General features: G+C 31.9%; 4 protein-coding genes, 2 long non-coding RNA genes and 2 pseudogenes across 16 annotated transcripts; 3 read left to right on the top strand and 5 right to left on the bottom strand.

Annotated features, from left to right (window-relative positions):
• LOC107925522 (probable beta-D-xylosidase 2) overlaps positions 1-2378 on the bottom strand; it is a 4622-nt pseudogene extending 2244 nt beyond the window's left edge.
• An 11112-nt stretch (positions 2379-13490) lies between these two features.
• Positions 13491-13859, bottom strand: LOC107925622 (uncharacterized). The gene has a single exon (XM_016856329.2). It carries the CDS (start codon positions 13857-13859, stop codon positions 13491-13493), a length of 369 nt encoding a protein of 122 aa, XP_016711818.2.
• A 43268-nt stretch (positions 13860-57127) lies between these two features.
• LOC107925680 (GTP-binding protein SAR1A) lies at positions 57128-60037 on the bottom strand. 2 transcript variants are annotated; one of them, XM_041082927.1, is made up of 4 exons: positions 59537-60037; positions 59202-59333; positions 58256-58303; positions 57128-57760 (listed from the first exon to the last, which is right to left on the bottom strand). In XM_041082927.1, exons 1-4 carry the CDS (start codon positions 59663-59665, stop codon positions 57440-57442), a joined length of 630 nt encoding a protein of 209 aa, XP_040938861.1. In that variant the 5' UTR covers positions 59666-60037; the 3' UTR covers positions 57128-57439. The 2 variants fall into 2 exon arrangements, with proteins under 2 accessions (XP_040938861.1, XP_040938862.1); XM_041082928.1 differs by lacking the exon at positions 58256-58303.
• Positions 60038-62812: 2775 nt separating this feature from the next.
• LOC107925539 (universal stress protein A-like protein) lies at positions 62813-63981 on the bottom strand. Of its 3 annotated transcripts, none has more exons than XM_016856260.2 (4): positions 63629-63981; positions 63439-63548; positions 63216-63334; positions 62813-63117 (listed from the first exon to the last, which is right to left on the bottom strand). In XM_016856260.2, exons 1-4 carry the CDS (start codon positions 63810-63812, stop codon positions 63033-63035), a joined length of 498 nt encoding a protein of 165 aa, XP_016711749.2. In that variant the 5' UTR covers positions 63813-63981; the 3' UTR covers positions 62813-63032. The 3 variants fall into 3 exon arrangements, with proteins under 3 accessions (XP_016711749.2, XP_040938859.1, XP_016711748.2); XM_041082925.1 differs by having other exon boundaries at positions 63216-63352; positions 63629-63979; XM_016856259.2 differs by having other exon boundaries at positions 63216-63346; positions 63629-63979.
• A 10524-nt stretch (positions 63982-74505) lies between these two features.
• Positions 74506-84593, bottom strand: LOC107925654 (uncharacterized). Of its 8 annotated transcripts, XR_005906202.1 has the most exons (6): positions 84451-84593; positions 84222-84298; positions 84015-84136; positions 81513-81598; positions 77666-78217; positions 74512-74790 (listed from the first exon to the last, which is right to left on the bottom strand). It is a non-coding gene; the product is annotated as an uncharacterized lncRNA (long non-coding RNA). The 8 variants fall into 8 exon arrangements; XR_005906203.1 differs by lacking the exon at positions 77666-78217 and having other exon boundaries at positions 74506-74790; XR_005906199.1 differs by lacking the exon at positions 74512-74790 and having other exon boundaries at positions 76293-78217.
• A 160-nt stretch (positions 84594-84753) lies between these two features.
• On the top strand, positions 84754-88237 carry LOC107925653 (uncharacterized). Its single transcript, XR_005906204.1, has 9 exons — positions 84754-84891; positions 85373-85401; positions 85514-85617; positions 85830-85872; positions 86014-86085; positions 86351-86466; positions 87521-87555; positions 87728-87836; positions 87972-88237. It is a non-coding gene; the product is annotated as an uncharacterized lncRNA (long non-coding RNA).
• Positions 88238-88517: 280 nt separating this feature from the next.
• On the top strand, positions 88518-92466 carry LOC107925652 (probable purine permease 11; annotated as a pseudogene).
• Positions 92467-98203: 5737 nt separating this feature from the next.
• Positions 98204-100728, top strand: LOC107925568 (E3 ubiquitin-protein ligase MARCHF8). The gene is made up of 7 exons (XM_016856285.2): positions 98204-98441; positions 98525-98596; positions 98832-98905; positions 99320-99446; positions 100171-100251; positions 100343-100450; positions 100526-100728. Exons 1-7 carry the CDS (start codon positions 98307-98309, stop codon positions 100568-100570), a joined length of 642 nt encoding a protein of 213 aa, XP_016711774.1. The 5' UTR covers positions 98204-98306; the 3' UTR covers positions 100571-100728.
• Positions 100729-144179: the final 43451 nt, after the last annotated feature.

Genomic DNA, 144179 nt, shown 5'->3' with positions numbered 1-144179 from the left:
GCCATCCTTTGTGGTCCATATTTCAGCTTTCTTTATTCAAATTCACGATATTATTGTTTTATAATTGGTTCGTTTTATTTCACCATTTATATCGTTTCACTATAGATTATAATATCAAAAATCATTTATCATTTTTATAGGTGTTAGATGTATTCATTTCCGTTCCATCCCGTTTTAATTTCAATTTTAATAATATTAGTGAAAATTAAATTATAATAAAAAATAAAAATGAAGCAAGGTGGTTGAGGAGAAAATTGATTATTCCAGCTGGTAAAATCCCAAGGTTGGCCCCATTCACCTACATCTTGAAAACTACAGCTACATTTTCCAAGGTGATCTTATCACGAAAAATTAATTGTCACTATTTACAATATCCATACCCCCAGTCCAATAATTGCACTACACCCATCAATATCATATGAAAGTTATAAAACTAATAAAGTACATATCCTAGTAAAAAAGCTTAATAGTAAAATTGCTTGACAGATCCTTATATTGTAAGAATCTTATCAAATTAATCCATTTACTATTAAATGGATCCCTTTAATCCTTGCCCTTATAGTTTTGTAAATGAAAAAGTGATCAATTATAAAAATAAAGAGCGACTTGTTATGATATTTTACCAAAAATTGAACTGACCTGTGCATTAAAGTGGAACCTATCAACACCATTCCAGTTATCGAGATCATAGGCAGTGAAGTGCTTACAACACGCCGCCACTTTCAACCTATCACCGTCATTTCCCTGTAATCCCTTCACGTAATAGGCTGCATATGTACCGGCCAGAACCGGATCTTCACCAGGCGTCTCCTGTCCACGGCCCCACGTGGGTCCCTAAATATGTTGACATTCGGACTCCAGTACGTGAGTCCAGCTGATCCACCGTTGTACATAGCCCTTGCCTCATCCGACACCACCTGCCGCCGCCCATCCCATAAAACAAATTAATTATTTATTTGTGGTAAAATTACGCTTGCAAGTTGCCTGGAATGCTATCCAATAATAATGATTCCACTTGCAAGATTGATGATTTTGTGAACCAATCATAACACTGTGAAATGAGCAAATTGCGAGACATGGATCTTACCTTCTTTGTCTTGGAGTTCAAGAAAAGCATAAAGCTAGCCATGACGTTTATAATCTTTAATCTATTTGTATCAAAGTGTGAAACACAAATATCTAATATATATTTAAAAATTTAGTATATATTATTTTTAATATAATGTTTAAAATTATTCATAATTTTTAATTTATAAATAAAAAAATAATATACTTTAATATATTCGAATCTATATCTTTTTATATAAATAATAATACATATATTAATTAAGTTAAGACTCAGTCATCAAATTTAAGTGATGATGATAGCTTTATGGATAATATTACTTCATCTAATAGTACTGAGGTATGACTGTCTGTCAAAGTATAGTGAAATATAAAAAGAAATTAAGCATATTGCAATTTTTTAAATCCACAATTGAGGAAGCTGACATATCTACCATACTAATAGAAGAGGCTATGTCATACAAAGTTAACTTCTCAATAGCTCATAAAATTATCATTCAATCCACTTGTCACCTTTCTTTTTCTAAAATAATTCTACATATACCCAATAATTATCATTATCGGTCTAAAATTTAATTAGTTTGCGTTGAATTATAATGAGTGTATAGATCGAGTTAATTTTTTTGTGAGATTATGTGTATAAGAACTTATAAATATATGTCTATAGGCATAAAAGCTACTAAACATATCATGTCAATGAATAATATTTATATTATATAAATATATAGATCTCGAAAAACAATCAACAATATTATTTTAATTTTTTTAATCTTTAAGATGACAAAAAGAATAAGAACTTACTAGTCCAATAGCTTCCCATAACGTAGCATTGAAAGAAGCAGCAGTCGTGATTACTTGAGGGAAGCTAGTTGCACCAGGGAATGCCCCACCGAACTTAGTCCCAGGACCCACATCAGAGACCCCATGAAGAGCTTCCGACCACCATTCGTACCCTTTGATCCCCAACCGTGGAATTGGTGCCGCACCGTTTATCAACAACCTTACTTTTTCTTGCAACGTCAACCTCCCTACAAGGTCATTCACTCTATCCGACATCGGCATCGAAACCTTGCAAAAAGGAAAGCCAGCCGTCACCGCATCTTTCGGGTCACAAGCAAATGGATCAACGGCTTCACCAAAAGCACACAAGAGAAGAAGGGAGAGGATAATGAATTGAGGTGGTGAAGGCAATGTGAGGCTGCCAATACCCATTTTCGTTTTTCTGAAATTGAAAGTGGGTTATTATTTATGGTACAAAGGCTAATGTAGGGGAATTGTATGGTATTTATAAAGGTGGAAACTTTGGGCTAAACAATGGCAATTGGTAATGCAATGTAATGGGACTTAACTTTTTGATCATTACATGCCATGCCCACATGTTATCTTTTAACTGCTAAAGTAAAACATTTTTATTTATTTTCTCAACAGATTTAAGGAAAAAAAAATATTAATTACTTGAATATTTTAGTTTTTAGTTCTGAATTTTATTTATGGGCGCCGTAATATGTCACATAACATTAGTTAAAATAATTTTTATTTTAAAAAAAAAGGTGGGAAGGAGTGATGTTTTTGAAAGTGAAAAAGTCTCATGTTGCCACTGACAGATTCTTTTTATTTATTAAGATTTCACCGTTTGTAATTTTTTAAACAAAAAGAGATTTACGTCCAATTTTTTTTATTATCATTTTAAAATGAAAATAAATAATAGAATTACTGATTGAGTATTAACTTAATTGATATGAATATTGTTATTAGTATAAGATAATGTGATTTTGAGTGTGCTGAAGCGCAATATCCTCCTATTTAAGGTGAGCGCTTGATCAAATCGAGTGAAAAAATTTCGAGTTCACGAGTCTTATTTTATCGTCCTAACTTAATTTGAAAATTTTTTGAATCAAGTGAAATTGTTCGAGTTAAATTAAAAAAAATTAAACATGTCAAAAAAAATTGTTACAATATAACTAATTTCATATTAGAGCACATAAATCTGAAACCATATATATTTTTTAAAAAATTCAAAGCAAAATAAAAAAAATAAGATATTTAAAAATTTGAATCATTAATTAGGTCCCAAAATTATTATTTTAGAAATTTTTTAAAATTTTAAGTTTTTTATATATTTTTATAATTTTTTTAAAATATAAAATTTGAAATTTTTATAAATATTTTGAATTTTGAAAATTATTTTGATTTTTTTTGTAACTTTTGTTGTGAGAGAGACCAATTTGTTTATTTTCAAAGTTGATAGAGATTAAAAGGGTATTTACACCAATTTATTATTTGAATTATTCGAGTTATTCAAATTGTAAAATTTAACTCAACTTGAACTCAAAACTCGAATTGAGTTATTTGGATTGACTTATTTGAATTGACTCAAATAATTCAAATAACTCAATTTGATTAACTCAAAATTTAAAAAAAAAATTCGATTTTTTCGAATCGAATCAAATTTTGTTCACCCACACTCCTATTTATATAGGTTGGGAGGGGCTACGAATATTTATAAACATTGTATTAAAAAAATAGAATTAATCTAAAAATAACAAAATAATATTTTTTTATAAAATAAAACATCCATTGATGAAAGAGAGTTATAACTTAGAAGCATACATGAATATAAGAAAATCTGAGTTAAAAACCCTAATTGTGGATTAGGAGACTAAAATATTACTAATAATTTAAATATTTAAACTTCACATGCGAAATATAATATGACTAGAATTATATTTATTAAAAGATATCTATCACATCTTAAATCGATTTATGGAGTATTTTATTTTACAATAATAAATATTTTTTTCATATATGAGAAAATTTGTTACCAAATCATTGAATTTATAGAGAAAGTACCAAGCAAAAGAGCTTGGCTTTGAAGAGAGGTCAAGCTATAATAATTAACAAACATTTACTAATTACTACTCCAAACAACATTCATTCCATAATAATTAACCACTAAACCCACCCGAAAGTTTTTTTTTTGGGGGGTTAACAAATTAATATCTTTTTTTCTCTTAGTAATTAATTTTTTTTTCAACCAAAAAAAGTTTCACATTTTCCACCATTTTTATATAATTATCAAATTAATTATGGGTAAATTATAAAAGTAGTCACTTTTGTTTGCCTCAAATTACATTTTAGTCACTTACGTTATCGTTTTGTTACGAAGTGGTTACTCTACCGTTAAACTCCGTTACCTCCCTAATGATAGTCCTATGTGGCAATCCAAATGAGTTTTAAATACCTACTTGAATATTTAGCTGTTGGGATGAAATTAGGTTTTCAATTAAATTTAAATTTAATTTGGACTGCCATGTAAGACATCCAAGTTAACATTTAAAACCCATTTGAATTACCACGTAGGATCGCCATTAGAGAGGTAACGGAGCTTAACGGTAAAATGACCACTTCGTAACAAAACAATAACGTAAGTGGTTAAAACATAACATTTCAAACATAAATAACTAAAATGTAATATGAGTAAAATAAAAGTGACTATTTTTATAGTTTACCTATTAATTATTTATTATATATAATTTTTAGTTGTTTAGTTTTTCTATCACTGAAAACTAAAACACAATAAATCAAATTGGGCGGCTTGAATTTTAAATGTGTTTTTCATGAAAACACTTCAAATATTATAATAAAATCAACAGTCCAAGTAGCACACTTGTTTGGGTATATTTCCGTTTGGATTTTTATTATTTTTATTTATTTTTTAATTGTAAGATAAAATAAAGTCTTAACAGCAACACAACTAATGCGACTCGAATTTAAGTTATATCTAAAACGGTGAACATGTTAACTATTAGATCAACATACGAGTTCTGAATTCATCATCTTTTATCATATATATTTTTACCTAAAATGAATCAAGAAAAAAAACATACCTAATACTGTCTATATTGTAGGTAAATTTAAACTACCTGTAATTATTATACGTAACTAATATTACTTACACTTCAAGTAGGGTAATAAATAATATTATTTTAAAAAAATGATACGAATAAAATATTAGTTTTAAACAATATCTTTAAAAAATATTTTTGGTTGAAATATTTTCTTTGTTGTGAGAAATACCTTTTATCATGCGACTGATAAAAAGAAATTGAGAATTTCGAATAATACATTATATGATGGAGTTGCAGCATTGGTTAACAATTGGTAGTTCAAATCCAATGTTTTTTATTTTTTTTTTAAATTTTGAAAGTATGTGCAGAAATATTATACTTAAAAATAAATTTAGACAAAAATATTAAGTCTGTTTAAAATATGATTCAGCTTGTTTTTTAATTTTGTAATATATTATATTATGATAATTTTATATATTACATAATTTATAACACAAAAAATATAGTTATATATAATATTAAAATGTAAACAACAAAAAATGTGAAGTTATTTATATATAAAATTGTAATAAACAAAATATATATATACAATTTAAAAATAATATAATATATTTTTTAAAAATTTAAAAAATAATATATAACCTAAAATGAATTTAGATTAACTATTTGTAAATATGAGGCTTAACGGTGCAAAAAGCCTTCAAACTTTTTCAAAAAAAATAATTAAGCCTTGCTTTTTTTTTTCACTCATTTGGGTACTTGAACTTTCAAAATGCATCAAAAAGACCCTTAAACCTTTTTAAAAAAAATCAATTAAGCCCCTAGTTTTTTTTGCACTCAATTGAGTCCTTGAACTTTCAAAATGCATCAAAATGACTCTCAAACCCTTTTCAAAAAAAAAAAGGCTTAATTGCTTTTTTTGAAGAAATTTGAGGACCTTTTTGATACATTTTAAAAGTTCAAGTGCTTAATTGAGTGGAAAAAAAAGAACAGCTTTATTTTTATTTTTATTTTTAATTTGAGAGATTTTTTTACACTTAAACCTAAAAATAATGATCTTTAACAAAATTTTAAATCAAACGGAGGTTAGATAAAAATATATTTTTATTTATGTACATGTAAATATCATATTTAAACTCAATTGAGTTTCATCATGAATACCTCTTCCCGGTAGTTATATATGATAGTTGCATTTGGTGTTGTCACTATTTTGGTAGTCCGTTTCTGCATTTTCATTCATTATTTGGTTCAAATATTTCGTTGGGTATTAATTAGCTAAAAAGCCCCAAATTCAGACATGGACAAATAAATTTTGCCCATCTTGGAGTTTTTTTCTTTTCTATTTTATGAAACTGGACTTATTTGGGCATTAGATCCACAAAAACTTTTTATATTTTTTTTGGGTAATATGAATTTTGGCCCCTAAGTTTAATAATTAAGTCCATTTTGATATTCATATTTTTTTTAATTTACTTTGGCGCTTAAATTTGACAACTAAGTCCATTTTAGTTACCCTTGAACTTAGAGCATATAAAAAGTTTGATGAGGTTCTACATAATCACTTGAAAATTAAAAAAAAATTATATAAATTTTCATGTGATTATGTGATACCATCTCAGAGTATCACATTCAATGTTTTAATATAACTGTGGTTAAATAGGTTAGACCAATAAATAAATCTAGTTGTCAAATTCAAGGATTAAAAAAAAAGCACAGTTACCAAAGTGGATTAGTTGCCAAGTTTAGGTAAACTTATAGTATCCCTATTTTTTTAGAATAGAAATTTTTTAACTACAATTAATTAATTAATCATATCAACACTTTTTATTAAAATAAACTAAATTGAACAACTTAATTAAGTCAATTCAACTAATTAATTAACCTACATGCAATTTTCGCATTATTAAACAAGGATAAAGTTAGAAATTTAATTTAGGGATTTAGATAAAATTATGAAAATTTGGAGGGTCTAATGCTAAAAAAATGTGTTAAAAAAACTTAGATTAAATTATTAACTTTTCAAAGGGCCAAAAATGCAATTATTCTATTTAATAAAAAACTAAAAAGACTAAAATTTAATGTTTTAATTTATATGAGGACTTAAAAGAAAATTTTTTAATTTAGCTAAAGAAGGAATAAGGCCCCTGTTTGCCCTCCTCTCCTCTTATTATGTCTGTCGAAACCATTTGTTTTTGAAAGCGGGAATCGACTTTGTTTAAAAAGGAAAATTAAAACGGGAGTCGCCACCTATCTTTATTAGGTGTGATCGGATCACCTTTGTTTTAATAAAACGTTTTAGTTTACTAAAACGGTGTTTTTGGTCTACAAAACTCGAGAACACAGGTTCGGGAGTCGGTTACGTGCGAGGAAGGATTAGCACCCTCGTCGCGCCCAAAATTGGTATCGAATTGATTAGTTAGTGTCTTAATGTCGAAAGTTGAAAATCAGGAACGGATTTAAAATACGATCCGTTTTTATTAACGTCGATTTTAAAAGAAACGCTTGAATTAGCTCAAGACAACTGTTAAAGATTTCCTTGTCTCGAGATGTTAGAGTATCACATCCCGTAAGTTAGGACACAATACCATGAACTCCCAAGCGCAACTTTAATTTTTATTGAAATTTCGTGCATTTTAAATTTCGAAAGGATATTTGGCTATTTAGAATCAACGAGAAAACCAAAACCCCGTAAGTTAGGGCACAATTCCTCGACGTTCCAAAACGTGAAACATTGCCTTATCTTGAAATTTTTGCTTTTGAATAATAGCAAATTAGATATTTAAACAACGTGCGTTTATTTTTTTGAAATTAAATAAAACGATCTAAGTTGGATAAATGTGTTGAGGTTTAATTCACGATGCGATGACATAAAAATATGGTAATGAGATCACACAAATATACGACAATAATATGAAAATACAAGTGAACAAATTATGGTACACACAATGACAATAACGACTCAACATACATTATTTATGCTAACATTAGCAATCAAGGAATAATAAAGAAACATGTATAACAATAAATAGTATAAAGCAAATCAAAATGAAATAAACGTAAAAAACTATTTAAAAAGATAACAAATAAGTTAAAAATAGATAAAGTGAAAAAAATGAATTTTTAAAATTGATAATATATAAAATAATTTAAGAAAAAATGATATATATATAAATTTTAGAACAAATAATATACATATATGTACATAGAAGTATAAAACGGGTAATATAAAAATCTTATAATGAATAATAAATAGAATATTTTAAAATAAATAAATAGAATTTTGAAAGGTATATAAGGCGATCTCAAATAATGAAATAGTTTTAAATAAATAATAATAACACGATTTTAAAATAGAAAATTGTATTTTAAAGTACAAATGTAACAATTTATAATAATTAATATGAATAATGTTTTTAACACTAGATAAAATAGTATAAAGTATTCAAAATAGATCAATAAAAACAATTTAAAATATCATGTGAAAGACTTAAAATAAACATGCAAAGTAAAGAAATATAAAAGAAGCAAACAGTTTATAAAAGTGAAAATAAAATAAATAATATATGTATATATTTAAAATAATTGATATGTAAAAAAAAAACTTGGAATAAACAAAAATAAAACAGTTTAAAAATAAACAAATTTACAAATAACATATAAAGTTTAAAACTAAATAAAATATAACATCTAAATAAATAGTAAATAAAACATATGATAAAATATGATAAAACAACTTGAAATAAAAGGGGCAATGATTAAATTAAAATCAAAGTAAAAAAAAAGGGTATAAATCATAATAACAGATAACTGCCAGTGACCAGAATGAAACACGCGCGAAAGAGCAGGGGTTAACTGGGCAATTACCCCCGAGCCCCTATGCGCAGCGTATCAATGTAGGACTTAAATGCAGCAAAATACAAATTATGTGGGCAAAATTAAAAAAAAAAGGGAATAGGACTGAATTAAACAAAGCGAAAACACGGAGGGACTCGCCGCATAAATAACCCAGTGGATGCAAAACGAGCGGATCCCTCCTTTGCAATCAATACAAAAGCAAAATACAAATGCAAAATGCTAAATTGTTTCCTTGGTAGATTAAACATTTGCTAAATTCCATGAACTCTTTTGGGCTCTCCTTGGAGTAGGAAGACAAAACCCAAGGCTAAAACCGAGTATAAACACCTCGGACACAATACCTCCGTTGAGGGTCCAAGAACAACCCAAAGAGTGATCTCCCCTTAACAAGGAAATGTTCTTGGGACATTTATGCTCAGTTTTAGTCCTGAGTTTTGTCTTCCACTCTGAGAAGAGCTCAAAGGGGTTCATAGAATTTGGTGTGAGTGCCCTAGCCAAGTGGTAGTGTGCTTACCAACTAAGACTCTTTAGGGGCATGGGTTCGAACCCCACCAATACTAAAATGCTCCCTAAGTTCAGTGAACCCCTTTGGGCTCTCCTCAAAGTAGGAAAACAAAACCCAAGACTAAAACCAAACATAGACAACTTAGGGATGATACCTCTATTGAAGGTTCGAATCTGACCCAAAGAGTGATCTCTCTTGAATCCCGTGTGTTGGCTTGATGGTTAGGCTATTCACCGCCCCAGGTGTGGCCTAGGTTCGAGTCGCGCTAATCACGTTGCTGTTAGGGCTTTACTCTCCTTTTGTAATTCACAAAAAGAAAAAGAAAAAGAGTGATCTCCCGTCAACAAATTTTTATTCATTATTTTATTATTAAATTAATGTGACTTGATTCCTAATATTAAACTTAATCAAAACTTTAATTATGTTATTAAATCATTATATAACCACAACAAATCATTATCAAGTAAATTAATTTTGTTTTAGAATTGTATACATTGTCATTTATCAAATAAATTGATGCTTTTAAATCAAGTGAAATTCTTTCAATATTATAACTATAAAATAGACTAACATAACCAGAACACTTGATAGCTGAGTTTTAACTTCCTTAATTTCATATCATATTTGGTGTTTAATTGTTTCGTCACCGTCACCCTTTCTATATATATCATTTCATCTTCAATTGAAAAATATTTAAACTTTGTATAAAAAAAATTAACTTCAAATTAAAGATTGAATGTTAATAATGTTTAATTTCTTTGTTAAACCAGTGTTTAAAATAATGTCTATAGTGTTGCGACATAAAAATTGGTTCTGGGATCGCTAATTGTGGCGATCTAGGGAAAAAGTTTGGAAACTGAAGTTTGGTTTTAAAATAAAGAGGGAGTCGCCACCGATCCTTTTTACTAGGTGTGACCGGACACCTGTTAGACTTCCTTTTTTTTTAACAAAAGGAAGGCTGAATTTAGGTCTACGTTAAAAGCCAGAGGAAAATTAGGGTTCGGGAGTCGGTTACGTGCAAGGAAGGTATTAGCACCCTCGCGACGCCCAAAAATTGGTATCTCATAAACACATGTTGTCTTAATTTTCAAAAATGCGAACTCAATGTAAAGTTTAGTTATGATCCAAAAAAAACGAGAAATTTTAGTTTATTCCGGTTTTTGAGAAGGATACGCCGTTTTAACACGAGTCAATTGACGTTCACCCAACATAGCGATGAACTCGATGACTTAATGTTAAATCGATATATTGCCTTGACTATTGAAATTAATTAGAAAACCGGAACGTAATTTTCAGGAGAATGCAAGACATAATTGATACGAAATGAAAATAAGTAAATGAAATGGCTTGATACATTTGAAACAAATAACAAACATGACAATAATATTAGAAAATAATAACCGCGCATGCAAGATCAAATGCAATGTTAGCATTGAATACGAAAACATAAAGAGAACACAATGAATATACATATAAAGATAATTAAGAGTATGTACGTAAAATATATATATATATTTATATATAAATAGTAATAGTGTTAGAAATATACTATATATAGTGTTTGAAGTATATGCATAAGATAGTAAAAATATATAACTAGTAATGTTAAAATATGTACATAATATATACATATATATGTATAAAATGAATATTGAAAATGTATGTACATAACATATATGAAAAATATAAACATGATATAATATGTAAAAACATAATATAGTATTCGTATGAAATATAAATGCAATATTAAAAAGTACGCACACGTAATACATAAAAATACATATATAATACGACACTAGAATATTTACATAACATATATATATTGGAAATAATGATGTTGAAGAAAACTATTACAATATTGCATGAATATATACTTATATATATATTAAAGATATACATGCAAAATAGAACACATACTAACATTGATAAGAACATATACAAGAGCTAGTATAAAACGTATAACTAATAATACTAACGATATATACATGTAACAAAGTATTCACTATATTAACAAGGATGATAATAATAATGGTAATAATATTAAAATACAAAAAAAGTAATTAAAAATCATACTATATAATAAAGTAATAAAAGATAATACTGTATATACATGTACGTAATATATGTATATTAGAAATAATAATAGGAGTTAATAATAATATAAATATCATATACATAAAAATAATAATAATAACAATAGATAACGTAATAATAAAAAATGAATGACAAAATTAATTATTAAAATGTCAAAATGATAGAAAGGATTGAATCGAAAACAAAATAGAAAGCTCGGGATAGATTTTAAAATATAAAACAAAAGAGGAGGGCTTATTTGAACATGCACAGAACCATGGGGGATCAAAAGCACAATATCTCAAATCATTAAAACGCTGCGCAGCGTGGGGGACCAGAACGAAATCAGGGCAAAATAGCGGGACCGAATTTAAAATATAAAAAAACTTGATTATAAAACGTTGAAAAAGCGGAGGGGCCAACTGCGCAAATAGCCCCTCCCTTAAAAAACACGCGGATCCCTTGGTCGGACGGGTCGGGTCGACCCGACCCGCGTCCAAAACGGCGTCGTTTTTAGTCTAAACAGAGGGGGTCCAAAACGGTGCGTTTTGGACCCCTATATAAGTCAAAAATTTTCTAAAAAATTCATTTTGTACCGTAGAGAGAAAAAAAAAGGGAGAGAAGGGGAGAGGGAAGAAAGAAGAGAGGGGAGAAGAGGGAGCTCTGGCCACGGGCCGGTCACCGGTCCGGTCACTGGAGGCTCGCCGGAGCCGGCGCCGGCCACCGCACACGGTGGCCGAAAAAGGTAAAAAAATTATTTATTTTTTAATTTTTTTATTTCTATTATTTTATTATATTTTTTGATATATATATGTGTATGAAATCGACCAAAAAACGAATTTAAAATATAAGAAAAAAGTCACCTTAGGTCAGTTCTGATTTTAGCTTCTGATTTGGTGTTAGAGCCCCTGATTGTATATGTATATTTCGAATGGTTCTTGTATTCAATCTAATATTGAAAGAAAATCTCCGTTTTCATCGCCCAAAAATCCCCCTTTTACAAATGTTTATTTAGGCTTTATAGCCGAATGTTTCAAAGAAGAGTACAAAAAAATATTGTTTCTTCCATTCGCTACTGTTCTGTTGCTGCTGTTGTTTTGTTTCCTTTTTGCAGGTATAGAGTCTGTTGTCATGCGTACGGGGTGTGGGCTTGGCGTACGAGGACTGTGGAGGTATGGGGCTGTTGTAGTGGGGGTATGGGGCGTGGCAGACGTCGGTGGTGACAGAGGCAAGTGGGCGCCAAATGCTAGGGGGGCTAGGGTTTGGGATTAGGTATTTTTGTTTCTGATTTTGTGTAATGGGCTGTTAATTTAGTGGGCTGGTAGTTTAGGTTATTGGGCTTCGGGTATATGGGTTCAGGGATATTGGGTTCTGGTTGTTATTGGGTTTTGGGGGTGGCCCAAAATTGGCCTGTACATATAGGTTGGTTGAGTCTTAACTCAATTGACATTAGTATTGTTGTTAGTACAGGAGGACGTAGGTGTGACTGCGCTGAAATACATTATCCTTCTATTTAAGAGTTGAGGAGATGTTATGGATAATTCTAAACTTTGTATAAAAAAGAACAGATATAATAAAAATCTATAATGAAATTAATATTAAAAAAATTCTATAAACTCCGCTACTTTGCCGTGGTTAATCAATTTGTATTATAACAATTTTCAATTAGATATTTCATGAATATTTATTACCTTATTAAATCCATCCAACTTATAACCTCTAAAACCTAATACGTTCACATGATAAAAAGAGTACTTAAACTAATTACATAATATAAACCGATTTTCCTAGCGGGAAGCCTCATACAAGCATAAATCATATGTTCTATCAGTATCTTGGTATATAATTTAACTGGATTTTTAAAAAAAATTATAAATTTTAAATAATTTTTTAATTGAATATTTAACCACAAGATTATCCACCAAAGCTTCAAAATTTATTTATTTAAAACTCTCAGTTTATATAAAAATAAAAACTAGTTCCTCAAACAAAAAACACTTTTTAATTGTTTCTACAAAGAAATCGAAAAAGGCCCCACATTAGCTAGTGTTTTTTCCATGTAATATTTCGAAAACAGTTGCATGATGAAGACGAATAATCTAAATTAGTAGCTAAGATTTTCATGTATGTGTACTTAATTAGCTTTAAAACAACCAATGCGGAACCTTTGTCTCAATCTTCTTCTCCTTTATAGTATCCAAGCTTGGTTTCCATCCCTTGGCGGAATATTGCCCGCTCATATACTCCACCCTCCCTTCCATACTTTCCGGTATTAGCTCCGTCAAACTGCCAACTTCCTCAAGTCTTTCGCGGCCGTTTCCCTTCCCCTGCAACGGCGATTTTTGTCCCATCTCTTGCATATGATTTGCAGGGAAAATCCTGGAAAACAAATGAAGGAACCTTGAAGATGATAACAGCGACTTCGATCTCAAAACGGCGTTGGCACTCACCAGAACCCGGCGAGCTTCTTGGGACGACAACGTGGTTGGTTTCCCTCGCTTCACCGGCAGCATTACGTAAATTTTGCCACGTCGAGTTTATGGTCAGCCGGTAAGGGAACGGGTTTCTTCTCGTTAACAGCCGCGTGGTATTCTACCACCACTTGTTGTGGATGCTCCAGCATCAGCTCCGCCACCGTCAATGGCCAGCTAAACTCCTGAATCGTCCCGTCCCTAAGAATCACTTTCCCGACAACAGCAATATCTGATGGACGACAAATGAAAGCACTCAAGTAGTTACCCATATGACGGCAACGAAGAGTGAATTAAAGCTAAAGAAAGGATACGAAACTGCAGGATTTTATTATGCTTGGAAATGTTGAAAGGGCCCTTAAATTGTAGAGCTGCTGTTTGTTAAAAGGAATTATTGTGAAGGGTTTTATGGTGGACTAGGTAAATGTTATATATAATGGGGTAGTTGGGTTTTAGTGTGCCTTTTTCTCCATCTAAATAGAATTAAATCATCCCATCAGATTAATTAAATAAAAAATTAATTAATATATTAAATTTAATATAAGAGTTAAATTGATTTTTAAATAAGTTATTCAGAATGAATAAAAAATAAAAATTTGAAACACAAAATTACAGATTGAACTGATTATTATTATTATTTATTGTCAAATTAAGAATAAAATTAATTAAATCGAAAATGAATTATCTACCCATTTCATTACCGATGGGATTAATAAAACATTGACCAAGACATGTGGGATAAATGGTACACGTTCATGGCGTGAATTGTTCAACGCTTTGATTCTATGCGTTACGTTATGAAGGAGTTTGGAAATGGATCGAAATATCAATTCGGAAAAGGTTTTGGAATAATTGAGTTAAAACTTAACATAAATCAATTTTTTTTTGTCATGATAGTTAATCGGATTAAAATATTAATTAAATTGATTTTTAATGTTTTATATTTTTTTATAGTTTATTTAATTGAATTGATAAATCAAATTCAATTCTAAAAACTTTAATTAAAATTTCACTCTAAATTATAGTTAAACTATATAATGGCTCTATTTTGGCACATCGAAAGAGTACAAACCCCTCTTGCCTCTTTGTATAAAACAATGCAATTTCATTTTTAGTCTTAATAATTCAACTTAGACTTTTTTAACAATTTCCTTTTTACTTGAATCCTCCCAACAATTTATAGACCATAGTGTTTATATCTAAAAATCTTAATTATAACGGCAATGATTTGATTAAAGATTAAGACTAGGGGGTTAACGTGATTATGACAATTGATTTCATCTTTTGGTGATCCTTTTTGTAAAATGATAAACGTTGAAACATATATGAAAGAAAATTAAGAAAGGGTGGGGAGTGGTTTAATGATGAAAACAACACCTTGGTAAACATACCAAATTGCCTTAGAAAAATAAAGATTAAAAAAGGGTACGAATTTGTCATATGGGGGGACGCAGTCCTTTTACCTAATAGTTTACCAGGTCAAAGATTAGTATATAAGGGAGGGATTTACTTACACCTGTAAAATTTAAGTAATTTTATATATAATTATTATTTTAATAATTTGATCGTTGAATTTATTAATAAATATGTAAATTTTTGAATTGATATTATATCTCTATCATATCAATTCTAAAAGATTGTCTATATTAATATATATATTTAACAGTTGAAAGCTATTTATATAAAAATAAATAACTTATTTATGTTAAACTCAACATAAATAATATACATGAATGGAGCATGAAATATGGTGATTGGATTGTTAAAATAATATTCATATAAAATATTACAGAAAGGCATAAAACCATTTAAATTTTATACTGATATAAATAAATCTCTCTCCATATATAATTTAAATGTCCTCGTCCATTTTACAGTATAATATTCGACCCAATATTCAAGTAAATGTCTAAAGAAGAAGTACATTGTCACTTTTTCTAATCAAGTATCATGAAACTTTCATCACCAAGTTTAGTTAATAGTTTATTGTTGGCTCTGTTGCATGCAACCAGGGGTGGAGCCGCGTTCAAGGTTACGGGGTCAATTGGCCCCACAAAACATTAAAAAAAATATTACCTTATTAATTCACAAAAAAAATTGAAAATGTCCCCACAAGAAATTGATCTCACAAAAGTTCGAAAAACTACCAACTAAATTTTTTGAAAAAGAATTATTTTATATAAAAATAAATAAATAAATCTCTCCCATCACTAAAACCCAACAATCCTTCATTTTTTTATTTTCTTTCAACATTAATTTTTTTTTCAAATTCCTTCTATTCTCTTACTCTCAAAATTTTAAAAAGATAAAGTCAATTTTTCAAAACTTTCAGCGCTTGGTCTCTCAATTTGGTGGTAACTCTTTTTTTTTATGCATTATTAATTAATCTATGAAAAGTTAAAGATTGTGGCTTTTTTTACTATAGATTAGTATTTTTTATGCAAGATTTTGTTTTTTATTTATTGAATGATTTTGGTATTATTGATTTTGTATGAGATTTCTAACCTCGTGATTGTGTAATAATTTTTAATTCTTGAGGAAATTAAAACTAATTAATACAAACCTTTGAAAAAAATCAGGATTGATTAGAAATTTAGAAATTTCATTTAAAAATTATTGTTGCTAGTGTGATTAGTGTGAATCTCTTGTTTCAAAAATTGATATATTGCATTTTCATGACACTAAAAAGCATTTAAGTAATGTTTATTTTTGTGAAAGAAAATTAGTAATCGTATGTTGACATCATTAAAACATTTATATGTTTAAGGCTTAGATATGTTTGTTCTAAATGTTTAACAGGAATAGTAAAATATTTTTTTTTAAAAAAAGTCTACTAGTGAAGTAGAGAAAAATAACAAAAAAAAAATTAATGTCATATTTTATAGGACTTTTATAAACATTTTTTTTAAAAAAAATTGACCCTACAATCCAAATTTCTTAACTCCGTCCCTGCATACAACTCATTTCTTTTATCTCCCAATCAAGATTATTTGAACATACTAAAAATAAAAGAAAATCATGTTTACTTTAACTCTAGCTTGGTTCAAATCTAGATTCATCTAGAAAGTATGCAAATCCAATAAACTGAATTTTAATGTAGAGTTCAAAGAAGTTTGAAATTTAATCCTTGTATATAGATTTGTAACCTTTAATTGTTAGTATAATCTATCTATGTTGATTTGAGGGATTCAATTACGTTGGCTGATCAATATAATGAGCATATTTAGGGTTTGTTTGAATGGGTGAAAAAGTGAAAGAATGGGAGGAGGGAGTGAAAATGTAACACCCTTTGCTTATCTTGATGTTCAATACGAAAGTGTGACATTAATGGGAAATTTTTGAAGCAAAATCAGTACTTTATTTTAAGAAAATAAAAATGATAAAACATTTTTATAAAATTATAGAAAAATATTTAAATTCTATTCAAAATGAGTTTTATGCTTTCATAACAAAGTTCAAAAACCTTATAGCTCCTATTAAAACCAAAGAACTATGTAATTTGTAAAATATAGGAATGTTACTAAATTTGTTTAAGGTTACTCAAATATTTAAGGAATTTATAAGAAATTAAGTAAAACAAAAAAGATAAACAATACGTTAAGTTGCCACCTAAGCGGCCAAATCTCCTACCTAGGCAATACTGGAGTTATTAGTTTTTTTTTTCGGCTAAGGAGCTGCTCAAGCGGCTCAAGCCACTGCATAAGCAATACTAACTAGAAGTGATTGTTCGACAAGGAGCTCCTTAGGCGGTACTGTAACCACTACACCATTACAATTTTGTACACTCTTAAACTTTAACTAATTTCTTAAACCTTCAACCACTACACCATAACCCAAGTTTCAAGTACTATTTACATATGAAATAAGCATATTTATACATGTTGATGCCCTAAATACATGACGTTCCCATTACAATATTCAAATTCATCACGTGACTTAGTATACATGCCACTAATATAATATAAATTATATTTTAACATTTGAAAAGCAACCTTATAGGATCGTTAGGTGTTGCAATGCTCCCTAGCTATCATAGCAACTTCTCAGTAAATTTGTACCTATTCGTTTTAAACAACTAACGTGTGAGTTATAAAACTTAGTAAGTAACATGGACAATTAAACTTCATCCTAAGCCTTTATAAACCTTGAGCCCTTTAGATGAATAATCATTTTAAGTTTTTTAAGCCACATTGTCACTATTTTTAACCATTTTATGCGAGTTTTCAGGTTAAGTCTCAACTTATAGTTTGATAATTTATTAACAATTTTGACATTTAATTCATTTATGAATCTTACCTTTTATTTTTTAATTTTTATCCCTAAGGACTTATACGATTATTAACTCACCTTAATAACGCATTAAAGGTTTCAATCATACCACAATTTGTTTAGATGTTTCATTTCACCACTTTCTTCAAGGCTTACTTTTCCATTTTGTTTCTTTACATTTAATACCCTTTTAAACAAAAATTCAGACTTTGTATAATGGTTTATAAATCATTTAAAAGTAGTGTTAATAGCATCTAAAATTTTTTTAGAATTCATTCATACAATGACAAAATCAGTTTAATCTCAGAATCGGAACTAGTTATTTTTAGCCCTTAGTAAACTTAGAAAAATTATAATCGGAAACAAGAGACTAACCAACCAACACACCAGAGTAATAGTAACACGTCGTAGCACTAATTTTCGAAGACCAAAGTAGTTCAATAATAGTACACATTGAAGTGCTACGCCTAAAGGCTAATCACGGTTGAAATCGTATCTCCTAACAATAAAAAATAGATGTCCTCCTAATGGCATGTCAATCGTATCTTGAACTATTTATCTAAGCTACTAAGGCCTCATTTTAGAATTACCAGAACAATACTTGATTTTCAAGTAAATTTATAATTTAACCACTATGTCCGTGGTATTAATACCTATAACATAAAATAGTAATTTCAGTCATGGCATGTAACACCCTTAACCCGTATCCGTCGTCGGAATAGGGATTCAGAGTATTACCAAAATTTACAAATCATTTAACAGAAATTTCACTTGTAACAACATATAAAAGATAATCACGCTTTTACATATCATGATAGATATAATTCTTTTGCTGTTTCTTTATAAACATTTATTATTCATTTCATTATATCAATTTTTTTCACGTACCATCATTTCCATATAATTCAGGTATATACCGGTGATAATTCATTTCAAACTCATATTATCTCATATCAGAACCTTACCCCTTGAATCATTTAAATATCAATGGGTACACTTAATTCAGCTCAATATCAATAATAACCATAAGTCTACAAATACTAATTTCATATGTCCCTTATCAATCTTTGTCAAATTAGAGAACGTCTTACGAATTTGAGTCTGTCATTTGCTAAGTGCCACGATTCACCACTCGATATGGTTTTCCTCATTGAAATACCATACCTACATTTTATACTCGGTATGGAAAATACCATACCTACGTTTCACAACTCGGTATGGGAAATGCCATACCTACATTTCTTAACTCAGTATGGATAATACCATACCTATATTTCTCAACTCGGTATGGATGATACCATACCTACATTTCACAACTCGGTATGGATGATACCATACCTACATTTCACACTTTGCCATGGATCAACCATTGTCTTTTCCATCAATTCATCTTGTCACTGAAAATACTCAATTTGATCGTTTATTCAATTTTCACGCTCTTACATTATTCACGATTTTATCATCAATTCATATGAAATAACACATCATGAAATTCATAAAATTAACAAACGGTCACTAAAATTTAGTTATACAAACTCACTAGTACGATTTTTGTATTATAACGATAATCATAATTTCATATTAAATATTCTAAATAAAACATTATATCCTTTCTAATTCAACATTTATCGATTATAATCGGGCACGTGATCAATTTATACACAAGTCATTCATATATAAATGTATATTTTCCTCCTCCTCCTCTCCATCCACATCCTTAGTATAAACAACACACTTATAGGTAACATTATCCATAAATTTCTCTATCTACTTATGTGAATATTCACGCTGTCCATCTGTGTTATAGTTACTAAATTATTTTTATCTTGAGCTACAGAATTCCAAATTAAGATCCATAAATTTTCCCAGAAACTAGACTCATATGTCTTCTTACCATAAAAATTTCATAATTTTTGGTTTAGCCAATTAGTACAGTTTATTCATTTAAGTTTCCCCTGTTTCACTATCCAACAGTTCTGATCTCTCTTCACTAAAAATTAATTATATCACAGTACAGAACTCGGATAATGTTCCCGTTGATTTCTATTGAAAATAGACTCATTAAAGATTCTAAGCATATAAATTTGAGCCTCTAATTAATTTTCTCCAATTTTTGGTGATTTTCTAAATTTAAAACAGGGGAATCCGAATTTATTCTGACCTTATCTCACAGAACTCATTATAGCACATAATTTACAATTCAATTGCTTACACCGTTTCTTCTATGAGAAGTTAGACTCAATAAGCTTTAATTTCATATATTATTCATCCTCTAATTCGATTTTTACAATTTATGGTGATTTTGCAAAATTAGCCTACTGCTGCTGTCCAAAACTGTTTTAGTTCAAGATGTTTATTACCATTTTTCCTCTAAATTTCACAAGTCATACAATTCAGTCCTTGCTCAATTAGCTCATCTAATAAGCTAATTTTTCTCAATTAAAATTTTATTCCATCATTCTAAACTATTACACAACCTTTGAAAATTAGAATTTTAACACTAAACCTTAATCACAACTTTCTCATAATTAGGTCCTAAAATCAATTTCTATTGAAATTACTTGATAAAATCATCAAACAATAAAATCAAAGCTTCAAATTCATTTTAATTCATCATAAACAGCCAACACTTGTCAATGATAACTTTTAATTTTGTCCATAAAATAAAAAACTAATGAATTAAACACTTGGACTTAATTGTAAAAGTCACAAAAACATAAAAATCTCAAAGAAAAGGGCAAGAATTGAACTCACATATGTCAAAGTATGAAAAACCAGCAGCTTTCAGACCTTCCATGGCGTTTTTGCTGAAGAAAAATGATGATATCTCCAGATTTTTCAATTTTGTCTGGTTTTATATGTTTAATTTGCAAAATTTCCCATTTTGCCCTTGTTTCTCCTTGTCTTTTTGTTGATTTTCTTACCCAGCCGTCCAGCCCATACAAATTGGGTCCAATTCCCTTTTAAATCCCTCCTTTTTAATCACTTAAACTATTTAATCATAATTGAATAAATTTCGCACTATTTTCAATTTAGTCCTTTTTAATTAATTGACTAACCAAACGTTAAAATTTTCTAACGAAACTTTAATACTAACTTAATAACACTCCATAAATATTTATAAAAATATTTATATCTCGATTTATGAATTCGAGGTTTCGATACCTCGTTTTCAACCCAATTTACCTGATTAATTCTTTTAAAATCGCAAAATTCATTAATTAAAAATAATTCTTTTAGGCTCGCGCTTGGCCTATAATTATTATTTATTAAAATTTCTAAACTTACTCGTCGGATTTAGAGATCTCGAATCACTGTTTCCGACACCACTGAAAAATTTGGCTGTTACATGGCACTATGCCACCTCAATAAATTTCAAACCTTCATTTACATATCTGTAAAGAGACTTTAATCAAAACCGTTTATAAAATAAGTTCCATACTATTAACCAATTTTGAATAACATGTCCAAAACCACATTTTTACAAACATGTGAATAATAATATACAAGAAAATATTAAAATCAATAATAATAAGTCAGTTAAAATTAAGATAATTTCAAGGTAAGCATTTTAATAGATTTTTCCATATATTTTACAACCGTTTCAAATAATTTTTTTATTGTAATGGCCTTATCTAATCTTTCCATAATAGTGAGATGGTTCATACATGTAACACCCCTTACTTGTATTCAACACCGGAACAAGGTACAAGGTATTACCAGATTTACAACACAAGCATTCACACAATTTCGAGTCATAAATTTTGCGTCCAAATTAAAACAATTCATATTCGATCATAAAGTCCCTACGAGGCCCAAAACATGCATTGAAAGTGGTTTGGGACTAAATCGAGAACTCAAGAAATTTTTACAAAACCTAGAAATTTTTTGCTAACTGCAGGGCTCATAGGCCGTTGTGGTCCAAGGGACACGCCCGTGCTTCAGACCGTGTTCAATTTAGGGTGCTCTCTGACTTGTGCCACACGGCCATGCCACACGTTCGTATGCTAAGCCGTGTGGTTAATTAATTTAATTCGAATTAAGTGCAGGTTTCACACGGCCAAGACACACGCCTGTGTTCTAGGCCATGTAGCACACGCGGCTGAGACACACGCCCGTGTCTCTGCCTGCATGCTATATTCTGGACATTCTGTTTTTCAAAATTAAGGTGCAGGGGACACACGGCCAATACACATGCCTGTGGGACAAGCCGTGTGTCGTACACGGCCTAAACACACGCTTGTGTGTCTAACCGTGTAGACAAAATAAAGGTTATTTACCAAGCCATTTGCCACCTATATTCACACATACACTTACACCAATTCAAAGGCACAAAACATAACATACTTAGCCAACCAAAACATCCACAACCAAGACATCCACACATCATTCACATGCTACATCTATCATACATAAACATCGCATATTTATCAACTCAAATCATGCAAGTTTCCACATTCATGAAAGGCATCATCATATGAATATGCTTATACCAATATTAGCCATCATATTTGGCCAAATCAATTATGACACATAACAAAATGACCAAGTCACCTATACATGCCATAACTCAAAATGTTAAATTCATTGATACCAAATAATTGTTGATAGTGTGAATGGATCTTTGATGGTTTCCGAACCCCGAGATAGTTTGGTGGCACTATAAGACAATGGAAAGAAATGGGAGTAAGCTATATAGCTTAGTAAGTTCCTATGCAAATAATAAGCATCATAACCACACATTTAACATACAATTAACATAATGTAAGTTAAAATAAGTGCTATTAAAATCTCATAATCATAAATTTGCTCAATCACAACCTTACAAAAGGTTCATCTTATATCGAGCTCATTACTTATGAATTTTACGTACATACCTATACCAACTCGCAACATAACCGTATCCTTTCACAACTTTGACATTCCTGTTGAACACTTGGAATATTAATGGATGCTCAGAAATCTTGCACATAAGTGCCATATATATAGCCAAAGCTACCTCATATCTCATAATACATATATGCTCGCTTTCGAGCTATTCACGGGCTTGCTCACACAAGCTATCAGTCTGGATGTAGCTACATAGTACGGCTCACACAAGTTGTCAGGTATCTGCAACATATGTCGGAATACCCAGCCACTGGCAGGACGTACAAGACCAGCACCCGGATCACATAAACACATGGGTTCCTAGTGACATGTCACCGTATCCTATTATATTCCTAAGGTTCAACTGAGATTTCTCGTTTGTCGGAACTTTGTTGAATACGTCCAAAGAGTCAATCACACTACATACAATATTAAAGCATTTAAAACATAAATATAATAACGCATTATTTACATACGGACTTACCTCGGTACAAAAATAGTAGAGTTGGACCTAATCGTCAAACACTTTATTTTTCCCCCTATCGAAACCATTTTTGAAAACAAGGATCGACTTTGGTTTTGAAAATGATAAACGAAAATTAGGAGTCGCCACCAATCTTTTTTTGTTTAGGTGTGATCGGATCACCTAGAAATTTGGTGATTTTAATAACATATTTCGATTTACTAAAACAACGATTTTGGTATATGAAATTTGAGAGAGCAGGTTCGAGAGTCGGTTACGTACGAGGAAGGATTAGCACCCTCGTGACGCCCAAATTTGGTACCTAATTGATTAATTAATGTTTTAATGTCGAGAATTAAAAAACTCGAAAAGAATTTAGAATACGATCCCTTTTTTGTTGATCTATACGAAGAATTTGCTTGAGTAAATTGAAATGGACTCTAAAGACTTTCTTGTCCCGAAGTAATAAAATGTCACATCTAGTACGTTAAGACACAACATTTCAGACCCTCGAGAATAAGTTGGTCTGTTGATTTTCAAAACTCACGTGTTTTAATTTTGAAAGGTTATTCGGTCATTTGGATCAAACGAGAAAAATCGAAACCTAGTACGTTAGGGCACGATCTCTCGAATTTCTAAATACAGAACATTGCCTTACTTTGAAAATTTCTTTGTTTCTTAAAAATGTTATCAAACGTAAGTTTAAAACAACGTGGATTATTTGTTTAGGTTAAAATAAAACGATTTATTGGGTAAATGTAATGAGGCTTGATTCATGAGGCGATGATATGAAATAAAAATATAGTAATGAGCCTAGGGCAATGATACATGAACACGGCATTATACGAATGAATAACGATAATACAAAAAAAAAGGAATTAAAAAACACACAAAGACAATAATCACACAACATTCAAATAATGATATTGATAAATAAATAAAAAAACCAACGAATTAAATGATAAAAAGGTATGAAGCAAGTCAAGATAAACAAAAAGTAAACAACTTTTAGGATGATAAGAAATGAGTTTAAAATAAATAATGGAAGAAAAGAATTTTAAAATCTATAATACACAAAGCAAATTTTAAAAAAAAGGATACATATGAATAATTTTAAAATAGACAATATGTATATATATAAAAGTGCAAAATAAATAATACATATAAAAACTTAGAATAAATAATAAAACCTTTTTAAATAAATAAAAGATGTTTAAAATAAAGTAACAATTCAAAACAAATAATAAAACAATAGTACATAAAAACAAGTTTAAAATAATATATAAAGCAAGTTTAGAGTAAGTAGTACGAGATAACTTGTAATAGTTAACATATAATTCAATTTAAAATACAACAAAATAATATATAGTAACCTCAAACGAAAAATTTATATAAAAGAAAACAACTTTAAAATAATGTATAAAAGCTCAAAATAAACAATATGTGGAAAAAAAACCTTAAAATAAATAATATATAAGAGAGCTTTGACATAAATAACACACATATATATATATGTTAAAACTTAGAATGAATAATAATAATGAACAGTTTTTTTAGAAATAAATAAATGAATAAATAAATAAATAAACGAGCAAGTTAAACAAACTAAGGACCAGATTAAAATTTGAACAAAATTCAGGGTGTTGATTTACAAATAAAAAAGGCTACTAGGGACTAAATCAAAACGCGCTTAAACTTGCGAGGACAAAATGGGACAATATCCCAAGTCATAATACGCTGCGTTTCATCTCTCCAAGCCAGGGATCAAATTGGAAATAAAATAAAATAAAGTAATAGGGCGAGATTTAAAAAAGGAAAAAGAGCAAAATGAGACTAAATAAAGGGATAGAAAAGGCGGAGGGACCAAAGTGGATATTTTCCCACTTAAAGGAAACGTGCGGACCGTTTGGAGCGGGTCGGGTCTTGCACGAGCATACTCTAAATGACGCCGTTTAGGCGTTAGAAACCCAGGGCAAAACGACACCGTTTTTGCATTATTATTTAAGTCAAATTTTCATTTTTTATTTGTTTCCTCTTCTCCTTTTTTAAAAAAAAAAACAGAAGACCCCCCTTTTTATTCCTTTCTTCTCTGCTAGGATTATACACTCATCATCGCGCCACCACTAAACCACCTCTCTTCCATCGTGGACGGTGATCGGAGAGGTGTAAAATGGTCCCTCTATCCCTCGTTTGACCGGATCTAGAGGCCTAGCCTCTTATTTGCGACAAAAACCGAATAAAAGAGGACTCTTTGGTCCTTTTACCTAGCCGACGTAACCGTCAAAGCCAAGGCCAAACCTTGAAAAGTTTTGAAGCCCTCGGCGCCGGTGAAACACCCTTGGCGACGGAGGAGTGTGGGGCTACACAGGTAAGGTTATTTATTTATTTATTTATTTAAGATTTGTGTTTAAAAAAATAAAAATAAAAGAAACAAGAAACGAAAATAGCTAATGAAAAGATTGAAACCTTTGAAACTACTGTTCTGCTTTTGATTAATCGTGTGTCTCGAAAAACATTTTCTTCTGGCTATATATATAGCCGAATACATATTATTATCGATTTTTGTTTATTTTCGTCTGCTTTTGCGTGTTGCACCCTCTGTTCTTCTTTTGGGTTTGGTTGCAAGTCGGGGAAGGTCAACGAAGGGAGGGTTTTCATTTTGGTGCAACGAGGCAAGGGGAGCCTCGCCTCGGACGTTGGACGTGCCAACGAAGCACGTGGGAGGAGTAAGACGCGAATGTGACTTAGAAACCGAAGGGTTTCTGAACTGTTTTAGGCTATTGGGCCTTTTAGGCCTGTAGGAATTGGGTTCGTTTGTAACTTTGGGTAGTGCATTGGGCCAATCATTTTTGGGCTGTTCTTGTAATTGGACTTTTACTTTAGGACTTTTATTTTGTTTTGTGTTTGGGTTTTCTGGTAGGCAGGACAAATTTAAGCTCGTACACCCCCGATCTAGGTCCGAACCTCGTTTTTCTTGATATATAATAACAAATTTAACTATTTAATACTCACATTATTCAATTTAGCCCAAAAATCATATTATGAAAAAATTACATTTTTGCCCCTAATATTTCACATTTTTATGATTTAGTCCCTAGGCTCGTAAATTGAAATGTATTCCATTTCTTCAAAACCCAAGCCTAGCTAACCATTTTCATACATATACCAACCCACATGTTCCATTTAATGACACTTTTAGTACTCATTTTATAACTTTTACAAATAAGTTCTTTTTGACATTTTCATCAAAAATCACCGAGTAAATGTTGTTTATCTAACACCAAACATACATTTTCTACCACTAGACATCAAAATACACAAATATCTATCATGAGTAAATTTTCTTTCAAATTGGTCCCTAGAATAGCTAGATTAAGTTACAAGGATCTCAAAAACATAAAAATCATTAAAAACGAGGCTAGAACGGATTTACAATCGAGCTTGGAAGTGGCCAAAACCCTAGCTATGCCTTCCTTGAGAATTTCGGCTATGGGGGGACTAATTTGAGAAGATGAAGACTTTTATTTTAGTTATTTTGGCTTTATTTACTAGATTACCAAAATGCCCTTAATGCCAAACTTTAAAATTTCACCTAACCATGTCCATTTTTGTCCATACTAAAGTATAATGGTCTAATTACCATTTAAGGACCTCTAATTTAAGATCTCATAGCAATTAGACACCTCTAGCTTCTAGAAGACACATTTTGCACCTTTTTCAATTTAGTCTTTTTAACTAAATTGAGTGCCCAAACATCAAAATTTTCGAACGAAATTTTCACGAAATCATTCCATAAAACTGTAGACCTTAAAAATATAATAAAAATAAATTTTACTGCGTCAGATTTGTGTCCTGAAACCACTGTTTTGACTAGACCCAAAATCGGGTTGTTACAATACAAGTCTACATGGCAACCTAAAATTCTCATGTCATAATTTTAATTAGTAAAGCACTCCATGGCCATATAATTATAACTTCACATTTAAATGTGTTATTTCATATCTTAATGTCATAGAATTTCACACTAATATTAGCATCATTAAACACTTAATTATAACATTAATTACATAAACCTTAAGCTTACTAACTTAGGAGAAAAATAAGTATTCATGATACTCACCTTTATGAATGCTTTTCAACACTTAAATCAAGCTTCTATGAACTTCAATCCATCCTAAAACAAGTTTGGAACTCCATGAATCAATATCTCTCTATTTCCATACAAGAAAAAGATATTCAAAAAATAATATAATTTCTTAACAAATATCAAGCTAATAGAAATGTAGGAAGCCTTATATTACATTACTTGAAGCTTTCTCACACTAACATCAAAACCTTATGTTAAGAATGATAGAATTGATGATAGAAGTAGATAGTGAAAATTTTGAAAGAAAATGAAAGGTGAAAGCTTCTATAGTCTACTACTAGTGTCGGAGAAGAAGAGAATGAGTTGTTGGGTTTCTTTCCCATCTTTAAAATACCAACAAATGGGCTTTGGGCCTATGTTTGCATGTTTCAAATTCATTTTATGTCAATTTGAAGTCCGTTTCCTTAATACGATGTTCAAATAAGCCAAAATTATTCTGGATACCAAATATAATATTTAAATATCATTTCTATAATTGAAGTCTCGGGAATTGACCAAATTACTTTTTTGATAAAATTACCATTTTACCCCTTTTTTATCCTTTTTAGTGATTCTTCTCAAAATTCTATAATTAGACCAATTTAAGTTAGTAATTCATCATAAGTATTTATTATAACTCCATGAGTAATGAAAATCTCACTTTGGCTTTTTTCTCAATAAAAATGGGAAAATTACAATTTAATTCTTGTACAATTCAAAATTTCCAATTTAGTCCCAAAAATGATTTCATCTCACCAAATTACATTCTAATCCATTTCAAGTCAAATAATCCAAAAAAATTAATATTTTACATATTCAAATGATTTTTCACATTAGTCTTCATACTTTTCAAATTTTACAATTTGGTCATTTTTGTCATATTTTCACCTCTGCGATTCTTTTCACTTGCTTCCATCTCTAATATCAAAATTATTTCATAAAGTTCTCATTTGATTCATTTGATAAATTTTCTCATAATTTTCTCGATATTCAAGCTCAAAATTATGCCATGTATCATATCAGAATTTTTTGGATGTTACAAGAAAAGTGGATGGAAAATTAATTTTAGGTGTGCTTGATTGGAAAGAAAAGTGAGAGGAAAGGAAATAGGAGGGATGCCCATTTTCCGTCCTAATGCTTATTCCAAATTAGAAAGATGAGAGGATAGAAAATTAAGGAGAGGTGCATGTTATTTCAAAATTATACATTTTTCAAATGTTTTATTTTTTTCTTTCCCTTTTCCAGCTTTACCGTGTAATGGATGGAAATTACATTTCATTTCCATTTTCCATCTCTCTTACCAAGCACACCTATGAAAAGAAAAATTATGTTTTCCATCCTCCTAGTTTTCTACTCCTTCAACTTCTATTTTTCCAATTTTCGTTCCACTGTACCCAACAAAGCCTTAGTAATTGAATCTTAGTTTAGTTAGCATCATTATTGTTGCAACAACCAAGAGAATGTGTTCAAGCATGCTTAAATGCATATTATCTTTCGATTGAAGGGTTTGGGGTTGTGGGTAATATATAAAAAACAAAATAAACACATTTACTTTAGCTTTTTTTTTTGTCTTTTTAAAGAAAATTTTGACTAACTAAAATTAAACATTTTTTATTTATTTATAATTAAATTAATTAATAGATACATTAAGAAATTAAATCATTTTATAACTCTTTCATAAAGAGGTCATATTATATAAAGTTTATTTTATATCATTTTCTTAATTCACTAGCACTATAAAGATCCACCTTCAAGAAAATTCAAAAGTTCAAAAATGCATATTCAAAATCTTGAAGAAAAGATTTTGAAATTCTATCCGAAAAATGAAGAAGTCTTTAAATGAATAAAAGAATTTGAATGAATTTTGAAGAATTTTACACTAGTTCTAATAAATTCTATATATATAAAAAAAATGTGCCTATTTAGTCTTAGTTCTCCAAAAAAAAAATAGAGATAAATTCTAGTTTCAAGATCAAGTCTTGAAGACCCCTAAAGTAAGTTCAATTATCCAAGATCAAGTCTCAAAGACTCTTGGATCAAAATCTCTCAAATCTGGTAGAATCTCAAAGTTCATCAAAGTTGCAATGTCTTTCAAGATCTTTCTCTACAATTTAAATCTCTAGTCTTCTCCAACTCAATAGTTAGAAGAAAATATCAATAACAATACTTTACCAATGCTCACAATCAAGTTTAAACATTGCATTTGTAACACACCGATACTTGACTCGATTGCCAGGTTCGAGCTATAAGGTGCCACATTTGTTGTCGAAGCAACTACAATCAACAATATACAATTTAATGTTATTATAAAATTAAATACAAGTAAATCATGTACTTTAAACATTTCGTTATCATTTTCGAGTATTATACGAGCTTCCGAAAGTTCTTTTGTTAATCCAGGGTTGAAATGGATTAAATTGAAAAGATTACGAAACTTTGAATTGTCGTCACGTCTTCAAAGATTTTCTCATCACAACGTGACTCTCTGGTTAGGGTTCGTCGTGAATTTGGGCTATGTCATCATAACCTGAACCTTGCTCGATTTCTCATCACGACAATGTGACAACTTATTCCTTTAAAAATCAGCTTGTTGTCTGGGTGACCTGAAAACACTTACATACTTAGTTTCATACAACCAAAACATCAACTTACAAAATGATACTAAGTGAAAATGTGCCAAAATGGTAGACTCCAAAAACATTACCTATCAAAACTAACTTCAATAATTTATACTCCAAAAACTAACCAAAATGTAACACATCTAACCTGTTTCCGTCGTCGAATTAGGGTTACAGAGCATTACCAAGCAAATCCGAAAAATAATCATTTAATAGTAATTAAATGCAACTCATTACAAACCAATCAAGCATATACATTTGGGCTTTATATCGAGCCTTCGAGGCCCTAAAATTAGCTTGGAAACGATCCGGGACTAAATCAAAACAAATCAAAAAATTTGAGAAAAAGTTGAAAATTTTGAAAACCCCCTCTCACCCGTATCTGTTGCCGAAATAAGGTACGAGGCATTACCGAAGTTTACTGAACATTTACAAATAATTTCGAGTCATTTATTATTCATTTTCTGAAAATAATCATAACATCCCTCTATTGGGCCCTCGAAGCCCAAAACATACATTAGGAACAAATCGGGATTAAATCGAGATCATAGGGAATTTTTTGCAAAATCTTAAAATTTTTCTCAACTACAGGGGTCACACGCCTATGTGGTTCGAGGACACGCCTGTGTGGTCAGGCCATGTGGCCAACATGCCCATGTGACTTACCTCGCTCTAGACCGTGTGGCTTCAGACACCCGTGTCCCTAGGCCATGTAGTTAATTTTTATTTTCGAATTAGGTGCAGGATTCATAATGTTGAATATGCATAATTATCACGCAAGTTTCACATGCATGTATTTTCCATGTTATATTTCAATATATCAAATAATTATCATTTCTATGTATTTCAAGTTTAATTTCATGATTTCAAGTACTTACCATTTTCTATATTTATCCCGTTGAATTTCTCGAAATTTCGATGGATTTTCAAAGGTACACTTTTAGTGTACAATTCCGGGTCCGTTAATTCATATTCATGTGCGCACATTTTCATTTCAGAGAGCACACTCCCGCGAACCTTATTCTTACAGCGAGATTACCAGTTCATGCTAATTCCCCTGTAATATAAACTCATAGAGTATTGTCGGGATTACCAGTCCAGGCTAAATCCCCTACAACGACAATTACTCTAATGTGCTTGGATCTGAATTACCAGTCCAGGCAAAATTCAGACCCTAATTCGGATTACCTGTCCGGGCTAAATCCATTTTACACATATTCTTCAGGAGGGCTAAATCAAGATAGGATCACCTGTCCGGGCTAGATCCTTTTTACTGTCAATTCCTTTTTAGAGATCTATCGAATTTTCCTTCTATTCAACCGGGATTTCTTCCCCTTTTTTATCAATTATATCAATGTTTCATCAATTTTCATACAATGAAAATTCAAATCATATTCATATCAATAACATACATTTCAAGCATTTAAGAATATAATTTAAGTTGCACAAACTTACCTCATTGCTTGTTCGTGCTTATAATTTCACTAATCCTATATCTTTTTTTTCCACGTTCAAGTCTCATATTTGAGTCATCCAAAAATAAATTTGATCATCATTTTCATTCATTTCATATTCTGATACATTCAATCAATGCTCTAGGTAAAATTACCATTTTGCCCCTAAGCTTTTAATTAATGACGATTTCATCCTTACACTCAAAAAATAAAATTCTTGTAATTTAATCCTTGTTTCAAGCCTAATTATTCTCATACATATTGATAACAACCCATGAATTCTATGAAAAATCAGAATTTTCCATAATTTTAACACTTTTCAATTTAATCCCTAAAACATGTTTTCACCCGATCTTGATCTAAATTAATAATTTCATTCAATTTTGTAATTTAAATAATAAAATAATCCATTTCATGTAATTTGGTCATTTTTTACATTTTTACAAAATTTCCCATAAAGTTTTACTTTTATTCAATTTAGTCCATGAGCTTAAAACATGCAAATTAGCTATGCTAGCTGAATATTCATATATATTTTCCTCCTCCTCTCCATACCACATCCTTATTTTATAAAACATGCTTATAAGTAACATTATCTATGATTTCACTATTTACTTATAAATTTATTCAAAGCTGTCCATTTGAGTCATATTCACTAAATTATTTATATCTTGAGCTACAGAATTCCAATTTAAGATCCGTTTGATGTTTTAGAAACTAGACTCAAATAATTTTCTACGATAAAAATTTTAGAATTTATAGTTTAGCCAATAAGTACAGTAAAATCTTCAAATTTGACTCTATTCTACTGTTGACAGCTTCTACCTTTCTTTACTAAAAGTTAATTATCTCTTAATACGGGATTTGGATGATGTTCCTGTTTGTTTCTATTGAAAATATCTTCATTAATAATTTAAAAATGTAAATTTAAGCCCCTAATTATTTTTCTCCAATTTTTTATGAATTTCCAAATTCAGAACAAGGGAACCCAAAATCATTCTGACTTTATCTCACAAAATTTATTATAACTCATAATTTACAATTCCATTGCTTACATTGCTTCTTCTATGAAAAACTAGACTCAATAAAATTTAATTTCATATTTTATTCATCCTATAATTCAATTTCCAAAATTTTTGATGATTTTTCAAAGTTAGACTACTACTGTTATCCAAAACTGCTTTAGTGCAATATATTAATTACCATGTTTATAACACCCTTATTTTCTTTCTCTACACTATTTCTCATCACTTTCTCTTATTTTCTCTTCACTAACATATCAAGAACATAGGACCATATATAAGAAAACTTTACATTAACATCATTTCCATACTTTTTCAATAATATCAAACTTAAAAATATATTAAAATCTTGATGTTCTTACCTTTTCATATTGATTTCAATCTTTAACTTGATTTTTCTCTCTCCTCTAGCTTCTATTTCTTGAATCCAACTTGATATTCTAACTCCCCATAGTCTCCTTAACATTTTTCTCTCTTGGTAGCTATAGAAATTTTTTTGATTTCTAGGTGAAAATGATGAATTTTTTTGGTAAAAAGACCAAATTGTAAAGAACGCAAATCTTTCTTTCTTCTCTTCTCTTCTAACATGAAATGCATGGAAAGATGATAGAAATTCATCTTTCCTTCCTTATATACTAAATAAATAATAAAATAATAAAATAATATTAATAAAATAATATTTATCTAATTAAATAATTATAAAATATCATCAACATCATCATTACTTTCTAGATTTCTCTGTCTTTCAATTGACCATTTTGCCCTTTGTCATCTTTAAAATTCCATCCTTGAATCATCACATAATTTGGTAAAATTACAATTTAGTCCCTTATAATTCTTTATCTATTCAATTTGGTCCTAATTCATCCATTTTTTTAGTTTCTAGATCATTCCACCCTTAAAATATTTGCACTATTGGTCCTTCTACTTTTTCATATTTACGTTTTGACCCTTTAAGTTTCGAGTATTTACTCTTAGGCAACAAAAATTTTCTCACTTTTACAATTTAGTCCTTTCTTGAATTAATATATCATAATATACTTCCCAATGTTGTCAACAAAATTTCCCTTTTTGTCGCTTTATTTCCTTATTTTACTATATAAAAGATAATATCTTACTGTAAAAAATTTTAGGGTATTACAAGGGGTCACACGGCCGTGTGGCCAAGCCGTGTGACATAGCCCAGATTGTGTAACAATAGAATAAAAGGACACACGATCATGTCTCAAACCTTGTAACTCACTGAGTTAGATCACACGGCCATGTCGCAGGCCGTGTGCCAGACAGTGTAACTCTCTAACTTGTGACACACACTGGTGTGCTGGGTCGTGTAACTCATTGACTTGATACGTACTGTCGTGTCTTAGGCCATGTGAAATTTACACTAAAATAATAAGTGTGTAACACCCCAAACCCGGCCTAGACGTTATGGTCGAATCTGAAAGTGTCACATGAAATGGGTTGAAAAACCGTTGTCGTTAAATTTAAAAACCTTTCCAGTTCATTAGCCTTTATCACTATTCGTAACTTCAAAGCTCTCTTTCATTTAATCATTTAAAGATAAAACGTATTTGTAGCAGAAGCTTGTAAAATCGTTGTGTTTAGAAAACCGTTCAAGATTTTAGAAAACATGTCTTTAGGTAAAACCGAAAAAGTAAGAAGTAAGTTAGAACAAAACCTAAAACCAAAACCAAACAGTTAAAAAGTCTAGAGAGTCCCAGAAAATACAATCTCTCAAATCTTAACGCCAAACTTAAATAAAAACTAAAAACAAGTGAAACAATTTTGGCGAGTGGTCACCGCCGAGTCCTCCGCTGCACCGATCTGCCTAACTCTGTGGATTACCTGTACAGAATAAACAGAAAAGGGTGAGTTTACGAAAACTTAGTTTGTAACCCCATAAAATTAAGCATGCACACAGAAACCAGAGTCAGTCAAATACAGACTCGAGCTTAAGCCCATTACAGATACTGAAGCAAAGTCGAGCCTAAGCACATTTCAGATACAGATACAGATAAGCAGATCAGAATTAGAAATCAGATATCCTACCCCCATCTTCTAAAAACCATCTCCGACTATCCTTACACACCATTTGGGGTTTAAAACACCCACCCAGCTCTACACACTACATTGTACGGATGCAGTACATACCAGATATAATGTAGCCGTGTTGCTAGATATTAGGCATAATTTACCTTTCAGAACACTTCCTCCAATATACATCATCCCACCTCAATTAAAGTATTAGAACATGCATACAAAATTAACAAATAAGTCATGCTTAACATGTTTTCATAAATAGATAATAGATAAACAAATATAGGCACGCTCATAACAGTACACCAGTTTAACAGAACACTAAGGTTTAGGGTTTAGTAAGCCTTTACCGACCCTACGGTAGGTCCACAGTCGATCAGGATGGCCCATGTCATCCTACGAAAAATTTTAGTATAATGGGCCCACACGCATGTGTGATCCACACGCCCAGATTGGCCTTACCCGTGTGGATCACATGGTCTGGCTTAGATATCACACGCCCATATGGCATGCCTGTGTGGGCTTACACGCCCAATTTGGTGTAACCCGTGTAACCCATGTGGCCTACACGGCCAAACCCCAGCCATCACACGGCCGTGTCGTTGTACACGGCCTATCATACGACCGTGTGACATCAACAGAGGGGTTTTTCAGCTTTCGTCGAACCTTATTTTTCTACGTTTTGGGTACACTAGGCCATGTGGCTTTAACAGAGGGGTTTTTTGACTTTCACCAACCCCGTTTTTCTGTGTTTTGGGTACACACCTGGTATCGTTTTGATGCAAAAATACACCCGAGCCTTCCAGAACCTATAATCGACATTTGCAAACTCCCAACTTAATCTTAGATCATAGTAATTCGAAATTACAAAACTGGCAAAACTTTAATTCGAGTGCTCTACACTTACCCCACTATCCCGAATAATTTCGATTACGCTTCCGTGAGAGGAGAGTCTAAACCTTCTCGATTCGCTGCTGCCAAAATTCAAATTTTGTTACTAATCATAAAAGAGAAAATCGTTCTAACAATCCTAAAGAAGACATCCCCACTCGAGTAGAAATACCACTACTACCTACCAATACGTACGAGAACCGCGAACAAAGAATAGTACTTTGAAGAACAAAAAGGCTGATGCCAATTGGGGAGAAAAAAATAGCAGAAGAGGAGAAAAAAGAGAAAGGAAAGAAAACGGAGGAGGAAGAAGAATGAGACGTCATTTTTTTTCAAAGTAGGGAGAGATTTTTGGGATATCAGATTCTTCCCAATTCCCACTACATCCACATCCCTAACCACATACTAATTCAGAGTCTCAATCCCACCCAAATTCTCTCAGGAAATAAGAAAAAATAAATACCCACACTAACGCAGGGATTCGAACACAGGACCTCCACATAACTCACATGTAACACCCTCTAACCCTTATCCGTCATCGGAACAGGGTTACGGAGCATTACCGGACATTTCAAATCAAATATGAATAATAAACAAATCAATTTACATACATTTCATAAATAAATCAAATTGTCCCTCTTTTGAGCCCTCGAGGCTCAAAATATATGTTTGGAACAAATCTGATTAAATCGGATACTCTAGAAATTTTTTTGCAAATCACAATTTTTTTTTACTAAATATTCTTCTTGAATCAATTATCATTATACATATATGTTCACATATAACCAATATGATTTTGTGTACCTTTTATATTTATTCGACTACTACTTTACCTCTCATCATTCAATCATATCAACATTTTAAGGCATTCATATAAACACCACAATACCAAACACAAGTCAAATACATGACTAATTTTAACAAAACACTTAAAGACTAACTTTTAGTCAAAATAACCTATACACGCCATTATAACCAAAATCAAGTCATCAATAATTACTAATAAAACGAATGAATAGTGTGATATAGCTCCGATAAGCTTCCAACCCGTTTGAGCTTCCAATAATCTGTAAGGTAAATAAATAAAACAAACACGTAAGCAATGATTGCTTAGTAAGCTCGTATAGTTTTTAATCATACTAATTTATTTCAACTATAAAATTTTACATATCAAAATTAATCCAATATTGTTATCGTAATACTCATAAACTATTCTCACTAATTCACAAGGTGAACTAATCCATAATATCACATAGACTTATATTCTCAAGCTTAGTAAAATTTTATATAACTTTAATTCTTCCACATTTATTCCATATGCATATTATTCAGCCATGTTACAAATTATTACATTTAACCAAACCTTATTCTAGTTGGACACATAATAAATTGTTCCATAAGAAATTGCATAATCTAAACCTTACCATTCCTTCATGAACACTAACTTATTTTCATTTAAATACTTACCATTTTAATGCATCAAATAAATAAACAAATTAGTATTTAACTAATAGCTTGACACTTGCCTAAACATCAAACAACAACAATAGTTAGCGTAATTGCACATCTTACATATAAATTTAATATTGTAGACTTATTTTCTCAACATGTTACCATATACATGCTTTCCTGGCATCATCAAAATCAAATATAATCACATATTTACAAGTCACTTTTAATATAATAAGTAAATATCATTTCCAAGTATTTCAAGTATATATCGACAATAATTATAAGTCTTTCAATATTAATTCATAAATATTTACAGAATCACTCATAGTACATCCAATTCTCATTAATGGGTTATCATAAATGGCTTTTCACAGTTTGTTTCACATTTCATTATACAATTGCAATATTCATTCCGTAGTCATTTCTTGACTATATAACTCATATATTCCATATATTTGTAATTTATTTCACATTCCATTTTCAATTCACTATTTCACTTCCATTTCTCATGTTATACCATTTCAATTTCAACTCTAAAACTTTATTATTTATTTACCCTTATTAACACGACTCAGACTCGGACGGATACATGGATCCAACCAAAACACAGTAATTTGGCACCTAGTGCCTCATCAGATAATTCGAAGTAATATCGGCTATGCCAAAGTAAGTTGGTACCCAGTACCTGTAACGCCCCAATTTTCAGGAATTCTGTGAATGTTGGCAAAATTTCATGCTTTGATTTTGTCATTTGTAAGTGAAATTATGAAATAGAACCTAGTAAAAATGTTTGAAAATGCTATAGGCTAAATTGAAGTGGCCAAATAAATAGGAGTGCAAAATAGGAGGATTTACATGACAAACCTCCCATTTTACATGAAGTGGCTAGCCATCATGTTGTTGTAGACAATACGAGCACTTGATATCCATAATTCATGGTACAAATTGATAATGGGTTAGGTAAATGTTCCATGATAATGGATTAGGTTAATATTCCATGATAATGGGTTAGGTAAATGTTCCATGATAATGGTTTAGGTAAATGTTCCATGATGGGCATTTCATGTCTTTTGTATTAAAGAATTAAATGGATGAAATATGAAATTTTATTAAAAGAAAAAGGGGTGAAAATAACAAAGTTTTGTCCATCTTTGTTCATCATAGCCGAAAGTTAGAGAAGAGAAAGGAGAGGAGAAAGCTCTTGAATGTTCGGTCACTTGGGGAAGAAAATTGAAGGTAAGTTCATGGTAGTTTGCTTCTATCTTGATGTTCATGAGTTCTTCTTGATTCTACCTTAACTCTTGAAGCATATTTTGGTTTTTAGTTGTGTTGTGAGCATTTAGTCATGAATTAAAATGAAGGAAATGGTTGTTGTTTCATGTTCTTTTGATGAAAAATGGAAGATAGGTAAAGTTGAGCCAAACAAATGAGCATGCATGTGCCTTAGATGCTAAGGGGAAAAATCGGCTAACATGTTGTGCTTTAAAATGATGAAATGGATATTATACTTAAGTAAAATCATAGATATGTAATGATTGATTGGCGATATACATGTTTAAATAACAAGCATGCAAGTTCGGTGTGAAAGAGTGATTTGGTAATAAATATGCTTGGGACAGCAACAGTAACGTGACTTTGGAAAATCACCATAAATTGTGGGAGATGAGTTAGAAGCTGCATAAATTATGTAATTAAATCTTAATGAGTCTAGTTTCAAATGGAATAAACAAGAACATATTTTGAATTCTGTATAATGAGAAATTTGATTCGTAATGAAGAGTGGTCAGATTAGTCAAACAGTGAAACATGGGAAACTTTGAGAAAAATATGGTATTGATTGGATAAACCAAAAATTCTGAAAATTTTATGGATAGAAGATATATGAGTCTATTTTCAGAGAAAATTAACGGCACTTGATTTGGAGTTTCGTAGCTCCAGTTATAAATGATTTAGTGACTGTTGCTCAGGAAGACAGCTTGCAGTGAAATTATGATTATGTGGTAAACACTAACAAAAATTTGTTAATGAGTTGCTTATTGAATTCTTATAAGCTTACTCTGATCTGTAGGTGTGGTTGGCCGAATATTGTAAGGGGTTAATACGTAATTCGTATTTGAATAGTTAGATTAACGTGTTAGTAATCCAATTGTAGGCGGTTCGTGTGTGGATCTCGTCAGCATATCGTCGCAAACAGGTGTGTAACTAACACCCTCTTATAGACTAGATCGGCACAAGCCGAAAAGTCGAAATGCCAAAAAGTCGGTATTTTAAGATCTTGTGAGTGTGTGAATGCTCATGAGATTAATAGTTTGATGTATATGGTAAATTAAAGTGATAAGACTGCAGAGTGCGCGATTCTGTGCATTTCGATATTTTTGGGCTTAATGGGCCAAAAACGGGATAATGGGCCAACGGGCCCAAATTGGTAAGAAAACGCGGTAAGTGTTTTTGATCGTACGTAAATGGCTATGTTATGTATGAAAACCTTAAGAATAGTTAAATTACTTGAATACCCCTATGTATGCAAAATTACCATTATACCCCTAGGGTTACTTTTGACTGAAAAGCATGACGATCTGATTCTCTATGATGTATGCCATGATTATATATCTGTTGCATGGGGACTTGGGTTATACTATGGAGGAAGCGTCCTGGTGGCTATGCCACAATTATCTGAATTGGTGGCTCTGCCACATATATCTGTCCTGGTGGCTATGCCACAATTATCTGATCTGGTGACTCTGCCACATATATCTGTTCTGGTGGCTCTGCCACAATATCTGTATCTGGTGACTTCGTCACAATATCTGGCAGCCTCGCTGTGATTTCTGTGGTGTGTAGCGGTTGGGTGGGTCGAGTAGTCTCCCCACATGGTGTAAGGCTGGTACGGGGGTGTTATGGATGAATCTGGGTTGGGTTTCTGCATAAACATGTAACATCTGTTCTGTTCTGTTATGGGCCTATGGGCTTTATTCTGAATTTCTGTTCTGGGCTAAGGCCAACTTATTCTGTTTCTATGGGTTGAGCTGATTTAAACTATGGTTGGGTTATTTTACACACTGAGTTTCCCCAAACACACCCCTTTTATTTTCATCCACGCAGGTAATCCCCAACCATAGTGGGCTTGGAGCTGTGAGGGAATTCGGAGTGGCCACCCGTTCTGAAAGTTTGATTTTCTTCTGGTGAACTGGACATCCTTTTAATTACGTTTGAGGTTTTGGGCTTTTCAATGTAATAAGGCCGCTTATTTATTTTTGATGGTTTTTATATGTTTTATTAAGATAGGTAATATTTATATTTAACTGTTCAAATTGGATAGTTTTAGGGCGCGTTTTCAAAAATAGTAATTGATTTCAAAATAACACGAAAACAAGCAAAGCTTCCGCAATAAAGATATTTTCCAAAATTAGTCACTTTTCCTAAAAAGGACTTAATCAAATCGGTTTACTAGATATATACATGACGTTAAGGTATGGCAATGGCGGTTTGCATGTCTAGGATTGGATCCGAAGGGAGTTTGGCACTTAAGTAGTCCGATGGACTCACCTCCTCTTTTCCGGTTTCCTACCTGGTGCACAGCTTCCATTCACTTTAATCTATAATGAAATCATCTTTTAAAACACTCAGTAAGTTTTCTTTTTGGATCGGAAATGTTTTGAATGCTTCGATGTGGCATGTCGAATCCGGCCATAACGTCTGGGCCGGGTAAGGGGTGTTACAGTACCTCATTGAATCTATCCGAGGTAATATAATGAAACCTAGTGTCTCATCGACTTGAAGTCGAAGTAACCAGGAACACTTCCAATCCTATGGCATGCCAACTATATCCAACTTAGCCCGACTAGTTAATAGGGTATTAAAATCACTTTTCAACATCAAATCAATACATATTTCAAATAATCATATATTATCATACTTTGATTCAATTCAAATCATTTTCTAACTTCCAATCAACATTCAATTCAATAACAATCATTATTCCTTATACCATTATTTTTATAAATTTCGTGTATATTTATTTTGATAACAATTCATAACTATGAATGTACATAATTATCAAACAATTTTCACATACATGAATTTTCCATATCATTTACCAAGTCTTTCCAAATCGGAAAACGACTTACAGATATAAGTACGTCGTTTTCTTTGTGCCATAACCCAGTTATGGTCTTTCAAAAAATACCATAGCCCAGCTATGGTATTACATTTAAATATTTCCATGGTCCAACCATGGTCTTATTCGTCAATTCATTCTTTGCCACAAACGATGGTATTCAAATCTTGCGTTCCATTAAATTCGAACATTCACTTTAATGTCATTATATAATAATATTTCATGTTTTTTTTAACAAATAGTATAAATAAATATATAATACCATCCATCAATTCAATATAATTATCAAAGTTCAACCATACGAACATACCTAGGCCAATTTGTAGAAGCTATAAGATTCAGGGACTAGTCTGAAATTTTCTCTTTTCTGCGTTTATCTTCGAATTCCTAATCTATAATATAACTTTTTTCCATTCTTTAGCATCTAATTCAATACTAATTCACTTTACAATTTATGCCTTTCAATTTTCAAAATTGCACATTTACCCCAAATTTCACAATTTTTACAATTTAATCCCCGAACAATTCACCCATCAGTTGAACTAATTTTTATCATTTAACACTTTATTTAATCATTATAAGCTACCACACAACCTTTGAAAATTAGGGTTTCAGCACCAAACCCTAATTCACAATTTTTCACAATTAGGTCCTAAAAATAATTTTCTACTAAAATCGCTTAATAAAATCATCATATAATGAAATTAAAGCTTCAAATCCATGATAATTCATCATAAATATACAGAACTTATCCATGTAAACTTTAAATTTCACTTATAGAATTAAAAATTAATGAATTTAATAGTTGGACCTAATTGTAAAAGTCACAAAAACATAAAAATTACAAAGAAAAAAAGAATTGAACTCACATGGTGCAAAAATATGAAAAAAAAAGCTTATTCCAGACCTTCTATGGCGTTTTGGCTGAAGAAAAATGTTGAAATCTCTAGATTTTTCAATTTTGTCTTTATTTTATATGTTTAATTTGCAAAATTTCCAATTTTACCCTTATTTCATATTGCTTTCTCGCTAATTTTCTTACCCAAACCGTCCAGCCCATATAATTTGGGTCTAATTTCCTTTTAAATCCCTCCTTATTAAGCACTTAAGCTATTTAATCACTATTTAAAAATTTTGCACCTTTTACAATTTAGTCCTTTTTAATTAATTAACTATCAAAACGTTAAAATTTTCTGACGAAACTTTAATACTAACTCAATAACACTCCATAAATATTTCTAAAAATATTTATGTATCGGTTTATGAATTTGAGGTCTCGATACCTCATTTTTAACCTAGTTTACATAATAAATTCTTTTAAATTCACACTTGACTCATTAATATCAATTTACTAAATTTTCAAACTTGGTGGATTTAGTGATCTCGAATCACTGTTCCCGACACCACTGAAATTTAGGCTGTTACATCAGAGATCTATAATTCAAAAATATTTTTAAATTCACACTTGACTCATTAATATCAATTTACTAAATTTTCAAACTTGGTGGATTTAGTGATCTCGAATCACTATTCCCGACACCACTGAAATTTAGGCTGTTACATTAGAGACTCCCTTACCACTCGAACCAGCAGGCTCATTCTGATATGATTCTACAATAATTAAATATAAGCCCACTCCCCAAACACAAGACTTAGACTAGGAAAAAATATCAAAATTTTCCAAAGGTAGGGCTTGAACTTGGGACCTCCCACACACACCTAGAACACATAACCACTAGAGGAGATACACAGTTGTATCAAGATTTCACAAAAATAAAGATAGAAATTTTGGGGCATTACAAAGTGACACATGGCTGTGTTGATGCGATCCTGGCTCAGGAAGCTACGGCCGATCCCATTGAGTTACCACAAGGTCCCATTACACGGTCTCGTGCCAAGAAGTTTCAAGACGCCATTGCAAGTCACATTGATCGAGCTTGGAGAGGGGAGGTGGCCGAACTCATCAAGCAAGCATGGAGCTCAACACCATACGTTTGCAAGCTGAATTTTAGTTAAATAGTTGCTGGATTAAACTTTAAATGTGTTTTAGTTATTTTAGTTTAAGTAATTAAGTTGTTTTATTTTATTTAGTTTTTTAAATAAATTCGGCAATTAATATATTCTAAGTTAATCAATTTGCTACAGCCATTTAATTTGTTTTAGCTTATTAAATGAGTTTTAGTTACTACAGCTCATTAAAGTTTAATTGTGTTTATAGGTGAATTAACCAATTAAACCAGGTGGTGCATTGATTAGCAGCTGTTATAAGCTTCTCCAAGTGACTGTTTGAGGAGTTCAAAAGACAATGAGCTGTTCATACAGGCCCGTTCAGTTTCCAAATGTTTTCACATGATGGTGGCCGTTCTAATTCATCCATTCACACCTTTTGACCATTTATATTCAAGCATTCACACAAAGGGGTTGTTCGTGTGCCAAATGACATTAATTTTTGGATGCTACTCATTTGGCTGTCCAATGAGAAATTAAAAGGCTGTTATGACTCTTTAGCTGATCAATCATTGAATCAAGTTTATCCAGCTCATTAGAGTTAATTATTAGCTGAATAGGAAGACCAAACATGCTGTCCATTGCCGTTCTTTATGTTAAAGTTCATCAAAGGTCTAGTAGTTTTTAATTAGCTCAATTAAGCTAAGTGTGTGTGTCTATTCAGCTGGGGCTTGTCTCATGCCTATAAATACTTTGTTTTCAGCTAGTTGGAGGGACTTTTTGACCAAATATATGAACTTTTGTTTTTCTGTGAGAATTCAACTCTCACTGTTTTTTTTGTTGGATTGAAACGACTTAACAAGCTCAACTTGTGTCGTCATTCTTTGTTGTTATCCGAACTTATCACTTCCCAAGGTGTGGCGTTTGACCATACCATCGGTTCCTATCTTGCTAGATACTGGGTCGAGGTTAGCCAAATTATCTCTTATCCATTTCTATCTAAGCACCTTCTAAGAATCAAGTCAACAATTCCCTTCATTGTTGGTTCACTCTTGGCCTTACCCGAATTAATTTATTAGCCAATTTAATTATCTTTCAGACCTAGTCTGAACCTATCTTTTCATCTTTTCCAGCCCACTTTGTTAAAACTCAACACTTGCTTAATTTCACGATCAGGCAATCTAAATGACTCGAATCAACACCTAATCGAGTTCGTATCATGTGTAACCAGGCCGTGTGCTCCATAATTTGACCTTAAAAACAAGCCATTTCAAGACCAAAACATACCTAATCAACCCTTTCATTTGTGCACAGACTTAAATATCTTTCAAACACATATAAAGATACTAATTTAATCAACCTATTTCACCTAACCAATATGCCATTCAAAAATACCACATTTATGCCAAAATATCATTAATCAAAACATCATTAATCAAAACAAAGCAACATAGCCACATTTCAAGCACAAAACCTAGTTCTTTAACTACCAAATGACATCAAGTTAATCATTCACATTTCACCACAATCGTACCAAAAGGAACTATATATTACAAGTACTTAAAAATGGCCAAAAGACTTAAACTTGTCAAGGCACTTAAAGTCCATTAAATAAAACATAAACTCCAAAAGCATATACATACCAAATTAACCATTAACACATTCAAGAACTACCATTATAAAAAGGTTCTATATATGCCATTCATAACCTTGGACAAAATAAATCAAAAACTACCAAAATGGTTGTTGGATAGTGTGATAGATCTACAACAAGCTTCCAACTGATCGAGTTTTCGATCTCTACGAAACAAAGGAAAATAACTACGTAAGCAACTAGTGCTTAGTAAGCTCGTATAAATTCAAAGATAACTTACCATTCTTAAGCACAATTTGTAGATTAAGCATAATATCCTTACCAAGACCATAGGCTTAGTAAAATCCTATATAAGCACCATCAAACTCGCAAGTTAGTTAGTTCATGCATGATACATATAAGTTCAACCATATCATAAGTAGATTTTGATGTACACATCATTTATCACGTTAACCTTTCTATAAGATCATGAACCAATATCCAATTGTATACATACCATGCCATTTCCTTTACTTACCCGTCGAACCATTCAGAATTGCATTGGATACTCGAGAACACTTACACATAGTGTGCCTTTCCATATAACCGTAACTTTTCCTTTTCAATAGTGCTCACACGAGCTGTGAAATGGGCCTGTTCACAAGTGCTGTGGGTCAGAATATTAGCTGCACGCTGCTGCTTACACGAGCTGTGGGGAATCCATAACAAATGAAGGACCTCAGCCATCGTTAGGACATTCAAGACCAGCACCCGAAACATGAAATCCCTAATGACATGTCATTCACATCCTAAGAATTCTTAAGGTTCAAACAGGATTATTTATTCGTCAATTTCTCAAAGCATCAATATACATGCATTTTCAAGTCATTTTATAACTAACACAACACCGTTGATAATTAATCAAACTATCATTAATAAGATTATAATTTATATGAACTTACCTCCAAAACTATAGTTGTAGAATTGATGTCCAGTCTAAAGCTTTAGCTTTTCCCCGATTTAAGTCTGGTTGTTGATTATCTTGATCTAAATAGATAATTTCATTCAATTAAGTACTTCAAATAACTTCAAGTATTCAATTCAATCAATAATTCATATTAATGTAAAATTACAAAATTACCCCTAATATTTTAACTTTTTCACAATTTAGTCATTCAGCTTGTAGAAATTTAACTATTTTAACCTTCCATGCATGCTAGCCAGACTTCTTAGGAACCCATATCAACCAACTTAAAACATCATTTCATAATGTTACCGTGAAATTTTACTATTTTAACACAAATTCACCAAAAATCATTTAACAAAACCTGTTGGTTTAACAACCAAGGGTAATAATCTATCAATTAACGTAAAAATCATTCAAACTCAAAATGGCAAGTCCCTCAAACTTTAAAAGTTTTGTTAGACTAAGCTAAAACAAGCTCAAAAACATAAAAACCACTAAAAACAAAATCAAAATCATATGCCATGCATCAAAAGAAGCTCGGCCGAATATTTCTTCCTTTCAACAATGGAGATTTTGGTTTTGGAATAGGAAAAATGAGAAAGATGACAATCTTTTTCCTTTTTCTTTCTTTAACCTTTAATTTTATTATCAAATTACCATATTAACCTTTTAAAACTATTAAAATTTCATTAAAATCTATCCATAAACATCCACTAACATATAGCATGGTATAATTACCATCTAAGTTCATTAGCTTTCCTTTCTACAACCATTTAGTCATTTTAACTAATAGAATTCAACTTTTGCACTTTTTTCAATTTAGCCATTTTTACCTAACTAACCATTTAAACCTTAAAATTTCATAACAGAAATTTAATACTACCTTAAATTAACCCTATAGACATTAAATAAATATTAAAATAATAACTCATTTTTTGAAGTCGTAGTCTCGAAACCACTGTTTTCGGCACCACTGGAATTGGGCTGTTACACAAAAACTATTTCAAATGCATAATATTTAACCTTAAGACCCCGAACCAACTATATGAACATATCCAAACATAATTCCTAAACATTTGAATAAGATCATGTCATGTACAACTTAACCATTTGAAACATTTAACTAAAAGCCCCTAGATACATGCCACAAAACCAAAATGAACGAACTATACAAACTTTGTTGAGTAAAAAATGTGGTCTGGATGCTGGCATGAATTCCTTGGGCTTCGATAGATATCTACACCTGTGCACAGAACAAACAACCGTATGTTGAGCGATAAAGCTTAGTGATACTTTCATGATTCAAGATAATATATCATAAAATAACATTAATAACATGCTATGAAACTTATAATCTCAATCCCTGCTAATACATATTCTATATGGTAACATAAGTATATAATCAATTACATATGAATGTATGCAATTATCAAGGCAAACTAATTCAACTATCATGGCAAAAGAATGATCAAATCCAATTACATATACCAAAACCTATCTTAAGGCCTTTAGCTATCAATACCAATTTACAATTTAAAACATTCATAATTTATTCATTATGATATTCAATATCAAATTCCTTTCATATCAAGACTCGTTTAACAAATCGTCTGGACCTCTTTATAGAGTCTATCAACTCGTTCATATTCATTTCGATACTATATTCTATTATTAATCTGTTTCATTACCTTTTTAAGTTTTCCAATTTCAAATATAATGTTATGCTCGATGAAACCTTAGTAAAACAGACTTGGATACACGGGTAAACTACACCATACCAAATATGTAACACCCCTTACCTGACTCGATCGTCGGGTCTAAGCAACAGTGTGTCACATTCGTTGCCAAAGCAACTACTGACAAATACACAATACAAACATCATTTCACTTCATCAATCATGAAATCAATCAATAATACAACATTGAATAATGTGAAGATTTTTTTCTCGAGTTTTATATGTACATACGAATGCTTTAAAGTCAACCCGAGATCAAATAAGGATTTTTTTGTAACAGTTTTAAAATTTCTGATCAAGTATACCGTAAATACATCATTCAAATATTTAATCATATCATAAATACCTAAATATTAAGATACAAAATTAAATCTGAGCTTTAATTGAGCTTATGAAAGCTCTGTTGTAGACCCGAGCATGAATAAAGACTAAATTGAAAAGTTTTTAAATCTCAGTACAGGTATCAATACCAATCCTAGATATCGATACCATTTTATGCTTCGATGTTTTAAAAAATCCAATTAAAATCATAAGGTATCGATAGTTAGATTAATGTACCGACACTTTCTAATAAGTATCAATACCTTACCTTAGTATCAATACCAAATTGGCATTCTGTCATTTTTAAATTATGGTAACTTGGTAAAACATCGATACCTTTACATGTGGTATTGATACATTTTGCCAAAAGGTCAAATTTTTCACTTTTTAGGTACTTTTTCATGCTCAAACCAACATAAAACACAATGATGCTTATAAACACCCACCAACCTATATATAATCAATGCAAAACATGCTAAATACCACAACTCAATTAAATTCAATCAACCATACTAACATGTCTCAAATGGTACTCAAACATGTAACTTCTTTCTACAAAATTCATACCAAGTGGACTATATAAAATTTCAATACAGACCAATTTCATCTATTTACCAAACATACAACTAACCATTCCCAAGTTCAATCAAGCCATTAGACATCAATAATACCTTTTTGTCTTAGCATTTCAATCTATGAAACAACCAATTAATTAAACATTAGGTCAGTTTCAACTATATCTACATTCAAACTCCAAATTTTCATAACACCTACGTACATGCCAAAGAATAGAGCTTTAATTGATAGAAAGACTATCAAATCATTAATAAGATAGTGTGAGCTCCTCGACTATTTGTTAGACACGTTTCGCAAGTTGGCGATCTACAGGGAAAAGGGAAACAACGAGATAAGCATATCGAATGCTTAGTAAGTTCACAGGTATTTAAACAACAACTTACTTAAAATTACACATTAATTCCGTAAAATACTAGCTTTATGGGTTTTCCTAAACATGACAACCACATATCAACAAGGTGAGTATCAACATATATAACATCTTATAATAAATCAAGCATATAACATTCTCAATCACTTATAACCAACATTTATTCAATTCAATATCAATTTCATGTAATTTTCTATCTATTATCAACAATACATCCAATTTAAATATAATGACATTCACTATTTTGTTTCATTATTCGAATTCTGAATCGAATCCATTAATTCATCACATTTCATATCGGCCCTCCGGGCTCGTATAACAAGTTCTTATGATCTTTCACATGCTATCGATATTCGTATATCACAATGTATATATAGATCATCAAATCATAATATCAATTCGATTTGAGTGTCTTTCATCCAATTTACATTATATATCCCTATTAGCTTGACTCGAGCGGATACATGGATCTAACCAATCACATCAGTTTGGCAGCCAGTGCTTCATTGAATAATGTTAAAGTAAATAGTTTGTGCCCAACGCTAGTCAATGTGTTTGGCACATAGTGCCTCATCGGTATAACTGAAGTATAAATGTGCCAAACACTTTCTGACTCGTATTCGAAGTAACCTGTACTCGACCTATCCTATGACATGCCAACTATATCCGACTCTGCTCGAACAATTAATAGGGTAACCTTTTATTTGCATTTAAACAATTCAATTCATATCCCAAATCATCAGTTTATCACATAGCATATCCTATTTCAAACCAATTCAAGACCAATTCCATAATTTCATCGAATTACACTATTTTCAATTCTATCCAATTTAATCATCTATCTCAATAATCAGTCAAATTAATACCATTATGATTTGATCAGTCATAATCAACTATTAATTTATTAACATTTCACATTTCAATTCAATATATTCAATTTATCAGTTAATTTATCATTTTCTATACGATTTAGTCCATATCTTACCTTTTGTACCAAATTGTAAACAATTCAAATTACTATAAAACATATCCAAATTCATAATGTAAATATATATATAAATTTATATGCAATCATACCATATGAACTTACCTAGTCAAAACAACAACAAACAACTCTCTAAGGACTAATCAACAAATTTTGTTATTTTTCGGTTATCTTTGATTTGGTCCAATTTCTGATCTATTCAATAATTCAATTCAATTTATCAATTCCAACCCTCTTATTTCATCCTATTATAAGCATATATCAACTCAATTTCATTATTATAATGCCCCAAAATTTTTTCATTTTATTCAATTTAGTCCCTAAAACTTAAATTATCAAAACTTTCAAATTTGAACTTTGATTTTGAAATAATTCTCAATTTCATCCTTGTATAGCCCTATACTTTCTATAATTATAGAAATTTCATATCAATTTTGAAATATTTACACTTTAGTCCCTATGTTCTAGAAGTGTACATGGGTTGGGCCGGGCCCACACAATTTTAGGCCCGTTTTCTAGGCTCGGGCCCGACCCGGCCTGGCCCGGCCCATATTAATTTTTTTAGCTTATTTCATTAAATAAAAAATTTTAAAATATAATAAATCAAATATATTTAAAAACATAAAAACAAATATTAAAACAAGAAATAAATAAAAAAATGATACTAAAACAATTCTTAAAACAATACACAAATTGAAAATATAATAAAAATTGTTATATTAAAATTGAAAATAAAATGTAAATATGATTAAAAATAAAAAAATTAGTATATAATTCGGGTAGGGCATGGGCCAAAAAAGTTTTACCCGAGGCCCAGCCCATTTTTTACCCGAACCCATTTGTCGGGTGGGCCTTCCTGGCCCGGCCGATGCACACATCTACTATGTTCCAAATTAACAATTTTCACTTTATAAATTAGTCCTTTTTCATATCTAAGCTTAAAATCTAACAATTTATTACTAAAATCTTCAAGAAAAAAAATGAAAAATTTTAAAAATTTTAATAGTTTTACAAATTGGTATATGGGCTAGCTAAATCAAGCTCCCGGGACTTTAAAAACATAAAAATTACGAAAAAAAAGGAGTTGTCAGCTTACCAAATTAGATGATAGAATACTTGAAAGCTTAAAAACCTTATTCTCTTTTCTATATTTTGGTGGAGAAAATGTGACATGAAAATGGTTTGTTTTTACATAATTTTAACTTATATATTTAGTTTAATAATTAACTAATTAATCTTAACTTAATTAACAAAAATTAAATAATACTAACCTTGATTAATCAATTTGGTGTAAAAATGCTGTCCACCAGTGTCCACTATATTAAAAAGGGTCAAAATGCTCAATTGGTCCTTTAATTAATTAAAATTCCATAGCGATTAACTTTTACCACTTTTACAATTTAGTTCTTATATATTAATTAACTATCCAATTAACAAAATTAGAGGACTAAATTTCAATTAGACTTTATACTAACCTTGTATATATCAAATAATAATATTTATGGACTCGATGATCGAAAATGTGGTTCTGAAACCATTATTTCTGACACCATTAACTTTCGAGTCGTTACAAGATAGCTCATAAGAGCTTTAACTACACCATGCCAGGGTCTCCATAGAGACATATAATACTCGATGATCCAGAACAAATGTTGGATCCTGAAATAATCTGTAATGATCTCCGTATAATCACATATCCGGTATAAGCGCGCATAAAACTAGAGCTGATCATGGGTCAGGCGGCCCGGTTCGGCCCGAAGGCCCGCCCGAAAAATGGGAGGGTTTGGGTAAAAATATAGGCCCGAAAATGGGCTTGGGCAAAAAACAAGGCCCGTTTAAAAAACGGGTCGGGCCTCGGGTAAGATTTTTTTGGCCCGGGCCCGGCCCGGCCCGAATTATATATTATTATATTTTTTTGTTTTATTTTTAATCATTTTAAATTTTTAATATAACCATTTTTTATTATATTGTTAATTTGTGTATTGTTTTAAGAATTGTTTTAGTATCATTTTTATTTGTTTTAATATTTTTTTATGTTTTTAAATATATTTGATTTATTATATTTTAAATTTTTTTATTTAATGAAATAAGAAAAAAAATTAATATGGGCCGGGCCGAGCCGGGCTTGGATAAATTTTTAGGCCCATATTTCGGGTCGGGCCGGGCTCGGGGCTAGTAGATGGGCCTAAAATTTTGTATAGGCCCGACCCGAACCCGGCCTGGCCCGGCCCATGATCACCTCTACATAAAACCCTATTGGTAAGCCAATCGTATCCTAACCTTTTATAAAGTTTACATAGGCATCAATTATATATATAAGAATTTTCATACATGTAATCATCTTACTCTCATATTCATACCCTGTATTCGGTCCCATATGCATTTTCGTATCATGTACACTGTTCTATTGCATAACAATTATTTTGCAATTTAGTACATATATCGATTCTTAGTAAAATTCACAATCACAACCCTATTTCATCATCAAACACACATATTTCATATTATAAGATATATTTCGATATAATTTTCATATCACATATCATAATTTAAGTATTTCATATCATTTCCCTTTTTATTCATTTTAGTCATTTATCTTAATGTTCCATATCAAATTCAATCAAAATATTTCATATTATGATAATAGACTCACCTAAATGATTCAAAAATCAATAAACATACATATAAAATCAAATATTTCTATCCCAAATCATAAAAGTACAAACCGAGGTTTTGTGCGTCATTCGTTAATGGTTTTCAATTTTCCTTTCCCTATTGACTATTTGGTGTTGTCATTAGCTACAAATAATCATAAAACATATTATACAATCAATTTCCAGTCAAATCATAATCAAATACCAAATTACACAGATTTTGCAATATATTCCCCAAAATTGGGATAAGTATAACTTTCAATTTAGGGCCTCTGATCCAATTTCACCATGACTCATTGGGGAAGTTTTCTTTTCTATCCCTACCAAAAGTTCATGATATTTTTTCATTTTTTCAATTTGATCCATAATGTGCGAAACTAACAATTAAGATTTACAATATATACTAAGCTTAATTTCTAACAATTTTACACCAATTTCATTCAATTCTCAACAATGATAACTTTAAAAACTTTAACAATTTTATAAATTAGTACATGGCCTAGCTAAATCAAGTTTCCATGATCTCAAATCTATAAAATTAATGAAAAATGGCTAGGGACTTACCTAAAAATGGTGGGCGAATGTGTAAAGCTTTTCAAAAGCTTTCTCCCATGGCTTTTAGGGTCGACGGCGGTGAAAATATGAAAAAGATGATGCTTCATCATCTTTTTCCATTATGTTAGGTATATATAGTTAGTTTAGTTTTAATTAAACTTAATTAAGTAACTTAATCATAATTAATTAATCATTAATCCTTAATTATTTTAATCTAATGGTAATTAACAACACATCAAAAATTACAATTCATCAATATTTTAACTCTGTAAATATTCTTATTTAATAATTACATACTCAGTTTATGGAAACAGAATCCCGAAACTGCATTTTTCGACACCACTGTGAACTTGGTCGTTATAGTATTTATGATGACAACTACTATTACTTTCCTTTAAAGAAAACATGGTTTTTCCCATGAAGGTTATGAAATCCATTGCATCAAGCATCAAATGATGGAATAATCAAATTGCTTTCATGATGGCATAAATTGAAAGTTTAGATGGAAACAATTAACTGCCACAGGCGAAACTGAAAATCAAAGTCTTTAAGAAGTTGGTGAAATTTCTAACAAGGTTGTTGAAAGAAGGTTTCATAATGTTTTTTTAGATCAACTTAGGAAGCTCGTAAAGAAAGCCATAAAAGATAAAGCTAGAAGTGCTGTTCAACCTTTATATACATGTAAAGTCATGTTCTTGAAGGATTGATTGTTTGAGTATGCCTAAAAATTATCAATTTCCAAAGTTTCAATAGTTCAATGGTAAATAAAATCTATGTGAACATGTTGCACACTTTGTGAAAAGATGCAATAAGACCAGCATTGATTGAGATCTCTTATTGAAGCCATTCATTCAATAATTAAAAGGAAATGCCTTGGATTTACTCATTGATCATGATCTTGGCACAACCAATGGCTGAGAACTGTTTAAACCGCTCATCCTATTGTCTCCATAATTTAACTCACACTAATAGGAGGATGAGCCAACCATTAACTACATCCATTTGTGGAGAAATTAATTAAGTCTCACTACAAGGAAAAGTTGTCAGTCATCTGCAATTGACAAGTGTCTATAAGACATGAATTGAGGCTTGTACTACCTTCTCCAAGACATCAAGCCGAAGTCCTTTGAAGAATTAAATACTCGAATTCACAACATTGATTTGTGTATGACAATTGCTAGGCATCAAGAACCTCATCAACAATACACAAGGGAAAATCTTCGATGATAATAAAGATATTGATAAGTTAATGACTTTGAATATCAAACTTGTTTCTTTGTCAAAATCAAAGGTAATGGAAAAGTCACAACGAATGAGAGGCAAGAAAAAGAATTACCCTTTCCCTCATTCTAATGTTCCAAGTATACATGAAGAACTCTTAAAGTCTAAGTTGATTTAGTTGCTAAAAAATGAATTGAAGAAATTGATAGAGTAGATTATCTCACTATTGCAAGTGTCATCGCTTATTTAGTTACCCTATTAAAAAGTACTTTGTTTTGGAAAAAAAACCATGAGAATTGGAAAAAAAATAGTTTGAAGAATAAGAAGTATCATCAAATTTGACATCAGTCATCATGATTTCTCAAACTTATGTTTGACATAACCAAAAAGTTTGGCCCATTTAATCTTTATCACACTGACTCCAAACATAAATAAATTGATGGTTATCTAAGGGAATGGAAGCAATTGTATTATTTAAAAGTATCAAAAGTATTCTGGTTGGGCTTTTTTCGTATGTTGAAAAGGTTAATAAAAACCATTACTCCTAGGTACAAACGCTTAAACTATCATATTGTTTTTAAGCACAAATCTAAATTGTTGCATTGCTCCTAAACATGAGCTTAAATTGTTTATTTGAAATGATGTCCTTAAAACAAGCCTAAACTATTCATTCAAAAAAATGATACTCCTAAGTGCAAACCTTAATTGTTTATTTCTACTACACATGAGCATAAATTGTAAATTCAAGAAAAATGATGATACTCTTAAAACACAAGCTTAAACTCTTAATCCCCAAAAATGATGACATTGTTAAGCATGAGCTTAATTTTCCACTTAAAAAATAATAATGCTCTTAAGCGCAAGCTTAAACTATTCATCCAAACTATGATGTTTTTAATCAAGAGCTAAAACCATTCATAAAAAAATGCTTGCATACAAATTTTTAAATTTTTATATAATTAAAATGCTTGCATACAAATTTTTAAATTTTTATATAATTAAAATTCAGAATATATCATTATAATTTATTTCTTATTAAATTAAATTATTTAAGAGAAAAAAGAAACCATATTCTATAATAATATGTCTCTTTTTCTTGACTCACTACTCTCTAGCATTATTAAAAGGGTTACTTTCAAGCCATTCAACATAAATTCAAGTGTAGAATTTTGGGAAATTCTATTCCACTTCTCAGAAACCCTTTCTCCGATCTTTGTTCAGTAAAGAAAGGAGATCAATTTCAGTTTTGATTGATTTTAATTTCAAGATCAAGTCTCAACCTTTGAATTGGACTCAATCATCCAAAATCAAATCTTAAAGAGTCTTAAACCAAACTCTTTCTCTAGTTGCACCAACACAAAAGTTATCAGTTATAATTTCAAAATAAAGTCTTGACAATCTTTGAAGCAAGCTAAATTCATCCAAGATCGAGTCTAAACAATAATTTAACCAAAGTTTATTAACATTTTCAAAATTAAATCTCAACCAGCCGTGAAGTGAGACTACATCTATCTTACATCAAGTTTCAAAAGTATAATAGTTTGTCAAAATTCATTAAGTACAATTTTAATTAGTATCCATCTTTTTCTCATAAAATTCAACACAAAATTTGTCTACGCATGCTAATTGCAATATACGCACCGCCGCTTTCATCAAATGAAACTAATTCTATTCTTTAATTACATAAAACAATGAAAGAATGATGTTCATTATATTCCTCAAATCACTTCAGAAATTGATTCCAATACAGGAGTCCACCGCCTGTAACTCCCCAATCGGCAGCCACGAGGAGCACGAACTTGAACGTAACCCTCTTCCACCACCGCCGCATACGGCGAAATCTTTGCACCACCACTTTTTCTCCTCTTCTTTCCATTACAAGCTGCTTCCATAATTGCTACATCCATATCCGTAACATTGCAATGAACCCTTCCTATGGGAACCAAAACATAAACTTTACCCACCAAAAGTTCATCCTCAGCTCGCATGGCCACCACGGAACGACTTCGTTTTAACTCTTCCATGGCAGAGATGACATGACCAGGTTCTTCAATCATCACCTCCACCGCCGTTACTGGCAGCTTAACTTTCTTAAGGTTCCCTCGAGCGTCGATTATTTTAGCCATTTCTTTACTGTTCGGAACGAAGCAGCTAAAGGTAATGTTTCCCATGTAAGTTGAAAGTTATTAACAAAGAAGTTAAAAGGAGAATATATTGGGGAGACTTGAAAGTGAGTAGTGGAGGGTGCACGGGTATATATATAATGGAAGGAGGCGGATGAGTCAAAAGAATTAATTGTTTAATTATTGAAAAGAAGGGACACGTAAAGGGAGTTGACAAGAAGATGGTAAACAATGGCGGTGAAAGTGGACGTGTGATTGAAGTTTGAGACTTCGCAGGGGAGACTCAGTCTCGGATTATTAATACATTGTGAGCTGTGTGCTAGTTGCAGCGTGGTTGAAACAAAGGGTACTTGTGGGCTACGCTCATGCCAGTGTAGCCTCTGGACGTTACGGTTGACCGAGAAAACATCAGTAGACTTAAAGTCAACGGTTTTTAAAATGCTAAGTTAAACCCAAATTGAGTTATTATTATTTAATTTCTATTATATTTTTATCATGTAAATATAAATATTTAATATTTAAATTAATGAAAACAATTTAAAATTCTTATATATTTTTCTAAAATAGTTTATTGCATTTTTCTAGTTAGTTAAAAATTTTATGAAAAAGAATTTGAAAAATTATATTAAATAATGTCTAATATCTACAAAATAAAATTCATTTTATCAAAATAAGTCTAAAAATTCAAAACCTTAAAAGCAGAATTGAAAAATAAAAAAAACCGAATCAAATTATCATAAATGATTCTAAAAAATCTAAAAAATACAAGCAAACCGAACCAAACAAACTCACCTCGCCTCTAGTGGGCATAAGTTTGCCCCTGATTACATAATCGAATGACAGAAAAAAAAATCATAACTTTAATGATAACAACTAATGGTGTCAACAATTTAGACCTATTACTAAGATCAAATTATATTAAGTTTAAGTAGATAGATTAAATCCAGACACACCAGAACCATAATTAGACCCTTTGAATTATCTTACTATGTTTGATTGGCCAAAGTTCACAGCGAAATCTAACTTGCCATTTTCTAGTTCTGGTAGCCACCTTCTTCAAGACATGGAAAAAAAGGGGAGTGAGGAGGTATATGAGTACCTCCCTATCACACAAATCCAAAACCAAATACATCCAATTTAAAACCCACTTAGGGGCTAAGTTTCTAACAGTTTGATGAATACAGTTTCTTTGTCCCCCCCCCCCTTGAAGTTGGGAGTTATGGAATTTGGGGTTTGATGTAAGATCTTTCCTACTGCATCTTTGAGACCATTTTCTCTATTTGATATATTGAGACATCCACTTGAAGCCATCGCCGTAACCCATTTTGCGGACGATGCTGCACATAAATACTTCTAGTGGACGGACGTTTGAGTCTGTTAGGTTTACCTTACCCTTGCCGGTGGTAAAGTTTGTGAGCCCGAGATGGTATCGTAACTCGTCCTCTGAGGCAGCGTATGGTATATCGATCTTGTTTCCTAGTATAAGAAATGGGACATTGGCAAGGGCCTCATCGGAAAGGAGGGCATCCAGTTCCTTCTTTGATTCTGCAAACCTTTCTTTATCATAGGCATCTACCAGGTACACCATAGCATCAACCTTGACCCAGAAATGCACAATTCAAAGTAAAACACTCGAGACAAGGCAAACAATATATAGCTTATAACAAGAAACAATAAGAACGAGGTACAACAGAAAACCAATCAAAATGAGAAAAAGGTATAATTGGATCTCCTGAATGTACTAAAAGCTAAAACAGAAAAATCCCATGTTGCTTGAAAGCATTGACCATGGTTTGATAGAACCGTGCACAACACTTCTACCATATGACATTGAACTTCCAGCCAGCAATTCAAGATCACCTTATTGAGCACCCAGGTAGACATTGCCCAAGGTGAGGCTCGTTTTGGTGCAAAAATAAATCATTGAGCAGAAATAAGGAAAGAAAACCACCTCATGCGCCAGCGAGGAGCAACCAACAGCAAGCTACTAGGTTGTAGAAAGCTACAGCTCCACAGATGATACTTGGCCACTATGCAGAATAAAATATTACGAAGATACACTTTTATAGAAGACAAAAAGCCAACTACTTACAGATTGGATAACCAGGCTTTCCATTACTGTACAAGACCCGTGTCCAACCTAAACAACTAGAGAAATAAGTCAATCTGCTAAACATATCATTTATGCTACAATTGGTAGGAGTATTATTTTTTCACCGTGCTTTAGTATTTAAGTTAGCAATAAACTAATTTCAATTAGTAATTTTCAGCCACTCACATGGCTTGTTTTGGGGAAAGAGGAGGAAAATTTTTCACTTATTTTGAAAGTCTTATTTTTTACTAGGGTTTTACTTATTGTTTTAATTTCAAGTTTAAATTTGTACTAACTATTCTTTATTTTATGTCTAACTATTATAATACATATGTAATAAATAAGCTTTTCCCTCATGTTATTACATGAGTAACCAAACGAGTCATTAAACATGTCATAAGACAATCATCAAGACCATCACTACAGAAAATTTATGGCCATGAAATAATAAAGATATTAGCATATAAAAGTATGTTAGAGATATTCTTCTTTGGTTTCTCATGCATCACGAGATAGTAAAATTCCATTGACTATTAGACTGTACATGAAGATAGCTCAGGTGCATTTATATGAAAAATAGTAATCAAAGAAAAAAGCAAAAGTAGAATGGGTGACAGGAAAAGAAAATGATAATGATATAATCAGAAAGAAAACAACATATAAATAATGATGGTTAAACTCCTGACAATAAATGATTTCTTGAAGCCTATTTTCATAGTGAAGAAAGCAAGTATAAATTACCAAACAATGACAAAAATATACCAAAATCTACCAATTAAAAAATGATATTAAAATGGAAAAACAAGAGATTAAAAACTCTGAAAACAAATGACTAAGAATTGCAGCCAATTGAAATTGTAAGGAAACAGATTCAGTGAATGCTGTATCACTAAAACTAATAACCATCATGTTAGTGAAAAGCATTTACTTTGAGCTTTTAAGCTACCTTAGCATAGTAATCTTTCCAGACTCGACGAGCAATCTGATGACCACCCAAATCAAAAGCTTTGAACTTGATTTTCCCAATATTAAGCTCTTCCGATGTGGGATACTGAGTTGGCTGATGTTGAACCAATCTCTGCAAAACAGTTCAGCAATAACCAAACATCAAAATTTTCCCCATTTCCCAATTAGAAAAGAAACTCAATTTCTCAATTAGTTAACCAATCATATAAATCTGGAAAAAATTAGACTAACAAAAGCGATGGAAATTGATTCAGAGATTCAAAATCATTTAAAATTATTTTAAAAAAAAGAACAGAGCGAAATGGGAAAACGAACCTCGTCTTTTAACATATGAAGCAAAGTGGTTTTGCCGGCGTTATCGAGACCGAGAAACAAGATCTTAGCCTCTTTCTGCCATAGACCAAGGGAAGCAAGAACACCATAGAACCAATCCAAAAGAAACATCGTTTTAATACGGTTCGGGTCTGGGTATACCGAGAATCGAAATGGGTCGAGCTCGAAATCGTGAAAGATGGTCGTCTTAATTCAAATCAAACCCTGGATTTGGTTCATATCATAGAAGAAAATGACTATCAAATTTGACTAAAAATCCATAGAGCAAGAGAGCTAGGGGAGGTAAATACGGTCAGCTGATTTTCAAGGAAGTAATGTTGTTTCCCATAAAATAAAAATGCTTACATCTACATCTTTGTTCTTACTTGATAGAGTCGAGCTGAAGCAAAAATTTTAATTAATTAAATTTGAAATAAATATTAAACTTTCATAATTAAATTCCATAAATTGGCGTCTCAGATTGAAGAATTTATAGTTTTTGCCGACTGATTGAATTTTGATTGATGCCCTTTCCTTTTTTTTTATTATAATAATTAAATTATATAAAATATTTTATTAGTCACATTGCATATAGTGTGGAAAATTATTATTACAGTAAGATTAATTTTGATGAGATATTAGTTTTGAATAATGTAATGATGTGACATTAAACTTTTGAAATAATAAAATTAAAAATAATTATTAAAAATTTTAAATTATATTATATTTATAATATAAATAATTTTATATTTTATATTATTATTAGTTAAACCCTTAGTGTCATGAATTAATTATATGTCAATTTAGTTAGAGAAATTATAAAAATATTTTTTCGTTTTTTAATAAGTTATATTATTCAATCATATTTTAATCTTTTTATTAGGTAAAACCAATATAAATTATTTATATATGGTAGACTTTAAACCCACGTCATTTGGGTCAATAAAATTTTAACTTTATCACTTAGTTAAATTTTTTTTTAATATATATAATTTATACATTTTAATTTTATTATTCATATTATATTAACTCTATTAATTACATATATTAATAATATTATTAATTGAATCGGTATCACAAATTAACTTGAAACCAACTCAAGATTGATAACAATATTGATAAATAATTATAATGCATTTAGTATTTTTTAATTTGATATATATACGTGTTTAAATTTCATTTTATTCATAATTTAAACTATTTTTTTATTTTAATATCGTACATATTCATTTATTTTAAATTATACATTTCATTATTCACTTTTAGACCCACGTTTGTATGTCCAGGGTAGTTGCTTCTTCTTTAGCGATGCGTCATGCTCCAGTCGAAACGCATAGGACACTTTTGCATTGCCCAAAATGATTTTGAATGTAATCCAAAAGGATAATTGTGCCGAAATGGTATCAAAACCAAGACAAACACACCTTATATAGGAGGCAATTGTGCATAGGATGGTGGTTTTAAAGGGTAATAGTTGGTCTGAATAGAATGTAGGCTATATAGTTTATCTCCTATGTGTGTCTCTTTTTCTTGGGGCTAAGGGGAGATATTTATAAAGGTGGGAGGTTTAGCATCGGTATCAACCGTCAAGTGTTCTATTTTATATATATGCAAATGATAAAATGACGAATTGTTAAATAAGAGTATTCTTAGAGCAGATGTGAAGGAATTATATGATGTGACTGGTTGAAGATTATTAAGTTCAAGGAGTTGAAAGATTGATGAATCTACATCAAATGATATAATATTTTGGTGAGACAAATTTGAGACTATGTTTTTAATAAAGTTGCGAGATCGAACTTTACTAAATTTTAGCTTTAACTATGAGTGTTGAGTAACATAAGATGATATGACGAAGGAATAATAATTTTCATTAAATATTTTTTTATAAAATTTCAACATTTAATAATTACATTAAGCCCCAATTAAATTGGATAAACCCTTACTACTACTCAACACTAAAATTCAGTATTTTATTTGAGAGAAATCAAACTCCTTACTACTACTCTTATTTAAGTTTTGTTACTATTTGTGAGAGATTTGTTTTTCAATCCTCTGTGATCACGAAAATCATACGCTATTATGACTACATAATTTAAGAAAATTCCCCTAACATTAGCAGTTATTTAATTATTGGTTACTTAATTATAAAAAATTACAAAATGGTCAATTATTTAATTTTGTCTCTCTTTTTTTTTTGTTATTAGTTGACGATGATAGGTTTTTAAATTGATATAATAACAATTTTAACCCTCAACATTTATAAATTATGTCGATTTAGTCTTGATTCTAAAAGAATTTAACACTCAACATTTACATATTGTGTAATTTAATTTTTTGTGTAGCTTTACTTTTTTTATGACATTGAGGGTTAATTTTAAATGAATAAAATTTATTAAAATTATCTTGAATTTTTAAGTGATTCTATTTTTTTATATATTTTTAATTAAATTTAACTGATAAATTTGTTTCCTCATCTTTTTAGGTTAAAGGGTCACAAAGAAAAGTAAAATTACATTAAAAAAATAAATTGCAAGATGTGTAAATGTTAAGGATTATTTTTTTTTAAAAAAATCATGACAATATAAAACTACTGAGGGCTAAAGTTACTATTATGCCAATTTTAAAAACCATCATCATTATCCCGCTAGTGATAAAAAATAGACAAAATTGAATAGTTGTGAATTATTTTATAAATTTTCATAATTAAATGATAAAAAAATTTACTAATAGTTAAATGAACATTTTATAACTTTATAATTAGATGATAAAAAATACTAATAATTAAGTCACTGTTAATATAGTTTACCCTATTTTATTACATTAAAAAAATCATTAAACCAACACCATTTCAATTTTAAGTGAAAGAAACAAGATCCAACTTGAAACTAATATCAAGACAAAGATTTGATACCAAGTTTGTCTACAACAAAGCCCTTCCCGGTTTTTAGTTGCAGAGGAACTTTTGGGGTAAATATACTTTAGAGGTCCCTCTGTTATATCGAATTGATCAAATTAATTCTTCTACTATTAAATAAATTGATTTAATCCCATATTATTAAAAAAATTAAATAAGACCAAATTAAAATATAATTAACATTTACTATATAAAAAATATTATTTACTACGTCACAAAGTTAATATTTTTAAAGTTTTGTAAATGAAATCTTTGAAATTGAATTACAATTAAATAATAATAATTTTTAAGATATTTTTTATAATGTTAATAGTGTTATAATTTGGACTTATGTGATTCTTGTTAATAATATAGGTACTAAATTAATCCATATTAATTTGATCTATTCCTTGTAATATTTGCAAGATATATATCTATTTTCTACTAGTTTTACTGCACAACAACATTATGCGGAATCACTAGATGATTTTACCCCTGGAATTGACAAGTACAATATAAAGTGCCTAACTTTTAACACCTACACCATGCTTCTTCTAGGAAGCATCAGATGATATTACGCGAAGAAAAATGTAGAAGATAACTTCAAATTTGCTTTGGGTGCTTAACGATCACTACCGGACATTTAACATGCTTGGCACAGTGATCACTCACACTTCCCAGAATTGCCCTGTTCAAAATCCAAAACAGGGACCCCAAAAAAAATCGTCATCAACTAAACAAGGAGGAAAAAGAACTCACTTGGCTTATTAAAATTTTATTATATACCTTTTGAAGAAACCATAATCATGGCATCCCATAACCAACGTATCAGCTTTGATTTTGCCCACTATGTTACATATTTCATCCTTGGCATCTCCACTCCCCACGATTCTCTCCACATTTATCTCCACCCACACCCACACCCACACACAGAGTTCATCAATAAACCATGACAAGAGGCAAATCATCAAACAGTAAGTACAGATTATAAAAACAAAGAGGCTCTTACTTTGGTGGTGGATTTTCTGCAAATAGCTTCAGCTCTTCTCATCACTGTATTCACCATGTCACTGCCGTATTTTTCCAAGGCTACGATCACATCGGTGGAAAACATATACCCTGCAAAACCAAAAACCCTCTAATTATGTGTTTGTTCTTAAGGAAGTACCAAAGAAGACAAAGAGGCAATGGTGGCTTACTTGCAGCGTCGAGGGAAGAATAGACAGGGGGTGAAGGTTTTACATAAAGAAGGACGAGGTTGCTGGTTGAGGTCTGGGAAATCAAATTTGCTAAGCACCATGAAAGTGCATACATGCTCTCATCACTCTCGTCCACGGCCACCACTATTTTTGGGTCTTTTTTCTTCATGTTCACAGCTTCCATGGCTGTTACAGTGTAAGAAAAGGAAACCTTAAGGAAATTGTAGATGAGCAAGCAAAAGGAGGTTGAAGCATTTAAGGACTGGGTTTTGGGGTTAAGAGAAAAAAAAATCTTTCCAGCAGTGCCAATTGATTGGCATAAAAAACGGTGAAAGTGACTAGTGGATCCCTTCATTATAGAGAGTCTATCAACTTAGTCCTTATTAAACAATTCAATTTACCTAGGGTGCTTTTAGCCCCCAAAGGTTTTTGAAAATTATATTTTTAATTTTTTAAAAATTAATCGAAACGAATTTTATTGGCTTGAATTAATTTGATTTTATCAGTTTTTAATTTTCTAAAATAATATTTTATGTGATAATACTTTTTAAATTATTTTGGTTAATTTAAATATAAAATTTTAATTTTATGACATAAAAATAAAAATATTATAAATTAAAATTTTATTATAACTTGGTTCAAAGATTTTTTAGTTATGAATGAAATTGAATTAAATCTAATAAATAAACCTATGTACCAATATAATAAAAGCCCAATCGAATTTAAGAAACTTAAATCGAAATCGAAGCATAATTCAGATCAATTTTTATTTTTTTAATTTTATTTTGGTTCATATTAGTTATGGAACTTGACAAGTTTTCTCAATTTCCATTCACATGATGACTTGGCACGTACCACATCATCACATAAAAAATTATAGTTTTTTTTAAAAAGTCAAGTCAGTGTGGCACAATCTCATAGTGCGACGTCACTACAAAGACCAATATTGAGAATAATTATCAAGTTTAAAGGCTAATGTGGAAAAAAATTTAAAAATCAAATTAAAATGTTACCAAATTAAGGGACTAAATATTAAATTATCCTTTTTCAAAGAAATATGGATGGTCAACATTTAGGCTTCAATGATCAATTATCTTTAAGGTTAAACTACACCAACCGTCCCTAAACTTTATTTAAAATTACATTTCAATCATTCAACATTCAAAAGTTATATAATAGCCACTAATGTTATTAAATTATTACGTTTTTGTCACTTAGCTGTTAACTTTGGTTAAAAAAGTAACATTACACCTTAATTCAAAGGGTTGATAGCTAATTTGATTCTTGAGCTATGGTTAAAAAAATATTTTGATATTTTAAATTTTTCTTAACAATAAGTGTAAGAAAAATAATAAAAATTTTCTTAAACAATAATTGATATTTTAAATTTTTTTTACAATTATTATTAAGAAAATTTTAAAAATATCAAAATAATTTTTAACTATAGTTCAGGGAACAAATTAGCTATTAACCCTTTGAATTAAGGTGCAATGTTACTATTTTAATGAAATTTAACGGCCGAGTGATAAAAATGTAACAATTTGATAACATTAAAAACTATTATGTAACTTTTGAAAGTTAAATGACTGAAATGTAATTTTAAACAAAGTTTAGAGAGTTGAAATAATTTACCTTTGTGTTAAAGCAGAAAAAGTGGAGCTCCATTCAAGCACGCAACTAGCTGTATCGATAAAATGATGGAAATGGTAACGAATGGATATTCCTTTTTCCCGGAAGCGATATGGATAATTGATTTTTCCCTTTGCTGGATTGATTGATGTGATTTCTTTTGTGCCGTTGTCCTTTTGGATAATAATTAAGATTAATTGAACTTTGATAATAATATCTCACAAGATATTTATAAGTTTTGAAAGCAATGTTTAATCTTTGAAGTTGTTATTTTTTTTATTTAATTTAATTTTTACATTTAAATTTTAGTAAGATGTAATGACATAATATAATTTTAATATATTATATCATCGTATTTTAATAGAATTTAAATTTAAAAAGATCAAATTTTGAAAATTTATTAAGTCTTGAGACCAATTTGAAAAAAAATATTCAAATACCAAAATAAAAAAAATTTCCAAGTTCAGGGTCTAATTGTTACTTTATCCCTTTTATTATTTTTAAGATTTTAGAATTTGAATTCATTTAATTTATATTATATTAATTTATCATTTACATGTTATTAATTGAGTGAAACAATGAGAACATTATCTAATTTAAAAATAAAAGTAAACATACTCAAATCTTCCATAAAAAACTTAACAATTTACAAAATTTAATATTTAACTAGTTTGCAATTAGCTTTATAGTAATATGTTAAAAGTTTGCCGAAGTGCTAGCTAATCGTCTGTTCGAGTGCATGTTCTTCATTTACTGGTGTACACGTGTTTTCCTTTTGCCTGTGTTTTTTTTTTCTATTCTCACTCACGGTTATGGAATTTGAGCTTAACAACCTCTCCTTAGAGGAGAAGGAAGATTCGGAGTTACAGGTGGCTTCAGAGGTAGGTGTTGGGGTGGGTGTCAACTACGAGTTGTGCTTGGTGGGAAAGTTCCTTGGTGACAGGGGCGTAGCCAGGGGCTGGCATGGGCCCCAACCCCCCTAAAATGGAAAGTTTTATTTTAGGCCCTTGAAATTTTTTAAAAATTTTAAATTAGTAAAGGTAAAATTGTACTTTGCCCCCCCCTAAAATTATAAAAATTCAATTTAATCCTTTACAAATTATAAAAATATAAACTATAAAAATTAAAATTTTATCCGGCCCCCCCTAAAAAAATTTTCTGGCTTCGCCCCTGCTTGGTGAATGCACTATCAATTTCATGGCTATGAGAGTACTTTGCTATCCCTTTGGTGACTGGTTCAAGGAGCGATGATTACACCTATAGGTGATACGAGACTTTATCTAATCCAATTCCATCACTCTGTAGATTCGCGAAAGATGCTTTCCGAGGCCCCTTAGTTCTCTAGTAATTGTATCCTTTTGGTCCATCATCTTTTTAAAGTTGAGATCTCGAAGCTTATTGAATTTAGATATGCTGATTTTTGGGTGGTTCATGACCTGCCTCTCAATTTCGCGTTGGAGAGTTTAGCGGGTAGTATGGGTAATCTCAGGGGCAAGTTTTTGGACTAAGACGCCAGCAGCCAATGCAATTATTTGAATAATTACATGAGTATCAGGGTCCACCTGAATGCAAATGACCATTTGTTGCGAAGAAAGAAGTTACGCAAGCAGGAGGTGATTTTGCGGAAGCCTCATTCAATTCAGAATGTTTGCCGCTTATTTGCTATATATGTGGGATTATTGGGCATAGTGAAGGGAATTATGTCAAGTTGGTCGAGTTGTCGGAGGCCGAGATTTAGCGAGGGTGATCGAAGGATATCCGTGGGAGGTTTGGCATTAAAATTGGTCAGTATCGGTGCCATGGAGGAGGGAGGTGGGGGTACGTGGGGATCAGGAGTTGACTTTGTCAATGGAGTTCAAAATTCAAATTGTGGGGATAAGGCCAAGCGAATTGATAATAATTTTCCTATTAACCAAAATTAAAAGAGTTTTGTAATAATCTGTTTTTCAATGGTATCGGAAACAGTAATTTTGGAACTCTATTTCTGATGATTAAGCTCGTAAATATTATTATTTAATATTTATTTACGAGTTTAATTTAGTATTATAATGAATTTTGACCTAGTAAATTTATTGAATTGATAGTTAATTAAGGTATAAGGATTAAATCGTAAAAGTTATAAAAGTTTAATAGTCACAGTTTTTTAATTAGCTAAGGGACTAATTAAGCAATTGAGCCAATTTTTATTAGTGAATAGTGGAAGATAATGCTATAAGACCTATAACTTGTACCCATCGCTGAATTAGGGTTACAGCGTAGTACCTTACAATCCAGATCAATTAATAACAAATAGCATAAAGTTGTTAATTTAATTAATAGAATTTCATAATAATTCAGATCAGAGTAATACATACATTTATGGGCCTTAAAATGAGCCTACGAGACCTTAAAATTAGTTTAGGAACGATTAGGGACCAATTGTTGGAACAATCACAAACCTAAGCTATATTACACAACTCTTCAAGATCAAAAGCCTGTTGAAATTCACACAGCTCTTGTTGATCCAATTTGGAAGGAAGTTGTTCTAGCTTAATATGATGCTCTTTTGTCTAACAACACATGGACGTTGGTTGAATTTCTAACACCCCCTAACCCTATCCCGTAGTCGGAACATGATTACAAAATATTACCGGTCACTACAGTTCGATTACGATTAATAGAGAAAGAAATAAAATTCAGTTCATAAAATATATCTTATTGTCCCTTTAATAGACTCTTGAGGTTTAAAATGTATGTTAGAACCAAACCGAAACTCAATCGGAAGCTTATAAAATTTTTCATAGAATTCTTAAAATTTCATTTATGAACAATACCACACGCCCGTCTGGCCTAGGAGACACATCAGTGTCTCCATGACACGCTCGTGTTGTCACCCCATGTGACTCACATGGCTTGGACACACCCGTGTCCTTTACTCGTGTACAACACTGACTTATTACTCATGAATAAACTAGTTTCACACTGCCAAGTCACATGCCCATGTGCTCAGCCCGTGTGGTATTCTGTTTTACAGAGTTTAGGTGCAAGGGACACACAGCCTATCAACATGTCCGTGTGTAAGCCGTGTGTCTCACACGGCCTGATCACACGCCCGTGTGACATGCCGTGTGGACTTAAAATGAACCTTATAGTTCAAGTTTACCAACCCTACAAACCTTGAATAGCAAGCAATTTAAAATACAATCTTTCAACCAGTCCAAAACATGATTAAACATATCTAATACACACTAAAACCACTAGTACAACAATCTATCATATGTGTTTTATTTTTAAGAACCATTCAATTAGATCAAAATGAACTATATTATATCATACACTTTACATTATGAGCCAACTATCAACATTCTTTACTAACATCTATTATATATAAAATAACATCAAAACAACCTAGGTACAAGCCATTCTTTAAGATAGGAAATATCACCAAGTATTTGAGTTCAGAAACTGGCTTGGATGCTGAGACGTTAATCACTTTGTACCTAACCTGTGCACAGAAACAAACCGTACGCTGAGTATACACTCAGTGGTATTTCTATAAACCAATACTTATTATGCAATTTAAACATAACCATAAATTCTAACAATAAGAGCTTTATAAATTTTCATTCAATTATCCTTATATCATAGTAACATTTATCAATAAAATCATATTCAGTAAGAAAATACAGTTTCAATCAATATCTTTCAGTGTTCAGTACAATAGTTTACCCCTATTAACATATTTCGGACCTGGACAGATACACAGATCCAACCCACACACCGGGATAGTATACAGTGTTTCGTTGGCCGAAGTCGGAATACACCGTAACAGTAACAGTAACAGTAGCAGTACAAAGTGTACCTCATCGAACGAATCCAGAACAGTAACAGTAGTTGACACTCATAGTCCTCATCGACACAAGGTTAAAATATCCCTGAACAATTCCAATCCTATAGCATGCCAACTATATCCGACTAGCCCGACACTGTTAATAGGGTTTTCATTTCACTTTCAAATTTTCATATAACAGTTATTACATTTCAAATTTAACAATACTCACCTTTAATTTACTTCCCATACATAATAAAGTAATATATACAACATTTAATTTAAAAACTCAGTTTATAGAAATACAAATCGTAATTCTCGAGTTTATTCGTTATCTTCGCTCACTTTCTTTTTTCCCTTTTTTGATGATGTTTCCGGTGCTACGTTAGCTACGGAAAAATTAACATTTAAAAATCATCAATACATATCATTTAATAACACACTCTTCTATTTTCCATGTAACTTTTACATAAATTCCAATTTAGTCCTTCCACCATAACCATTCTTTCTCTTCAAATAAATCTCATATTTTCATTTAATACCTATTTTAAACAAATTTCAGCTCTTAATATTCAATATAAAACATCAATTCTAAATTTTCTTCAATTTAGTCCCTCAAACATTAAACTTATAGCTTCCTTTATAATTTAATCCCTTAATAATTTCTAAATTGAAATTTATTCAAGTAAATCCCTAATTCAACAATTTGTTCAACATGACCCATGTCTAAAAATCATCTTTCAAAATTTCCACTTACATCAAGTAATATTTGTCTCTAGGACTCTAAAAACATCAAAATTGTAAGAAAATGGACTAAATTAACTTACCAAATTAATCTTCAAGCTTCAAAACCTCAATTTTCCCTTTTTTCTTTTCTCTTTTCCTTTTCTTTCCTATTTCATTCCACTTTCTCTGTTTTCTTTCTTTTTGTCTCTTTATAATAATTATTATTATTTTATTTCTTTTATGCTTTATTATATTATATTATTATATTATATATGCTTAAGTATTAAGTATAAATATTTGCATATTATACATACACATGGAATAATATTTTTCATACATTTGGCACTATTCCTTTTTATGGACTATTTGCTAACTTAGTCCCTTCAATTTTCTTTAATCAAACTTTTACATTATATTCAATCTAGTACTTACACTAAATTAATCCTTAATTCAAGCTAATTCACTTAACTAAAATCTAATTAATCACTCAACTAGCTTCATAAATTTTCTAATAAATATTTAAGAACCCGATTTTTTAAAATAATAAGCCGAAAATAAGATTTCTGATACCTGTAAATTTCAGGTCATTATAGATTTGCCCCTGGATTGCAAGCCAATTGGGTGTAAATGGCTGTTCAAAGTGAAAAAGAACCCTGATGGAATCGTAGCCGGATTTAAATCGAGACTTGTAGGAAAATGTTTTTCTCAAGTAACTGGACATGATTTTCATGATATTTACAACCCTTTGGTGAAATTTTCAACAGTCAATGTGTTTCTTTCACTTGCTACCTACTATGGTTGGAACCTTCGAAAAATAGATATCAAGAATGTGTTCTTAAAGAGTGAATTATCTGAGGATGTATATATGATTCAACCTTTGGGTTTTGAGTAACACCAAGCTGATGAGACTGATCTTGTATATACAACATAACAATTTCATTAGTTATTTTGCTATATTTCAACATATGTCAGTGAGTAAAAATATTTGAGACAAGATATTCTTTAAATTATTCTTTAAATAACATATAGATTATGATATATATGCTAAATTATTTGTTTTGCTAATAATATTCTAACAAATTAAATATGCATTATAGTTTAAAAATAATAAAGTAGGTTGTATATTATTTTTTATAATATTATATATTATTTTTATTAATTCATATTTTATTAATTGTTATATTAAAAATATTATTAAATTATATATTATTATTGTTAAATTATATTTAATAATAAATTTATTAAAATAGGATTAAATTAAGTATTATTGTTTTTATTAAATTATATTTAATAATAATCCTATTAAAATTTAATAACAATAATATCTTTTTAACAAAATTTCTGCTAAGGGTACTCTGGTCATTTCAGACTCTTTATTTATGCTATTACAACTCTATTCCATTCAACCAAACACAAGAATACTATTAATCCCATTTTAATAAATTTATTATTGAACTTAATTGAATGAGCTCTTTGTCATAATCATTATTGTTAATTCGATGTTTCTCTCCAAAATTTTTATAACATAACAATTTTATTCTAAAGAATCTTGGACATTTATTTCTAAGCAGCGGCTTTTCTTTTACATCCTTCATGTTTTGTGCAGGGAGAGGCCATCTCTACACTTGTGGGCCATATACACTGCGTCTCCTCTATATCCATTTTTTGTTTTATTTGCATGCACTTGTGTTCTATGTTTGGATGTACCATTTTTGTTCATCCGAGAAAAAAGGGTAAAATGATACTATTTCTTAGGTTGCTTTCATTTACTTCACTTCTCTAACCCGGTCCCTCTTTTGTTTTCATGCACAGTTCTGTGGCAAGGCCCTCAACTGCATTGATATAGGAGGTGAAGGATTGGCTCTCATCGCAACTGGTGGTTCAGATTCAGTTCTTATAATATGGGATCATCGTAAACCAGGTCTGTTGTTCATAATTTTATGTATGATATTATATTTTTTTCTTTTCGCTTTTTTTTTCTCCTACTTGTTGCATGTGCAGACACATGAAACCACTGAAACTCCATCTGACTTGAAACTTTTTTTCTACTTTTCAGGGAACATCGACACCCGTGTTTCAATTCTCTTCACATAGTTCTTAGATTTCAGCTTGTAAGTGGCACAATAAGTCTCATCTTCATTTAATTTCTTCATCTTGATATTAAAAATTCTCAAATTCAATTTTTTATTAAAAATTCATCAAAGTTATTTTTTTCCTAATAAAGAATATATATATATTTTTAATCAAAGATTTGACTTGATATATTAATGAAAAACTAAATATAGAAGTATTGGGAATACAACCCATTAACAAAAGCCAGAAAAGAAGCAATGAAATATAACCTAATAAACCTATGCCTAAAAGTTGGAAATAACCCATAGTTTTAAATTCAAAAAAATAAACAGAATTTGTTAAAAAAAGAAGAAGAAATAAACAGAAAATCTACTCATATCTGAGTCAGTCAGCTGATTGGCATTATTATACGTCGTTTCTTGTAATCGTCAAGTTACTCTATTGGGCACTACCTCTGTGTGGTGGTTCTCAATTTTACGATAGCATTTATACAGAACAAAATAATCCCTTCTTTGGTTTATATTCTTTCTTTTGTTTTTACTCACATTCTCACTTTGTCTTCTTGCTTTGATTCAACGGTCCACTCCTTCGCACCATGACTGGTAATGCTGCTTTCTTTTTCCCTGCTTTCTTACGCCAAATACTTTACTGGGTTCTCTTCAGAATCGGATTTATTTTCACTATGCCGATAAGATTCCTTTTAAATGATGGAAAAAAAGGAGGCTTCTGTGATAAATCTTGAATGCCCTTTTTAGTTTTTCATATATAGATTTCATTACTACGCTTGTTTTGGTGATTCATGATGATATGATTCTTTACCAGTCTTGTTTTTGCTTTGGAATATATATATATACACATATAGCAATGAAGTAAAAGATGATATACATTGTGTTTTAGCTTGACTTTATTTTTAAATAATGTGATTATGTTTTATTTAAAAACGGGTTTTTTTACCTCAATATTAAAAAAAAAATTATACACGAAAATGGGTTGTCAGTCAAATTAATTACGAAAATGGTATATTTTTTTAGGTTGTGCCTACCTGACAGGCACAACCGATTTTTTTAATATTAAATATTTTTTCGTTTAAAAAATTATTATTATATTATTTTTTTAATATTTATATTAATATATATGTAAAAATACGGGTTTTATATGGGTAAAATATACTCGAAACGGGTCGAGCCTGTCAGGTAAGCACGACACCCCCATTGCCGCTCCACCTGCTGCTACCTATTTTTTCTCATGCATGAGTCATATCACTCATGGGAAAAAAAATTTTATGGGGGACCTTATAAGCATGGTCCTCTCTCCCCCATATTGAAGCAGCCACCGATTGTGAGAAAGAAAAGAGAGAAATGAGAAGGAGAAGAAGAAGGAAGAAGAAGAAGAAGAAAAAAAAGGTAATGTATATTAATATTAATTTTTTTTTCGTTTAAAAAATTATTATTATATTATTTTTTAATATTTATATTAATATATATGTAAAAATACGAGTTTTACAAGGGTAAAAATACTCGAAACGGGTCGAGCCTGTCAGGTAGGCACGACTAGTCGTGCCTGACAAGTAAGCACAACACCCCTTGCTGCTGCTGCCTTCCTTCTGCATGCTGCCCATTTTTTCTCATGAATGAGTCTTATCACCCATGGGAAAAAAAAATTTATGGGAGACCTTATAAGCATGGTCCCCCCTATATTGAAGCATCCACCGACTGTGAGAAAGAAATGAGAGAAATGAGAAGGAGAAGAAGAAGGAAGAAGAAGAAAAAAAAAGTAATGTATTATTTTAGTAATTTATTATAAAATTATGGTGTTTTGTGAGTTTTTAATATGTATTTTTTTTTTAAAAAATTGTATAATTATTTTGTTAGTAGTTTATGATTAGGTTATAAATTATTAGTTTTTTTTGTATTTTGTTATAGTTATTTGTTTTGTTAATAATTTATGGGATTAGGTTACAAATTGTTAGTGTTTAGTGTATTAGTGTATTGTGATTTTTTTAGTAATAATATATTTTTAAAAAAAATAATTTTATAGTTGATTTGGTTATATAAATTGTTAGTGTTTAGTAGTTTAGTGTATTAGTGTATTGTGATTTTTTTAGTAATATATTTTTAAAAAAATAATTTTATAACTATTTTATTAGTAATTTAAGATTAGATTACATAAATTGTTAGTGTTTAGTGGTTTAGTATTAGCGTATTGTAATTTTTTTAGTAATATATTTTAAAAAAATATTTTTATAGCTATTTTATTAGTAATTTAAGATTAAGTTATATAAATTGTTAGTGTTTAGTGGTTTAGTGTTGTAACACCCAAAACCCAGCCCAGACGTTATGATCGAATCCGACATGCCACATCGAAGCATTCAAAACATTTTATATTGTTGATCCAGAAAAACTTACTTAGTGTTTTAAAAGATAATTTCATTATAGGTTAAAGTGAATGGAAGCTGTGCACCAGGTAGGAAACCGGAAAAGAGGTGGTGAGTCCATCGGATTGCTTAAGTACCAAGCTCCCTTCGGATCCAATCCTAGACATACATACCACAATTGCCACACCTTAACATCATGGATATTTCTAGAAAACCGATTTGATTAAGTCATTTTTTGGAAAAGTGATTAATTTTGGAAAATACTTTCATTGCGGAAGCTTTGCTTGTTGTCGTGTTATTTTGAAATCAATTGTTTTTTTGAAAACGCGCCCTAAAACTATCAAATTTCAACAGTTAAAATAAGTAATACCTATCTTAGTAATACATATTAAAACCATCAAAAATAATTAAGCGGCCTTATTACATTTAAAAACCCAAAACTTCAAACGTAAATAAAAGGATGTCCAGTTCACCAGAAAAAATCAAACTTTTAGAACGGGTGGCCACTCCGAATTCCCTTACAGCTCCAAGCCCACTATGGTTGGGGATTACCTGCGTGGATAAAAATAAAAGGGGTGAGTTTGGGGAAAACTCAGTGTGTAAATTAACCCAATCATAGCCTATATCAACTCAAACCACAGAAATAGAATAAGTTGGCCTTAGCCCAGAACAGAATTCAGAACAAAGCCCATAGGCCCATAACAGAACAGAACAGATATTACATTTTTATGCAGAAACCCAAACCAGATTCATCCATAACACTCCCGTACCAGCCTTACACCATGTAGGGAGACTACACGACCCACCCAATCGCTACACCACAAAAATCGCAGCGAGGCTGCCAGATATTGTGACGAAGTCACCAGATACAAATATTGTGGCAGAGCCACCAGAACAGATAATTGTGGCATAGCCACCAGGATAGATATATGTGGCAGAGCCACCAGATCAGATAATTGTGGCATAACCACCAGGACGCTTCCTCCATAGTATAACCCAAGTCCCCATGCAACAGATATATAATCATGGCATACATCGTACAGAATCAGATCGTCATGCTTTTCAGTCAAAAGTAACCCTAGGGGTATAATGGTAATTTTGCATATATAGGGGTATTCAAGTAATTTAACTATTCTTAATGTTTTCATAAATAACATAGCCATTTACGTACGATCAGAAACACTTACCGCATTTTCTTACCAATTTGGGCCCGTTGGCCCATTATCCTGTTTTTGGCCCATTAAGCCCAAAAATATCGAAATGCACAGAATCGCGCACTCTGCAACCTTATCACTTTAATTTACCATATACATCAAACTATTAATCTCATGAGCATTCACACACTCGCAAGATCTCAAAATACTGGCTTTTTGATATTTCAGCTTTTCGGCTTGTGCCGATCTAGTCTATAAGAGGGTGTTAGTTACACACTTGTTTGTGACGATATGCTAACGAGATCCACACACGAACCGCCTTCAATTTTCCTCCTCCTAGTGACTGAATACTCAAGAACTTTCTCCTCTCCTTTCTCTTCTCTAACTTTCAGCTATGATGAACAAAGATGGACAAAACTTTATTTTTTTCACCCCTTTTTCTTTTAATAAAATCTCATATTTCATCCATTTAATTCTTTAATACAAAAGACATGAAATGCCCATCATGGAACATTTACCTAAACCATTATCATGGAACATTTACCTAACCCATTATCATGAAATATTTACCTAAACAATTATCATGGAACATTTACCTAACCTATTATCATGGAATATTTACCTAATCCATTATCATGGAACATTTACCTAACCCATTATCAATTTGTACCATGAATTATGGACATCAAGTGCTTATATTATCTACAACAACATGATGGCTGGCCACTTCATGTAAAATGGGAGGTTTGTCATGTAAATCCTCTTATTTTGCACTCCTATTTATTTGGCCACTTCAATTTAGCCTATAACATTTTCAAACATTTTCACATAGGTTCTATTTCATAATTTCACTCACAAATGACAAAATCAAAGCATGAAATTTTGCTAACATTCACAGAATTCCCGAAAATTGGGGCGTTACAACTCTACCCTCCTTAAAGAAATTTTGTCCTCGAAATTTACCTGATCCAACTAGTTGAGGATATTGTTGACGCATAGTCTCTTCTGATTCCCAAGTAACTTCTTCTGATCCAACCGTACCGCGTATTGAAAGGCCGTGTTAATAGTATAGAGTTTCAGCAAGATGAATGCTTAATACTGTTCTTGGAGTTAGCCGGGTTCGGATCAGCAGCATTGATCCAAACTTTTGATCTGCGATATGACTTGATTTCCACTTTAGTCGAGCGATGGCGTCTGAAGACCCACACATTTCATTTGCCGTGCGGGGAGTGCACTATCATTCTAAAAGACGTTGCAGTATAGCTCGGGCTCCCCATCGATGGGAACGCGATCACGGGCGTAAGTTCGATCTCCAGGCCGGCAACCCTTTGCTATGAATTACTTAGACGCTCGCCAAGTGTGGGGAAATTTGCCAGTTTGAGGTTGTCATGGCCAAAGGCCAATTTTGAGTATTTGTCGAGTACTGCCAATGAACAGGAGGTGATGCAGGCTATTCGAGCTTACATTATGCACCTTATAGGGGGTGTACTTATGACGGAATCAAACGGCAGTACTGTTCACTTGATGTACTTACCCCTATTATCTAATTTGCATAACACTCGTTCATACAGTTGGGGGTTCGCAGTGTTAGCCATGTTGTATCGAGAACTTTGTCGGACGACAGATCCTTCTACGATGGACATAGGCGGATGCTTCATACTGCTGCAATCGTGGGCACTTTACCGGATGCCATTCTTGGCATCAATTAGTCACTAATCATATATATTTTCACTCGTTAATAGGTGATGAATTTTTATGTGTTGTAACAATTAGTTGACTTTTTTTTGGATTATGTTCTAATAATTTTTTTCTTAGATGGAGCACAAATCTGGGTATCGGAAGATCATACACGGTTCTGATATACCGTCTGATGATCGAGAATGATTCTAGAGAGGGGGTAAGTTTTTCTAATATCAATTTTATTTTATTATTTTATTTCACTTGACCTACGTTAATATAAAAAATATTATTAACTGTGCAGTTCATTTGGATGTCGTATTCTGTTCTAGAAATTATGGCGATTATTCCCTCGTCTGCCCGCGTCCACTCAAACTTATGGTGCATTAGCGCACCCGTTATCAAGTTTCAGATAGTGGAGTGATATCATGGCGATCGAGTACTTCGACAGTTCGATTGCATTCACTATATCCCGAGTCCGCTAGTACGATTGGGAGATATTCATGGGATGACCAGGAGGGGAAGGCATGGGCTTGATTAGGGAGATGAGCATGAAGAATATGTTACGATGTGGAACAACCGGTTTGGGAGGATACCTCAAATGGATCGTGGCTTGGATTTCCAGCCCTCGTTACAGTACCTACAGTGGTACTATGAGATAGGGAAACCATTTTTGTCTGGTGGGAGGTCGATGGTAGTTCCCCCGCATTCGACACGAATTGGGCAACATCTTCTAAATCCGCATCATGCACCAGAGTCAGAGCCAGAGCAGGAGCCAGAGCCGGAACTACACTCTGAAGGTAGTTCTCATCATCCAGATTTAGGGGGCGATGACTATTTCTCGGGCTCCTCAGGCTACGAATATCATTCAGAGTTTGATATCTTCAGCCCACTACTATCTCAGTACTCCAGTCATCCCGACTCATATTTATCTCAGTACTCTGCTCCTTCCAGCCCGTATCCACCGCTGTACTCTACTCTTCCCGGCCTATATCCACCGCCATATTCTACTCTCGGCTCAAGTTCATCAGTGGCGTTTGAGACATGATTTTTCGTCTATGTTTCACACACCCCCACATACAGATGAAGAGAACGTTGATCGCTGTAGTCGTCTGCAACGTAAACGTCGGGCTCCACAAAATATACCCCTAGAACCACACCATCAAACCATCAATTTTAGGGAGTTTTGTAATATAAATAACTTCCTTTTTATGTAATGATTTTTTTGACATTTTATTTATCAATTTAATTTATTTTTAGCAAATTATGTAATGACTATTTATGTAATGAGTTTTTTATCATTTAATTACAAAGGATAGTCATCATTCCCCCGGTTGAATAACGTAATTATAATAATAAATGAAATACATAATAAATCCGAGTTAAGTATGTATGAACACAAATAGTCATGCTTCACCCAGAGTAAGTATGTAAATTGTATATAAACATGTGCTTCAAAGGCAAATTTTGGATTTGCTTGGGTTGAAATACATAATTGCAAAAAAAGAGTATTAAAAACAATCAATTTTAAAATGCTTAAAAAATCTATTTAATGCTACTTGGCGGGACTTTTTCTTCCACCATGTAATTAACAAAATCTTAATTTCTATCCGATCGCGACGATTGTCCAATATGGTAGTTTCAGAGCGGGCATTTATTCCAATTATGACCGGGTAATCTGCATACTCCACACAACTTCCCATCAAATTTCTCTCTAATGTCCATTTCGTTACGGATTCTAGATGATTACAGACGACCTTTTGGGTTCTTACGCAACCCTTTGTCTGGAACAAGATCGAATGTCATCGGAGGAACCTCCCAAGTAGATAGGTCAGGAAGTACGGGAAACCCATTCTCCCATACACGGAACATGTGTTCGAGGGTATACACTTCATCGATAAATTGATCTACATTGAGCGAGACTTTAGCACAAGATGCTACAACATGTGCACAAGAATAATGAAGTGTCTGGAACCTCCTACAATCGCACCGTCTATTTCGGAGATCAACTCCGTAGGACCTAGGTGGTATACCGAGTTGACGACCGTGGTCTCTGTAACGCGAAACGTTTCATTACGTCGTGAATATACTTCTGCATTCATCGACCTCGCCATCCGACGGTTTGCAACCATTGCATCCCTGACATATTCGAAAAACACGTGTCCTGCCTCCATCTGGTTGACTTGTTGCTGACCCATTCTTGGCATCAAGGTAGCCAACCTGTAGAATGTAGCCGAGAAGACAGATGAAATTGGAAGATTCGTGTTTTCAATAACAAAGCGTTGATGCCTTCCACCAAGTTTGTGGTCATTTGACCGTAACGAATGCCCTCGTCAAAACTTTGAACCAATTGCTACGGCTCTATGATACCCAACCATTGTCGGAAAGATGTGTTCGTTTGACCTTCCATGTCATTCTCAAGTCGAGTCATCCTTTGCCGAAAAATGTGTGGCTCAAGCTCGTACGTTGTGTATGTATTAAGAAAATATAAGTTACAGTCTAATTACAAAACATTAAGTTATATATTAAAAGGATAAGGTTATTCTTTATCCATTTTCACAACTTGTCTCTTCCAGTCTGTATTCTTATAATCTCGATAGAAGTTAGACGCAATGTGCCGTATGCAGTAAACAAATCTCCATGACACACTGGAATGCCTAATGGCGACAATTAATCATTTCCCTCTATCGGAGATGATGCAAATACTATCATTACTAATAACATACCTCCGCAGGTTTGTAAAGAAGAATTCCCACGACTCCATATTTTTTGTATCTACGATGGCAAACACAATCGGGAGCACGTTATTGTTCCCATCCTGAGCAATCACAAGAAATAAGATCTGTGTATATTTACTGTATAGCCATGTCCCATCTACTTGCACAAACGGCTTGCAGTGGGGAAATGCATGTACACATGGATCAAACGTCCAGAACATCCATTGGAAAATTCTTTTTCTCCGTTGTAGTTGCTCATCTAGGCCGTCATAAGGTCGTGTCTGCAACTCAATGGCAGTCCCTGGTACATACTCCCTCATAGCGGCAATCCATCCCTGCAACTCATTATATAATGCATCTAAATCTCCGTACAATTGTTCCATTGCCATCTGTTTAGCTATCCATGCCTTTTGGTATGATACTCGATACCGGAATCGTACCTGTATTTCGGTAATCAGTACCGAAACCTTAATTGTCGGCATGTCTTTAACCATTGGCATGATGCACATACAAATAGTTTTAGAATCAAGTTTTCGATGATCTTCTGTCATATGTGATGCAATGCATGTGTGAAGCCCAACAAATTTTCGTATCTCCCACATCTGCGACTTTTGGATAAATGCAGCTCGTATCCTCCAATTGCAACCTTCCGCCAACTTCCAACACTCTCCAATAGATAATGTCGATTTAGACACTGACAACTTTATAGTCTACTAATATATTCATACTATACTGTTTAATGGAAAATATGCACTCTTCCTTATTTTCGAATCTCTAGCCCATAAACAACTCCTCAGGATCAGAATATACGGCCATCCAATAAGCAGATTGTATTTCAGGGTACTTTGGGAACTCGGCTACATGCGCCCTATGATTATTATGTATCACAATGCGACGAATCTAGTTCCCGACTAAAGACGCATTAACATTTAATTCCTCATTCACGCCTTATATCGTCATTATCATCCGAGACCTCATCCACGTCGGGATCATTTTCACTATCGACTTCATGATCAGAAGGATCACTACTATGGTATATATCATCACCAATCACAGCAGTCACGGGTGCAGCATTAAGATTAATGTCGATCCTATGTATAGTTGATTGACTACCAGCGTATGATACCAGAACCACCATACACGGTTCTTGAGCTCCATCTTCTTCACCTAATAGAGTGGGATCTTCAGTTTCCTCCACACCAGCTAACTCAGCAAATAACTGAATCGGTGCATTTTAGTTGCTCTAAGTCCTAAAATAGAGAGCGACCACTGTCTCCACGTCTTCATCGTCTACAAGTTCCATTTCGGTGAATTTTATCGGATACGTCGAAACTGGAAACTTGTAGAAAAGTTTCGAGATCCTTCTTCCACAACGTTTATAAATTTTTTCACTAATTTTTTTCTTCATATCATCAAAAGAGATATTTCTATTGAACCTTATTACTACTTGTTTGCGACATTCAAATAACATCCTACGCTTGTTGTCAAAATTTCTCCATCAAAATAAATGCATACGAAAAACTGATTCTCCATATTCAATACTAGATCTGTTAAAAAAATTTCAAAATTCTCAAAATAGTTTCGAATAGCAAAAAAGTTACATAAAATTTTTAATGCAAAATTTTTCATTCAGAAGCTAACAAAATTATTAATCTAACAAATTTTTAAATAATAAAATTTCTAACAAAATTCTATATTCTATTTAAAAATAAGTAAATTAAAATACCTTATCCTTCTTTTTGCTTTCATTTCTTTCCTTCTTCTCCCTCTCTTCTTACTTCTATTTTGCTGCTAAATTTTCTGTATGTTCATCTGATTTTGGGGGGAATATATAGAGAAAAAATTAAGCATGTGGGCCCTACCAATTGCGCCTACCAAGAAGGCACAACATGTATGTATGCTTTTCCAGTCCATATACACAGGTTGTATACTAACCAGAAAAAAATATATAATAATAATTTTTTAAACAAAAAAAATTAATATTAAAAAAATTGGTTGTGCCTGTCAGGTAGGCACGACCTAAAAAAATATACCATTTTCGTAATTAATCTGATTGACAATCCATTTTCGTGTATAATATTTTTTTATAATATTGAGATAAAAAACCCTTTAAAAACAAATTATTTCTTTTAAGTAATTTCTATATATATAATACATAAACATTATTTTTTTTAAAGTCTAATCCACAAGGGAAACCAAATAAAATATAAATCCCCAAATATTAAAAACATCTGCAAAAACAAATGATGGGTAGATAACGAAACATCTCAAAAACAAACAGCAATATATGTTTAGTTTACTTTCGAGGTTAGAATTTGTTTTCAATTACAAAAGCAAGGTAAAGCTAGCATTAAAATTATGGTTTGACTAAAAAAATGGTAAGAAAATGGTGCTTTTGACTTTTAGAAATTGACTTTTAAATGAAAAAGTTCTATTGTTGTCTCGAATCTAAACTTCATCTCTTTTTTTTCAATGCCAAACAGTTCTATAAATTTTCAAAACCAAATTTTTTCTTTATTAATTTTTGAATTTACAATTAATTATATCAATAATTCTATGCAATATCATTCATTATAAGTACTAAACTAAATAACTAACTAATCCATTAAGCTCATGATCCCAAAGCCCCATTTGACTTTTTTTACACTTTTTCTAAACCAACTTTATCTAACAACAATTCTAAATTAAACCTTATACCCATTGATGCAAAATGGTAACAATAAATGAAAAAAAGTAACCACATAAACTGAAAATAAAAGAAAAGAAAAAAGCCAATGGATGAATTGGAAATTAGGCAATCTAACAAAATGTCTCTAAAAGTGGCAAAACAATCAACAAGAAACCTAATATTCCACCCTGTTTAACCCCAATGATCTTCTTGCAATGGAAGAATATGGCAACCAAACAATAAAACAATAATTCCAAACAATAATAAGTATCCAAGCCAAAAATTATGGAACTTTCCCTTTTTATATTTACTAGTCTCCAGTATTAGATAATAGATAGAGATATCTAACTACCAAGGCTAAATCTAAACTATATAGCAACTCTTTCAAATATTAATAGAATTAAAAGAGCCCCATAAGCCAAGCTAATGAAAAGCATAGTAAACAATGAACAAAAACATGGAAGGAAATCATGATATAACAGCATTTCAACCAACATGGGTTTGAGCAGCATATTGTTTCTTTAAATCTACTTCTATATATAATTTTTCTTTACCGATCTAAGCACTTCCATAAATAGGAAAACTTCCCGCTCGAAAAAAAAGTGCAGACACAACCTTTTCACTTAAAATGTGAAACACATATTAAGATGAAATTGATAAAAGGAGTAATTGCTCTCCACCAACCCACATACAAAAAAAATGGCAAACCACAAATTAACATAAATAGTCATTCATGTTCCTTGTCTCATTGTTCATTAAATTAAGAGTGTTCCATACAAAAAATGGGCATGCACGTCAAACAAAAATGCAGGGACCATATTTCATAAGTGTATTAACTCTCAATAAATCATGATTGTACAAGTTTGTCCAATCATCACAGCTACCTTTACCTAGCACAGGAAACATTGAATGATAAAATAACCTAACAGGCAGAGCTTTTTGCAGCAAATACTACAGGACGACGAAGGAAATGATCAAGGAAAAGAATCACTCAGATCACAATGAATAACAGTTTAAGTCAAAAAACTAGCACGTAGTTTAAATCCAAAAGTGACAAGACACCCTAGAAAACCTAATTAGATAATGGTGCGATAAAAAACTGAGAACAACAATCAAATGGACTGGAGAAAGAAGGAAAACATGCATAGTGACAACATGCAACAACATAGATTAAATCAGAGCGCCAAATAGATGTTCATAAATGGGAGATTATATTTAAAATTTACCCTAAGGGCGGAAGTTTAATGCATATCCATCATCAAACAACAATAAACTAAAGGTTCCATACCTATTTCTTAAACTAATCCATATTAGCTCCAAGCACAAGAAAGCTAGGCACACACTTACATATATTCATATCTTTAACAAATAAAAGAAATAAGAAATGACCTAATTATCAACCCAAAAAATGAAATTTACAGTAACCTTAAAGTCTTGGCCAAAAATAGTAACCTTAAAAAAACCCCTAAATCAAAGTTACAAAAACTTTGCTAAAGGTGTGCTAAGGTAAACAAGAATAAGAAAACGTAAAGCAGCAAGGGTGAGCTAAGGTATACTTACCAGTACTTTTCTGGTAAAATTAACTTTGAATTTAATGGTATTACTTTAAAGTCTTGGGCAATTTCACGAATGAGCCTCTGGAAAGGCAATTTCCTAATGAAGAGTTCAGTACTTTTTTGGTACTTCCGGATTTCATTGTATCCAATGGAAACATCATCAGTTCAATTTGTGTAAACAAGAATAAAAAAACGTGATTTGATGACTAACCGCAGAGCTGTAGTTCTAGGGCGATATCGGTGAGGCTTTTTCATGCCTCCTGTTGTCGGTGCCGACTTGCGAGCAGCCTGAGAAACACATAATAGGAAAAAAGAAATTAAAGAAGATTGAGCAAAAAAGTCTCAATCGAACTTAGGATTGAAAGGGGAAAAGAAAAGTTGAAAGAGGTGAAAGAACTTTAACTAAAAGGAGTCAGGAAAAAAAGAAAAAGAAAACGTACCCTTTACAATATTTGAGGAGATGAAGATGAAGGGCGAACGGATGCTTGATTTGGGGAGGAAGAAATTTGGAGAGAATTTTGGGAAGAAAAAAGGCAGGCTATTTTGGTCAAAAAACCTAAACGGTGTGGTGTTGAAAAGGTATTTAGACCCCCAAACCCTGAATACCTAAACGGTGAGCTGACGGAATGAGACTGTAATAGCAATTCCGTAGAATCACCTAAACATGAACCAAATGGCTGCTTTACTGTAACGCGTGAAATTAGGGCGGAATGGAATAGTAATTCCATCCAACCAAACGTAGCATAATTTTTTTCCCTAAAATTTTTCCCCAAACCCTAAATTTTCTCCAAATATGCATCGCCGGACCTGACCATCTGCTGCATCACCGTCGACTCGATCATCTGCTGCGCCACCGTCGCACTCCTATTCGTAACCAATCGGTAAGCAAGACATAGCGAGATTAACCCAAAACCCTCACTCAGCTCTTTTTGCCATCTTCTTCTCGGTTTTCATTTGCCTCTTTTGGTAGAACATCTTATTGTTTCAAGGGGTTTTTGTTCAGTTTCAAGGTTTTTTTACTTTTTGTTCAGCTCTTTTTTCCATCTTCTTCTCTGTTCTCATTCGCCTCTTTTGGCAGAACAACTTATTGTTTCAAGGGGTTTTTGTCTAGTTTCAAGGTTTCTTGCTTTTTTGTTTTTACAAGTTTCAATCTGCAGCCATGGGAAAAGCAAAAAAGGCCTCCAAATTTGCTGGCATGGAAAAAATAGTCACTCAAAAAGCTGTTAAACAACAAGTGTTTTTTCCCCGTTTTCCTAATCTCTTTTTTAAAAATAAAAAATAAAAAAAATTCTTTTCCTTCTTTTTAATTTACTTTGGTTGATATAATTATCTGGATTGATTGTTGTTTATGTAAAATTTCAGTCATGCATGGAAAAACTCCCCAAAAACGTGTAAGCTTATTTATATTCTTGTATGCTATTTCTAATTCTTCTTTACATCGTTTTTTTATATTTAATATTTTATTGGTTCCTTTCTAATTTCGTTGATTGTTTTATGGACTAGGCCGAACGTTTCTTCAACTCTTTTCTATACACAACACCTCATTGGAACCGCCTTATCGTGTTTTGGTTGATACCAACTCCATCAATTTCTCCATCCAGAACAAAGTAAGTGCTTCGTAGTTCTTACCCACTTGAATTTTGTTTTAAGGTTTAATTTGACTGTGATAATAGTAAAATTAGGTCTGTTATAAAATGTTTATAATCCCCTCTTGCAAAGTAAAAAAATAAATTGTAATGTTAATTTTATCGACATGCTCTTTTTTTATGATTCCTTTTTATGTCATTGATAATTCTTAACATTTTTTCCCCTTTGGTAGTTGGAGCTGGAGAAGGGAATGATGGACTGCTTATATGCAAAATGTGAGTTATTGAGTTGGTTTTCCTTTTAAACATTACTTTGAATACATTTTGCATTTTTCTTAATTGCTAAATCTGTCCTTTTTAGTTACAATCCTAGTCCTTTTTATTGCTGAATCTAATCTGTTCTTTTGCATTTGAAAGCACACCTTGCATCATAGATTTTGTGATGGCTGAGCTTGAAAATTTGGGCCAAAAGTACCGTGTAGCTTTGAGGTAAAGCCTCCATTAACCTTTAACATGCAATATATCTTTACAGTATCTTATTTGGCTAAATGCATCTAAATGTTAGTCTTTGTTTCTTAATTTGCCCTCAATCTGTCTTTGGAACCTTGATTCATTTGTTGCCATATGACTTGGTTCAATGCTTCTAAATGTTAGGCTTTGTTTCTTAATTTACCCCCAATCTATCTTTTGGACTTTACACTTAACTATCCTATCTCTATTCTACCTTGGCTATTCATTCCTTTTTATGTTACAGGTGCAGTTCATGAACTTTTCTAGAAATACAAGGTGCTTAAAGTGTAAAGCAGAAGGTCCAAAGAAGGTTGCTACAGATGATATTCAAATGAAGAAAGGGGATTGGAATTGCCTAGGGTAAGTTTCTTTTTAGTTTATATTGTTAATAAGCCATTTTGTTCTTCAAGAATATCTATCTTCAGTATAATTCTATTAAATAGAATTTGTACTGTAGTCCCATATTTTATGACCTGCTAGATGATTTGGCTACATCCATGCTTGTCCTCTTGTTGCAAACTAAGTCTCATGCATATCGTATTAGCATATATTGTAATAAAACACAATATAAAGTAAATGGAAAAAAACAAAGAAATACCATGATACATATGAAATATATAAAATATATTAATGAGGATTAGGTAGATAGAAATGCCATCAAGAAGTATGTTGCTTGGGTTAACTATTTGTGATTTGAACTTATTTTTAATGATATGGTGCAGACTAAAAGATCTTTGATATATGAAGTAAATACCACTTCTTAGCACTAGTTAACGTTGTTTACATTTAATTAATTAGTTTTTAAAATATATTTGTATAAAGTATTTTAATTTTTTTACTAATTTAAATAATTTTTTTATTTTTATATTTGTAAAAGAAATTAGTTATAAAATAAATAAAAATAGAATTTAGTTTGGTTCAGATGATTATAGTTTTCTAACTTGCAAACAGTGAATCAAATTGAAATCAATTTATTTGAATAAATTGAAATTAAATTGAAATAACCAATAAAATGGTCAAATTTTAGTTTTGTCCCTTTATAATGCTAAAATTTAATATTTAATCCTTATACTTTGATTTAACATAACTTAATTTAATTGTTATCTGTTAGTTCAATCAGTTAGTATTGTTGATTCTATCAAAATGCTAATTTGAATTTTATTATTAGAATATATATATTTTAAAAATATAATTTTTAGCATTTTAGCCATAATAGTTAATATTGTTAATTGACTATTGAATTAATTGATTAAATCATATCAAATTAATTGAAAGAGCTTTTTGTCATAATCATTATTGTTAATTTGATGTTTCTCTCCAAAATTTTTATGACATAACAATTTTATTCTAAAGAATCTTGGGCATTTATTTATAAGCATTGGCTTTTCTTTTACATCCTTCATGTTTTGTGCAGGGAGAGGCCGTCTCTACACTTGTGGGCCATACACAGTGCGTCTCCTCTATATCCATTTTTTGTTTCATTTGCATGCACCTGTGTTCTATGTTTGGACGTACCATTTTTGTTCATCCGAGAAAAAAAGGGTAAAAGGATACTATTTCTTAGGTTGCTTTCATTTACTTCACTTCCCTAACCCGACTCCTATTTTGTTTTCATGCACAGTTCTGTGGCAAGGCCCTCAACTGCATTGATATAGGAGGTGAAGGATTGGCTCTCATCACAGCTGGTGGTTCCGATCCAATTCTTAGAATATGGGATCCTCGTAAACCAGGTCTGTTGTTCATAATTTCATGTATGATATTATATTTTTTTTCTTTTCGCTTCTTTTTCTCCTACTTGTTGCATGTGAGGACACATGAAACCACTGAAACTCCATCTCACTTGAAACTTATTTTTTATTTTCAAGGAACATCGGCACCTATGTTTCAGTTCTCTTCACATAGTTCTTGGATTTCAGCTAGGGGTGTGCAAAATTCGGGTAAAATTGAAAAAATTCGGTTAATCAGTCGGTTAACCGAATTAATTCGGTCGAGGGTCGGTTAATAATTTTTTGAGTTTTCGGTTAATGGTTAATTCGGTTCGAAACCTGTCGGTTAACCAAATATTTTCGGTTTAACCTAAATTATTAATAAATAAATTTATAATATATAAATAGCCCACTATTGATTCAAATCCAATTCAACATAAACTCAAATACCCAATCTAATATATATTAACCCAAGTACCTAACCCAACCCAATCATAAAAATTACAAATAATTTAATAAATAAAAATAAAAATAAAAATCTAAAAATAAAAATAAAAATAAAAATAAAAAACATATAATTTTATACAAATAATTCGGTTAATTCGGGTAATTCGGTTAATTCAATTAATTTGGTTAATTTTATACTTATTTTAACCAAAAATAAAAAAAAAAATATAATTTTCGATTAATTCGGTTAACCAACCGAATTAATTAAAAAATTTCGGTTCGGTTAATTTTTTTGAAAAAATTTCGATTCAGTTAACGGTTAAAAATTTTGAAGGGTCAGTTAATTCAGTTAATGTTATTTCGGATCAGTTAACCGATTGAACACTCCTAATTTCAGGTTGCAAGTGGCACAATACCTCTCCTCTTCATTTACTTTCTTCATCTTGATATTAAAAATTCTCAAATTCAATTTTTTATTAAAAAATCATCAAAGTTTTTTTTTCCTAATAAAGAATATATATATATTTTTAATCAAAGGTTTGACCGGATATATTAATGAAAAACTAAATATGGAAGTATTGGGAATACACCCCATTAACAAAAGCCAGAAAAGAAGCAATGAAACAGAACCTAATAAACCTACGCCTAAAAATTGGAAATAACCCATAGTTTTAAATTAAAAAAATAAACAGAATTTGTTCAAAAAAGAAGAAGAAATAAACAGAAAATCTACTCATATCTGAGTCAGTCAGCTGATTGCCATTATTATACATCGTTTCTTGTAACCGTCAAGTTATTCTATTGGGCACTGCCTCTGTGTGGTGGTTCTTAATTTTACAATAGCATTTATACAGAACAAAATGATCCCTTCTTTGGTTTATATTCTTTCTTTTGTTTTTACATACATTCTCACTTCGTCTTCTTGCTTTGATTCAACGGTCCACTACTTCGCACCATGGCTGGTAATGCTGCTTTCTTTTTCCCTGCTTTCTTACGCCAAATGCTTTACTGGGTTCTCTTTAGAATCGGATTTATTTTCACTATGCCGATAAGATTCCTTTTAAATGATGGAAAAAAAGGGGGCTTCCGTGATAAATCTTGAATGCCCCTTTTAGTTTTTCATGTATAGATTTCATTACTACGTTTGTTTTGGCGATTCGTGATGATATGATTCTTTACCAGTCTTGTTTTTGATTTGGAATATATATATACACATAGCAATGAAGTAAAAGATGATATACCTTGTGTTTTAGCTTGACTTTGTGAACATCCGATAGGTTTTGGTCAAAAACTTGGATATTGCCAAGCAAATCAGTTCATTGGTAGGCTATTTTTCTTTGGAAATTTATATTTTTGGTTCTCTTTCATGTTTGCTTACTTGTAATTTCCAGGATCCCGTTGAAGATTCCTATTAAAATCCAAGGGAGGATTTCTAGATTATTGCATGAATGTTCTTGCATGTTTTTCTTATGTTCTTGAAGTGGTCCTATTTTTTTTCTTTATGCTCTTTATAAGAAGAGTAGTTCTTTTTATCCTCCATTTTTGTTTTACTGTCCATGTTAAGGTTTGTGGAAGGGCCCTTCTAACAATGTCGATAAAGGTATACTTGTAACTTGAGAAACAATTTAACCCTTGGTTCCTACCTTAAGTGTGCTGTAAAAGTTAAGTTTATAGTGCTGGGATTTGGAAGACTCTCTTTCATGATCTTTTGTTGGCAAAAGTCAACATTAGTCCTGTTGATGTTAGAACATTGATCTTATTTCATTAAATTTGAGTTTTCTATTGTTCAATTACAGATAATCAAGAATCTATTGTCAACAAGGAGGAAAATTTAATGGATGAATCACCATTTCTTAAACTGAAGCGGTTTCAATGGTGGCTTTTGGTGGCAATCAACATATTCTTCCTCATTGCTGGCCAAGCTGCAACAGTTCTTCTGGGGAGATTTTATTATGATAAAGGTGGAAACAGTCAATGGATGGCCACTCTTGTGCAAACTGCTGGCTTCCCAGTCCTTTGTATCCCTTGGTTTCTTCTTCGCCCTTCTCGGGAGGCTTCAACTTTTTCCACTTCACCTTCCATCAAAACCTTGCTCTGCTATATTTTGTTCTTGGTGTACTTGTTGCTGGTGACAATATGCTGTATTCTGTAGGGCTTTTGTACCTCTCAGCCTCTACTTATTCGCTTATTTGCGCAACTCAATTAGCTTTCAATGCAGTTTTTTCCTACTTCCTTAACTCACAGAAGTTCACTGCTTTGATTCTCAACTCAGTGGTCACCCTGTCATTGTCTGCTGCCTTAATTGCAGTGAATGATAATTCAGATGGGCCATCAGGAGTTCCCAAGGGTAAGTTCCTTATCGGCTTCCTCTGCACCCTTGGAGCTTTTGCTCTTTATTCCCTTTTGCTTTCCTTTATGCAACTTTCATTTCAGAAGGTTTTGAAAAAGGAAACGTTTTCTGTCGTTTTAGAAATGCAAATCTATACATCAGTCGTTGCAAGCTGCCTATCGACTATCGGCCTCTTTGCAAGTGGTGAATGGAAGAGTTTGCAGCACGAGATGGAGGTATTTGGCACCGGAAGTGTTTCATACGTGCTGACATTGGTGTGGACTGCTATATCTTGGCAAGTATGTGCTGTTGGTGTTGTGGGGTTGATTTTTGTTGTGTCATCTCTCTTCTCTAATTTTATCAGCACTCTGTCTTTGGCTGTTACCCCACTAGCTGGGGTTAGCCAAGAAAGCCTTAGCGCGCAAAGGCATAGAGCTCAAACACAGGCTTAGTAAGAAATTCAAAGGACTGAAACTTTCTTTCTTCGATCGGAATACGGATAAGATCAGAAAGGCCATCATTGGGGCAAACGATGCAATAGCTTCGGTGTGAAGGTAATCGCCATGCTTTTGGCTCTTTGTGGTTTTGCTGCTTATATTTATCAAAATTATATTGATGATAAGAAGGCAAGGAGGTTGCAGAACCATGTCCGGGAAATCCAGCATACTGCTTGATATGTTTCGTACCAATGTAGACATACTCATTATTTACTGTGAAATTATGTCTGTTTTTTGTTCAACTGGGAGACCAAACATTAGTTTATAGCTTATTACATTGCAATAAGATCTCTAAAGATATATAAAGCAAGTTATTTATAAGAAAAGCACTAGTGTTTGTTAGTTTAATACTCAAGATTTTGCAGGGAAGAGCATTTGCTTTTGCAGACCTTCGATTAATACAACTGATTTTTTATGGTTCATTCATGTGAATTGTAAATGTTTTGATAATTTTCTTGTATGATGCTGTTGTTGTAGGTTTTGTCAACCAAATGATTTATTACAACCACTATTGTACAATGGGTTTCAAGCCATGCTTATATTTAACAAATCTATTATAAATGTACGTGCATGTGTCATGGGGCTAGAATTTGTCTTGCAATTCATGTAATTTTAGGCAATTTCTTCGCTATAAAAATGCCTAAGTCAGCTTAACTCCTAATAATTGAGGATTCAAACAAAATTTTTCCAAGGCACCAACGAAAAGCAAAGCGAAAGTAACTCAAAAGTTGAAAGAATTCGAAAGATGAAAAAAACGAATTCTATTACTCAATGAATAAAATACAGTGAGGGGGTGAGGCATCCTGTCTAACATGACAAATATTGCACCATTAGCTGATATTAAGATTTGTTTGATCACATTTTACAGGCTCTATTTCGGAAGATTGCAGCTGCATTGCCCGGAATGGAAACACTATCTTCAACAAAGCCTGAAGATATGGTGGATGTGAATCTTAAGTCGAGCAATTCAAATGGATCGCAGTCACAACAAGAGTCAGGAGGATGTGCCTGCTAATACCCAAAATGATTCATCTCTGCATTTCTTTTGTGCTTCCATGATCCTACTAAGTGTATGTAAGAAATCTTGTTTTGAAGCACTGGGTTTGGTCGAATATTTGAGCATATAACTCGAGAGAGAAGATATTTGGTATGGTAGTTAGGCTAGTCCTTAGTCTTAACCAGTCATATATGAGTAGGGTTCTTGTGATCTCAAGCAATTATGCCAGTTTGATTTTGCTTATTTATATTAATAGTGGATTTGCTTCGCTCTTGACCATGTAAAGAATATTATTAGCTTCACTTTAAGCGATTTTCCTCGTCAGTGATGGTTGATGCACTATTCCATTTTTTCCTTCTTAAAATATATATTGATTAAGCTTTAGTTTTGTTGGTACGATGCAACAAGGCATTGGTTCTAATGTGCTTAAATGCATGTTATCTTTTGATTTAAAGATTTTGAAGTATATGGATAGTAATAGGAATTAGATTATATATATATTAGACTTTGATCTAAAATATATTAGTCTATAATACTTTCTAATGTATCTTTTTGAAGGGTTCTTTGAATGGCAAAAAAAAAAATAGTTAGTCTTTTTCTTACGTTTTGCAGATACTTTAAAGTAGATAAAATTAAACAATAAACGTTAATATTAAACAATAAAATTCAACCAATGTGATGAAGAATCGAACTAATTTGAAAATAATCAAATAAGCTGCACACATGGCATATGTACATGGTGAAGCCAAGATCTATATATTATAATCATAAAGTTGTAAATGATGAAACTCAAACTCAAACTTTCAAAGTTGTGAGAATTTATTTTTACTAACAATACTAAAGATAGCAAATAAATTTATTCGTGCCTTTCACCTAGTTATTTATTTTAATTTTAAAATTTATAGACTATTAGGTGAAAACAAAAACCAAAAATGCATGACAAAAAGAGCTAGAAGTACTTGATATTAAAAATTCTCAAATTCAAATTTTTATTAAAAAATTCATCAAAATTTTTTTCTTAATAAAGAATATATATATTTAATCAAAGATTTGAGTGGATATATTAATAGAAAACTAAATATAAAAGTATTGGGAATACAACCCATTCACAAAAGCCAGAAAAGAAGCAATGAAACCTATGACTAAAAATTGGAAATAACCCATAGTTTTAAATTCAAAAAAATAATCAGAATTTGTTCAAAGAAGAAGAAGAAGAAATAAACAGAAAATCTACTCATAAACAGAAATAACCCATAGTTTTATATTCTTATTGTTCATAATTCTTCTTAATGATGTTTTTTTTTCTTAATTTCTTTTCAGCAAAACTCCTAAAACTTATGGAACCCATAATTAAGCACATTATTTTATACCTTCAAGTACAAGTTCAAGTGTAGGACAATCGACAAGAAAGTTTTAATTTTTTTTTCATATAATTTGAAAAATTTTTAAAATGAAAAAAAAATTGATTGAGTCTTAATTCAATTGACATGTATATTGTAATTAATGTAGGAGATATGAGTTTGAGTGCACTGAAACGAATTATTCTCCTATTTATGAATTATAAAAGGATTATAAATAATTCTAAATATTATATAAAAAATATATAATAAAACTTATAATAAAATTATTAAAAAAAAAAGTGCAGCAGGCAAGTTGGGCAAGCCACCAAATGGTCACCAGTAGCATATGTGGACCCATGGCCCAACCTTGTTTTCAATCAGCTCGACATTTTTCATACAAAAACCGAACCATGTAGCCAACTTTATAGAGTCAAGGCCAGCCCCCATTTCTCCCCCTTATCTCAATTATAAACAGTTTCTATCGGCTTGATAGTTAAATTGGTCAGATTATAAGTCCAATCAATTTAATTGTTAATTTAAAAATAATTAAAATTTTATAAAATTAATAAATTTTTGTTTTGATTTCAAGTAATATTTTAAAATTTAATTTAACTAAATTTAAATCAATATATTAAATAATTTCAACTGTGTAATCTAATTCGATTCAAGGAACACCCCATACCTCAGCCTTTTCTTTAAATCCCATTCCCTCTCCCACTTTGAAGTTAACAATTCAACAACCTTCCACTACTATTACTAATCCATTAATTCTCCCTTAATTTTCTTTTCTAACCATAACCTTAGCCTCATTATTTTTCTAGCTAAATAACAATATTTTATTTCAAAATTCTTTTTTTTTTAAATAATTAAATCAAATTAGGATAGTTTGGATAGATGATGATATAAAGTGTGTTTAACTTATTTTTTATCTTACGTTACAGTACTATTACAATATTTAATTTCATTATCACTATTATTTTTACACTAATCGTAGATAAATACACTGCCCATCTAAACTCATCCTTAATCATTCGTTTCACAATGTTTAAAAATACCAATTAATCATTCAGATTTTGGATATCTTTTATGGGAAACATTTATCATATCAAATACATAATATAAATATTAGCTTCTTCGAAGGACGTAATGAGGGGTAGGTCGGGCCCCTTCGTATTTAACATTTAATATTTTATAGTTATTTTTTTTTAAAGTCAAATATAAAATTTCTAATTCCATCCTTCATTAACTTTTAATCTCTTGTTTTTTAGTTGACCGGACATTAACAAAAAGGATATATAATTGTATATCATTTTGGGCGCGCCACGCATGCTGTAGCCGCATTGTCCAAATGATTGAGTAGAAAGGGTTAATTGCACTAAGCACCTTAAATCATTATTTGAAATTCTAATTTATTCATAAATTTTAAAATATTTAATTGGATCTTCAAAGTATCAATATCATATTAATTAAGCCTTTTCATCAACCTAATGTCGGCTCGAGCATTAAATATCATCTTGAATCTAACACGAAGCTATTTGAAATGTTATATACCTATTGCACAAGCAACTTGGATTTGACGTGTTAAAAGAAATATACAATGCCATTAATTTAGGATATCTATTTCTTTTCTTTTAACACTTAAAAATCAAATTGTTCATGTAACAAATATTAACATGTTTAAAATTTGATCCGCATGTCTTAAATATACTCAGCATAAAATCAAGCCTAACAATCAATACTCAAGTTGGCGGCTATTCTCACAAAAAAACACTTGAATATTGATACAGGATTAATACTTTAAGAACTTAATATTTTTAACAATTTGAAAACTAATTTAAAAAATGAACCATAGTTTGAGGACCTTTAGAGTAATTAACCCAGTTATAAATTCAAAACAGTTTTATTTACAATCACCCTATTCAATGTGATGTTAAAAATATTATATTATATCACATTCCCAAAAATATTTACTATTTTTAAAATAAAGCGCTAGTCTTGAAAAAATACAATAAATAGAGTTTTGGGTTTTTTTTAGTTGATTTGGGCATAAATGGAAGATTAGATAATCAAATACTCTAATTGTAGTGTTTGATAAAATGAATGTTTGTAAGAGCTTGTTGAGCTAAAACTTCCAAAACAAAAAATACTGTGATGGACAACTTTTTTTAATGGTTGATTGAGAATGGGATATATGTAATAACACATCTGGCCATGCTAATTTTCATTGACACATGCTCTCAAACCTAATAGGGGTCTTAAGATATCAATATTCTCTATTCTCCTATTTTCACTTTCACTTTCAAAGTTCAAAGTAAACCTCTAAAAAAAAACCTCCACTGTAAATTGACAAAAATTAATATAGAAATTTTCAATCGAGCTCATTCATCCTTAAATATTTATATACTCTTAATTTGTTTTCAATTTACTTGTGTAAAATGATTTCTTATGCAACTTTATATTAATTGAAATATATTATTTGACAAATTTATTCAGAGTGTGACATAATTATTATTAAGAATTTAGTTTACAATTATATTGATACACTATTGATATTTATCAATTTCTACAATGTTAATATTTGCAAATAAGGAACTTAAGAAATTTGTTTATTGAGAATTTAAAAAATATTCATTAATTAATTTCTATAATTGACATTTTAATTCATTGGTAATAGTGTTTTATTTTAATGATTTCACTCAATAAAGACTAAAGTATTATAAACAAATAAATACTTAACAATAAAATTTGTCATGCCCTTATTTATCATTTTACGCAAATCAATTTTCAACTATCATCTGAATTTTATCAAACTTTTTTAGCTAAACAATTAATAGAATCATTTGATCAAATTAGTTAATAAAACTAGTTGATCAAAAATTAATTAATAAAATTAGTTGATCAAACCAATTACTGTAATTAGTAACCAGTCAAGTGCTAAATAAAATCAATACATCTAGAGTTACTTTTTTTTTAAAGAAATTATTTTAAAAAATATCATATAAAAAATAAAAATAAAATAAAAAATAGTTTTTATAAATTTAATTCAATAAAAACAATATATTAATGATAAATAAATACATAAATTTGATGTTGGTAGACTCAAAATTCAGTGCCTTTGGTTTTTGCTTCGTTGCAAATGCCATTTGTGAGACTAAAAAACGAAACCCAAATTCAAATCCATTTGCTAATTACAAAGGGAAACAAATAAATCCTTCATGGGAAAAAGAAAAAAAAAACCGATAAGATCGAGAGAGAAAAAAAAAAAGGAAAATTATTATCGAGCGTCAGAAAGTGGGGCCCAAAAAGCACATTTAATTATTTTTCATGTTTTTAAAAAAAATCATTTAAAAATATATTTTAAAAAAGAAGGGCCCACTTTTTGAATTTCAGGTACGTTAGGGATCGTTGGTTCTTAGATCAGACGTCTCAAATTCAAACCTAAAAGCATTATTTTTGAATTGGACATGAAATCATATCTTGGTTTTTAATAATTTTGGATTAAAATTATGTAGAAATAATAATAAATTATAGTTCCAGTTTTGACCCTCTATGTGAATCAATAGAAAAATAAATAGTTAACACGTTGAATTCATGTCGTACCGTATGAATAAAAAGAAAATTAATAAGAAGGCAAGGGCTAAGGAACATGGTTTTTTTTTTCAATTATTATAAATTTATGAATTTAGAGAGAAATTTATAAATAAGATAAGTGTTCGATCGAATCGAGTGAAAAAATTTCGGATTAATTGAGTTGAGGAGTCCTATTTTATCATCCCAACTAGATTTAAAATTTTTTCGAGTTAAATTTAAAAATTAAACATATCAAATTAAAATCTTGTTACAATATAACTAATTCTATGTTAGAGTATATAAATTTGGAACCATATATATTTAAAAAAAAATTCAAAGCAAAATAATTAAAAAAATTACTTTAATATGATAAATTTGAAAATTAATTAATTTATTTAGGTTGCCCAAATTATTATTCTAGAAAATTTTTAATTTTTTACCTTTCTTTATATTTTTTTTTGTTGAGAGAAAGAGAAATTTGCTCATTTTTAAACTTGACAAGGACCAAAAAAATATTTACACCAATATGTTATTTGAATTATTCGAGTTGTAAAATTTAACTTGATTCGAATAATTCGAATAATTCAATTCGATTAACTCGAAATTTAAATTTTTTTTCAATTTTTCGAATCGAATCAATTTTTGTTTACCTTTATTTATAAAGTTGTCTTCAACGGGTTTGATATTATTCTAAGTGAAGGGTTGTGTATGAAGGGTGGCTCCACCCCTTGAAATGGGAATTTAAAATTTATAAAGTTTTAAATTAATATACGATATAATTTATGAAGATATAAGTTATTAAAATGATAAAATTACATTTTACTTTTTGTTTTATCTTTCACTATCAGCGTGAGTCATGAAAGGATCATAAAGAGAGTGCTTCATTTGTTAAAAAGCTCGATATTTTATAAGCTTTTTTTCCGAATAAATCCAATCTCTTTTAAATAATTATAATTACAAATACAAATAATACGAAATAGTTATAAAAACAGGGATGAAATGATAATCAGTTAATTATTATGAACGTATTACGTTACATTTCAAATGAAGCAACAACTTTTTGTTTATTACTTTTTATAATCCCTTTTCAGAAAAAATAATAATAATAACAAATTTTCAAGTAAGAGAAGGGAGAGGGATAGTTATGTAATTTCAACCTCTTGTTTCTTATTTCGAAACTCCTAATTATAAATAAAGAAAAAAAATGGAGGATTTTCAAAAACCCTTTAGAAACGAAGGCAGTGAGAGAGGAGAGTCAATTTTGAAGATCAAAGCGAAATTTCAAAAACATACACAAAAGGGGGAAAAGAAGAAATGGGAGATATTGCTTTGTTTATCGATGATTTACCATCAGATTCTTCGATTTCACACTGTAGAATTTGCCACGAAGAAGAATTTGAAAGCATGAAAAGCTTGGAAGCTCCTTGTGCTTGTTCTGGCTCTGTTAAGGTAAAAAAAAAAACAATTTTATTCTTTATTCTTTTGATTTTAATGCTTGTTTTCATGTTTTTGATTTTTTTTTTGATTCTCAGTTTGCACATAGAGATTGTATACAGAGATGGTGTAACGAGAAAGGGAACACAACTTGTGAAATTTGTCTTCAGGTTCGCAATCTAATGATCACATAAAAAAAAAAAAAGAAGTTTCTAAATTTTAAACCTTCATTTCTGGGATTCTTCAAAGCTTGTGATTCAGTGTTTAATGATTTTCATTGCTTCATTTAAAGAACTGTTGTTAATGGTTGTTTATTTAATCTTATTAGAACATTCAACAATTAGCAGTTATTAATGAAAACTTTCACTGTTCAATTAACCTTTTGTTTTTTTCTAAATGATGAAGGAATATGAACCAGGATATACAGTAATAGCACCTTCAAAGAAGTCTCAACTAATTGAAGCTGCAGTAACCATTAGGTATAATCATTTAAAATTTCTTTCTTCGGATCAGTCCGGTACAAACCACTATTTGTTTAGCTAATAATTAGTTAAATTTAATCGCTGGTGAAATAATGATTTCCGGTAATCATAATTTTTTTTGCTAAAGAAAATTGCCAGCTTTGTGCCGTTGAAATAAAAAAATTGTTCACTTTAAAATAAAAGTGTTCATCTTTATTTTAAAAAAAGGTTCTCTAATTTTAATCAAAAAAAGCCAGAGACCCCAAACATGCTTTTTTCCGCTAATTACTGATTCACAACGGGGCCTAGTAGCAATTAATTATACTGTGATCTTCTGCAAATTCTGTATTTTACTTAGCAGCCTTTTCATTTAGCAGTCTATTATTTTATTTTATTTTAAAAAAATTTAAATTTTTGTTTTTGGTCCCTCAGAGATAGCCTGCAAATTCCCAGAAGAGAGGTTGAACCACAAGAAGTAATGAACGACGAAAATGAATTCTTTCAATGTACTTCAACCATTGAAAGAGGTGCCGCTTGTTGCCGATCAATGGCCCTCACCGTAAGTGTGTTTTTTTTTTTCAATTTATTTAAATTTGCTGTATCCATATTATGAATTGAGTGAAACCCTTTACCTGATCTGAAAACCACTTCATTGTTAACAAATCATTGATTTCTTTATGGTTTAGATAAAAGGTCAAATTCTATAGAAGGTTCCTGTGTCATGTGTTTTTGGTTGATTTCGTCCCTCTACTACAATTCGGTTAATTCTATCAAATAATTTAGCAATTTTTGTATAGTTCAATAATTTTTTGCATATTTTAAAAATATAGAATATTTGGTCACTTACAAAAAAATGGAAAGGTGTATGGGCTGGATGGTAGTAGGAGCTGGGACCTGCCTCCACTCTCAAATTTTTTATTGGAAAATCACATTAGACCCTTGAAATTTTTTAAAATTTTAATTGGCCCCATAAATTTTTTAAAGTTTCAATTAAACTCTCTCAAAAGTTTTCAAAATTCTCATTATATCCTCCAAATTTTTAAAAATTTTAATTAAATCCTCTAGAACTTCTAAAAAATTTAATTAAGCCTCCAAAACTTAATGTTTGAATCCATCACTTTTTACACTAAAAGTCGTCAAAAACATATGGTATAGGGACCATCTATACAATATGATCTAAATAAAATGGGGTTAACTATTGCACATGCATTTTATTTTAGTAGTATTCCACATGCATGTTAAGTTACTAATGTTGGTTTATTATCATGTTAATGAATTGCCAGTTTACCGTGGTTTTGCTCATAAAACATCTCTTTGCTGTCATTAATGGCGAAACAGATGATTACCCGTTTGCACTTCTTATGGTAAGAAAATCCACCATTGTTGTACTGGCTATACTTTTTTAGCATTTACAATATTAGGAACAGTTCACTTACTTGCCATAAATTTTTACAGATACTGCTTTTGAGAGCCACCGGAATTTTACTCCCAATGTACATAGTAATTCGATCAATTACAGCCATTCGAAACAACATTCGACGGCGACGACCACGACAACATCATGTCAGTTTTCTTACCTCAATGCAGTGTTATAAAATTTTCGGGTTTTTTCTTAACGATATCGCCTTGTTTCAATAGGATTCCGAGGAGATTGCCATGTCTGAAGACGATGATGATGATTAAGCAGCAGCAACTTCACATTGCCCGACAGATATAATCTTGTTGTATGTTCTTAAATCAATTCCCACTTTTAATCTGGGCATTACATTGATGCCCACCTTGTCCAAATTCCTCAATTTTTTTTGGCATCAATGGGAAATATCGTGAAGTATTTATTTGCAGTACCGTTTTAAATGAATAGGCAAAATTTATAAGCCCATCAAACCATCCCGATTCTCAATTACAAAAATCTTTTAAATAACAAGTAATGCTATTACAGTGATATTTTTTATATAATTTTTAAACAAAATAACCAAAAATAGCATATTCAAAGATTTTAATAAAATTTATGTTATCTCTTCATTGAATAAATTTTAAGAGAATATTCATTTTACCTAAAATGTTTTAATGGTGGATGTAATATAAATTAATATTTTATATAATAAATGTGGAGCAAGCAATGCAGCATTAAATTATATACGATAGATGGCCTAACTTAGAGATGACCGCAACATTTTCGACAAAGTCAGCTGATGGGCCCAATTTTTACATACCGGATCGGAAATTTAAGGTGAGTTTAGATAAACAGTGGGGTGTGATATATTTAGTTTATCTTGTCTCACGTTATAATATTATCATAATATCTAATACCATCACTATTGTTATTTTTACGTTAATTATAGATAAACATACTACTCATTTAAAGTCACCTTTAACTTTGCTAACAGTGCTACAATTCCATTGAACATACAAATGATTAATAATTTGAAATTTAATATATATTATAGTCAGGTTGGGAAGCAAAATTGGAAAGTTGAGTTAGTCATATGACATTTGGCAAAACAGACTACTGACACATGGATTGATTGTACTTTTATTACGCTAGTATTTTGAAACAATTCAATACATTATAAGGTGAATAATATTTGTATTATAAATTTTCATTCAACACATTCAATTTCCTATGTTGTACTTTAAATATAAAAGTTAATAGTTTAAAACACCGTACAATTTGTTATTTTACTTATTTACATAATATAAAATAGTACATGTGCTTTTGATGTTAAATTCAAAGTATTAATGATTAATTATGTATTTTAAATAAATTTAATATATTACAATGTGAAGAATATTTATATTTTAAGTTTCCATTAAACACCATTAGATTCTTTATTTTCAACATAAAATCTAAAAGTTTATAATTTTAAAACTTTCCTAAATATAAAAAATTATCATAATCTAAGCAATATTAAGATAAATTAACCCATGAATTAAGGCATATATTAGTAGAATATTGAATTAATATCATATATTTAATCAAATATGTTAGAACAACATTGAATTAGTACAACATTGAATTAAGACATATTTTGTTAAGATAAGATACAAGTTAGTTAGTTATCTAAGTTAAGTTAGTTTAGTTAGTTGTTATATGTTGTAAAGTTATAAATATGCAGTTCATGTAAACTAGAAGTATGAAATATAGAGTAAAGATATTTTTTTCAGTTTTATGGTTCAAGATTCATCAGTTTTAATATGGTATCAGAGCTAGGTAAGGCTCTAGTTTTGTCATTCTCGAATGGTTTGTTTGTGGTTGACAATTTTGTAATAAAAAATATTATTTTCTAGTTTGTTTATTCAAGTGTTTTGATAGAATTTTGGTATGATCTTAGTTCGTATTTTGTTTATTTTTATTTTATTTTATTACTTTATTAGTTGGAGTAACTTGGAAGAGCAAACAAATACAGTAACAACTACAGCAAGTGTGGAGGTATTAGATTACAATCATCCATTGTATCTTTATGCTTCAGATACACTAGGTACACTTCTTGTGTCAAACCAGTTAACAATGATAGAAAACTATAGCATTTGGAGTCGATCAATGTGTACAACATTATTAGCTAAAAATAAATTGGGATTTGTAGATGGTGCATGTTACAAGGGTCTATATAATGCATCATTACATCCTCAATGGTAACGGTGTAATGCTATGATTCTTTCTTGGATTTTGAATAATGTTTCTAAAGAGCTTTCAAAATGCATAATATTTGCTTCTTTTGCATCTTTAGTGTGGAAAGACCTTAAAGAAAGGTATGACAAGCTTGAAGGTTCAAGAATTTACTTCTTGCATAGAGAAATAACATCTCACGTATGGGGTGTATGTTTTGTTTCTACATGCTTTACTAAGCTATGTTTATTGTGGGATGAATATGATGTGTTAGTGCCATACTCTTATTGTGCTTATGAGAATTCAACGAAAAATGCTACTCATGCAGCCTTTGCATACAATTAATCAAGCCTACTTGTTGATTCAAAAAGAGTCACAAAGATAGATTGCTCATAGTTCTAGTAGCTTGGAATCAATAGTCATGTATGTAGCATCTCAAAGTGGTCAAAAGAAAAGGTTTAATAGAACATGTGACCATTGTAAACTAAAATGCCATAGGGGAGAAAATTGTTATAAACTGATTGGTTATCCTTCTAATTTTAAGATCACAAATAAGAAATCATATCAAGCTATTAATGCTTCTGCTTCAAATGGATCCCATACTAAAGATGCTACTCAATAAAGTTCAGAAGCTTCTATTCCTTCTAATACAACTCTTATTTTTACACAAGATCAATATCAACAGATGCTTGTGCTTCTTAACAAAAGTGCTGATGTTGCTGTAGCTCTGCTAATGTGGTAGGCTTGGCTACTAACACTCAACACAACAAAGATTTTGAATTGATTCTTGACGCAGGTGCTACCAATCATATGATCTTTATATTAGATATTTAGAAAATCTTAGATATTGTAGTTCCAATTAAATTGTAACACCCTACACCTAACCCGATTTACCAAACCCGGATATAAGATGCTACAATATTTAAATACTTAACAAAATTTTGCAATTGGCGAAAACCATACTGAACATTCTTCTTATTTATTTATTTTCTTTTCTAAGTCAAATTTTTTTAAAGGAAACGTTTATTGATTACAATAAATTCTCAAAACAGTATAAGACATTACGACTTAAATATTTTTTAAACCAGATTTAATCATGGCGTAGGATACTAGTTGCCATATTTTCAAAAGTGCCATTCTATATGCATAATATTGCTTTTCGAACTGCCACCTTGGCGCATTCCTGGCTTGGTCCCTCCTGGTGCATTAGTTCAATTCCAAGAACCTGCATTACATATAAACGCTTGTAAGTTCAACGAAACTTAATGAGTCTCAACCAATATTACATTTAAACGATGTTGTTAAATTCCTCGACCTAAGTATTTTGGACTTCCTTTCAGAATTTGGCTGATACTTTTCTAATTCCTAGCGGAAACCATATGCTAACCTCTGCACTTGACCCCATTATACACATTATAACACCCCAGTTCTAGCGGATTTAAAGTTTTAGGCATACAGCCGTAAACAGTCTATCTGGCATGGTGTTATCTGCCCAAATGATCATTTTGGCGCATACGTGTGGGCGTTTAGCATCCGCCACTTGAGTTAGTAAGAATTTGATTTCATGATATCCTACTATATTAGGGATACATTTGTGTTAAAGGATAAAAGGGAAAAATAAGATGAGTATTCACCAAAGGTGTAGTATGCCCGGTTTGTATGGAATACTATGCTAGTTAGACTTTAAGTAATTTGGTTAGAAACCAACCGTATAGTTTAGCCTAATAAGTTTGATGAAGGGAACTTATTTTTATTTTTTCAAAAATTGTAGGTCGATAAGAAAGCAAGTTCTAATACGTATGAAACTTGTTAAATTCCAATAAGAAAGATAAGCTATATTTATATGTGAAAGTGTGTTATGAAAGGGGTTATTTTTCCTTTTCTTTAAGTGGAATTTACATATACCTTCCTTAAATCTGGATGTATCTTTTTATCGATAATCTAGAAGCTAAGGTTATATCATGATCAGTGGCTATTCCATTCTTAGATAAGTATTTCTATTTTGCATGTTAAATTCTAAAAGAGTAAGTGCGTAATAGGTGCATGAATGGTAAGATGTAAGTATAATGCTTTACATGGGAGTTGTTAGTATTTGAATCTATAGTAAATTGTATACAAATGAGTCTTAATGATGTTCTTATGTTCTGAAAGCAATGTTTGTTTTTGGTTCGAGATGGATATTTAGATCTATAGTTCTGAACTGCCGTTATTAAGAATCAAGTGAGTTCTTGCTGATTCCTATATGTATACTGTTCATATTGGGAGATACCTATAGGAAATTGATTGAACTGTGAATTAGAAACTATAGAAAGTATAGTATGTATCTGGGTAGTGAATATGATAATTTCAAGTATGTAATGATTAGCGTACGAGTATTGAAACATTAAAGTTTGGCTAAAAATGTATATGTCTTAAATGCATGCTATGAGGTGTGTGTCTTGATTGGGTGTATGTTAGTGAAGGAAAATGTTGAATTTAGATTGTGTTAATGCATGAAGAGTCTGTTAAGAGAGTATGTATCTGTTCACCGCGGTGGTGTCTAATGGAGTCCATTGGGACTAAAAATATGAACTCTAATATGAACTTTGAAGGAAAAGTCCATGGCCATGGCACCCTTTAAAATGATCTAATGAATGGTGATTTCCCAATGAGGTTCTTTGCGTGTCCCAAGATGGTGATGGGAAAACCTCACATAATGTAAGTTTAGGTGAAACCATATTGTAAGCACGATAACTAATATTAGCCTTTGTGGTGAAATTTGGAAGAATAACCTTTGTGGCATGTTCTGTTAGGCCTATGTGGCATGAATTGACAGAAATATCTGGTAAGCTATGGATCAGAATGTAGCGTGTCTGTCTTTATGATATGATATGAGTAAATTCTAGTAGTTCTGTAATAAGTATAACCAATATAAGATATTGATATGCTCTAGAATAATAGTTGAATAAAGTCATAAGGGTTTCATGAAAAAGAAATGCGTATCTATATGTTGAGAAGTGTATCTGTCACAATGAAATGTAAATATGGAAAGTAAGTGGTATTGCATCTTCTTCTAAAATTATTCTGAATCAAAGTTAATGCTATTTTGAATTATGAGATTCTGGTATAGCATATTATGTTCATTTGGATGGTAGACGTAGTGAAATATCAGTATGGATATATGTACAGAACTGGATTGGGGTATGTTTGAGTGTGAATTAATGGTATAAAATTCTGCGTAAGTATTTGCCATATATATATGTATCCGTTCAAGATAATGTCAGTGAGAAATTGTTTGAAAAAAGAGTATGAGTTAAGGTATGGGTTGTTGGAAGTGGTTTCTAAGGGTTTGTTATGTTAAGTAAGTATTATGGGATAAGAGGTCTGTGAAATGATTGGAAGGATTCCTCTGTTAACAAGATATAGAAGATTAGGAATGATAAATGTATGATAATTGGTGTATAAAGGAATGCTAACATTGTATTGGTATCAGCTGAAGTAAATGAGGCAGGATATAGTTGGCTCATAGAAATTCATACAAGATTGCAAAGTACCCATAAAGGTATAGTGTAACACCCCTTAACCCCAAGCCGTTACCGGAATAGAGCTACGAGGTATTACCGGACTTATACACTAACGTTTATACCAAACTGAGTCGTAAAATTTACATTCCAAAATATATTCAACAAATTTCATCATAAAGTCCCTAATATGGGCCTACAGGGCCCAATATATGTTTTAGAAGTGATCTGGGACTAAACAGGCAACTCTGGAAATTTTTCCTTGAAGATAGGGGCACACGCCTGTGTGGCCTGGAACATGCTCGTGTGGCCTACCCGTGGGGCTCAACATGGTCGTGGGGCTAGGCCATGGGCAGATTCATTTAGATTCTGACTTATTCACATGGCCTGGGCACACGCCCAAGTGGGTAGGCCGTGTGAAATCCTGATTTTTGACCATTTCTAAGCTATTTTCACATGTTAAACACATTTATTTCATGCCCAAACATATACTAATAGTTCTTAAATCAAATATCATTCATTATGCCATTCAAACTTAGCAAATATTCATTCATTCCCTTAAATACCTCTTAAGAATTATGTACCACATTAACATACTAGTCAAACTCATGTAAGTTTAACTTCCAAAATATGCATATTTCATACCATGCTTCAATAACTTTCATGTTTATAGACTATCATATACAAAATAACACCTTAATAACCTAGGTACATGCCATTTTACCAAAAGAAAAGTATTCACCACTTTGAGTCCGGGATCGGCTTGGATGCTGAGTCCTTAGCTTTCTTTCGTACCTAGCCTGTGCACGGAAACAAATCGTACGCTGAGTATGCACTCAGTGGTATTTCTATAAACTAATACTTAAAACAATAATAAGCTATGTATATACATTGTAATATAACTTTTTACTTCATAATCTTATTAGTTTCATCACTTACCTTTAACTTATAACTCTTAAATGTATTTAAGCAATTCTATTTATACTTTTCACATCATTCAATATCTTTCAATACTTGTATAACCGTCACAGTCACATAATTCATAGCAGTCAGTCTTTGTCTTTAGTACTTTCAATTACCCCTATTAGCATAACTCGGACCTGAACGGATACGCGGATCCAAATCCAACCCACACACCAGGGATGTAATACAATGTTTCATCGGCTGAAGCGAGAATACACCATAAGGGTAACAATATCAGTCATGGTACACATAGTACCTTTTCGGAACAGATCCGAAACAGTCACAGTCATAGTTAGGTACAGAGTACCTCTTCGAAACGAATCCGAAACAGTCATAGTCTAGCGACACATAAAGTGTCTCATCGACACAGAGTCAGAATATCCCTAACTCCACTGATCCTATGGCATGCCAACTATATCCGAATAGTCCGACATTGTTAATAGGGTTTTCAGTCAACTTCCAATTTTCAAATTTCCATTTTTAATTTAATTTCACTTCATTTCAATATTTTTCCATAATAATTCACATGTAATTCAATTACAATACAATAGTAGTAACAGTTTTTATCATATTATTCATATACATTCTAACTATATAAAAAAATAACAATTACATTGTATTAAAACATTAAGCATAGTTTATAGAAATACAAACCGAATTTCTCGAATTTACTCGATATCCTCGTTCACTTTCTCATTTCCCTTTTTCGATGATGTTTCTGGTGCTACGTTGGCTACATAAAATTTAACATTTAAAATTATCAATATATATTATTTAACAACACATTCTTTAATTTCTATGTAACTTTTACTAAAATTCCAATTTAGTCCGTCCACCATAACCATTCTTTTTCTTCAAAATAAACCCTATATTTTCATTCAATTATCATTTTAAGCTATCCCAACTCTTAAATTTCAGCATAAAATACTAATTATAACATCTTCTCAATTCAATCCCTATTATTGCAAAACCTATATTTTCTTTCACAATTTAATCCTTCTCCCACTTCTAACTTGAATTTCCATCAAATTAATACTTAATTCTTCTATTTATTCAACTTAATCAACGTCTAAAAATTAAATAAATTTCTAAATTCCAACATAACTCAAGTAGTATTCTTTCCTAGGATTCCATAGACATCAAAATTACAAAAAAAGGGATTAAATTGACTTACCAATCAAGCTTGGAACTCCAAAACCCTAAATTTTCCTTTTTTTTCTTTCCCTTTTTCCTTCTTTCTTTCCTTGCTCTATTTCGTTTTTCATTCATTCTTTTATTTCTTTCTTTTCTTTTATTTAATTACTTTACTATATTATATTATTATAATATACTTTAATATTATTATTATTTTCTTATAATATAAGTAAATACACATGTTTATTACATGTGTACCATTTATATTTTTACACATTTTATTTATTTTTACCATACGTTTGTCACCTTATGGCCTAATTGCTAATTTAATCCCTTGAATTTCCTCTATTCTACAATTAAACTTTTACACTATATTCAATCTAGTCCTTTCACTAAATTAACCTTAATTCAAGCTAATTCACTTAACCAAAATCTAATTAACTACACTACTAGCTACGTAAATATTTCTAATAAATATTTACGAATTTATTTTTTGGAATTTATAACCTGAAAATTTAATTTTCCGATGACCTTAAAATTTGGGTCGTGACATTTCTCCCCCTTAATAAATTTCGTCCTCGAAATTTACCTGTAAAGAGATGGGGGTACTGTGATCTCATTGTATCTTCCGGTTCCCATGTTGCTTCTTCAATATTGTGACTTCTCCACAACACTTTTACTAAGGGAACTCGTTTATTACGTAATTCCTTTACATCATGTGCCAGTATTTTGACCGATTCTTCTTCATATGAAAAATCTGGTCGAATCTCTATATCTTCAGTTGAAATCACATGAGATGGGTCTAACCGGTATCTTCTTAATATAGAAAATGGAAAACATCATGAATCTTCTGTAATTCAGGAGGTAGAGCTAAATGATATGCCACTGGTCCAATTCTTTCTATAACCTCATACGGTGTAATGTATCGCGGACTCAATTTACCTTTTCGGCCAAATCTCAAAATTTTCTTCCAAGGAGAAACTTTAAGAAACACTTTGTCTCCAACTGAGTACTTACTGTCCCGTCGTTTCATATATGCATATGATTTCTGCCTATCAAATGCTGCCTTTAATCTTTCTCGAATATTTTTAACAATATTTTCTGTTTCTTGGATCAACTCTGGACCAATCACTTTTCTTTCATTCAATTCTGTCCAACACACTGATGATCGACATCTCCGACCATACAAAGCTTCATACGGTGCCATTTGAATACTTGATTGGAAACTACTGTTATACACAAACTCAACTAACGGTAAATAACGTTCCCAACCTGATTCAGAATCTATGATACAAGCTCGGAGCACGTCTTCTAAAATCTGAATAACTTGTTCTGACTGCCCATCAGTTTGTGGATGAAAGGCTGTACTAAAATGAAGTCGAGTACCGAGAGACTCATGCAATTGTTTCCAGAGCCTCGATGTAAATCGTGGATCCTGGTCAAAAATTACCGATACAGGAATACCATGTAACCTTACAATTTCTCGGATATAAGTTTCTGCCAACCTTTGAAGTGACCAATCTGTTTTGACTGCTATAAAATGAGCTGACTTTGTAAGCCGATAAACAATCACCCAAATAACATTTTTCTTACTTGTTGACAGTGGTAACCCGGTTACAAAGTCCATCGTGATGCAATCCCATTTCCATTTAGGAATATTAATCGGCTGAAGCAACCCTGTTGGAACTTGATGTTCTGCCTTTACCCGTTGACAAGTCAAACATTTAGCCACATATTCCACTATATCTTTCTTCATACCTGGCCACCAATACAGTTCCCGTAAATCATGATACATCTTTGTTCCTCCGGGATATAATGCAAAAGAACTGTCATGTGCTTCTCGAAGTATTAACTCTTTCAACTCTGAAATAGTTAGAATACAAAGTTGATTCTGATATCTCAAACAATCATGCTCATCAATGCTAAAATTCTCTGTTGTACCGTTCTGTACCGTCTCCCTCTTCTTTATAAAATTTTCATCTTCTAACTGTGTTGTTCTAATTTGATCAAACATTACTGGTTTTACTCTCAATTCAGCAAAAAAATTCCATCATCAACAATACTGAGCTGTGCAAACATTGCTCTAAACTCAGTTGCAGCCTTCCTACTTAATGCGTCCACTACCACATTAGCTTTACCCGGATGATAGTCAATAACACAATCATAATCTTTTAAAAGTTCTATCCACCAACGCTGTTTCAAATTCAATTCTTTCTGTGACAGAAGATATTTGAGACTTTTATGATCAGTGTAGATATAGCATTTCTCACCATATAGATAATGTCTTCAAATCTTTAAAGCAAAAATCACCGCTGCTAATTCCAGATCATGAGTCGGATAATTACGTTCATAGGGTTTCAATTGTCGTGAAGTATAATCAATTACATTTTCGTTTTGCATCAGTACACACCCAAGAGCATTTAAAGAAGCATCACTGTACACAACGAAATCATTTCCTGACTCTGGCAAAGTCAATACTGGTGCCTCTGTCAACATTTGCTTCAACGTTTCAAAACTTTTTTGACACTACTCACTCCAAACAAACTGAACATTCTTTTGCAGTAACTTTATCATTGGTAAAGCTATTTTTGAAAATCCATTCACAAACCTTCGATAATATCCAGCCAAACCAAGGAAACTACGTACCTCTGACACATTTCTAGGAACTTTCCACTGAAGTATGGCTTCAATTTTCTTTGGATCTACTCTTATCCCATATGTTGATACTACATGACCAAGGAATACAACCTCCGTTAACCGAAATTCACACTTACTGAATTTCCCATATAATTGTTTCTCTCGCAATATTTGCAAAACAATTCGGAGATGCTGTTCATGCTCAGTTTCAGATTTCGAATATATCAAAATATCATCAATAAAAACCACTACGAACTGATCCAAATATGGTTGAAAAATCTGATTCATAAGATCCATAAAAGCAGCCGGAGCATTTGTTAACCCAAATGGCATCACCAAAAATTTATAATGTCCATACCGTGTACGGAATGCTGTCTTAGGTACATCACTCTCCTTTACCTTCAGCTGATAATATCCCGATCTTAAATCAATTTTTGAAAATATAGAAGCTTTCTTTAGTTGATCAAATAAACCATCAATGCGAGGTAACGGATATTTATTCTTAACAGTCACCTTGTTCAACTGTCGATAATCAATACACAACCGTATTGAACCATCTTTCTTTTTAACGAATAACACTGAAGCTCCCCACGATGACGTACTAGGTCGTATAAACCCTCGGTCTAATAAGTCTTGTAGTTGTACCTTTAACTCATTCAACTCAATAGGTGACATTCGATATAGCGGAATTGACACTAGATCTGTACCCGGGTATACTTCAATCGAAAATTAAACTTCATGATCAGGAGGTAATCCAAGCAATTCTTCAGGAAACACATAAGAAAATTCATATACAGTCCGAATTTTACTGCACTGACTCTCTACTGAGTCGGAGTTAATAACATATGTTAAGAAAGCAACACATCCTTGGTAAAGAAGCTTACTAGCTTTAATTGCAGAAATGATTCGAGCTGAACCACTAGTCCTTATGCCATTTACTTCAATCTATTTTACATCTTCATTTTGAACAGTAAATTTGTTTTTATGATAGTCCAAAATTACTCTATGTTCTGACAACCAGTCCATACCCAGTATAATGTCAAAATCGCTGAATGGCATAATCAGCAGATCAACAGAAAAGATTCTATCCTGAATCATTAACGGACATCTTTGACATATTTGATTTACTAACACAGTTTGCCCCAATGGACTAGACACTTCTATCGTTATTCTAGACAATTCAGATTTTAAATTTCCCCTCTCAACTAGTTTCGTATTAACATAAGAATGCGGCAATCCTGGATCTATTAAAGTATATACGGGTTCTGAATGTAATAAGAATATACCTATCCCTACATCATAAGCATCCCCCTCGTCTCGAGTTCTTACAATATATGCTCGGGCCGGAGCTCTTACTTCGGATTGTTGAGTAGTATTTTCACTAGTTTTTCTAGTACCTCCTCTAGCAACTGGACCACTTCGGCCAGATCCTCGACCTCTAGAAGCAGATTCAGATTTTTGTGATACCATTGGTGCTGCCTTACCAATCTTCGGGCGATCCTTAACAAAATGATCAGTGGATCCACATCGGAAACAACCCCCAGTTAACCTTCTACATTTTTCTCTATATTTGTTTCAACAATACTCACATCCTGGAATTTCAGTATTCTGAGCTGGGCTTCTAATACTACCAGTAGATATAGTAGTTTATCTCTTTCGACTTCTGTCTCCTCTTTCTAATCTTGAACTAAATCTTCTACCACCGCAAGATTCACTCGATCGTTTGAATTGTTGATTTGAACTAGTAGTTCCAGGATGTTTTTTAGCTGAACGGACAGTTTTAGACTTTTTACTCTTCCCCAGTACTTGTTCAATCATTTTAGCTCTTTCTACTAGATCTGGAAACTCTGTAATCCGTAGAGGCATCAATTGCAGTTGAAATTCATCTCGCAGTCCTCTTAGAAATCACTTACATCTGTCAGCTTCAGTCGGTACAAATTCAATGGAATATCTGCTCAGTCTCAGAAATTCCCGTTCATAATCCACTACGGACATATCTCTCTGTTTCAGCATCAAAAACTCCTGTTTCCGGTCTTCCATATATGTCTCTCCCAAATACTTCTTCTGAAATTCTCGTTGAAAGAATTCCCAGTTTACCTGTTCTTCTGGTATATTCAGAATCACTGATTCCCACCATATATAAGCCTCCTCTTGTAACAGAGAAACAACACATACCAAACTTTCCTAGGGTGTACATTCTAATTGCCTCAAAATTCTCTTGGTAGTCTCTAACCAATTTTCAGCTGTTGTTGAACCAGTTCCCTTTGATCCCAAAAATTTTGTAGCTCTATACTTTTAAAGTTCCTTAATAGGGGCTCTTCGGGTAGCAGGGGTAGAAGTAGTAGCAGGCATGCTTCCTACCGCTCTTGGAAGAGCTTTGGCAATTATTCTAAATAATTTTGTATTATCCCTTACAGTATTCGGTGGTTGGTTACCTACCGGGTTTACACTTGGGGTTGTAGATTCAGATTCATTGACATCATATAATTCATCTCTACTGTACATTTCTTGATCAGTTCCCCCCATATTTTCGTCAGACATCTTTTATTCACTATAAAACAAAATTAATTTATCAGTATATACATCAGCATCCAATCCCGACTCAAAGTTAACATAATAATGGCATGTACCTTGTGACACCCCTAATTTGACCCTAGTCGAAAAGTGATTTCGGGACCACAAAATCGAGTCATAAAAATAATTAACCGTCATAGTTGATGCTTATTATATGTATATATGCATGTGTGAAAATTTCATGTTTGAATTTTGTTAATTGTAAGTGAATTTTATTAAATAGGACTTATGTGAGAAAATTTAGAAATGTGCTAGGCAAATGTAAAGTGGCCTATTAATGCATGTAATAAAAAAGGTGGACTTGCATGTCAATTTCCCCCCTAAGTAGTAGTGGCCGGCCATGACAAATAGGGTGGACAAAGTGTGATGGGCAAAACATGTCATAAACATGTTATGTTGGTGTTTCATGGGAGGAATGATAAAATAAGGAGCATGGTAATAAAATAATGGAAGGGAAAATGATGAAAACAAAGAAAAAAAAAGTGTCCATCCTTTTACATTTTTTGGCTGAAAGTTCTAAGGAGGAAAGAAGAAGGAAGGTGCTCTCTTGCTTCATGTTCGGCTTGGAAGAGGATTAGGAAGAGGTTCGACCATACTTGTATCTAGATTAAGGTATGTTTGATGATGTTCCATGAGATGCATGCATGTTTTAGTTGTTAGCTTGAGTTCTACCTAGCCCATGGTTCAAATCTTTGCTATGTCATGGAGATGATATTCGGCTAAGGTGGATTGGTGTTGATGCCATTTGCATACTAAAAGTGAAGCTTTGTAAGGATACATGTGAGGGTGGATTGATGACTTTTGAATTTTCTTTTTAGCATTTTTGAGTTAGACATTAAGTTCTTTGTTTAACCATGACCAAAATTGAAATGGTATGGTGTTTTGATGCATTCGGCCATGGTAGGAAGTAGAAGAGAAATATGGTTGTTGTTCACGTTATTTGGATGAGAAATGGTAGTAAGGTGAAGTGCAATTGTTAGTGTTTGATTTACTAGTGTATATAGTTGTACTAGCCGAGTTTTGAAATTGAAAAAGGGCTTGAGCACCATGTGTGGTATTGAGATTGTTTGAGTAAATTCATAGTCATTTATATGATGAATTCGGTTGTAGATATACATGCTTGAATAAGATACACGCATGAATGAATAGATGGATTGGTGTTGCATGTGTTCGGTTATAGGTAAGCATGATGATGAATCTATCTTGACTTGGATAATCGGCTCGAGGAGAAATTGCTAAAGTGCTTAGTAATTGATATTAGGTTAATGATGTGTGTTTTCGGTCATAAAGGTGCACATGAGGAAATGTTAGATTAATTGTATTAAATTACTCAATGTGATTAAAAATGCGTTTGACCGTTTTGTATTTGAGCTAAAAGTGGCCATATGACCTATCAAACTCCTTGTCATATTCGGCCATAAGCTAGCATAATGAGACTTTAATAAGTTAAATTTGTTTGAATTAGCTCAAGAGCTTAGAGGACCAAAGTTGGATAAGGGAAAGGAAAAAGTGATCGAATAGCCGCCGAAATCGTCGACCACTTCCGAGGTAAGTTTTAAGTGATTAAACGTTGAGTAAATTCAATCATAATAGGACATAATGAGTTGATTTAATAAGATATGATGTGGCCATGATATCTCTTAAACTCAAATGGTAAGTTCATAAGTGTTTGGACTTGGAAATTTAAGAGCAAATTGTAATAATTTGCTTTGGACAGCAGCAGTAACGTGATTTTAGAAAATCACTATAAATTGTTGGTGTGGAATTATAGGCTGAATAAAATATGTAATCAAATCTTAGTCAGTCTAGTTTCTTATAAAAGAGACCGTGGAAGCAAAGAAATTTCCTATAAAGAGATATTTAAAGTTGTGTGGGACAGTGTCAGAATGACCCCGAAATCCCCTGTTCTGTTTTTGGAAAATCATTATAATTTGTACAAAAATGGTTATAAGATAAGACTTATATGCTTAGACTCCTTAATGAGTCTAGTTTCAAATGAAATCAAATAGAACACATTATGAATTCTGTATAATGAAAAATTTGATTCGTAGTGAAGAATGGTCAGATTAGTCAAACAGCGAAACAGGGGAAACTTTAAGAAAAATCTGGTATTGATTGGCCAAACCTAAAATTATGAAAATTTTATGGATGGAAGATATACGAGTCTATATTCAGGGAAAATTATCAGCAAGTGATTTGGAGTTTTTTAGCTCCAGTTATAAATAATTTAGTGACTATTGCTCAGGAAAATAACTCGTAGTGAATATCTGATTTTGTTGTAAACATGGATAAAACTTGTTTTAGTTGCTCATAAGCTATTGATTAAACCCATACGTGAATTCAAAATCGTGATATTGTAAAACGATATATGAGTGTTAGACGGATCTTTGATATTAAAATTTGTGAAATTGTAAGTTTATGAGTATTTGAATATGAAATGATAGTATGGCGTGAAATTGAATTATTCATTGGAAAATGATTGATGTAGATTCGGCCAAGACAAAGTGTATACATGATAGTATATGTGGTATGTGAAGTATATTTGGATAATTGTGATGTGAATACATGAAAATTTATATTTTGATTTAGGATTTTATGTGATGAATGTGAATGTGTATATATGAGATAAGGCCGAATGGCCAATGTGATGAATGTGAACATGCATATATGTGATAAGGCCGAATGGCCAATGTGATGAATGTGAGCATGCATATGTGTGATAAGGCCGAATGGCCAATGTGGTGAATGTGAACATGCATATATGTGGTAAAGCCGAATGGCTAATGTGAAATATGTATGAGATATGTATATGTGGTAAAGCCGAATGGCTAATGTGAAATATGTATGAGATATGTATATGTGGTAAAGCCGAATGGCTAGTGTGAAATATGTAGGCGATGTGCGTATATTGTGGCCGAACGACCAAATGTGAAAGGTGTGTATTATTAGATATTCGATGAGGCAAATGAATTACAAATATGACAGTCGATGTGAATGTTGTAACATGTGATTAAATGTACATGAAATTTGGAAATATATTCCGGGTAAGACCCGATGACTACGTGTGGAGATTATGTCCGGGTAAGACCCGATGACTACGTGTACAGATTATGTCCAGGTAAGACCCGATGACTACGTGTGGAGATTTTATCCGGGTAAGACCCGATAACTTCGTGTGGAGATTTCGTCTGAGCTAAAGGTCTCGCCGATAATCTGAGTAGAGGTTAAAGCTATAAGACTTCGTAATAAGAATTGCTTATAATTATATATTCAATGCGAAAGGTTAAACAGGTATGTACTCCAAGTTTATATGTGAGCTTGATTTGAACTAAATCATAAGGTAGTTATGTGATGCATACGAGAGCAATCTATGAGACTATTCCTATGATTATGTGACATCGGATCAGTGTGAGAGGTTATGTGAAATCATACAATATATCTATATCACATGAGCTCACTTTTATGTGAAAGTTTATCTGCCTATTGTATATCATGAGATGTGCATATTCGGTAAAGGGATGGTATGCCCGAAGGAAGAGTGAAATAAAAATACGAACAACTATGTTATAATTTGATTGTTATCTGTTGACACTGCTTAAAACTTACTAAGCATTGTAATGCTTACTCCGTTTACTTTGTTTTCTCTGTTTTATAGATCTCATTGCGAAGCTACAGGCTCGGGGATCATCAGCAACTAGTCACACTATCACTATCCACTGCTTGTTACTGTTATGTTTAGAATTATTTTATGGCATGTATAGAATAGACTAGTGGCGGAAGAATATTTTTGGTTAATGTATATAAGCCATGCGAAAATGGCATCTTTTGAATGTTTACTTAGAGAAGTTTAAATTTTATCCCTGGCTGTGCTTAGTACTTATTTAAATGAATGATCTTTATTTCAAGAAAAAGTTCAAAATTTTACTGTTCTGACATGAGTTACAAGTCCAGTAATGCCCCTTACCTATTCCGGCGACGGTTACGGGATAGGGGTGTTACATACCTCTAGACTCTATTTCATGCTCGACTTAATCTTAGAATCGGCTAAACCCGATTAGCTCTGATACCACTAAATGTAACACCCCCTAACCCAAAACCGTTACCGAAATAGGGCTACGAGTTATTACCGGACTTATACACTAACGTTTATACAAAACCAACTCGTAAACTTTATATTCCAAAATATATTCAACAAATTTCATCATAAAGTCCCTAATATGGGCCTCTAGGGCCCAATATATGTTTTAGAAGTGATCTGGGACTAAACCGATAACTTTGAAAATTTTTCCTTGAAGATAGGGGCACACGCCCGTGTGGCCTGGAACATGCCTGTATGGCCTGCCCGTGGGGCTCAACATGGCCGTGGGGCTAGGCCATGGGCAGATCCATTTAGATTCTGACTTATTCACACGGCCTGGGCACAAGCCCAAGTGATTAGGCCGTGTGAAATCATGCTTTTTGACCATTTCTAAGCTATTTTCACATGCTAAACACATCTATTTCATGCCCAAACATATACTAATAGTTCTTAAATCAAATATCATTCATTATGCCATTCAAACTTAGCAAATATTCATTCATTCCCTTAAATACCTCTTAAGAATTATGTACCACATTAACATACTAGTCAAACTCATGTAAGTTTAACTTCCAAAATATGCATATTTCATACCATGCTTCAATAACTTTCATGTTTATAGACTATCATATACAAAATAACACCTTAATAACCTAGGTACATGCCATTTTACCAAAAGAAAAGTATTCACCACTTTGAGTCCGGGATCGGCTTGGATGCTGAGTCCTTAGCTTTCTTTCGTACCTAGCATGCGCACGGAAACAAACCGTACGCTGAGTATGCACTCAGTGGTATTTCTATAAACTAATACTTAAAACAATAATAAGCTATGTATATACATTGTAATATAACTTTTTACTTCATAATCTTATTAGCTTCATCACTTACCTTTAACTTATAACTCTTAAATGTATTTAAGCAATTCTATTTATACTTTTCACATCATTCAATATCTTTCAATACTTGTATAACCATCACAGTCACATAATTAATAGCAGTCAGTCTTTGTCTTTAGTACTTTCAATTACCCTTTTTAACATAACTCGGACCTGAAAGGATACGCAGATCCAAATCCAACCCACACACCAGGGATATAATAAAGTGTTTCGTTGGCTGAAGCCGGAATACACCATAAGGGTAACAGTATCAGTCATGGTACACATAGTACCTTTTCAAAATAGATCTGAAACAGTCACAGTCATAGTTAAGTACAGAGTACCTCTTCGGAAAGAATCCGGAACAGTCACAGTCTAGCGACACATAAAGTGTCTCATCGACACAGAGTCGGAATATCCCTAACTCCACTGATCCTATGGCATGCCAACTATATCCGAATAGTCCGACATTGTTAATAGGGTTTTCAGTCAACTTCCAATTTTCAAATTTCCATTCTTAATTTAATTTCACTTCATTTCAATATTTTTCCATAATAATTCACATGTAATTCAATTACAATACAATAGTAGTAACAGTTTTTATCATATTATTCATATACATTCTAACTATATAAAAAAAATAACAATTACATTGTATTAAAACATTAAGCATAGTTTATAGAAATACAAACCGAATTTCTCGAATTTACTCGATATCCTCGTTCACTTTCTCATTTCCCTTTTTCGATGATATTTCCGGTGCTATGTTGGCTACATAAAATTTAACATTTAAAATTATCAATATATATTATTTAACAACACATTCTTTAATTTCCATGTAACTTTTACTAAAATTCCAATTTAGTCCTTCCACCATAACCATTCTTTTCCTTCAAAATAAACCCTATATTTTCATTCAATTATCATTTTAAGCTATCCCAAATATTAAATTTCAGCATAAAACACTAATTATAACATCTTCTCAATTCAATCCCTATTATTGCAAGACCTATATTTTCTTTCATAATTTAATCCTTCTTCTACTTCTAACTTGAATTTCCATCAAATTAACACTTAATTCTTCCATTTATTCAACTTAATCAACATCTAAAAATTCAATAACTTTCTAAATTCCAACATAACTCAAGTAGTATTCTTTCCTAGGATTCCATAGACATCAAAATTACAAAAAAAAGATCAAATTGACTTACAAATCAAGCTTGGAACTCCAAAACCCTAAGTTTTCTTTTTCTAACCCTAAGTTTTCTTTTTCTTTCTTTCTGTCCCTGCTCTGTTTCATTTTTCAGTCTTTCTTTTATTTTATTTAATTACTTTATTATATTATATTATTATAATATACTTTAATATTATTATTATTTTCTTATAATATAAGTAAATACACATGTTTATTACATGTGTACCATTTATATTTTTACACATTTTATTTATTTTTACCATACATTTGTTACCTTATGGCCTAATTGCTAATTTAATCCCTTGAATTTTCTCTATTCTACAATTAAGCTTTTACACTATATTCAATCTAGTCCTTTTACTAAATTAACCTTAATTCAAGCTAATTCACTTAATCAAAGTCTAATTAACTACACTAGTAGCTTCGTAAATATTTCTAATAAGTATTTACGAATTTATTTTTTGGAATTTATAACCTGAAAATTTAATTTTTCGATGACCTTAAAATTTGGGTCGTTACATATGGTCATAGTGAGTTCACTAAGTACTCTTGTACTTACAGGGTTTGTTATTGATTTTCAAGTTTGTTGAGGAGAGGCTTCGCCTGGAAAGGCAATGCTAGGAATAGGCCAAGCTGGTGGCAGAGTGGGCTATTATGCATACAGTGGATTTGTAACTCAGTCTTGAATACACCTTTTTGAGTCTATCTTAAAATAAAATTCTAACTTGTAAAGATCTGTATCAAATCTAATGTAATAAGTTATTTATAATATATTTTATTTTAAATTTTCAAATATTAAGTTTTTTTTTGGAACTTTAAATAACAATTTTAAATACATAAGAAATTACAAACTGTTTTTGTTAAATGTTTTGTATCGTTTAATAACACTCAAGATTTAGACATTTCAGGGTTATTTTTGTTCACCAATCAAACTTATATGAAGACCTAGGATATGTCGAAGACCTAATTTGGGCTGCTAACACCTTTATATATAAGACATTAGGGGTTGATTAGTTTATCAATTTAATTCATTTATTTATTTAGTTTTATTAGTCTAAATCTATTTTATGATCTATCATAATATAGGAATTAACTATTACTACTTAGAATTAGTATTATAAAAAATACTTTCGTGATTTATTCCATCATCCTTTGGGTACGATCCTCGGAATACTTCTAAGTATTTCATTGTACACTCTATATCACAATTTGACTCGTGCGCTTGTGAACGACACCGCCATTCTTAACTCTTATATTTTATGGTGTATTATTTAACTATAAACGATAACTCGTTTATAGGCGGTCAATCTGCTACGCTTTTTGGATATCGTGGAAGAAATCTTACACCACAAACCAATCGAGGAAGTGCCCCATCAAAGGAACATTCAAATAAAGATACAGAACTTAGAAGTTGAGTTTTTGATCCAAATATTGATGATCCCTCGGAAGGTGCAATAGAGTGGATTGTATTTTGGTGAGAAATGGCTCGAAATGTACATATCGAAACCAACTTAAGTAAAGGCAGGATCGATATGTTCATTTGTTGAAAGAGGTCCTTATCAACCCTAGGATGAACGAGTGAAGGGTCAAAGTCTCTAGAATTTCGTGGAAGTTCCACTTCGGGGGCATAATGTATCACTAAAGAGCTATTTTTTATTGCTTTTGTGCAAAATTCAAACTTTTTTTATAAATAATTAAACTAATTATGCTGTTGCTCTTTTTACTTTTTTTAGTTTAGCTTTTAAATTCATTACATGTTTAGATTTAGGACTTTATAGGTCTAATTTTTGTGTAGTTAGGAGTTTAGCTGAAAAATTAAGAACTTTAGGTATTTTACAGTGGTACTGGTATCGCGATACCCTAAACAGTTACAAAATGAGGCACCAAAACACTTAGGATATCACTATACCCAACCCTAATTTTGCGATACTCCGATTGGGTCCTGCAAAATGCCCGTTTTAGGTATCATGACCCATGTGTTTTAACCTTTTTTAACCTCAAGTGCTCCTTGAAACCTCAAATCTCTTTTATTTTCAAGCCCTAAACTCCCTACTTGGTTTGGATTCTTTTCTTTTTTTTTTTGGTTTTTTTATTTGCATATGTTTTCTTTGTGTGTTCTCTATTTTTCTATGTAGGTTGCTCCATTCGAAGACTACACTATAACTTCAAGCTATATTACGAAGGTAGGCGACCCGATCATAACACGATAAACAATCTCGCTATTGGATCTGCTGCAATCCGTTTTAGCAAATTAAACCATTTTTCGTACTTGAAGAGTTCGTATAAGAGTAATTTGTCATGTTTTTACTTAGCTTTTAATTTTAGTTCATAAATAATGAAAGGAGTGATTTGAGCTATTTATATGTCGTTAGGGGCCAAAATAGGCTTAAAGGAAGGCTAACATATTCGGTGAGTATGCAGGACATTATTCAAAGGCATATGAACACGAGAATGGCCGTGATGTTGCAACACAAAGTGTTGATGTTGCAACATAGTGAGCAGAACACTCAAAAGGAGAAAACTACCTTCTGAGTTGTGATTAAGATAGAGTGTGTTGCGACACAGCTCTACAATCCAGCCTGAGCTTGTAAACTGCCATCAGTGTCGTGACACATGCAAGAAGGTGTCACGACACCAACATGATGAGGTGAAATAATGAGTCAAGGGCGTTTTGGTCCTTACAACAATCTTTAATGCAAAAACGTTAGTTGAATAAGGTCGATGGATGGTGGGCAACCCTAAGCCTATAAATAGATAGCTAAACACTTTATAAACAATTTTTATTCAAGTTTTAGTTTATGACTTCATTTGGCTTTACTTTTCAGTTCTCTTTAGTTTATTTTGTACATAAGTTTATTTTCAATTGTAATTCTATTTTAGTTTTTTTTCTTTTGTTGTGGAACTCGATTTGTGTATTCATCAACTCTTCGTGGATTGTTGTCTGCACAAATTATCAATATATATTAGATTTTTCTTAAACTCTATTCTTAATCTATTATTTATGTTCATCTTTTCAATTAAGTTTATGATATTTATTAGATCTACGAGGAACTAATCCTTTTATGGAGATTAGTAAGTGGATGTGAGAGTAATTAACTTCTATGTAGGGTTTCTTAACTGATAAATTGGTTAGGATAGGAAGAACTTAAAATCCTAGGCCTGGCAATCCTAGGAAGTCATCTAGGTGGGAATGAACCCAAAATTGGTATTACGTATCTGTGAACAGCTTACCCCAATCTGGTCTAAACTGTGAGGTCGAGAGATAAGTAGTTCTTGCCGACCCATTAGTTTATTGGAATATCAAGGGATCCTGCTAGGTTAATGAATAGTTGATTAAACAGAACTCGAAATAGGAGTTAATTATGACTACCGATGCGAGTTAATCTTATATCCTTAGAATTGATAAAATCTACTATTTGTTGTCCCTTATTTATTTTTATACCTTCAATTATTTTATAAAATATGATTTTCCATCACCTTAGGATTCATCGTAATATAGTTTAATTAAATTACTATTAGATCTATTAACGTAGATATTAGAATTAGTTTAGTTTTGCCTCCCTTGGGTACAATCATCAGACTACTCCAATACTTCGTTGTATAAATCTATATTACAGCCTAATTCGTATACTTGCAAAAATCGCCTAACAATTATATTTGGTTGCAGGATTTACACCCTAAACGTTAGTATGTCCAGAGATAGTCAAGTTGTTAGCACCGTTGCCGAGGAGGCAACGCTATTAAATTAGTTTTAATTTTTGTGTTTAATAGGATAATTAGGAAAATTTTAAATTATAGATACGATTTTAATTTATAGTTGTTTTTATTTTTCTTTACTAACATTTGTTTTTATTTTTCTTTACTAACATTTTAGCTTTTTCTTTGTGGTTTCAATGCATGACTTGAAGTAGGAGCACACCCGTAGAGCCACCCACTGATCCAGAGAGAATTATTCATAGAAATCATCGATAGTAACAATAATAAATGCAGAATAACCCACCTACTACTGTCAATCCACCACATGAAAACCCACTCTTCAACAAATCCGCAAACAAATAACAATTACAACAGCCTAAAAAAATTACAAAAAGTAATAGTTTAAGAAACCAATTTCATATTTATTTAATGACACATAATATTAGGTTTACAAGATTATCAGTTTTGAAGGTGTTGCAACTTCAGCATTGACAATTTCTAGCGACTATTAAAATATCAGATAAATATCAAATAAGATATTTATTAAATTATAAGTTTAATATCAGATAAATAATCACCATTGAAATATATTTAACATTAACCATATAAATTTCATCAACAATTTTCCAGTCAATATCCTCCCACTCACCATATGTACAGTCCGGTTTAGACCCTAGTCGGAATAGTGGTTTCAGGACCATAAATCTAAGTTAGAAAAATATTTTAATATTATTTTCCGTGCTTATGATATGTGAATTAGCATGTGTAAAAGTTTCGTATGAAAATTCGATCATTTGTGTGCTTAATTTGATAAAAAGGACCTAATCGTGTAAAATATAAAAGTTGTATGCTATTTGTTAAAAGTGGTGAAATGACATGGCTTATTAATTGAGAGCCCTTATGTTGATATTAAACCATTGGTTTTGATAATGGACATAAATGGCCTTAATATATATGATTTTATAATGTTTATAATAAGGTTAAAATGGTAAAAGGTATATTTAAGTTATATTAATTAAACAAAACATGAAAATAGGCCATAATATGTTTGTATATGCCGAAATTGAAGAACAAAAGAAGGAGAAAACACAAGTTAGGGATTTGACTATAGTGTTGCTTGATTGAGGTATGTGTTTTGATCCGTTTTTGATAATTTTCATGTCTTTGTGATTGTTGCTTAATGTTCTCCAAAGCACATGTTTGAATTTCTGAAATTGTTGATGATTTTGTGTTGAGCTATTGATGATAATGTGAGCTTTATGAAGTTTGATGTCAGAAAATGAAAGATATGTGTTAGATTACTAAGTTTTGTCTTTGATTTTTTGACGAATTTGAGTAAAATGGACTAAATTGTGAAATTTGTATTGATGGACTAAAATGTGAAATAAATGAAATATATGGGATTATATGAGCACTATGAATATTCGGCTATGCTTGGGTATATGAAAATTATGTGTATTTTGTGAATTAAGGACTAAATTGTCAAAATGTAAAAATGTGAAGGCTAATTTGTAAAATGCCCTAAATATGTGTTTTTGGATTGATTTGAATGATCTGGTGAATAAAAGAATTAAATTTGAATTTATATAGATCAAGAATTAAAGAAAACATAATTAGATCGGGAAAAGTCGAAAGTCGTCGAGTAGCTGATTCCGTCTATTCGAATCCGTACTGGGTAAGTCGATATAAAAATAAATGTATTTTGAATTGAATTATTATTGATTATATGATTTTGAACAACGTTGAATGAATATATGTGCTGAGAATGAGATATCCGAGAAAGTATAAAAAAAGTTCCGATGTCTGAAAAGCCTCGTACGAACCTTAGAAACAGTATAGGATACATATGTCATGACATAGGATCTGATATGTGTTATCGTGTAAGATCACGTCTGAGACGTTGGCATCGACTTATGATTTACGTGTAAGACCACATCTGGGACGTTGGCATCATATTTGATTTCGTGTAAGACCCTGTCTGGGACAGTGGCATCGATATTTGATTACATGTAAGACCACGTCTGAGATGTTGGCATTTTACGAATTATGATGTGAACATGTGTTCGATTTAGGTACGTTTAGAGTGAGTATCATATTCGATATAAAAGGTAAGTATATGTACTTTAGTGATCAACTGATGATATGTGATAAAAGCATGAGAAAATATGCTATATGTGCTAAAGAATTGAGAATATATGAAATGTATATGAATATTGAGGTTTGTGATAGTATTTGGCTATGAATTATATATAAATAGATGATGATTATATTATTTAATTTGATAAGTTTATTTGTATATGGCTTACTAAGCTTTTAAAAGCTTACTTTGTGTGTGTTTGCATTGTTTTATAGATATCGTAGCTATCGGGAGCTCAAGGATCGTCGAGGATTGTCACCACACTATCAAACCTTAATTTGGTACCTTTTGAAAATGTTTATATTAAAGTATGGCATGTATAGGCTAAAAGTACTTTGATTATGTTTTGAGATGTATATATTTAGCCATGTGATATGGCTTGGTTTAGTTGATCTTATGTTTGATTTTGGTATATGATATGTGATGTGCTTATGAATGGCCAAATGAAATGGTCAATTTTGGTAAGTTTTGATATATATTTATTTGAGAAAATGGTAAGTTTGGTTATAAGATTGTATTGTAAATTTGAAGTATTGAAACAGATGCTTGGTAAGTTTGGTTTAGATTTGGTATGATTTGGTTGATGAATTGAGAATGGAATTTGTTGATAATGTATCGCTATAAATGGTGTATGTTTTGGTTGTGAAATGGTTGGAATTTGATGTGCAATTTGTGCCTATTTGATGATTGTAGTGAATGGGTGGCAAATTGGCCTTGTAAATGGCCTATTTTTGCCCACATGGGCAGAGACTCGAGCGTGTGTCTTAGCCGTGTTGCCTGAGGGCAATCTCGAAATGAGCCTGGGAAGACCACACGGTCGCACAAACAGGCGTGTGCTAGGCCGTGTAGCCAAGTTAGTTTCGACCACGGGCTAGACAGACGGGTGTGTGACTGGCCGTGTGATTCAGGTCAATAGCCTTCCTAATTTTTACATGGCCTGACACACGGGCGTGTCTAAAGCCGTGTGAGGCACACAGCCTGTTCACACGGGCGTGTGACTTGTGAAACTTTGAAAAAATTGTTTAAGTTTCAAAAAATTTTGTATGAGCTCAGTTTAGTCCCGACGCCTTTCTCGATGACCTATGTAAAGGACTTTGTATTGATATTTGACCTTTGATGCTATGATGTTTGTTATTAAAAGTAAAATGTTTTCGATTATCCAGTAAGGCCTTTAACCCTAGTCCGGTGACAGATACGGGTCAGGGGTGTTACATTTGGTTGGTATCAGAGTTATAGTTTAGTCGATTTTAGGACTAACGTAGCGTATGCAAGTCTAGCTATACATGCCATATTTATGAATTGCGATAGTGTGATGAATCCTGACAATGAAAATGTGTTTTATATAACAAATAGATCCCGAACGAGCCAGAGCTGACAATGTCGAGAATAATGCGTCTGCTCCCGCGCAAGGGACAGTGCCATACGATTCTAGACCGGCTACAAGTAGCTGTGATAGGGAGGCTAGACAAGCCTTCTATAAAATGATGAATGATTGGTTCAGTCAGTACATTAGAACTAATCCGGCTATTCAACAACCTCTAACCCTGGTCAATCTTTCGCAAGTCCCTGCTAGTTTACAAACTAATTCAAATCAGTTGAATAAGACTCCAATTGACAAAATTAGAAAATATGGTGCCGAAGAATTCCGTGCTACAAAAAATGATGATGCTGAAAGAGTCGAGTTCTGATTAGAGAATACGATAAGAGTGTTTGATGAATTGTCTCTGACTTCGGATTAATGTATAAAATGTGCCATTTCACTTCTGAGAGATACAGCGTATCACTAGTAGAAGACTTTGATATCAGTGGTTCCGAGAGAGCAAGTCACCTGAGATTTCTTTCAAGCTGAATTTCGAAAGAAATACATCAATCAGAGATTTATTGATCAGAAATGCAAAGAGTTTCTTGAATTGAAACAAGGCCGTATGTCTGTTACAGAATACGAGCGAGAATTTGTAAGATTGAACCAGTATGCTCGAGAATGTGTTTCGATTGAAGGTATTATGTGTAAGAGGTTTAGAGATGGACTGAATGAAGATATTTGTTTGTTAGTCGGGATTCTTGAGATCAAAGAGTTTGTAGTGCTTGTTGAACGAGCATGTAAAGTAGAAGAACTTGGGAAAGAGAAAAGAAAAGTCAATTCAGAATCTAGAGATGTGAGAAAGAGATCTGCAAGTAAATCATTTCAGCCTGTGTCAAGGAAATTCTGAGATGATTATAGCCGTTCAAAGGCTAATGTGGGGCATTTGAGTAGAGATCATGCTAGATTGCATTCGAGCTTTAGAGCTCTAGCTACTTCTGTTGCAAGTGTTGGAAATGTCAGATTTGATCGCCTTGAGTGCAAACACTATGGTAAAAGATCTCCTGGTAATTGTAGACTGTATGATCGGGTTTGTTTCAAATGTAGATCACTAGATCACTTTATTCGTGATCGCTCAGAGTCTATTGAGCAAGAAATGGTACAAAATTCGAGGCCAAGTGGCAATGTATCTTGTGGTAGACCTCTCAGAAATACGGGTAATGTGAGTGTCAGTCAGAGGGGAACAAAAGACACTGCTGTTAATTCTGAGGCTCGCGCACCTGCCAGAGCCTACGCCGTCCAAGCTCGTGAGGAAGCTTTATCTCTAGATGTTATAATGGGTACACTTACTCTTTATGATACTTCTGTGATTGCTTTGATAGATCTTGGATCAACGCATTCTTATATATGCATGATTTTAGTGAATAGTAAGACTTTTCCTGTAGAGTCTAGAGTCTATTGAATTTGTAATTAAAGTATTGAACCCCCTAGGCAGATGTGTTTTGGTTGATAAAGTCTGCAAGAATCGTCCATTGATGTTTCGAGACATTTGTTTTCCGGCTGATTGATGCTATTACCTTTCAATGAGTTTGATATAATTCTGGGTATGGATTGGTTAATGTTGCATGATGCTGTTGTGAATTGAAAACGAAAAACTATTGATTTGAGATGTAAAAATGATGAAATAGTTTGAATTGAATCCAGTGATTTAAATGGGTTACCAGCTGTGATTTCGTCAATGAAAGCTCTGATTATTATAAGAAAAGGTTGTTAAGCTTACTTTTCTTATGTGATTGATTCAAATGTGTCAGAAAAGAAAATTGAATCAGTACATATTGTCTGTGAATTCCCTTATATGTTTCCTGAAAAACTTCCAGGATTACCTCCGATCCGAGAAGTTGAATTTGGTATTCAGTTAGTATCGGTAACTACTTCGATTTCGATAGCTCCGTATAGAATGGCTCTAACCGAGTTAAAAGAATTAAAGTCTCAGTTGCAAGAATTGATCGATAGAGGGTTTACGAGATCAAGTTTCTCACCTTGGGGTGTTCCTGTTCTGTTTGTGAAAAAGAAAGACAGTACGATTAGAATGTGCATAGATTATCGTCAGTTGAACAAAGTGACTATCAAGAACAAGTATCCTCTGCCTCGAATTGATGATTTGTTTGATCAATTGAAAGGAGCTACTGTGTTTTCGAAGATATATTTGAGATTGGGTTATTATCAGTTGCGAGTAAAAGACTCAGACATTCCAAAAACTGCATTCAGGACGAGGTACGGCCACTATGAATTCTTAGTTATGCCTTTTGGATTAACTAATGCACATGCTATCTTTATGGATTTCATGAATAGAATTTTTAAACCGTATTTAGATCGATTTGTTGTTGTATTCATTGATGACATATTGATTTTTTCGCATGATAAATTCGAGTATGCCGAACATCTGAGAATAGTGCTACAAACCTTGCGAGATAAGCAATTGTATGCGAAGTTCAGTAGATGTGAATTCTGGTTACGAGAAGTTGGTTTTTTGGTCCATATTGTATCAACATCAGGTATTCGATTTGATCCGAGAAAAATTTTAGCTATTCTAGATTGGAAGCATTTGAGAAATGTTTCTGAAGTTCGCAGTTTTTTAGGACTTGCTTGTTATTACTGAAGATTTGTAAAAGGATTTTCTAAGATTGCAACTCTGTTAACGAAACTGCTTCAGAAAGATTTGAAGTCTGAATGGTCCAAAAAGTGTCAGAAAAGTTTTGATCAGTTGAAAACTTTGTTGACTGAAGCTTCAGTGTTAGTACAACCCGAAACAGGTAAAGAATTTGTAATCTATAGTGATGCTTTGTTGAACAGTCCGGAATGTTTTTGATGTAGGAAGGTAAAGTCATTGCTTATGCTTTGAGATAGGTAAAGTCACACGAAAAGAATTATCCGAAGCACAACCTTGAGTTAGCTGCGATTGTGTTTACTTTGAAGATTTGGCGCCACTATCTGTTTTGTGAGAAATTTAGCGTATATTCTGATCATAAGAGTTTGAAATATATGATGACTCAGAAAGATTTGAATCTACGACAGAGAAGATGGTTAGAACTGTTAAAAAATTATGAGCTTGTAATTGATTATCATCCGGGAAAAGCAAATGTTGTTGCTGATGCTTTAAGTCGAAAATCACTGTTTGCTCTGCGTGTGATGAATGCTCATTTGGTTGTGTCTGATGATGGTTTGGTTTTAGCCGAATTAAAATCAAGACCGTTATTCATTCAACAGATTATCGAAGCTCAGAAGATTGATAATGAGATTTTAGCAAAACGTTTCAGTGTGAATTGGATTCTGATTCTGAATTTCAAATTGTTAATGACAATTGTTTGAGACTCTGAGATCGAATTTGTGTTCTGAGAAATCCAAAATTGATTCAGATGATTTTAAATGAAGTTCACAATAGTCGTTTATCTGTTCATCTGGGTAGTACGAAAATGTATAATAATCTGAAATAGCTTTATTGGTGGCTTGGTATGAAGCGTGATATCTCTGAATTTGTTGCAAAATGATTAATCTATCAGCAAGTTAAAGCTGAACATCAGGTGCCGTTCGAGTTGTTACAACCGATTATGATTCCAGAATGAAAATGGGATAGAGTAACAATGGACTTTGTTTCGAGTTTGCCCCTATCTCCGAGAAAGAAAAATGCAATCTGGGTTATAGTTGATCGATTGAAAAAATTAGCCTATTTTATTCCGGTACGATCTGATTACTCACTTGATAAGTTAACTGAGTTATATATTTTCGATATTGTGAGATGGCATGGTATGCCATCATCTATTTTGTCAGACAGAGATCCGAGGTTCACATCGCGATTTTGGAAGAAATTGCAAGATGCTTTGGGTACAAAATTATACTTCAGTACTGCTTTTCATCTGCAAATGGATGGTCAACCCAGCGGATTATTCAGATACTCGAGGATATGTTGATATGTTGCATTCTTGAGTTTGAAGGTTCGTGGGAATAGTATTTGCCTTTGATTAAATTTTCTTACAATAACAGTTTTCAATCGAGCATCAAAATGGCACCATACGAAGCCTTATATGGTCACAAATGTCGTACACCTTTGTATTGGACTGAGATTAATGAGAATAAGATACATGGGGTTGATTTGATAAAAGAAACTGAACAAAAAGTAAAAGTGATCCGAGATAGTCTGAAAGCAGCTTCCGATCAACAGAAATCTTATGTAGATTTGAAACGAAAAGACATTGAATTTGAGATAGGTGACAAAGTGTTTTTGAAAGTGTCTCCCTAGAAGAAAGTACTTCGATTTGGCCGTAAAGGCAAATTGAGTCCGAGGTTCATTGGGCCGTATGAAATTATTTAGCGTAGGGTTTAGGGTTTAGGGTTTTAGGGTTTAGAGTTTAGGGTTTAGGGTACCAGTTGCTTATAGATTGTTATTACCACCAGAGCTAGAAAAAATTCATAATGTATTTCATGTATCGATGCTTCGATGATACAAATCTGATCATTGGCATGTGATTTCTCCGTCTGAGATTGAGATTCAGTCTGATATGACCTACGATGAAGAATCGATCCGTATTTTGGCTACGAGATTAAAAAATTGAGAAATAAGAAAATTTCGTTAGTTAAAGTATTTTGGCATCGACATGGGGTCGAAAAGGCTACGTGGGAGCCCGAAGATGCTATAAAACAACAATATTCGAACCTATTCGACGGTAAGATTTTCGGGGACGAAAATCCCTGAGGGGGGAGAGTTGTAACAATTCGGTTTAGACTCTAGTCGGAATAGTGGTTTCAGGACCACAAATTTGAGTCAAAAAAATATTTTAATATTATTTTCTGTGCTTATGATATGTGAATTAGCATGTGTAAAAGTTTTGTATGAAAATTCGATCATTTGTGTGCTTAATTTGATAAAGGGACTTAATCGCATAAAATATAAAAGTTGTATGCTATTTGTTAAAAGTGTTGAAATGACATGGCTTATTAATTGAGAGCCCTTATGTTGATATTAAACCATTGGTTTTGATAATGGACATAAATGGCCTTAATATATATGATTTTATACTGTTTATAATAAGGTTAAAATGGTAAAAGGTATATTTAAGTTATATTAATTAACCAAAACATGAAAATAGGCCATAGTATGTTTGTATATGCCGAAATTGAAGAACAAAAGAAGAAGAAAACACAAGTTAGGGTTTCGACTATAGTTTTGCTTGATTGAGGTATGTGTTTTGATCTGTTTTTAATAATTTCTATGTTTTTGTGATTGTTGCTTAGTGTTCTCCAAAGCCCATTTTTGAATTTCTGAAATTGTTGATGATTTTGAGTGGAGCTATTGATGATAATGTGAGCTTTATGAAGTTTGATGTTAGAAAATGAAAGATATGTGTTAGATTACTAAGTTTTGTCTTTGAATTTTTGATGAATTTCAGTAAAATGGACTAAATTGTAAAATTTATAAATTGAGGGACTAAAATGTGAAATAAATGAAATATATGGGCTTATATGAACACTATGAATATTCAGCTATGCTTGGGTATATGGAAATTATGTGTATTTTGTGATTTTGTGAATTAAGGACAAAATGTGAAAATGTGAGGGTTAATTTGTAAAATGCCCTAAATATGTGTTTTTGGATTGATTTGAATGATCTGGTGAATAAAAGAGTTAAATTTGAATTTATATAGATCAAAAATTAAAGAAAAAAAATTAGATAGGGGAGAGTCGAAAGTCGTCGAGTAGCCGATTCCGTCTATTCGAATCCGTACGAGGTAAGTCGATATACAAATAAATGCATTTTGAATTGAATTATTATTGATTATATGATTTTGAACAATATTGAATGAATATATGTGTTGAGAATGAGATATCCAAGAAAGTATCGACAAAGTTCCGACGTCCGAAAAGCCTCGTAAGAACCTTAGGAATAGTATAGGATACATATGTCATGACATAGGATCCGACATATGTTATCGTGTAAGACCACGCCTGGCACGTTGGCATCGAATTATAGTTTACGTGTAAGACCACGTTTGGGACGTTGGCATCGTATTTGATTTTGTGTAAGACCCTATTCGGGACAGTGACATCGATATTTGATTACATGTAAAACCATGTCTGGGATGTTGGCATTCTAATAGCTTTTCGAGTTATCAGCATATCCTTATGATTCCGAACGATTCAATGGGCATTCTGAGAAAATGAGTTATGATGTGAACATGTATCCGATTCAGGTACGTGTAGAATGAGTATCATATTCGATGTAAAAGGTAAGTATATGTACTTTAGTGATCAACTGATGATATGTGATAAAAGCATGAGAAAATATGCTATATGTGCTAAAGAATTGGGAATATATGAAATGTATATGAACAATGAGGTTTGTGATAGTATTTGGCTATGAATTATATGTAAATGGATGATGATTATATGATTTAAGTTGATAAGTTTATTTGTATATGGCTTACTAAGCTTTTGAAAGCTTACTTTGTGTGTGTTTGCATTGTTTTATAGATATCGTAGCTATCGGGAGCTCGGGGGTCGTCGAGGATTGTCACCACACTATTAAACCTTAATTTAGTACCTTTTGAAAATGCATATATTAAAGTATGGCATGTATAGGCTAAAAGTACTTTGATTATGTTTTGAGATGTATATATTTAACCATGTGATATGGCTTGGTTTAGTTGATCTTATGTTTGATTTTGGTATATGATATGTGATGTGCTTATGAATGACCAAATGAAATGGTCAATTTTGGTAAGTTTAGTTATGAGATTGTATGATGTAAATTTGAAGTATTGAAACATATGCTTTGGTATGATTTTGGTTTAGATTTGGTATGATTTGGTTGATAAATTGAGAATGGAATATGTTGATAATGTATCGGTATAAATGGTGTATGTTTTGGCTGTGAAATGGTTGGAATTTGATGTGCAATTTCTGCCTATTTGATGATTGTAAGGAGGACCCTTATTCGGTGGAAAATTGGCCTTGTAAATGGCTTACTTTTGCCTACACGGGCAGAACACGGGCATGTGTCTCAGTCGTGTTGCTCGAGGGCCATTTTGAAATGAGTTTGGGCAGACCACACGGTCGCACACATTGGCGCATGCCAGGCAGTGTTTCCAAGTCAGTTTCGACCACGGGCTAGACACACGGGCATGTGACTGGCCATGTGATCCAAGTCAGTAGCCTCCCTAATTTTCACACAGCCTGGCACATGGGCGTGTCTTATGGCCGTGTGGACAAGTCAGTATGTATGCCCTGTTTTGACACTGCCTAGACACACGGATGTGCCTAAAGCTGTGTGAGGCACACGGCTTGTTCACACGGGTGTGTGACCTGTGAAACTTTGAAAAAATTGTTTAAGTTTCGAAAATTTTTGTATGAGTTCGGTTTTGTCCCGACCCCTTTCTAATGTATGTTTAAGGTCTCAATAACCTATGTAAGGGACTTTGTATTGATATTTGACCTTTGATGCTATGATGTTTGTTATTGAATGTAAAATACTTTCGATTGTCCAGTAATGCCTTTAACCCTAGTCCGGTGACGAATACGGGTTAAGAGTGTTACACACCATCTGCCTCAAAAGCCCCTTGACCAACACCCTTACCATCCCCCTCACAGTCCCTATTGTTGGACCCATCTATAGCTCCCAAAAGAACCCTCCCACTAGCTCCAAAATCATCATTCTTATAAACATGTGATGCATCATTCTCTTGTTTTATAAGTGGCTCACTATCTATTTCATGCTCCACATATAAGTCAATAACAAAATGCTTGTACCAATAATTCAACATATCTATGATGCTACTATCATCCCATACTACCTTAAGCCTACCATCCAAACTCCCACTGTTAGGCACATAAAAGTAAATAATTTTCACAATATGAAATTGCAGATCTTTTTGTACTTTATTACATAACTCAAAGTAAGATATGGTATCAAGATCCTTTATTATTTTAAGCTTATTCCCACCCATGTACCTAAGTTATGAGTTACATAGAAAATGCCAACCCGCATGCAAGTTGATGTAATATTCATCATCAAACATCTGCATTTAATTAGAAAATATAATTTAAAAAATTTCTATTACACATATTCACATATAAATTAAATAACAATTGATGCTATATGATCATGTAATAAATAATAATTAAAAAAATAGCAACCAATAATAATTATTAATTCAAGAACAAATACAAGTAACAAATAATAATTTCAAAAATATGTTGTTGTCGACATTCAAAATAAATTCACATTATAATTAAAAAATACACAAAATAAATTCATTATAGTAAATTGTCACCCACATGTTAAATATATCCACAACAAAATCACACATTGTCACTCATGCTAAAAAAATACATAAAATAGATTATTTTATTGATTGCTCACTAGAATATTAAGTTATTGAAGAGTTTAATTCAGGTTAATTTAGCTTAGGTGTCTTTGGCTTTTAAAAACTAAAAACAGTGTATTTAAATTTCCAACCAACCCATGAAGTAATATGTTCTATAAACGTATTTGAATTTAATTATCGTTTCTTATTATTATTTATATACGAGCAAGCAAATAACCTATCTAAGACCAAGAAACTAAACAAGTGTTGCTTCAGCTTTTAATGAGTTTACCAGTAAGACATCCATGCTACCTTGGAGCACAGCTTTTTTACTCGCTTCCAGAGCAGCCTACAAGGGGAGCTCCTCTGCTGCCTATTTTGAACTAACATTTACTCTCAGAAAGGCATCTGCAAATTATATATTATGAACTCAGACTTCTAAGGTGATCTTCATTAGATGGATCTACATCAATCAAAACAAATCATGTGTACTTAAATTTTCAAAATTTTAAAAGTTCATGTAGGATCTAGAAATTTGTATGCTTTAACATTTAGTGCACCTCTCATTTTTCATAAATAACTCCTTACCGAACAAGCAATAGAAAGTAATAATGAGGCAACTATAGATATCAATTCTAGAGTAACAATAGTTAAGTGGCAAGTCATAGACATGACTTTTGCTTTGATAAACCATAAAAGTAACATATTTTAATCCCATGCTTGACATATTTTTGGATGATTTTTTATGTGAATTAATGAATTTTATGCTCCTAATCATTTTAACTTATGTTTCTATACTTAGGTGAGCATAAAGAAGCAAAAGGAGTGGAAAACGGGCCAAAATTGGACAAAACGAGCTATTTTCAGGAACTACATGGCCTGGGCATTCCCTTATGGGCTGAGCACATGCCCATGTGCCAGTCTGTGTCGATATCGCTCCCTGTTTCCCAAACACGTGAAAAAGCCAATTTTTAGGGTTTCTAAGCATTCTAAAGTCTATAAATACACACTAGAAGAGGATCTAAAGGGGGACGCAGAGAAGAATGAAGAATTCACTCGAAGAACGCCAATGGATTCAAATCAGAAGCAGGATCTCCTTCAAGATTGAAGATCTCCACAATTTCTCTAGAAGTTTTTGGGTTTCTTTATATTTTGCTGTTTTCCTAATTTTGAGATGTCTTCCTTACAAATTATGAACTAAATTCCTCAGACACCTAGGGAAGATGAAACCTATGATGGATCTCGTTATTTAATTTCTGAATTACATGATAAATACTTGATTTCTTGATCTCAATTATGTGTACTTATTTCATGTTTTAATGTTTTCAGGATATTAATTCATAATAGATGTACTTATTTTAGTGGAGCAAAAGTCATTATTTAAGAGTAGATCTAGCGTAATTGAGTGGAGTTGCATGCAATCCTAGAAATAGGGTGAAATAAATCTACCAGATTAGAGTCAAATCTAATAGGGGAATCTATTGATCGAGTTAATGCGATAATAGGGGTTTCAATTAGAAAGAGATTTCAATTAATCAACCTGGAGTTAGTTCAATTAATCAGCCTAGAGTTAGTTATTTTTACTCTCGAAAGAGATATTAATATAATTTAGAGATTTCTATGGATCAAGGCAAGTGAATAGATTGTTTAATTTAGATTCAGAATAATAAGTGAAGTTTAGGTGGATTCTTTCCTGGGTATTATGTATCTCATTAGTTCATTCGAATATTTTCTTATTATGTCTCTCATTAGTTCATTCGAATATTTTCTTACTTAATTCTCTGTTGTGTCTTAATAATTAGTTTAGATAATTTTAGATTAAAAACAATTCCTTCAATTTATCGGCTAGATAATAAAAAGATAGTAATTACTAGTATTTTTAGTCCTCGTGGATACGATATTCCTGACTCACCATAACTATACTACTATTTGATAGGTGCGCTTGCCTTTGTCGTGATTTTAGTTAGTTAAGTGAATCATCATCAGCTAGCTTTAGGTTAATTATATTTTCAGTTCAAGTGAACTAGGATCTTTAAAAAGTGAGAAAAGATTAATGAGATTTCTTTGGACCTCCATCAGGAATCAGGAAAAAGCAATGACATGCCCATGAGACCATTATTAGTAAATTTAAACCATATTGTTATCATCTGAGTGATTTGAAACTCCAAAAGTGTAGAAATATTTTGAAGAGCAACAATCACAAACAGAAACCTGATATGCCTCGTAGAAGGTAATTAAATGTCCTAGCAACATACTATTTAAGAGTAACTTGGGCAGCGGAGACCACAAAAGAGTATCATTCAACAGAGCATTGTCCTCAATATGAAAATAAGCTATATTTACTTAGATTAGAGGAAGAAATGAAATATAGACTAAAAATATAATGGGTCAAATAAGATTCAAGAAAGAGCTCCAGAGAAAAACAATGTAGAACGGCCTCACTTAACACTTCATCCATTAGAAGCACATCTATCCAAATAATCCCTGCAAAGGATTTTGAAATCAATAAGAAAAAGGTTAAATAAGTTTAAGTTTCAAAATACAAAGAAAAGAAATACAATAAATGAAAGCATTGTTTATATGATTCCAACAAAACTCAGAAGCAAACAAATTCAAACTTACACCATCATTGATAAAACAACATGGTACCAAGGATCAATTTTCTTATGAACTCAAAGAAGCTTCAGTTCTAGTTGAGAACATGCTCAACAAGCAGTAACATCAAGAGCACTTTCTTGTCTCTATCAAGTACAAAATGCTAAAGACATCTCCAAATATCGAGATAATAAATTATTTGACTAGCAGACACTTGTAAAATGTGCATTTGTAAACAATGATATAATTTTTAATTAATTACATTTAATATTCGGATAGCCATTGCATAACCATGAACAAGAATAGGTCAGGAAAGGCAAATGCACCCTACTTACAAAGAACACCCAGGAGATTGCCACAAGAAATTCGACCCTTTACATACTACTCAGTAGTTTCAAAAGTGCCTAAAGAAAAGGAACCATGTGAGTAAAATGTTTTCATGTTTTGTATTTTGAGAAACAATAGAGTTACAACTTATCATGGGAAATCAAATGAAGTTGTTACTTGACAACTAAGTCTTGAGCAAGACCAGTTAGTTGGACCTCTGAGTCAGGAAATATTACTTGATAAGCAAGGATAGCCTCTGCAAACCCACAAACCCCTAATTATAGATAATTGAAAACAAGATATTCTTCATTAATCTATCTAAATGGTAGTTTTCCTCCCTCCCCACACCCCAAGTCTTCTTTTCATTTGAGGAGAAGCTAGGAAGGCCAATCCAACAAGCCATATATAAAGAAATTAACAAAATGCTAGTTTATTCCCAGATTGGTTATGGTCCTGCATGTGTTGTGGATATACCATAGCTCTTATGAGCATCCCGATATTTGGCTTTTGTGAGCTTACTGATTAATGACTCTCTTGAGCTTCTCAATAATTGGCTCTCATGAGCTTCCCGATTTATGGCTCTTATGAGCTTCCCAATATACAGCTCGATTAAGCTTCCCGTTACATGGCTCGAAAGATTTTTCTGTTTACATACTCGCATGGGTATACCATTATATGAATTAATACATTACAGATTTGTACACCTCGTGTGTACTACCTGTGTATCCAACGATATTCTAAATGGTTCAACAGGCTAAGTTCTGATATGAGACATTCTGAGTTCGAAACAAACTATTAACGGTATATACATAGAAATACATGGAAATGATATTACATGATATATTGAAACATGAGAGGGATGATACATGTATGTGAAACTTACCTAGTGATTATGTACATCCATGTTTATTGGTTATTGAAAGTGTTACATGGCTAACATGTTGAGGATATGTGTTTAAGCATTTGACCAAAATAATTTGGATAAGTTTTGTATGCTTACCTTAAATGCAATTGAATGGTAAGTTAATTTCCATGTTATACAGACTTACTAAGCGTAAATGCTTACTTTGTTTTATTTCTCATGTTTTATAGTAAATCAAAAGCTCATTTTGGTTGGAAGCTGGTTAGAGCAGATTCACACTATCAGCGGCCCATTTTGGTATAAATAGTAAATTAATTTTGGTTAAAATGGCATATATAGGTTTGTAACACCCCAAACCCGGCCCAGACGTTATGGCCGGATCCAACATGCCACATCGAAGCGTTCAAAACATTTTATATTGTTGATCCAGAAAAACCTACTTAGCGTTTTAAAAGATAATTTCATTATAGGTTAAAGTGAATGGAAGCTGTGCACCAAGTAAGAAATCGGAAAAGAGGAGGTGAGTCTATCGGACTACTTAAGTACCAAGCTCCCTTCGGATTCAATCCTAGACATGCACACCGCTATTGCCACACCTTAACGTCATGTATATTTCTAGGAAACCGATTTGATTAAGTCATTTTCAGGAAAAGTGATTAATTTTGGAAAATACTTTCATTGCGGAAGCTTTGCTTGTTGTCGTGTTATTTTGAAATCAATTGTTGTTTTTTTTTGAAAACGCGCCCTAAAGCTATCCAATTTCAACAATTAAAATAAGTAATACCTATCTTAGTAATACATATTAAAACCATCAAAAATAATTAAGCGGCCTTATTACATTTAAAAACCCAAACCTCAACGTAAATAATAGGATGTCCAGTTCACCAGAAGAAAACCAAACTTTCAGAACGGGTGGCCACTCCGAATTCCCTCACAGCTCCAAGCCCACTATGGTTGGGGATTTCCTGCGTGGATGAAAATAAAAGGGGTGAGTTTGGGGAAACTCAGTGTGTAAGGAAAACTCATTCAAAGCCCAAGTCAGCTCAAGCCTATTGGGCCTAAGCCCATTCAGGTAACAGTGGTACTGGACCAGAGCCCTTTTCAGATTACAATAAACTGGGCCTTAGCCCCTTATTCAGATAACAGTATGGCCCATAGGCCCATTTCAAAATACATGCAACATCAATAACATATGCAAGCCCATTTGGGGAGACTACTCAACCCACCAGCCACTACACACCACCGTACCAGCCCTACACTCCATGTGGGGAATAGCTCAACCCACCCAACCCAACACTCCACAGTTGCAGCCTTGCTGATCAGTTAACAGTAAATTGAGGCAAAGCCTCCAGTACGTGGACAAGCTACTTTCAGTACTTCCTCCGTCAATATCCCAATCCCATGCATCAGATAATAACAACATGACATGCAGTAAATAACAACAGTCAAACATGCATTTAGGTCAATTTAACCCTAGGGTATTTCGGTAATTTATCTACTAAGGGTAAAACTGTAAATTTTCTACTTTTAAAGGTATTTCAGTAATTTATCTATTATAGGGTTTTTCATGCATATTCCTACTTTTCACGTATAACAGAATCACGTACCGAGGGTTCTTACCGAATTGGGCCCGTTGGCCCATCATTCCAATTTTGGCCCATTAAGCCCAAAATATCGATGGCACAGAAATCATGCACTTTGCAGTCCAAATTTTGCAGCTTACCAAAAACATTAATTGATTTACCTCATGAGCATTCGCACACTCGCAAATCTACAAAATACCGGTTTTCGGCATTTCGGCTTTTCGACTTTTGCCGATCCAGACTAAGAAAGAGGGTGTTAGTTACACACCTGTTTGCGACGATATGCTGACGAGATTCACACACGAACTGCCTACAATTGGATTACTAACACATTAATCTAACTATTCAAATACGAACTACGTATTAACCCCTTACAATATTCGGCCAACCACACCTACAGATCAGAGTAAGCTTATAAGAAATCAATAAGCAACTCATTAACAAATTTTTGTCAGTGTTTACCACATAATCATAATTTCACTGCAAGCTATCTTCCTGAGCAACAGTCACTAAATCATTTATAACCGGAGCTACGAAACTCCAAATCAAGTTTTGTTAATTTTTCCTGAAAATAGACTCATATATCTTCTATCCATAAAATTTTAGAATTTTTGGTTTAGCCAATCAATACCAGATTTTTCTCAAAGTTTCCCATGTTTCATTGTTTGACTAATCTGACCACTCTTCATTACGAATCAAATTTCTCATTGTACAGAATTCAAAATATGTTCTTGTTTATTTCATTTGAAACTAGACTCAATAAGCTTTAATTACATAATTTATTCAGCTTCTAATTTATCTCCCACAATTTATGGTGATTTTCCAAAGTCACATTACTGCTGCTGTCCTAAGCAGATTTATTACCAAATCACTCTTTCACACCTAACTTGCATGCTTGTTATTTAAACATGTATATCACCAATCAATCATCACATATCTATGATTTTACTTAAGTATAATCTCTATTTCATCATTTTAAAGCACAACATGTTAGCCGATTTTTCCCCTTAGCATCTAAGGCACATGCATGCTCATTTGTTTGGCTCAACTTCACCTATCTTCCATTTTTCATCAAAAGAACATGAAACAACAACCATTTCCTTCATTTTAATTCATGACTAAATGCTCACAACACAACTAAAAACCAAAATATGCTTCAAGAGTTAAGGTAGAATCAAGAAGAACTCATGAACATCAAGATAGAAGCAAACTACCATGAACTTACCTTCAATTTCTTCCCCAAGTGACCGAACATTCAAGAGCTTTCTCCTCTCCTTTCTCTTCTCTAAATTTCGGCTATGATGAACAAAGATGGACAAAACTTTGTTCTTTTCACCCCTTTTCTTTTAATAAAATTTTATATTTCATCCATTTAATTCTTTAATACAAAAGACATGAAATGCCCATCATGGAACATTTACCTAAACCATTATCATGGAACATTTACCTAACCCATTATCATGGAATATTTACCTAATCCATTATCATGGAATATTACCTAACCCATTATCAATTTGTACCATGAATTATGGATATCAAGTGTTCATATTGTCTACAACAACATGATGGCTGGCCACTTCATGTAAAATGGGAGGTTGTCATGCAAATCCTCCTATTTGCACTCTATTTATTTGGCCACTTCAATTTAGCCTATAGCATTTTCAAACATTTTCACATAGGTTCTATTTCATAATTTCACCCCCTTTTTCTTATGGAACAAAAATTAACTAAAATTGCCGGGTTCTATCTTAAGCTTGGGCCTTCTAGAGGCCCACTAACATAATTAAACCTATGCCAACATTCACAGAATTCCCGAAAATTGGGGCGTTACAAGGTTAATTTGGCCAACGTTGGCATATATACATTTTGTTGAGATTAGTCATTTGTATGGCTTGTATTTTGTATAAATTTACATATTTGAGTATTTGGTCAATTTGGTAAGTATGGATTCTTGGATATATGTGGTATTATGTCATGTATAAGATTTGGGTTTGGCTTGGTGGATTGCCTTGATATAGATTGTTGATGTCCAAAAATGTTTGGTTAGATTGTTGGCAAATTGGGTGAGAAATGTGGCTTGGAAATGGCCGATTTTGTCCACACGGGTAGAGACACGAGCTTGTGTCTCAGCCTATGTCCCTTGTATCTTTTAATTTGCAAAACAGAATGCTCACACGGCCTAACACATGGGCGTGTGGCTTGACCGTGTGACCCAAGTTAGAAAGCTTATAAGTTTGGACACAGGCTGGGACACGGCCGGTGTCCCTATTTCGAATGCCCACACAGCCTGAGACATGGGCGTGTTTATTGACCGTATGAGACACACAGCCTTGCCACACGGGCATGTGTCTCCTGCACCTTGAAAAATTTAATGTTTTTCCAAAAAATTCTTTAAGTACTCGATTTAATCTCGACTTGTTTCTAATGTGTATTTTAGGCTTCGAGGGCTCATATAAGGACATTATGCTTGGTTTCGATTGGTTTCTGATATAAATGCTATATGATATGAAATATTGTTTATTTGTTTGTAAATTTCGATAATGCTCTGTAACCCTGTTTCGACGATAAATACGAATTAGGGGTGTTATAGAAATATCACTGTAAGTCAAAGATATTAACTGCTAGTTTTAAAGACTTCCAGTAATTAGAAGTTCAATTTTTAAAGAATTTTTTTAAAAAAAAAACAAGAGAGAGAAAGAATGAAGTCATTTACATCCCTTTGCTGATGCATTTCATGTGGAGTAAAGCCATACATGGTAATTAGTTTTTAAGCTCCATTTTGACAGAGCACAACCAGCTAGATAATTCAATGTGAAAGATTGCGGTACAAACCTGGTAATTTAGTTTTTAAGCTCCATTTTGACAGAGCACAACCAGCTAAGATAATTCAATCTGAAAGATTGCGGTACAAACCGGAAAATCCAACTGCTTCAAAAGCACTGCAGCTTCAGCTCAAGCTTGAATGGGTTCAGAGCCTGAGATCAGCTCTCCCCGAGAAGGTAATTTCAGAAAAACATTAAAAATTTTCTTTTATCTGCAATAAATCACCATACATGCATAAGGCAAAGACCAGACGTACGTGCAAGTTTTTTACTATTATATCAATCGCTTCTTAGGTGCTTGTTTACAGTCCTGAAATGACGAATCTCCATATGCCTGGCAAGAAAACAATGGTGTGTGTTAAATCTTTTGAACAGAAAATTTTGACATAAAAGCAAAATTATGTAGAAAACAAAGTGTTAAAATTTATAAAATAGAAGAAAACAAACAAGGTAAGCAACAATGACCTTAAAAATTGGCTTTAAATCTTAGGGCTGCTGTCACATTATTCACTAGCCACCACGTAGATTAACAGTCTTTAATAACTGAACTTGAAGCAGAAGTTACGTGTCCGGTGCAACTTTTCTATGTGTTCTCTCTTCTCAAAAGAGAAGTGTTGATCCCATCACTTTTAGATTGCACTGACATTATCTACAATTATAAAAATGTAAAGTAGGAAAAAATTTCAGCTTTGAGTAATTCCCTTTTCCTCGTTTCTTAATACATTATTCGAAAAATTCAACTAAAACTGACATGAAGAATATTCCAGCACACCTGGTCAAGCAGATGTTCCATATTGATTACTTTCATCCTGTTAAAATCAAAATTCCAGTACAAGAACAGTGCTTGTGAACAAACTTCAAAAGTCCAGATAACTTGATCGAACAAACAACAGTTGCTACCACATCAAAAATCTTGCTGAATCAAAAGGAAATAACAAAATATCTACAAACAGATATAATATGACAAACCCTATAGTTTTTCCCAAACTACGATTCTACTAGCAGTGGCGGATGAATTGAAACAAGTTACCGTTAATTGCATCCGTGGTA

This window comes from Gossypium hirsutum, chromosome A12 (assembly GCF_007990345.1).
Source record: "Gossypium hirsutum isolate 1008001.06 chromosome A12, Gossypium_hirsutum_v2.1, whole genome shotgun sequence".
NCBI lineage: Eukaryota > Viridiplantae > Streptophyta > Magnoliopsida > Malvales > Malvaceae > Gossypium > Gossypium hirsutum.
The sequence above is the reverse complement of the archived record's forward strand: the minus strand, read 5'-3'. Positions and strand labels throughout refer to the sequence as shown.

Excerpts from the sequence above, each read along its gene's own strand:
- LOC107925622 (XM_016856329.2), bottom strand. The coding sequence starts at position 13,859 with ATGCTGCCGGTGAAGCGAGGGAAACCAACCACGTTGTCGTCCCAAGAA.
- LOC107925568 (XM_016856285.2), top strand. The coding sequence starts at position 98,307 with ATGGGAGATATTGCTTTGTTTATCGATGATTTACCATCAGATTCTTCG. Across the intron at positions 100,252-100,342 it reads ACCCGTTTGCACTTCTTATG|ATACTGCTTTTGAGAGCCAC; the intron begins GTAAGAAAATCC and ends AAATTTTTACAG. Across the intron at positions 100,451-100,525 it reads GACGACCACGACAACATCAT|GATTCCGAGGAGATTGCCAT; the intron begins GTCAGTTTTCTT and ends TTGTTTCAATAG.
- LOC107925680 (XM_041082927.1), bottom strand. The coding sequence starts at position 59,665 with ATGTTTCTTTTGGATTGGTTCTATGGTGTTCTTGCTTCCCTTGGTCTA. Across the intron at positions 59,334-59,536 it reads TTCATATGTTAAAAGACGAG|AGATTGGTTCAACATCAGCC; the intron begins GTTCGTTTTCCC and ends ACTGTTTTGCAG. Across the intron at positions 57,761-58,255 it reads AAAGCCTGGTTATCCAATCT|GTTGATGCTATGGTGTACCT; the intron begins GTAAGTAGTTGG and ends TTCTGGGTCAAG.
- LOC107925539 (XM_041082925.1), bottom strand. The coding sequence starts at position 63,812 with ATGGAAGCTGTGAACATGAAGAAAAAAGACCCAAAAATAGTGGTGGCC. Across the intron at positions 63,549-63,628 it reads TTCTTCCCTCGACGCTGCAA|GGTATATGTTTTCCACCGAT; the intron begins GTAAGCCACCAT and ends TTGGTTTTGCAG. Across the intron at positions 63,118-63,215 it reads GATTATGGTTTCTTCAAAAG|GGCAATTCTGGGAAGTGTGA; the intron begins GTATATAATAAA and ends GATTTTGAACAG.